Source organism: Heteronotia binoei, chromosome 15 (assembly GCF_032191835.1).
Source record: "Heteronotia binoei isolate CCM8104 ecotype False Entrance Well chromosome 15, APGP_CSIRO_Hbin_v1, whole genome shotgun sequence".
In the NCBI taxonomy this organism is placed as follows: Eukaryota; Metazoa; Chordata; class Lepidosauria; order Squamata; family Gekkonidae; genus Heteronotia; species Heteronotia binoei.
The window spans coordinates 21,103,527-21,245,755 of NC_083237.1; the positions used below are offsets into that span (position 1 = coordinate 21,103,527).

General features: G+C 47.8%; 3 protein-coding genes across 3 annotated transcripts in view; all 3 read left to right on the forward strand.

The window, feature by feature from the left end:
• The first annotated feature begins 987 nt into the window (after positions 1-987).
• Positions 988-19,645, forward strand: ORAI3 (ORAI calcium release-activated calcium modulator 3). The gene is made up of 2 exons (XM_060256414.1): positions 988-1,242; positions 18,990-19,645. Exons 1-2 carry the CDS (start codon positions 988-990, stop codon positions 19,569-19,571), a joined length of 837 nt encoding a protein of 278 aa, XP_060112397.1. The 3' UTR covers positions 19,572-19,645.
• Positions 19,646-33,923: 14,278 nt separating this feature from the next.
• Positions 33,924-65,889, forward strand: SETD1A (SET domain containing 1A, histone lysine methyltransferase). Its single transcript, XM_060256688.1, has 19 exons — positions 33,924-34,056; positions 34,913-35,065; positions 39,450-39,545; positions 40,774-41,044; positions 41,165-41,271; positions 43,115-43,335; positions 43,445-44,513; positions 46,278-47,177; positions 47,373-47,552; positions 48,833-48,920; positions 49,003-49,136; positions 50,185-50,266; positions 52,304-52,591; positions 54,143-55,591; positions 57,416-57,585; positions 59,877-59,987; positions 60,613-60,732; positions 64,649-64,786; positions 65,676-65,889. Exons 2-19 carry the CDS (start codon positions 34,928-34,930, stop codon positions 65,847-65,849), a joined length of 5,736 nt encoding a protein of 1,911 aa, XP_060112671.1. The 5' UTR covers positions 33,924-34,056; positions 34,913-34,927; the 3' UTR covers positions 65,850-65,889.
• A 40,684-nt stretch (positions 65,890-106,573) lies between these two features.
• The window catches only part of HSD3B7 (hydroxy-delta-5-steroid dehydrogenase, 3 beta- and steroid delta-isomerase 7), a 42,280-nt gene continuing 6,624 nt past the window's right edge, over positions 106,574-142,229 (forward strand). The window contains exons 1-4 of the mRNA XM_060255524.1: positions 106,574-106,737; positions 120,262-120,411; positions 135,545-135,653; positions 141,070-141,169. Coding sequence (XP_060111507.1) covers positions 106,581-106,737; positions 120,262-120,411; positions 135,545-135,653; positions 141,070-141,169 — 516 coding nt within the window. The 5' untranslated portion in view covers positions 106,574-106,580. The remainder of the gene's footprint in view (positions 106,738-120,261; positions 120,412-135,544; positions 135,654-141,069; positions 141,170-142,229) is intronic.

Here is a 142,229-nt window from a genome sequence, read left to right on the forward strand (position 1 = left end):
GCTACAAATCGGTGGGATCCTTCGTTTTTCTGCTAACCTCGTGCCTTGCCAGGCTACTTTTCTCGGTGAAGGGAGCCCGCCTTCCCCTCCCCCCCCCCCGAGGGGAGAAGAGAGCAAACTCTCCCCCTTCCCCGCTTAGATGGCCTTGGATGCAATCTCGCCGTGAGCACGCGTTTCCTTGGAAGTAAGCCTCCTGGGCTTTGGCGCTTCCAAACAAGCGTGCCCGCCTGGGGGAATTGCATTTGCAACCTTCGGAGGCATTGCGAAGATCGGCTTGGCCTTAGCGCCCCCCCCCCCCGGCCCTTTCTTCAGTTCCTCGTTCGCCTGGTGCTTTCTTTTCCCCTTTCTCCCTCTGCGGTGCCGCGATCGCACGCACTACTAAATCATGCACTTCCAATCCACTTTCCGTGCACTTTCCAACTGGATTGGACTGTGCGAACCGGCAAAATCCGGATTGCAAGGGCGTCATTTAGCTTGCGCGGCTGCAAACCTTGCCGGCGGGTCTCCCCGCTTCGCTTCTCTCGCCCTCGCCGCTTCCCCTTTAAACGGCGGCCGCCGGAGCCCAGCAAAGTTCCCCCCGAGGGCCCGCCCCGTCTGTCGCGCCGGCCCTCCCGCGTCCCTCCCTCCCTCCCTCATAGCCGGCGCGGAGCCCAGGCGAGCAGCTTTGCCGGAGTGAAGCAGCGCAACTTTTCGCTGCCGAGACGTGGCGCCGGATTCGGCTTCCCCTCCGCCGATCCCTGACCGCCCCTTCCCCAAACCTCGTCCCCGCCGAACCCCTCCGGCTTCGCTCTTTCGGGAAGCTTCGCCTCCCGAGCAATCTTCCCGCCGCTTCCCCGCGACTATGCAGCCGCCGCGCCTGTAACCCTATGGGCAGGTAACCCCCGCCAGGCCCCCTCCGATCCCCCAGCAGCCCTGCCGGCCGTTGCGCGCACCGGTTGCTGCGCCCGATCCTCCGTCCCCGCGCGCCTCTGCTGCTCGCAGCGCCCGATGAAGCCGAGCGGGGCAGGCGAGGGGCCAGAGGCGGAGGGCGCCGAAGGGGAGCGGGAGCCCCTCAACCCGGAGCCCTCGGAGACTTTGGGCGTCTCCGCCACCTACCGGGAGTTCGTGCGCCGGAGCTACCTGGAGCTGATGAGCGCCAACCAGCACTCCCTCCATGCGCTCAACTGGCGCCGCCTCTACCTCAGCCGGGCCAAGCTCAAGGCTTCCAGCCGCACCTCCGCCCTCCTCTCCGGCTTCGCCATGGTAAGTGCAGCGGGGGGGGGGGGGGGGGTCGCCTCTAACCGGTGGGCAGCACGCCCTTCGTGCGTCGTGCCCCTCGCAGCCGCAGGGGGCGCTCCGCAGATGGAATGGATCCCTCCCCTCCCCTGGGCTGGGGTCCCTTGTTCCTCCACCGGGGAAAGCGCCCTCCACCCATTGATGGAACCCCTAGTCTCCTCTTCCCAACTAATGGTAAGGGGGGGGGCTGCCTTTGGTTGTCCCGGGACTGGAGGACCCCGCTGCATTTCTTCTCCAAAGACGGGGCTGTGACCACTGCTCCTCACTCTCCTGCCCCAGAACACCAGCTTCAGGCTGCATCCTCCTCCTGTTCCCTCTGCAGTCCCACACTTGTTGATTTGGGCTCCGGGCTGCAGCCTCCTGCCACGGTTCAGGACACAACCCAGATGTGTCGCGGCAGATTGAAATCTCTTTTTTAAAAGGTCTTTGTTTACCTGTCGGCAGAGATGAGATCTTGTCCTGGTGCAAACTGGGCCATAGCCAGGATTTCATGTTTGGTGGGGCCCACAGCAGCATTTTTTTGGCCCTAAACACTTTCTCTGCTTCTCAAGTAAAGCGACATTTGTCTAATTCAGGTGGAAGATTGGAGGCCCTCCAAAGGGGGGGGGGGGTTGAATGGAGTGGCCTGGCCCATCCCAGGCCCCACGGTAGCTATGGGCCTGACACAGAGAGTGTTGCGAGATCAGAGCGAGGGTCTGGAAGCGAGGAGGCCTGGGCCCGCTCTCTTCTTTGTTCCAAAACTTTATGGAAGCCCTATTATGGCTGAGCGACTGCTTTTTGCAGGTCCTGCCTGCAGCAGGAAGGTTGGAATGGAGCCTCCAAGACTAGGCACAAGCTGTAAAGGAACCAGGAAACTGAGATATCTATAGCATTGCCTGGAACCTCGATGCCCCAGGCTGGCTTGTTCTTATCGGATCTCTGAAACGAAGCAGGGCTGGCCCAGGTTAGTGCTTGGACAAGAAAGACCAAGGTGGCTTTGCGGAAGAAGGCCATGTGACACACCATCTCTGAATGGCTCTCGCCTTGAAAAGCCCATGAAGGGTCGCCATAAGGGAGTGGCTTGTGATCTGAGGCAACACCCATACGCATGCACATACATCTGTAGAGCACCATCCATGCACTTGCTGCTCGGGTCCCAAGGATCTTGAAATGTAAACCTTGAGGCCAATGGCAGGGATGGGGGGAACGGGGGAAATATGGGCGTCCGCTTCAGTTTAATAACAGTGCACTGGCTTCGTTTTGGTAGACAACAGGGAAGAAGTGATTGTGCCGCAGACATCAGTGCGTGGGGGGAGGAAATGGGTTTGGGGGCAGGAAGCAAGAGGGCGTGGCACAGGAAATCTGGGGAGGGGAGTGTTCCCTCTAAGCTGCAGAGTCTTGTGAGCAAAAATTCTACTTTGTGATCTCCTGGTGTTAAAGCTGTGAGCTACTGCATGAATTAGTGCACTCTGGGGTCATTCTTCCTGAGCTAAGACAAAAATGTGTGGGCTGGAGGCTAAAAATCTGTGAGCTGGCTCACGCTAACTCAGCTTAGAGGGGACACTGGAGGGGACCAGTGGTCCCTCTAAGCTGAGTTGGTGTGAGCTAGCTCACAGTTTTTTAGCCTCTGAATCACCCATTTTTGTCTCAGGAAGGGTGGCCCCAGAGCAAACTAATTTATGCAGTAACCAAATTGTCTGCTCACCACTTTAATGCCAGTCGCTCACAAAGTGGAATTTTTGCTCACAAGAATCCACAGCTTAGAGGGACCATTGGAGGGAACAGTTCCTGGTTTACTGAGTGGCCACTGGCATGAAACCCCTGAGCATCCCTTTCATCATCTGATAAGCAGGAACAGCAGACAGGGAGCAGGTTTTCCTGCAGAAATAAATGTAACTTGGATACATGCCACAGCCAGGTGGTCTCGTGTTTATGCCCCTTGAGAGCCTGGGGCTTGTTTTGCTTCCTCCAGCCACCAAGGGAAGCGGCCTGCTTGGCAGTTTCTTTGCTGTGATTCCCCTTTCTGAATATCAGGCTGCCACAGAAAATAGAATCATAGAGTTGGAAGGGGTTGTACAGACCGTCTAGTCCAGAAGTGTCAAACTCATTTGTTATGAGGGCTGGATATGACATAAATGAGACCTTGTTGGGCTGGAACATGTGTGTTCCTATTTAAGGTTAGGTAGCAGAGATATAAACTTTTTAAAGGACACAGACAAACATGATTAAAGATTTTTTTAAAAACCCTTAAAATAAAACATGCTTAAAACATTAACACTTGTTGTTCTTAAAGGTGCTTTCTTTGTATTTCTCCTATGGGATCCAAGGAACAGGGATAAGGAAGCGCTGCCTTTTTCCTTCCCTCCCCAGGAGATCATGAGGCAGAGGAGCCTCAACTAGTGGAGAAAATAGAGGTTTTGCTCTGTAGCTCCTGTGTGATTGAGCAAGCCTTGCAAAGCAAGCTGAGATGCAGAAGGAAGCAAGAGAGAGGGAGAAGGAAGCAGATGACAGCCAGTTGCTTGGGGGCCTGATAGGAGCTCTCTGGGAGCCTGATTTGGCCCCTGAGCCACATGTTTGGCACCCCTGATCTAGTCCAACTCCCTGCTCAATGCAGGATCAGCCCAAAGCATCCCTGACAAAGCATTCGTCCAGCCGCTGCTTGAAGACTGCCAGTGCGGGGGAACTCACCATCTCAGAAAGAGAGGAAGCCTCTGAGGATGTGCAAAGAGCCATTGTGCACGGAGGCACACACTCCATAACCAAAAGAATCACTCCCTAATCCTGTCTCAACTATGTGTAGAGAGTTGCCACCTTTTAACATGGCACATTACAGGCACACCCAGCCATTCACTAGATCAGTGCATTGTAATTGGGGTCTCCTTAGCTTGGAAGAGGAGAGGTGCACAACCTGGGGATTCTCGTGGGCTGTCTTTGTCCTGTCCACATGAGCGCCCCCTGCAGATGGAGACTAGCAGTGCTACTGGGGCTCTGGGCCCTCTGCCTTTCCATCCCCTGGAGCAGGCCAACAGTTCCAAGCCCAGTCTAATCATTGCATCATCCCCGTTATTGTGTAACCTATTGATTCTTTCTACATACTTGGCTCGGGTCGATGCGTGCTGGATGGCTTCTGTCAAGGCGCGCTCTTCCTCTTCCGCCCGCACTTCCGTTTGCCCAGGATCGATGGGTTTTCAACAAACTCTTGTGCAAACAAAAGTGCTAGAGGGAGTGTGCTCTGTAGCAGAGGTTACCCAGCACGTGTGGAACTCATTCACAGGAGGATCCAAGCCTTAGATCCTGCTGCTCCAGATGAATATCTGCGAGGCAGTGCTACAACCAGTGGGATTCTAAACCCGGTAAAAGAACAAGATCAAATGATGGGAAACAGCAAGAAGGGATTGGGGGGGGGGGAGAACTAAATGAAACAGTTTAAAACGGCATCGGGCATAACTCAGGAAGCACTTAAAAGAGCCGACGCTGAGCCATTATTAACAAATATGTCAGTGGGGAAACCTGCTCGGGAAAGCCAAGGGATTGCATTATCCACAGCCCCTGTTAATATGATGGAGTATCGCAGAGCAACCTCAGAGCTGACTCTGACTTAATCTGCTCAGCAGTTTTCACTTTCAGAGCAGGAATTATCAGGGCTTTTTTGTAGCAGGAACTCCTTGGCATATTAAGCCACACACCCCTGATGTAGCCAATCCCCCCCCCCCCGAGAGTTTACAGGGCTCTTGGTACAGGACCTACTGTAAGCTCCAGAAAGATTGGCTGCATCAGGAGTGGGTGGCTTAATATGTCAAGGAGTTCCTGCTACAAAAAGCCCCCTGGATATTATCAAGAAAATAACTTCACTGTATATTGAATTTTTTTTTTTTAACTTAACCTTTCTTTTGAAAGGGGGGGGGTTGCTGACCAAAAAGTCCTTACCTTCAGTCCCCAAGTGTAGTTTTCAGAACTGGATGAACTGATAGAAAGTTTCTTTGGATACCCACAAAATCATGAACGAGGTCTGAATTAACTTTCTGACTTGGTGTAAACAATATCCATGAACAGACAACATGGCTGGTAATATTTGCCTACAGCCTTTCAGTGAACCAACAGAGTATTTCGAAGGCAGGGAGGGGCAGGGCCCAGAGCGAAAAGCAAACTCTTTATTCTGCTAGCTTGCTTTACAGTTTGATTGCTTTACTTAGAAGCTGACTACTGAACTCAAAGCAGTTTACCTCGGTCTCCCCTGCGTCATTTTATCCTCCGAAGGACAATCCTGTAAGCAGGGCTCTTTTTTTGTGGTAGGAACTCCTTTGCATATTAGGCCACACACCCCTGATGTAGCCAATCCTCCTGGAGCTTACATAGACCCTGTAAGAAGAGCCCTGTAAGCTCTTGGAGGATTGGCTACAAAAGAGGGGTGTGGCCTAATATGCAAAGGAGTTCCTACTACAAAAAAAGCCCTGTCTGTAAGGTGGTTAGATGGAAAGAGAATAACTGGACCAAAGCTACCCAGTGAGCATCCGTGGCAGAGGGGGGGATACAGACTTGGATTGCCTAGGTCCCAGTCTGACATTGTGACCAGTACGCTACATCATTGTGGTCAACAGGGCCTTTTTTTAAAAAAAAAGCAGGAATGCACAGGAACGCAGTTCCGGCTGTTTTGGTGTCAGAGGGTGTGGCTTAAATGCAAATGAGTTCCTGCTAGGCTTTTTCCGCAAAAAAAGCTCTGGTGGTCAACGTTTAGTCATCCCAAACCTTAGACCTGTATGGTGCTTTCCTTTGAGGGCTCAGAATGCTTCACTTCCTGTATTTTGTTGCAGCCCTGGAAACTGCCCCACAAATAGGGTTGCCAACGTCCAGGTGACACCTGGAGATCTCTGAGGCCCCTCCCCAAACCCTGCCCTCTTCAGGCTCCATCTAAAATTGCCCATATATTTCCCATCCCAGAGCTGGCGATCCTACTTGTAAGTCAGATTGTAATATTCTCTTTGTGCAAAGAGTTGCTTGCCAAAGTGAAGGCAAGATCTCCCAGGGTTGGGTATTGTGCTGTTGGAATCTTTCCCCTCCAATCCTGCAGTATCCAGCAACGTAATGTATAGGGCCAGCCTCTTAACTCCCTTGTGAGCTCATATTAGAGGCAAGATGCAGAGGGGCGGAGGGGGGGGGAGCATCCTGATTCATAGCACAGGCTGCTAGTCACCACACTAAGTACATATGCATGTGCTGTCAAGTCACAATTGACGTATTTTATTTCTTTACATTTATGTCCCACCGTTCTGCCTGCACAAGGGGCCCCCGAGGCAGCTGACAAATTATACATTGTAAAATCCAGGACTTTTTTTGGAGCAGGAATTCCTTTGCCACAACCCTGGCATAGCCAATCCTCCAAGAGCTTACAGGGCTCTTAGTACAGGGCTTGCTGTAAGGTGCAGGAGGACTGGCTACATCAGGGGTGTGTGGCCCAATATGCAGAGGAGTTCTTGCTACAAAAAAAAAGCCCGGAGAAATCCTGTTTTAGTAGTATTCAAAGCAGTGCCCCCAATGCACATCATTGAAACGAACCAAAACCGGTAAAAATGTGTACAGAGACATGAACGCGGCCATTAAAACATTGGTCAGGAGGGACTGCCTAGCGGAATGGCCAACAGAAAAGTCTTCGCCTACTGGCAGAAGATGGCAACATCCGGAGACAGAGGAGTCTCTCTGGGTAGAAAGATCCAGATCTTTGGTGCCCAGGCTGGCCGTCTCCCAGGTTGGCACCTAATCTCAGATGATGGGGCATCCGAAGCAGGGCCTCTGAACATGACTGCAGTGGTCACGTAGGTTCATAGGGGTGAGGGTCTTTCAGCAAGGAGCTTTCAAAGCAAGTGAGAAGCAAAGGGGGTCTGCAGCTGCCTTCTTCTGCAGGGTCTTCCTTGATGGCCCCCCATCCCAAAACCGCCTCTGCTTCGATCCAGTGAGATAGGCAATGCCATTTCATGCCTCAGTGGCTACCCTACCCCAAGAAGAAAAGGTATAACTCTTTTAAGAATGCCTTCGCTTTCTCCACCATTCTAAGGCCAGTTTCCTAAATACTTCTGCAGAACTTCAGATCAGGCGTGAGACCTGCTTTTGATTAAAGAAGCAGAAACGGATCTGCTCTCTGCAACATACCTCCCCCTCCACCCTTCCAGAGAACCAATCGTCTCCTTCACTTCCCCTTTCTGTGTTAACACCCGGATGCATCTTTGCCTTGAATGTGGTTTAACAGCTTGCCTTGTGATGCAGAAGGCCACACGGTGCCTCTCCCTTGAAGGGGAGCTGGATCTTCCCGGCCTGGGCAGAGCAGGAGGATGTAGCCAGATAAAAACATTCTGTGTGGTGTTTCCGTTTCTGCTTCCCTCTTTGCAACAAGATTGCTTTTCATCTTTCAATTTTTTTTTTTAAGAGCTGACTTTTAAAGTTAAAAGATGCCCTTGAAGAGTCACCCTTATAGGGTTACCAACATACAGGTAGCACCTGGAGATTTCCTGCTACTGCAATTGCTCTCCAGATGACCAAGATCAGCTCCCTGGAGAAAACGGCTACTTTGGAGGGTGGACTCTAAGGCAATATGGCCTGCTGAGGGCCTTTCCCTCCTCAAGCCCCGCCCTCCCCTGGCTCCACCCCTAAAATTTCCAGGCATTTTCCAACCTAGACCTGGCAGCCCTACTTATGTAGATGGTTGCTTTCTGTTGGCAGGAAATGGCTGTCTGCACACGCTCAGAGGAGTGCAGGGTACCTTTAAAGCAGGAGCACAGCTCCTGAACCTCCAGCCAGGATCTGCATGCCGTGGGGAGTTCTCTCCCCGCTGCACACAGATCCCCGGGGCGTATGCAAATGAGATATGCTACTGAGCTCCTGCACTTTTTTCCCTACAAAATGAAGGAACGAGAAAATTAAAGTAAAAATTGAAGCTAGTTCCATTTCAGACAGGATCAGATACAATTTGCTGGACTTGGGGCTGGGGGAAGAGAAACCTTTGTTTGCAGGGTGAAGGGATGGGATACTGAAGACGACGACATGGGATTTATATCCTGCCCTCCACTTCGAATCTCAGAGTCTCAGAGCAGCACACAATCTCCTTTACCTTCCTCCCCCACAACAGACACCCTGTGAGGTGGATGGGGCTGAGAGAGCTCTCACAGAAGCTGCCCTTTCAAGGACAGCTCTGCAAGAGCTACGGCTGACCCAAGGCCATTCCAGCAGGTGCAAGTGGAGGAGTGGGAAATCAGACCTGGTTCTCCTAGATAAGAGTCTGCACATTTAACCACTACACCAAGCAGGCTGGAAAATGCTTGGTTAAGGGCAGCAAAATTTTAAAATCTAGATCTGCAGTCCTTTGCAATGAGTTGCATGCTGTTGCTCTGCTTGGCCAACCGCACCTTCTGATACACCTTTCTAAGTCCACTGGAGTGCTCTTCAACAGGGGGAAAGACCCACACTTAGCCGAGTGGAGTGCTGGGTACAACCCAGAAGTCCCATTCAGAAATCCCCTGTGAAATTGATGGTACCCAGAAAGTGCCAGATAGTTGTAACTTTTTTTAATGATTGTTAGCTTGATGGCAGCACTTACAATCTAAACCCGTGGTCCCCCAGTCTTTTTGACATGCTGACCCACAAGCTCAAATGTGCTTGGTATTTTAAAAATCCCAGAGCATTCGCAAATCCCTGAGACTGCAAAAATCTGGGACTCGCTTTCCCAGGCTTCTTGACTTACTTTTGGGTCAGGACTCGCAGGTTGGGAAGTGCTGATTTAAACTGTCTCCTTCAGCAGAAGTATAAAATAATGTTTTAAGGTATTGGGCAAAGCCTTAAAATAATATGAAGATTGCCATACTTCAGATCCATGCAGTCTTTCCTGGTGGGTGCGGCCCTTCCCACAAGAATTAGACCGACTTCGCACTTGGCTTGTTCCGGGTGGAGAGCCCTTTTGCTCCCAGCGCTTCTCTCGGTTTTCACACAAGCTGACCCGGAGCTGTGAGTTGGTACGCTGCTTTTTCCGCAGCAAGCAAGATCCTCTTACAAGCGGTTTCTGCTTGCCGCAGGAGAACGGCACACCAACTCGCAGCTCCGGGGCAACTTGTGCGAAAATGGAGAGGAGCGCCAGGAGCAAAAGGGCTCTCTCCCTGGAATAAGCCTTAGTGTGAAATTGGCCTTACTTTCCTAGCCTCCATCTCCTCCCATAGTCCCTGAATTGTCACCACCCCGCCCTGCCCTCGGATTTAAATAGTTGGCCACCCAAGGTAAACATTAATGCCACACCCCACCAGGTGAACCCAGGGCCACTTTCAAAAGCACTGTTGTATTAAACATGACATCTGTTATTTAAAAAACCAACGTGTGTGTGTGTGTGTGTGTGCGAAGCACAGTAAAGTCACTGCTGATTTAGAATTTTCAGGGTGAGAGATGTTCAGAGGTGCTTCTGCATACAGACCTTGGATTTCCTCGGTGGTCTCCCATCCAAGTACTTGTAAGGGTCAGCCCTGCATAGCTTCTGAGATCTGACAAGACTGGGGTTGCCTGGGCCATCCAGCCCAGGGCTTAAACAAGAGATATCTTGGCATATAAATGTATCCCCCCACCTCCCCGCTGCCTAGCTTTAAAAAACAACTTTGCTGGAAGAGAGCAAAGATCCAGGGCATCTTTCAGTTGGAGCGAGCCAAATCTTTCCCCAGGAGTCTCAACCAGAGCATGAATAAAACAACTAGGATTGGCGACTCTGGGTTGGGAAAACCCTGGATTTGGTGGCACAGCCCATGGAGAGCAGAATTTGGGGAGGAGAAAAGACTAGATTTATACCCTGCCTGTCACTCGAAGCAGTTTACAATCCTCTTCCCTTCCCCACAACAGATACACTGCGCGGAAGGTGGTGCTGAGAGAACCCTGAGAGAACTGTGACTGGCCCAAGGTTACCCAGCTGGCTGCCTGTGGAGGAGTGGGGAATCAAACCCGGTTCTCCCAGACTGGAGTCTGCTGCTCTTAACTGTGACACCATGCTGGCTCTCAGGATGCTCTGTGGCAGAGTCCACTCTCCAGAGCAGCCATTTTCTCCCTAGGGAACTGATCTCTGAGAGCCAGTTTGGTGTAGTGGTTAAGTGTGCAGACTCTTATCTGGGAGAACTGGGTTTGATTCCCCACTCCTCCACCTGCAGCTGCTGGAATGGCCTTGAGTCCTTAAAAGGGCAGCTTCTGTGAGAGCTTGCTCAGCCCCACCCGCCTCACAGAGTGTCTGTTGTGGGAGGGGGGGGGGAGGTAAAGGAGATTGTTACCGCTCTGAGATTCAGAGTATAGAGTGGAATATAAATCCAATATCGTTTTCTCTGTAGTCTGGAGATGAGTTGTAATCCTGGGAAATCTCCAGGCCTCACCTGGAAGTTAGGAACCCTGGAAACAACCCATTTGCGTTGTTGGACACTGTACACATCGTTTCAGTAAAAGGAGGCTCTATTTCACTCTCTTAACAAATAGCCCTTGATAGCCCTGCCCTCTGGGAAGTTGCCTAACTTTTCCCAGATGAAGAGTTGAACCCTGGAGTCCAGCACTGCAGGCAGGGTAGTAGGATCTGCAAGAATGTCATTCAACGTCCTTTGCTCTCCCCCAGCTGGCCCGGATCTTCCGCTCCCCTTAATTCACCTCAGTTAGCCACCCTGCTTGAGGCCTGTTGGAGTCTCGAAATTTATAGACTGCTTTAGTGTGTCCAGAAATGTTATCTCGGCAGTCCTCAGAACACCACACGAGATTCAAGATTCCCATACTGCAGATGAGTGGGGGTGGGGCGGGAACTCAGGAGCGATCCGAATGAGGAGCTCCTCAGATGGAAGGCCTTCTCCTAGGCTGGCTGCATCTTGAAAGCCAAGCAGAGCTGGCCCTAATTAGTTTGTGGATGAGGGAGTCCAGGGTTGCTATTTAGGGGGCAGGCAATGGCCAACCACCTCTGTTTGCCTCAAAAACCCTCTGGGGTTGCTGGAAGCTGGCTGCAACCTGACGGTACTTTCTACGGCCAAATCCAACCGAATTCAGCGGGGCTCACAGTAACACATTGTGTGTGGAGGATTGTAGCTTTAGCAACAAGGCTTTCCTGCAGGCTCTCCATCCCAGGGCTGGGAGGGGCAGAGGAGGCACTTGCCCTCGGCGGCACCGGGGGGGGGGGGGGGCACCAAATTGGGTATGGAGTCCATTCTATTCATGAGAGAGAATGGGCCTACAAGGGGGTGTTATTTTTTAATTTTGCCCCCCTCTCAAAAAACATGTAGATGCCCCACCCACTCTCTTTACCCTCCCTAGTAGTCTTCAGTCTTAGGTGTCACGGTATAGCACAGGAGTGGCCAAACTTGCTTAACACGAGCCACATAGAATAAATGTCAGATGTTTGAGAGCCAAAAGACAGGAGCGTCGGATGTTTGAGAGCTGCAAGACAGGAAGGGAGGGAGGGAGGAATGCAAATAGATGGGGGGGTGGGGAAGGAAGGAATGCAAATAGTTGGGGAGGTGGGAAGAAAGTAACTTTAACTTTAAATGCATTCGTCAAGCTGCTGGGTTGAAGAGAAGTGATTCAAAGAGAGAAATGCCTTCTCCAAGCCAGCTGACAGGACAGTGGGGGCTTTGAGAGCCACACAATAGGTGTGAAAGACCAGCATGTAGCTCCCAAGCCACAGTTTGGTCACCCCTGGTATAGCAGCTTCAGCGCTGGATTTAGACTTAGAGAGGCCTGGGTTCCAATCTCCAGCCACCCTCGCTGAAGTGATCCCTATTTCTCAAAGGCATAAGCAACCTCACCGGATCGTTGTGAAGGGAAACAAAGGCATATGGGGGGGGGGAGCATCATGTCCGAGCCTGAGTCTGAGCTCTTCAAAGGCAGGGTGAGGGGAAAACAACTCGTACCCAAGTCCCTCTTTTCCTGCCCAGTCAGGTCAAGGCAGAAACTGCATTCCACGCTGTGTGAGCTCATGGGCTTGTAACCAAAGCAACGGAGAGCTTAGGGGAGGGAGGGAGAAACAGAGAAATGAGACCAGTTGCTAGTCCTTTTCCACTTTGAGGGGAAGCGGGCAGGGTTCTCCCTGAAAGGGGGTGTGCGTGTGATATTCCCCTGCTATTTCTAATTTTTTTTTTGCCTTGCTTTCCAGCACAAGTGCCCCCAAGACAACTTATAATATCATCCCCCCCCACACACACATGCACACATACACACATTCAGAGTGATACCTGTAGGCAAGAATACAGTATGACGTACAGCCATCAAATGGCATGCCCAAGGTGGTGGGGGACGTGGATTGGTGTCCAAGTATAAAGGGCCATCAAGTTTCAGCCAACTCTGTAGGGGTTTCAAGGAAAGAGATGAAGAGGGGGTTTGCCCCGAGCAGCCATTGGTTTGCTCTCCCCGGCACCAAGCAGCCTTTTGCGCAGAACCCAGGACTTCCTTGGTGGTCTCCCATCCAAGTCCTAATCAGGGCCAGCCCTGCTTAGCTTCTGACGAGATCAGGCTAGCCAGGGCCGTTCCGGTCAGGATAAAATAACAGGGTGGTGACTCTGTAGGGCAGGGGTGTCAAACTCATTTGTTGTGAGGGCCGGATCTGACATAAATGAGTCCTTGTTGGGCCGGGCCATGTTGGATTGGGCTGGACCATGTGTGTACCTATTTAAGATTAGGTAGCAGAGAGAGAAATTTTATTAAAGAACAAGACAAACACAAATACATTTTTTAAAAAACTTAAAACATGCTTAAAACGTTAGCACTCATTGCTTAAATATGCTTTATTTGTATTTCTCCCATGGGATCCAGGGAACTGGGCAAAGGAAGCTCTGGCTCTTTCCTTCCTTCCCCAGGGAACGGGGGGGGAAGCCTCAGCCAATAGAAGGAAGAGAGGCCTGGCTCAGTAGCTCTGCTGTGCAATTGAGAGAGCCTGGCAAAGCAAGCTGTTCCTCTCCCCTTCCTCCCCAAGGGAGGAGTCTCAGCCAATGGAGAAAATAGAGGTTTTGCTCTGTAGCTCCTGTGCAATTGAGCAAGCCTTGCAAAGCAAGCTGTGATGCAGAAGGAAGCAAGAGAGAGGGAGATGGAAGCAGATGACAGCCAGGTGCTCAGGGGCCTTATAGGAGCCCTCTGGGGACCTGATACGCCCCCTGAACTGCATGTTTGACACCCCTGCTAGGGTTTCCAGGGCAAGAGAGGAACAGAGGCGGTTTGCCATTTCCCGCCTCTGTGTCACAACCCTGAACTTCCTTGTGGGTCTCCCGTCCCACATACAGATCAGGGCCAGCCCTGCTTAGCTTCTGAGATCTGGAGAGATCAGGCTAGCTCAGGTGATCCAGGGCAGGGCAGTGATTGGTTCCAAAATCAAATCCAGCCTTCAGGTAGCCAAAAAGCACGCTCACTCAGCTAATAGTGTGTGCACTTTGGGGAATAACTCTTCACTTTTTTCGTTCAAAAATATTTTTCGTTGGTTGGGAGAGTCTCGCCCAATGCACTGAACCCCCTCCCTTATCTGTGGGTGGCCTCATTCCCTTGCCCAGACACAGCCGTCCATTTTGCTATCAGTATTCACGGGAGTGCTGCGGTCGGAAGCAGGGCTGGTGCCAGGGGTTTTGGAGCCCTAGGCGAGCTGCCCACTAGCACCACCACCCCAAAAATAAAAAAACCAAAATGGATAATCATAGGAGAAATGAAGAAACTTGAAACTATTTACATTTTTAATTTACAGCTTTTTATTTTAAATTTAATTTAAAAAAAAAATTGTGAGATTAACCAATAAAAATTGTGAGAATACTACTTGATCCTTTTAGCTGCAGGTGCCAGTGACAAGACCTTGTGCATACGAGAAAGATGCTCTGCCACTGAGCTATAGCTCCCATCCCACCCCCATGGCTGTTAAAGTAGAGTAGGAAGGACGAGTGGCAGCAGACGACTTCAACAGGAGCCAATTTTTAGAAACTGTAATTGGCTCTTCTTCAGCTTTTACGATTGGTTCATTTATCCCTGCCAGGCTTTGAGGGGCGCACTGCGCAGGCGCTGTCCACTTTCATGTTTCTGGGGGAACAGACCCGGGGAATGCAAAACCGGCTGGGCAGAGTCTGCACTCCATTGGGGGAGGCAGACTCCAAGGAGCACTCACGTTGCGTGTGGAGAGAGGGGGCACCTGGTGGCGCCCCCTAGGCCAGGTGGTGCCCTAGGCAGCTGCCTGCTTGGCCTACTCCCACGCACCAGCCCTGGTCAGAAGATTTCAGGAACGCTTTCTCAGAAGTGTCTCCCACAGGGAGATGGCAGCTCCGGTCCGAGCCTCTTAGGGATCGTCTGGAAACTGGCATTAAAAGCAAAGCCCCCAAATCCGACTTCATTGCTAGGGAGTGGAGGAGGTGAAATATTAAGGGAACAAGGTACTTCTGCACATGTGCTGAGAGCTTTCTCGACCAACTGAGTGAGCATGATCAGGCCTTGCTTACTTCCAGGTAGGTTTGAGCCCTGCCACCTTGCATTTTGGGAAACCTAAACCTGCCTGGAGCCGCACATGTGCTTCAGCGCGTGTGATGAATGTAAATTCAAATTCACTACAAGTGTAGACAGCCTCAAGACAGGATTGGATAAATATATGGAGCAGAGGTCCATCCGTGGCTATTAGCTACAAGGCATAGATGGAGCTCTCTGTCTGGGGCAGTGATGCTCTGTATTCTTAGTGCTTTGGGGGGGGCAGCAACAGGAGGGCTTCTAGTGTCCTGGCCCCACTGGTGGACCTCCTGATGGCAACTGGGTGTATTTTTGGCCACTGTATGACAGAGTGCTGGACTGGATGGACCACTGACCTGATCGAACATGGCATCTCTTATGTTCTTAACACCCATCTGTGTTTTACACAAAAGCACGGGACAGTGAGCAGCTTCATTTGGCTGGGTCAAGCGAGAAGTCATGTGATAAAATAGACAGGCATCATGTACATGTTTCTGTATGTGTGTCCCCTGGGCAGAAATCTGTAGGGAATTCATTGCCCATGGACCTAGGGTTAAAATAGGCTAAAGGGGCTGTCAAATGCCTAAGGGAACCAATCAGAAGGCAGTCAAATGAGTGGCAGCTTATGGGGCATGGGTGTTGGGGGGGGGGATGCTGCTGGCAGGAAGTCCTCTCTGGGTAAAAGGAGCCAAGAGTTGAATGCTCGGTCCAAAATCCCTCCGTGACCCAAAGCTGCCAGCTCAGCTAGGCAGATATTCTGGGTTTGTCTGCTGATCTCTCTCTCCCACTCTCTCCTGGGACCTTCGAATGAGGCTCTGAGAGCGGAAAAAACCCAGACTGGCCTGGCTGATCTTTTGGGTCATGCACAGCAGGAGATGCCAGGAGGCGACACAGCCTTGGTTCTTTTCTTGGAAGAACGGAGGGCCTAACGGTTAGAGTGGGAGACAGGAAGTGACGTTAGAGTGGGAGGCAGCAGCTTCTATGGACTCTACCGTAAATCCTACAGAGAAGTGCTCTGTATATGTTCAGAGATGGAGGGGCTGAGCCTACGGCATGTCTCCTTTGCCCCTTCCCCCTCCATTCATCCCCCGGCATCGCTTGCTGAGTCTCCGGCACGTGCTAGTTTGTGGGGCCGATGCCAGTCATCTGTCACTGCTCTGGTTAATGTGGCCCACTTTCTGAAAATAAGCCTCAGCCGCCACTTCCCTCGCTCCCCTCCCCTCCCCACAAGTAACTTGACTCAGTGCCTCAGGATGGGGTGGGGACTAAGTTCTCCGCAACACACTGCTGCCTGGCTGTCCCACCAGGGAGTTTGGGCAATCCTCAGTTTTTGGGGAAGGGATATGTCTCCACCTTCTCATGCCTCACATTGCTTCCCAGAGATGTTAGTGTGACCTGCCAGGTGGTGAGAACTACTTTGTTAGGGGTTAAATCTTTCCTTTTCCTCCCTCCCCTCCTATCCCTAATTCTCTGGGGAAACTGCCAAGTAACTGGAAACGATGCCAGAGGGAGAACGGTGCCTGGTCCAACTGGAATATGGGGCACTTTCCCCCACCCCTGGTAAGGATGTATGCCTGTGTTTGTTAAGGGCTGTGAAGTCACTTAGGACTTAAGGTGAGCCTAGGAACCAGTGCCCTCCAAAATGTCCTCTTGTTAACCGTCTTCCTCAGGTCTGGCAGACCGTGAGGGCCCTTGGGGCTTCTGTGGTGGAGTCCCTCCATTTCTGTGTTGGCTCTTCCCCTTTCTCTGCCGCCTTCAACTTTTTCTAGCCTGATTGTCTTTTCCAGTGACTCATCCTAATGCGATCAAAGTACAGTCGCTTCAGTTGAATCACGTTCGCTTCTAGGGAGAGTTCGGGCTGAATTTGGTCCGTAACAGGGGAGGCCAAACCATGACCACATGTGGCCCTTTCACACATATCGTGTGGCTCTCAAAGCCCCCACCGCCCTATCAGCTGCCTTGGAGAAGGCATTTCTCTCTTTAAATCACTTAGCCAAGCCAGCCAGTGGCTTGGACAATGCCTTTTAAAAGTTAAAGTTGCTTTATTTCCATCTCTCCATCTTTTTTCCTCCCTCCCTTCCCCTTCCCCCCCTCAAACATCTGACGTTCATGTCTTGCGGCTCTCAAACAACTGATGTTTATTCTATGTGGCTCTTATGTTAAGCAAGTTTGGCCACCTCTGGTCTAGAACCCTATTTGTCTTTTTGACAGTCCACAGTATCCATAAAATTCTCCTCCAACGCATTTCAAAGGAATCAACTTCCTTCCTGTCAGCTTTCTTCATCGTCCAGTTTTCATACCCCTACATAGTAACAAGGAATACCACAGCATTAATTAACTCATTCTTGGTCACCAGCGACACATCCTTACACTTAACACGAGGATGTCAGGGTCAAGCTTAAGGGGTTTCAGAAGACTGCTACGATAGGTCATGCACCATGTGTCTTACTCTTAACTGTAGAGGTAAATGGGGTGGGGCCAAAATAACACACAACCCTCACTTCTGGTTCCTGTTTGAAACCCAGTGTTTGAGTAGCGGGACCATACCACAAATAAGAATTATAACAGGAATATATCAGATGTATACCCCACCCTCCTCTTTGAATCTCAGAGTGGCTCACAATCTCCTTTCCCTTCCTCCCCCACAACGGACACCCTGTGAGGTAGGTGGGGCTGAGGGTGCTCTCTCAGAAGCTGCCCTTTCAAGGACAGCTCTGCCAGAGCTATGGTCGACCCAAGGCCATTCCAGCAGCAGCAAGTGGAGGAGTGGGGAATCGAACCCTGTTCTCCCGGACAAGAGTCCGCACACTTAACCACCACACCAAACTGGAGGATTACTTTATTCTTCTACCTTTAGTATGGAACTACAAGCCTGGTCATGTGCCTGGCAAGGATGACCACCCAAGTGGCCTCATTCAGTTGCAAACCAGAAAGTCGTGATCAAACTGCACTGGGACTTTCTATAACCCTTTGGCTTCAGCTGCTTCCGTGCCAATACAGGGGTGATAGTAACTTTAACGTATCAGATAGTTGGAGAGGATTACCAAAATATATTATATGCAAAATTGCAAGTACACAAAAAGGCTCTATGTGGGTTGTGATTTTTACCATCGGATTGTTGTGAACAGGCTAACCACGATGGTGTTACCTAGAGAGCGAGCAATGAGAATTGAACAAAAGAACCTTTAAAGTCCATTCATGGACAGTGAGTTTTCGTGAATGGGCAATTCACTCGCAAGAATGGGCAATTCACTTGTGCCAGAAGCTGGTGCTTTGCAGATGGCTTGAATGGTAATGGTTTGAATGGACAGAGACCGGGAAAGACAGGGAATGGAGTGTTAGCTAGAAACTAGGATGCGAGCGGCAGGCGGTCGGTTTGCCGCCAGCTGCTGGAGTGCTCGTTCGCTTCCGCTCTGCCCCGCTTGCAAAGAAATCCATTGCAAAAATATTGCTGTCCTTCCAGTTGTTGCATTCTCTCTGTCCCAAGGAAACGAAATTAATGCTGGTTAATTAAATGGTTAATGTTGCCACCCTCCCCTGCTTGGAAGTTGGGAACACCAGACCAGTTATGCTTACCAACCTCAAGTTGGGGCCTGGAATTCTCCCAGAATGGCAACCCATTTCCAGGCTATAGAAATCAGTTCGCCTGGAGGGAATGGTTGCTTCGTAGGGGAAATTCTTCAATAACTGAAGAGAAATCGCATCCCCCGTTGAGCTCCCTCCCCTCCCTGAACGTAGCCCTCCACGGCCACCCCTCAAACATCCGAGAATTTCCCAAGACAGAAGATATAATTGCCAGATATTCTTAAAAGGTTTTTTGTTTTGTTTTCAAGTAACAATTTTTATTGAGTTTTAACAATTTAAACACAAATTTTTAGTTTTTACTGTTGTTGTGTCTGTTCAAATTATATAAAATAACATACTAGTATTATAAAATAAAAACAAAGATAAGGACAATGATACGACCACTGTCTATAACCCCTCTTGACACTTATTACCATGTTCAATAAAGATACCATTTGTTCACAATATTTGGAATTTCGTTCTGTGAAGTTAAATATTCCAGTATTGGAAACCATATACGTAGCTTCAAAATTTGCAATATGAAAATTATTAGATGACGATTGTACATTTACGGTTGTTTTACTCATTCTACATAGTGACCACAGTTTTTTATGCCAGAGTTCAATTGTAGGTTTACGCTTGTCTTTCCATAATAAAGCTATTGTAACTTTAGCAGTAAGATATTCTTAAAAGTTAATAAACGGCCCATTCATTTTCTTCTGAAGGTGGCGATGGTGGAAGTGCAGCTTGAGGACTACAACTACCCCCGGGAACTGCTGGTGGCTTTCAGCGCCTGCACGACCGTGCTGGTGGCCGTCCACCTCTTCGCTCTCATGGTGAGCACTTGCATCCTGCCCAACATCGAGGCCGTCAGCAACATCCACAACCTCAACTCGGTCAACGAGTCGCCCCACGAGCGCATGCACCACTACATCGAGCTGGCCTGGGGCTTCTCCACCGCCTTGGGCATTTTTCTCTTCTTGACCGAGGTGGTGCTGATCTGCTGGGTGAAATTCATGCCCATCGGCAGGGTCTCCTCAGCCAGGAAATGCTGCACCGCTGCTCCGATCCTTGCCGGTAGTGTCGCGGCCCCAACGGCAGCCGCTCCGGACAACTCTGGTTGGAACGCTGCCTTGGCCTCCACTGTGATCATGGTCCCGGTTGGGGTGGTCTTCATCATCTTTGCTTTGCACTTCTACCGGTCCCTGGTGGGCCACAAAACCGACCGGCACCAGCAAGAACTGGAGGAACTCAACCAGATCAAATATCAGTTGGACGGGGAAGCCACGGCACTGCAGGTGGTGTGAGGTTTGCCGGCATCAGCTTGGAAGTGAATCGGCTGGTTTTTATTTTGGGAGGCAGCTATTTTGAGAGAAAAAAAGAAAAGGCTAAGAGAGGGTTTTACTGACGCTTGGACTCGGCAGGAAAACAGTGAAGGAAACGGGTGTCGTTGGGAACTCCACCCAAAAGCCATCGGGACCTTTTTGAAGGGAGGATTTCTTTGCATTTTGCAAAATGTACTCGTATCCCTCCCCCACCCCCAGGAGAGAAAGGCAAAAGGGTATTCGATGGACAGAGGTTTGTCAAAACAGATGCTGCCTGAAAGCACCTGTGAACATCTGAACACGACCCAAGTTCACTGCGTCATTCGGAGGTGTTTTGACAATGCAACAAAAAGTCACCTTGAAGCAGCCTCCAAGAAAAGAAGTGAAATCTGTCAGCAGGAGTGGAGATAGTGGCTTGGATGAAATGGATGCACTGTGTCTGTTCCCACCCCAGTTATATTCCTTGTTGCTATTTTTCTGCAAAGCTCAGCGGATGCAGTTTTATGTCCTCTTGGTTATGTTTGTTGTTTTGTTTTCCCAAAAGAGGAGGGAGGTTGAGCGGGAAAAGAACTGAACCGTTCAGTTCTTTGTATTTTTGCCTCCTCCTCTTCCGTCATGCGGGGAATGTGTCTAGGGAAACACAGGAGTGCCTGCTGGGCCGGTATTGTCCCTCTTGGGGGTTTTGAGGGCTCTGTGGCTTGAAACAAGAACCTCTGAGGCTGGGACCTGGGCTGTAGAGAGACACATCTGTAAAGGTGAGCTTGCTGAGGAAGCATGCTTACTACGTGACTGCACACAGAGCCTTCTGCCCTCAGTTGGGCTGCGGAGGGGGAGGGAAGAGATCCATTTTTCTGCTTTCAGATTTTTACATACTGCGAATTGGCAAGCTTGAGTCACAAAACTACCTCCCCTTCCTCGACAAAGGGCCACGCACAAGTTGCCAACTGGTATGCGCCAGTTGTGAAGCCTGCTCCTTTCCCCTATTTTGCTGGAGAAGATTTCAACATGTCAAAAAAAGACAGGAGAGTGAGGCTTAACAATAACGAAAGGCTGGGTCAGCTAGCAGGGTAACTGTGTCAGTGCTATGCCAACAAAATAAAAAAATAGAGGAGATCCTGTCTCAAACGTGGCAAGGGTGGTGGCGGGGGGGGGGGGGGACAACCCACAACTCTGGATCCTGAGCCAGAGACATGCAGCAGTACAGTGGGAAGGGGAAAGTAGCATTCGCCCTGTAGCAAAACCAAAAACTTTGCACCCAGTCCTGTTTTGGGCTATGGCTGTACACGGGCCCGAGTGAACTACTTAGTCCTCTGTGTGCGGCTTAAGCCTCGGAAGCTAGTTCAGGTGCAGAAGTCCCCTGCAACATTAGTCTCTGTGATTGGCAGGTAGTATGAAGCCTCGGTATTGGCCAGACCTAGTGTTGGTACCAGGAGATGGCTGTTGCCCTTCTGCGGCCAAGAGAATTGTCTGCGCTTGAGGCTCTGGCAGCTGGCTTCAGCACCGTATGCCCCCGGTTTGGAGTCAGTGATGGCTGCCCATAGCCTCAGCGTTGCCTCACAGTGCACTCTCAGCCTCCATATCAGGCCTGGCTTTTCCACACTGATTCTAGTAGGACTGCTGAGAATCACCACAGGCCCCTGGGAAAAGATTGCCTCTAGCTTGGCCCCCTTGGCCCACTCAGACCCCTGAGTATTGTATAACAACCAGCTGCATGACTTGCCCACTGCAATGGACTGTCAACATGACCAGGCCCTCCAGATCGCTGTATCCTTATCCCCACCCCACCCCCACCCTGCAGGCCTGTTTTAAAAGCAGCCGGGGGCAGTTTTAATAGGGGAAAACAGTTTATAAACTGTAGCTGAAACCCCTGCTTGCCAGCGCTGCAGCCCAGATCCAGTTTTTGATGGTAGGTTACATGTTGGAGGATCCGACTGCAGTTTGCGCTTTCAGCAAAGTCGGGCACTGCAACCACCATTTCTCTATGCAGCTTTGCCATTCTGCCTTTTAAAACTTGTATTACCAACTCTGGAAAGAGAAGGAAGGAGTTCTTTGCAGTCGCCTAGCAACAACAGGAAACATTCCTCCATCACAGGGAAGAATGTGCAGTAGTTGCTAGGTAACAGCAACCTATTCTCTTCCTCCCAAAATGGTTGGTGTAATTGAGGATAATGCCCTCTGGCCACGGGGCACTTGGTTAGAAGCCACAAAGGAAGTGTAGGTGCTGGGTGTTTTTTGTGGGGGGTGATACATCCCGTTAGCTCCCAGTCCAGCAGTCAGATTCTTAGAGCTGGCCTTGTCTTTGAGATATCAAGCAGGGAATGTTTTGAGGATGACTCACGTCCTTGGTGTTTGGTCTTGCTTCTATAGAAGGACAGTTCATTCCTAGCTGTCAGGCTGAAGGGAAATGGTGTATTTTCGTTGGGTAAGGAGGAAGCAGAGGGCAGAACAACATCTGAGGCTGAGCCACGCACAGCTGTTCTCATTCTTTCGCCGCAGGGCTTGTCTCTTGGGTTGTCATCGGAATAGCTTCCCACATACAAAGGCGCACAAAGCCAGGTGACCAAGCTTCCTGCAACTGTTGCCACCAAATGCTTTTTTGTCACTAGGAATTACTATATGTCCATTCCTATGGCATAAGCTTTCAGCCCAAGCTGTCTTGTCCTTAGGGTTGCCACACTCCCAGGGACACTGGGCAAGTACCTGCTCCTGGGCTGCAGGACCCCCCCACTGCAGCAGCAGCTAGGGGTGGGGAGCAATGTCACACAATGTCACTTCTGGTTTGTGAATGGAAAGTGACACCACAGTGCTCTAGGAATCCATACCGCCCTGGCGTAAAACCCCCCAGAGTGAAGTGAATTCCTAGAGTGCCAGGATGTAGCTCCGGAATAAAAACCAGAAGTGATGTCAGGATGTTGCACAACATCAATCCCGCCCCCTGGCTGGGAGGGCTGGCTCAAGGTATTATATCGCCCAAGAAAGGAGCCTATTGGCTCCTGGGCCTGCACTGCCATAGCTTAGTTTGAAGCTGCCCAACAGCAACATAGGCTCAGGCAGGTGTGCCAGTCACCCCCCTTGACCGACTGCCGACTGGGCATGAGCTGAGTCCCTGGGGGGCAGGGGGCATCAGTGCCCTCTTCCTTGTGCAGTTGCTTGAGGGTTTTGGACAGAGAACTGACGCAGCTGCCGCCTTGGGACCTGCTGGCTCGAGTCACAGGAAATCCTGTTGCTTAAGAGATGCACTGCAAGAGACCTCTGAAACAGGGGCTAAGCCTGCCTTTGGTGCCTTACAGGTCTGGACAGGGTCAGACCTTACCCTCCTGCCTTCTTTTGCTAGCTAACTTGGTTCTCTGGAACTTTGCAAGAGCCACTGAGAATCGGAACAGCCACATTTGCACAGCACAAATCCATTTTTTTTCAGGTCACGCTAGCTGTGACACACCCCAGGATCCTTTCCTATAGCCGAGAAGGGAGGGGGAGTCACCGTCATCACGCACCCGAGTCCAGTAGCACCTTAGAGACCAACAGGAGCAACCTTGTTGGTCTCCTAAGGTGCCACTGGACTCAAATCTACTGCAGACCGACCCGGCTACCCTCTGAAACTGTCATCATGCCCAGTGGTGACGGTTAGTGGAAGAGAAGAAGTTGCATCGTTGACGCTGATAAGACATATTGCTGAGAATTTCTTGGGAAACAGCATCTGCCCAAAGATGAGCGTGGTCCAATATTGCCATTTCTTAACCACTCCAGCTCGGTAGCGCAACCTCCGGTGCCTTGCTGTAAAAAAATAAATGTCACCTTCCCGCAGTCACTGTTTTAGTTTACATTTTAGCCAAATGAGAAAAGGGCTCCGTGCACATAGGCGGTCCTTGCTTTCTGGGTTCGGTACACTTGCCCGTGTAATTCTGGCCTGTCCTCTACAGATGTAGTCACAGATAACAATTTCTGGCAATCTGTATTCTAGATCCGTATTCTAAATTAAAAAAAAAAAGTTATGAAAAAAAACAAGCAAACGTTGTCCAAAAAAAGTTTTAATGAAATGCCACGAAGGACTGTAGACTTGGTTAGATGGCTTCATTTTAATGCCAAAGTTACGAGTCCTCGGCCTTCAGTATAGCATAGCCCGGCTGAAGAACGACGATTATGCACCCGAAAGCTCATAGTCAGAATTGAACGTGGTTGGTCTGCAAGGTGCCGCTGGACTCCAGCTTTGTTCTGTTGCTGCAGACCAACACGGCTGCCCACTTGACATCTACCTCAGCTGGGTTGTTCATGGGGCAAAAGATTGTATTTTTTTTTCTGCTTTGAACTTTACTGGAGGAAGGGTTCTTACGGCAATCAGTTGGTCATGACTTTTGGCCCGTCAATCGTGCTTCATGACGCGCTCTGCTCAGCCAGGGCCTGCCACTAACCGCACCTGGACTTGGCCCACAAACCGACAAGCCAGGATGACTAACAACTGCAGGATCCTTGTGTTGTCCCCAGGAGGCTCCATCAGGGCATGAACTGAAGCGGCCATCTTGGAGCACAGATGCAATGGTGGAACGAGACGCAGGCAAGGGCTCAGTCCACCAAGAGGGTGGTTGGACGTAAGAAGGGCCCTGCTGGATCAGACCAGGGTCCATCTAGCACAGCATCCTGTCTCACACAGTGACCAAACTGTTCCTCTGGAGAGCCAACTTCAAGGCATAAAGCCCCAAGACTTCCCCTGATATTGACTCCTGGCACTGCCCTTGAGCATTGGGGTTCCCTTTGGCAGCAGCTGCATCCGAGCACACTGGGGACTTGGTCAGGGAGACTCCCTAGTGCAGGGGTGGCCAGACTTGCTTAATGTAAGAGCCAAATAGAAATGTCAGATGTTTGAGAGTGGAAGGAGGGAGGGAGGGAGGGGTAGAAAGAGAGCCAGTTTGGTGTAGTGGCTAAGTGTGCGGACTCTGATCTGGGAGAACCGGGTTGGATTCCCCACTCCTCCACTTGCATCTGCTGGAATGGCCTTGGGTCAGCCATGGCTCTGGCAGAGGTTGTCCTTGAAAGGGCAGCTGCTGTGAGAGTTCTCTCAGGCCTCTCACAGGGTGTCTTGTGGGGGAGGAAGGGAAAGGAGATTGTGAGCCACTCAGATTCGGAGTGGAGGGCGGGATATAAATCCATTATCATCATCATCAACTTTAGCTTTAAATGCATTCTTCAAGCCACCGGTTGGCTTGGCTTGGAGAAGTGATTTAAAGAGACAAATGCCTTCTCCAAGCTGGTGGGGGGGTGCTTTGAGAGCCGCACAATATGTGTGAAAGAGCCACATGTGACTCCCGAGCCACAGTTTGGACACCCCTGTCCTGGTGGATCATGCCCCATATTCAGGGCAGTGTGTTCACCATCTGGATGACCCTATTCCGGCACCATAATCACCTTGGGTCTGCTCTCCTAATTGCTTGCTTCAGAACACCCTCATCTTCTTCCTTCCAAGGCCTTGTGAAGCCTGCAACACAGAACTCCCCTTCTGGGACAAGCTCAACTATATATAATCCTTTTCTGGTCCTGGCGGAACTCCAGGGGTTGGTGAACTGTTTATGCTGTCTGGGAATACACAAAGTCCCAGCTGGGGGGAAGCCAAGGAGGCCTGGGAAACAGAGGGAGAAGGTCAAGGGCAGCTGTTGCCAAGGCATGCCAAGTCATTAGTGCTCTGGGATAGCTGGGGGGGGGCAGAGGAGGCCGGCTGACGTTCCCCTGGAGGTTTACGTACCCCCCAGTCCATCTGAAAAGAGAAAACTAGATACGCTAGTCTCGTATTACATGTGGGCAGGCATCATCGCCGTTCCAAAACACACATCCGTGCATGTCTAGAGATAGTATCAGGGCCATTTTTCCTGGGACGTCAGCCCGCTGTACCCTGCTGGAGAACAGCCTTTGGCTATGGGGCGAGGAGAAGGAACAGAAGCACACAGACCAACACACACTCCTTCACTGCCAGCTTGCAGTGCAGGAGAAAGTGGAACTCCAGATAATGCATGAGAAGGCAGATCCTGAGTTGTGGCGGACCTGGGGAATGGGCTTGATGAATGACCAAACAGAGCCCTTCATGCATCTTGAGACCCAGGTGGCTTTATAAGATGCCAAGTGGAATGAGGTGGAGGGAAACCTTGTGTGGAAGGGGACAGAGCCCTAGATCGCCTGCCATCTTCCAGCTTCTGCGTACTGCCAAAGTTGTTCCATACAAAGGAGGAATCACCCAGAAGTTACACTTCAGGCCTGGATGCATGTTGCGCCCCCCCCCCCGGAGGAAAACAAAACTCCGTTGCATTTTAGTGGGTAGCCATGTTGGTCTAAAGTTGCAGAACCACGTTTTGAGCCCAGCGGCACCTTTAAGACCAACAGAGTTTTATTTATGGTATAACGGGGATCGGCCAGAAGTTACACTTCAGGCCTGGATGTGTGCTGCCCCCTGGAGGAAAACAAAACTCTGTTGCGTTTTGGCGGGTAGCCGCGTCGGTCTGAAGTAGTGGAACAAAGCTTGAGTCCAGTGACCAACAAAGTTTTATTCAAGGTACAACCTTTTGTGCGCAAGCACACTTCTTCGGATACAGTGAAACAAGAATTTCTTCAGCTGTTACATATCGGAAGTGGGAGAGTAGTTAACAGGAAACGAAGGAAAAACAAAACCCCGGATGCCCTTGCGCCTTTTTAACACACTGGAAACAAACTTTTTGGACTTACACGTGGGTTTTTTTTCTTACGAGGAGGTGCTGAGATCATCACCAGCAGAGCAGGGATGAGGTTTTGAGAGCTGCATTGCTGCTTTTCAGACTGCAAAGCAGATGGGGTTGGAGCAAATGCTTTGCAATTATAACTCTCGTATGCATTGCTAATTCTTACTAGGTCAGTTTCTACCCTGCACCTTCCCAAAAACTTGGAGCTGGCTAGCAACTATGGTTCCAAGGGGGAAAGAAACATAATAAAATGTAATGATGGATTTATTAAAAATAATTAAATTAATCTGCCCTACTTAGCCCTGGCAACCCGTACAGGAAATAGCAGAGCATTTCGATAAGGAATTCAGACTAATCCTATATTTTGTTATTTTTAAATGGTTGTATATCACAGGCATTTGCAGTAGCTTCTATACAGGCGCCTCCCTCGTTTTATCTGCGAAACAACCTTGTGAGGGAGTAAGCTGGCAGCTGAAGAGACTAAGTGTCTCCTGTGGATTCTGCCATCTTTTAGAGCAGTGGTTCCCAACCTTTTTGGCACCAGCGACCGGTTTCATGGAAGACAATTTTTCCGTGGACCAGGGAGGGGGGGTGGTGCTGGGGTTTTTGCCGCCCCCTGCCAGTGCCCCCATCCCTGCCCCCTGGGGGGTCTCTAAATGGGGGGAGACGGGGGCTGCTTCTGCCACCTCCTTGCAAGGCGGCAGAAGCAGCTGATCTGCCTCCCTCTCCCTGGGAAGCCAGGCTTGGAGAGGAGCACATGCCTGCACACCATCCCGGTGCTCTCAGCTTCCCGAGTCTGTGACCTGGGAAGTCGAGAGCACCATGCTTGTGTGGCCCAGTACTGGTCCATGGCCCAGGGATTGGGGATCGCTGTTTTAGAGGAACCAGGAGGGCAGAACCTCTCAGCCATGTTACAGCCAGTCAGCTTAGCAAAGGCTATTAAGAAATGATGCCAGTTAATTGGATGCAGTCTTCCATTTGTGTCACTTGCTCTGAGAACAAGTTAAGCTGAAAAGCAGCAAAGTGAGCTGAGGATCTGAATCCGTGTCTCCCTTGCAGGGCCAGCCCTGTCACTAGGCAAACTAGGCAATTGCCTAGGGCGCTAGCCTTCTGGGAGCACTGAATGGGGTGCCCTGCATGTGACTCGGTGACATTATCAGTGCAGAGCGGGGTGCCAGAAGTTAGCCTTCCCTAGGGTGCCAGACAGTCTAGGGCTGGCCCTGGTCCCTTGTCCCTCCCAAGTCTGATGCTCAGACACCAAACTGACTCCAAGGTGTACATGTTGAATTGCCATAATTATCCCACCATCAAGACAAACTAAAGAAGAAGAAGAAGCTTTTTCCAGTTCATCCACAGAATGGAATGAGAAAATCAGAACAACCAAGTAAAAAACCAATCTGAATTGCAGGGAAACTGTTACCCCCGTTTTGGAACATGATCAGCCACTCCTCTCTTAGAGTTTGTAATAGAAGGGCTTCAGCTTTAATATTAATTTGAGAGGAGGATTTTGTTTTGTTGAGATTTTCCAAAAATTGTCATCCTAAATTGGCACTTTCTTTTAAATTGGGATTTCCTCTCCATTTTATACCAGGGATCTATATAGTACAAAACTGAAGGTGATCATCTAGAGAGCATTTGCCCCCTAATAATAAGTGGCATTCAAAGAAATTGCTGTCTGCCATAGGGATGAAAGATCTTTTAATGTCACAGTTTCAATCGTTCAGCTTTTCCAAGAGGCTTTGGAGTACCAGAGATCCTCAAGATATAAAGTTGCAAGTGGCAAAATATATACATATATATTTGGGAACATAACAAAAATGTTATATATTTACATTCCACAGAGAACTTGCAGGAAACTTTTCTGCATTTGTGCTCCATATATTCATTATGGAGACTTTTACACTGATGGGCCTGAGAGGTTAAGGAGAAAGTTTCCACTATACTCATCTTTTGCCACAGTTTTGAAGTCAAGATGCCCTTGCTGCATAAAACCCAGAGGAAAATCTGTCTAAAGGAAGAGGTTTGAGACACACAAACTGAGGCAGGTATCTGATTCAAGGAGGGAACGTTCATCTCCAAGTTCCAGATAGTTACACATCTATTCTGGTTTCTCTTACCTCCTAAAACAAAAAGTGTCACAGAGCAGTAGGTTTCTCATACATCAACCAGTGTTTGCATTTACTTCATATATATCGCACATGGCTTCCAGTGCTCTTCCCTCTCCATTTTATGTTCACAACAACCCTCTGAGGTAGGTTAGGCTGAGAGGATGTGACCAACCCAAGGCCACCCAGCAAGCTTCCATGGCACGAGTAGGGATTCAAACCTGGATCTCTCAGATCCTGACACTCTTAAACACCATGTGATACTGAATGTGGTATTCATTACCAGTGCTATCAAAGTATCATCTTTTCATGAAAACCTGAATTCAGTAAATTTCAGTCTCTTGTAACATATATTCCATATATTGGGGTGGATTCCTCCACTTCACTGAGTGAAGTTTGTTTGTTTATTAAAATGTTTATAATCCACTTTTCCTTTTGTCTCAGATTTGAAGACTTCCCCCAGCATCTTCTGTCACAGGAAGTCTTCTTAGTCTGGAGGACAGTTTAATCCACTTCACTATTTTATGATAAATCAAGGAAAAGCTTTTTATTATGCATGTGGCCTCAAAGACACTGGAGCACAGCAGTGTCCATGAAAAGTTTCTTCTATGTGGTTAGCCTATCAGATTAAGATCTTGGAGACTTAAGGCCAGGTTCAAATCTCCACTGTGCCACTAAGGACAGTGTATGACTTTGGCCAACAGTCATTCTTTCTCAGCCCAACCTGGTCTGAAGCAGCAGGACAAAGTTTGAATTCAGTGGGCACTTTTAAGACCAACACAGTTTTGTTCCTGGTATAAGCTTTCATGTGCACGCACACTTCTTCAGATACAGTGAAAAAAACAGGTTTGTGGGAAGGGTAGAATGGATAAGGGGAAAATGGTGGGCACTGGCCTGAATTCCAAAGATGAAGGACAGGATAAAACTGAAATAAACAATAGGAATCTGGAGCTAGAGATGACTTCTGGAAACAGGCAGAGCTGTATCCTTGAGGAGGCTACCCTCATTAAAATATCACAAGGCTCAGTGGTCTCAATCTACAGTTGCCAACCTCCAGATGCAGCCTGGAGTTCTTCCAGATTTCCAGATCCCAGACATCAGTTTCCCTGGAGGAAATGGCCGCTGGGGAAAGGGCTCTAGAGTCTAGGCCCTAGGACATTATATTCCTGAGCTCACTCCCAGGGTGGTCTACTTGGATTGGGAAACTCCTGGAAATTCAGGAGCACAGCATGGCAAGGGTACAGTCAGGGATGGGAAGGAATCCACCCCACAGAGCAGATATTCTATCCAGGAGGAGCTAATGTCTGGAGTCTGAAAGTCAGTTGTAAGTCCAGGAGAACCCCAGGGACTACCTGGAGGACAGCAACTCTGCCCCCTCCCCTCTCTGAACTCCACCCTTCCCAGGCACCACCCCCAAGTCTCCAGAAATTTCACAAGCTGGAGCTGGCAACTGTACAAGCACCCTTGAAGTCATCAAAAAGTGGATTTGCTATGGACCTGGCACCCTGGTCCTAGAAGGCTCCCACTCCACAAACAATGAAACGTTTGTTATCAAGAGCAGGAACCCTCTGTCATACATCAATTTGGACATAAAAACGTGTTCCCAACACAGTAACAGGTCATATCCTGCATAATAAGGTCAGTTTTAACCTGAGACATGTTGCAGAGATGCCACAGGGGTGGCTTTTCCAGATACAGTGGAGACGTGTGAAAAGCAGCCCTAGTTAGATTTCTGTCTGATATGCGGCCACTAAGGGCAGATGATTTGCCAACAGGAGGTGTAAAGTGGCCTCTGAAACCTAATTCTTATGCTAACAATTATTTCATCCTCACCCGTGAGGAAAGGTTGAGAGGCGATTCAGCTACCAGTTTTGTCATTCCTCGTTGCTCAATGCTCATCCTGGAGAGGGAGAAATTGCCCCAGTAGATTCCACAGCGTTTTGTTGATCTTCTCGCTGTATTGAGCTAGGGCCAATGCTAACTGCCGTTTTATCCATAAGTCCTCAAAAATTTTACTAGGCAGCAATTGTTTGAAATCAACTCCCTGAATTAGCCATCCAAAGCAGCTCCTCGACTTCAGCCTGAGTGGGTTCGGCAGACCACCTCACAGACGAGTCAAAAATCATACATCAACTCCAGTCATCATTTTCTGCCTTGTAGTGCTGCGACATACAGCTTAAAAACAACACAAAGTACAAAACTTGCACGGCAAAAGTACGAAAGTAATCTCTGCTTGGTTCACTCCCACTTTAGCGCTGTGATTTCCTATCAGCTGATTCCATCAGCCTTATTTTTCCTAGGCCGTTTTCAGTCATAGCCCATGATTTACGTGTGCTTCGGATGCCCTCAGCGCCTTTGTTCCCGTTATCAGTCGGTTATTTAAAAATCGAAGCAATTTTCCTTCTGTGGCGAAAGTACCGCTCGAGGACATTTACTCCGCCATTCCCTCAGGACTATCTTGGATTTCGAGCCCTCCGATTCGTCAAAGCCACTTTTGTCATGCGAGGCAACTTGAAAACTGCAACGCAGTCCTTCACTTCCACCTCAAAACACCCCACCTTTCTGCGGTCGCCCTTCTTGAATAAACATCTCTTTCACTTTAGCGAAGCACGAATGTGCGAGACGGGAATCGCCAGCTAAGTTCCCAACCTAAGAAACCTCCGCCCCTTTTTCTCAGCCTCGGTGCGTAGCGACCGTTTCGGATCGACCGATTCGCCACAGAGAAAAAGAGTCCTAAATCCCCCGCTGTCTATTCAGGCCTTAGTTTAAAAAAAAAAACGCCAGGCAATACTTGACACTCGGAACCATGTTTCATTGATACACGAACAACCGAGTGGCATCTTTATTTTTCCCCCCCTTTCTTCCTCACCCAATCTGTCGAAAGCACAGATCAAGAAACAAAGATACAGAAAAGCCGGCAAAACTGTCGCCATAGAACAAGGGTTGGAAGGGCGGAGAAGAGAGCGCAAAAAAAAAAAAAAAGCCCCCTCAACCTCTCACGAGAGCCGGCGCGAGAGTCTCGCCCGAGTGCTTTGGCGCCGCCCCTTGGTCCCTGTCGGCGGCGGCAGCGGGTTGTCACCTCTTTCCCTTCCTTCTCTCTCTCTCTCTCTCTCGTTTGCCTTTTTTTTTCTTTCCTCCCTCCCCTCTCTCACAGGTCGCGAGGCAGAGACGAAGAGAGAAAGGGCGCGCGCGCGCACGAGAGGGGGGAGGCCGCGACAGCGACTGAGAGAACCTGAGCGCGCGAGCCCGACGGAGAGGAGGAGGGGGCCGCGCGCGTGCGCCCCCTGAGAGGCGGAGGGGGGGAGGAGGAGGAGCGGGTAGGAGCAGGTGACGCGCGCGCGAGCGAGACCTGAAGAGCGGGAGGGTGAGCGCGAGCGGCCCTGGAGGGGGGGCGGGAGGGGGAGCAGAGCGTGAGTGGCTGGCGGTGTGTTTTGGGGGGGGGAGGGGAAGAGGCGCGCGCCTCCGCGGAGGAGAACCGGGGTGACTGGAGTGGGCGGGGCCGGGACACCTGATGGTTGGATGAGGGGGGCGGGAGGCGAGGCTGCAACTGAGGAAATGTGTGTGGATGGCTATTGGGGGGAGGGCAGCTAGAGGGGAAAAGGGTCTGAGGAGATGTCGGGGTGGGGGGCACTAGGCCTCTAGTAATGAGAAGGGAGGGGTATGTTTTGAAGTGTGTGTAGAGGGGGTTGGTTGGTTGGTTTTAAGGCCTTTTCTGGTCTCCCAGTTTAACATAAGAGAAGCCATGTTGGATTAGCCCAGTGGCCCATCCAGTCCAACACTCTGTTACACAGTGGCTAAAAAACCCAAGTGCCCTCATGAGGTCCACCAGTGGGGCTAGAAGCCATCCCATTGTGCCCTCTCCCCCCCAAGCACCAAGCTTGGGTGTGTTAGTGTCCCTTATGGCTCTGGGAAGGGGGTCCGGTTCACCCCTCCCACACGCATATGTCTTCTGTGGGGTGGGGGGGCTTTTTCTGGTTGGTTTTAAGGCCTTTTGTGGTCTCCCCAGCTTGGGCATGTTAGTGTTCCTTATGGCTCTGGGAAGGAGGTCCAGTTCACCCCTCCAACACACACAACTCTTCTGTGTGGAGGGGCCTTTTCTGCTTGGTTTTAAGACCTTTTCTGGTCTCCCCAGCTTGGGCGGGTTAGCATCCCTTGTGGCTCTGGGAAGGGGGTCCAGTTCACCCCTTTCACACGCATATCTCTTCTGTGTGGAGGAGAGAGTAGGGGGAGGCTTGGTGTGGGTGAAAAGAGGGAATTGCATGGTGACTAGGGGGAGAGTTTGCTGCTATCTTGGAGCACAGCAGTCCGGGCTTTCTAAAGAGATGCTGTAGGGTGACTGGGAAGAAGGGGGTTAATGCCTCATGAAGGAAGACATTTGGGAAGTGTATATGAATACAGATGGGGGGGGGGGGAATATGAATAAAAAGCATCTTGGAAAGCAGATGCTGTGGGGATTGGGGAAATCCTGTCAGTGGGAGGCTGTTTGTGTATGCACGCACCCTGGAACTTCAGGGGAGGAAACTCAGAATAAAAATTTGAGGTGCAGTAAGTTGAGGGCAAGATGCAAAAGAGAATCTGAGGTTTGGGCATGGGAGAACTAACTGCTTTGGTTATAGGCACCTGTAGACAGTAGATGTTTTCCTAATATTAAAAATGGGGGTGGGGAGATGGAATGGAGAAGAATCAGGAATACATTAAGAGGGTAAAGAAAGGATGACCCCACAAAGAGACTGGAGGAAACCAGGACTGATTTGGAGGCATATAAGAAATTAAATGGAGTAGCATTTTGAAAATAAAATTTAAATTTAAAAGCAAGGCCTTTAAGGGTTGGTTGGGGTGGAACCAGGACATTCATGATATGAAACTACAAAGAATATTCAAAGAGGACAAGTTGCAAGAGGTGTTAACTGCAAAATAAATCTGGTGAGGACTTGGGGGATGGGAAAAGAGCATCTGAGTAGCAGTATACAATCATGAAGGTTAAGGAGAGTCCTAATTTGCAAGTCTGCTGGTTGCTAACCGGAGGAGGGGATTTTGCTTTCTGAAAAGGTTAGGATAAAGGTAGTAGGTTAGGCCTTCCCAAAACCTAAGCAGGACTTGGTGGGGGGCAGGGAACTGTATCTCTTATTTGTAACCTGAGTGAACTTGAATCGATTGCTAGAAGCATCTTTGTTCAGGTTGCACCTTTTAATTTTATTATATTATAATTATGTTTTATGTTAATAAGTTTTTGCATAATCTTGGTCCATTTCTAATCTGTGAATAAGATATAACCTTTCTTTTGGGTAAGGAGGCCGCCATGTCTTCAGGGGATAGAATATGGGACTCCTGACTCCTAGCATTCCCTGCATGCTCTAGTTGGACTGCCCAAGTTCTTGCCATGTTTATTGTGCTGTTGTCTGAAAACATCATAATTTTAATATGGGTCCATCAGCATTAAACTGTATTCAGATCAACTTTAACTTATTTTCCTTCTTACTCTTTGGAGTATTTTTTAATACTTTATTTTCTCTGTTTTCTCCCTAGTTTTTCAAGTATTCAGTTTTTCATTATGGACTGAAGCAACACCAGCTAGGTTTTATTGGCAAGCAGGGAAAATTAGAGTTGTGTTTCTCTATTCAGTTTCAACAGTAGCTAAAGCGCAGAAGAGATAATCCACAACAGGTATGATTTAATTCATGCCTTTTTCTGCCCTGAGATGTTTACTGGTTATTGCCTAGTGTGTCTTTTGAACATATCATTTCTTATGCATTAAGCATTTTTAAAAGGACACAGATATAGCAGTCATTTTGAAAGGAGGCGTTTCCAGACTTGCAGTGCTGTTTGATTACTGCAGCTTAATTATTTTTCTCGAGGGCCAATAGAAGATAGAATACAAATAGGCGGGAAAGCTGGGTATGTTAAAGCAACAGTTTTGCAATATCTGTGAAAGGGTTACAGGAAGAAAGGGAGAAAAAACACAGGCCAAAAAGGAATGGACTCACAAGTTCGTTTTAAAGCTTCCAATTAAGGAGAAATTAGCAACATAAATAGGCTGCCTTCATGAGCTTGCGGAATTATCTTCTTTAAGGCTTCTTCAACAGAAATGTTGGTTGAGCATTTGCTTGGGTTAGTTGTATTATAGGGTATTTGTATTTTTCATTCAGAGGGCATTGAAGTAGAGATTGCAGCTTTTTAGATTCTGTGGTCTGCGCAAGTTTTTTTCATTACCTGCTGGGATCATCTTAACTCCCGTTTTCACAGTGTTTTGTATGATTTTTTTTTCTCCTTGATACCACCACCCTGCTTAGCTGCTTGTGCCGTCAACAAAGCCAGGATGGGACTGCACTGTGCACTCAAATTTAAAATGCTGCATTCTGTGTAAATTACAGAAACCAAACTAATTAGTAGAGGGTGACTGTTCTTTATGCGAACACACCAATCTCAGTGTTGGATCCGATGGGGTTCTGCTGTTTTACGATCTTTATGCCGAGAATGACTTCTTTTTTTTCTTTGTCTTATTTCATTTCCACCCCTGCAGTGTAAATGAGTCAGAATGGATCAAGAAGGTGGGGGTGACTTCCAAAAAACCCCTAATTTTCAGTGGCGAAACTACAAGCTCATTGTTGATCCAGTACTCAAGCGGGCGCCCCACAAGATCTATCGCTATGATGGGGTGCACTTCAGCCCAAATGTAAGTGGACAGAACTGGATTTTTATTTTTATGTGGGTGGAGAGGATTTGGAAGATTTCCTGTTGAGTGTGTAATATTCATGTACCTTTTAAAGCCTCGAGGTTTTTTCGTATTTGTCATCCAGGTTTTCAGATCGTTGTTGTGTGCTGTGGTTCTGTGTGCTTGGGGGTTTCTCTTCAGTTCTGCAGTAGAGGGTAGTGTTACCTCAGTTGTCAGATGAGTCAGGTTTAGTCTTTATTGTCCCCAAGCCATTGCCTTTTTCTTTGTCATACTGACCCCCAGTGTTCTGTTTCCATCTTTTGTGCCATTGTGGACAAAGGCTCTAGAGTTCCGAAAGCTTTGCATGGCTCTGACCAGGATTGGTGCCTGAAATCTTGTTGTATGATTTTGAGCAATTATGAGTGTCTCTTTGAATCTGAAATACGCATATTCCTGGCATTTTTTTTTTTTAAAAATTGAACATGCATAGTACTATCCCAGAACATGAAAACAGAGCTCCAGAAGAACAGAAAATTGTATAAGCTGAATAGAAGAGGTTTGTGGGTTACAAGGCCCCAGTTGAGAGATTGGAAGTCCAGTAGGTGAAATGGCAGAGCTATGAACAAAGGGTCAAGGTGTGCCTGATTGAATTTTTAGTGTAGATCATTCAGCCTTTTCCCCTTCAGTACATTCTAGGAAGATTTAAGAATATTCCAAGCTCAGTTGGACTAGTTGGTAAGGACCCATAGGGTTCTATCCAGCAGCTATTTTTCTGCTAATAGCAGAGCTTCTTACTGGCACAAGAAGCCTCTTCAGCCAATAGGAAGCTTCTTCCACTTGGAAGAAAGCTCAGTAGAATATAGTGATTTGATACAGCCTACTGAAATCAACCGGATCTTAGGAGTCCTCTAGATTGCATTTACTGGTTTTAGGTTTTACTGCCTTTTTATTAGGATAAAAAGTCCCAGGAATATATTTTTTTGCTATTTATGAATAACGTTGGGTGTTAGAAAGTGCTACAGAGCATGAGGGATGAGCATTTGGTTTAGTGCATCACATGTATAATGTTGACTATTGCTGGCCTCTCAGTGATCTCTACTACTGTGTTTACTTGAATGGAAGGCACCCCTGAATGTAAGGCAGCCCCCTTAAAAATATACATCAAAAATAATTTTTAGTGCACATAGTTGTAATTTGTATGTGAATGTAAGATGACCCCCCTATTTGTTTTAATGGCATATTTGGAGGGGGGAACCTCCTAATTTTGGCTAGGAGTAAATACTGTAGTTTGTCAATATCATTGTCCTTAATGGGTCTTATAGCAAATGGGAAGGGTTCAGTATGAATCATATATACAGTTTAAATGACAGTATTAACCCACATCAATTAATTTTTTGCTGTTCAGTATCAGTCAACATGCTTTCTTTTTAATGTTTTCTTTAAAGTCACAACTTGTTCTTATATGAACATATGAAGTTGCCTTATACTGAATCAGACCTTTGGTCCATCAAAGTCAGTATTGTCTTCTCAGACTGGCAGTGGCTCTCCAGGGTCTCAAGCTGAGGTTTTTCACACCTATTTGCCTGGACCCTTTTTTGGAGATGCCGGGGATTGAACCTGTGGCCTTCTGCTTCCCAAGCAGATGCTCTACCACTGAGCCACCGTTCTTAATTTGGCGCTATGGTTAAATTGTCCCGAAATATCTTTTCCCCTTCAGCATCTTCTAAGAAATGAGAATAGAGCTTGTAATAAATGGCAGAGCATCTCGTAGATCATAAGCAAAATGCTGGCTTGCATCATTTGCTCCATTGCTTCAAGTTACAGTATTTCTCAATTTAACCTAACTGCATTCTATTGCACTGTAAGACCATTTTCTTGGAAGTAAGCTTTACTGAAATCTGTGTTGTTAATGCCTACATAGTATGTTGAGGTCATCCTTCTGTCATTTCACAGTCATGGCTGAGAGGGATTTTGGAAAATAGCCTGTTTGAAAGGACCCCCACATGTACCCAGACCACAATAGAACTTCATTTTTAAAAAGCAGAATTAACATCATTGTCCCTTGTTTTGACTAATTATTGCAGAAGTTCTACTGCTGAAGTCTACATATGTTTTCTAGGGAATGCGTCCCCTTCAGCTCAGTAGAACTTTTTTTTGAGTAGTCATGGTTCCTGTCATGCTGAGGTATTCTTACTATAAAAAGAATATATGCTTGGGTCTACTTGTTGCAGTAATGAAATATGCACAAAAGCCAAATTATGTATCAATGAACAGAGTGATGCAAAAAACCAAACAAACTGCCACATACACCCCTTTGAAATATTCAGCAGTTTAAAAGGGAGCTGGATCTTCTTCAGTTCATTCTTTCTCCCCCACACCCCCGCCCCGCCTCCTTCCTGCATGGTTTGGCACCCATGCTTAGTTTCACTTTCTTGAAGACAGCAAGTTAGTTTCTGTTGTAGATGTTGCTTTGTTTGAACACTCCCCCAAGCAACGGAGGTGGTGGTAACCAAGTATAACACTTCAGCACTGTGTAGAGCTTGGGTGCAAGTGATAGGGAAAGAGTGGTGCTATGATTGATACAACGCTAGGTTAATAGTTTAGGATTTGGATTCTTTTTTGTTTATGTAAGTTGGGGTGAGCATGAGATCCAGGCTTAAAACCCACTTAGTAAAGACTGCATCATACCCACTGTCTCCCTAGAGTGCTAGCTGCATTTTAGTTTGGGTGTGTTTAGTTTCATTTAAGTCAGTCAAAGTTATTTCCAAATAGTTCAGGATTGAGATGTGTATGGCTAAACTAGAAAGTAGAGACTGGTGCATTGGCTAGAGTTCCAAGGTCCATGCCTTGGCTTGTCTGTTCTGCTGTTACTAACGTCCTAACTATGTTTTGGATATGATCCTTTATGCTGTTACTAACATTACTAAGTTAATTTGCGGGATGCTTTCAAGTCTTAGGGCTGAATGGAAAGAGGCCATTCTGCTCACAGAAGGAGTCCTTTTGTTCACTTTTAGATCCAGCCCTCTTAACTCTTTGAGGATAGGCTGCTGTTGTTGCCAATGTATAGATAAGAGAAAAACAACTTACTTAGCTCTGTTCAAGGAGTCCATGGAGGGCATGGGCTTCCATTGGGATATCTAGATGTAAGTCCTACTTTCTGCCCACTGCACTGGCCCCCGATAATAGCTTTCTTGCTGTGGACCTACATATCCACCTGCTGCTTATATTCTGGGAGTTTATTAAAAAGTATAACAGCTAGATTCAAGTCTGGTAGCATCTTACGAGACCTACAAGATTTTTTGGTATAACCTTTTTAGAGTCAACACTCCCTTCGTCAGATACCGCATTGAGAGTTTTGACTCTGGAAACCTTATACTCCGAAAATCTTATTGGTCTTTAAGTTGCTGCTGGAATCAAATCTAGTTGTTCTGCCACAGACTAACATGGCTATGCTCAGAAACCCTAAAAAGTAGTTTGGCTCTGCACACAAGCTGCTGCTGAAGACTGGCAAGGCCCACAAGTATTGCTTGTGCAGATTTTTTTGCATGGTAGAGCTGCTTTCCCTTATGTATTCATTCTAGATCAGGTCTCTCAGGACTTTCCTTGTAGCAGGAACATATTTGCATATTAGGTCATGCCCCCCGAGAGCCCTCACCTCCCCTGAGAGCCAAAGAAATATATGTGTTTGGATAGTTTAGAAATAAAATGTATATTTCTTTGGGTTTCAGACAGTGTGTTTCTTATCAGACATCAACTTACCATTCTTAACTCTGGGAGACAGGTCCAGATGGTTCTGGAATCAAATCTAGCTTCTTACTCAGGGAGACCTCCCATTAATCGAGTAAGGGTTCCCTCAACTGGGTGACAGCCCAGTTTAAAACGGGGGCTGGAACAAGCCCTTTAGTTACCGGAGGTAGCTAATGCAACCCAAGATCAGCAGCGGTTAAATCTCCAGAACAAAGTCTGAATTCAGTGGCATCTTTAAGACCAACAAAATTTTATTCAAAGCAGGGCTTTTTTTGAAGCAGGAACTCCTTTGCTTATTAGGCCATGCCCCCTGATGTAGCTAATCCTCCTGGAGCTTTCAGTAGGCCCTGTACTGAGGGCCCTGTGAGCTCTTGGAGGATTGGTTACATCAGGGGTGTGTTGCCTAATATGCAAAGGAGTTCCTGCTACAAAAAAAGCCCTGGGGTCTCTTATTATATTTTGGTTGATCCAAACTGATTGAACGCCTAGAGAAACTTTGGGTACAATCCTTTATGCTGGTGGCAGTATAGAGAACTATAGTGAATGATCATGTCCCCAGAAGTATTGTGGACCATAACCATAACATGCAGAATGTTTGTTTTCCATTGAGGCTTTCTGAATTGTTATTGCTGTCTGACAAAAGACTTCTGTTCTCAAGGATTCGGGCTATGCTCCTGTGGGTGACCTGCGGGATCCCAGGCACCGGATATGGTCCAAAAACAGAGACCTTTCCCTCCCTGTCCCAAAGTTTAAGGTAGGTTGGACTCACCTGACTGTACATCATTGTTGTTTTGTTCTGTAACATTTCCAGGTTCAAAGATCATAAGCATGATATCAGTGCTACAGCTGCCCTCTTGGAGCCCCTCTGGAAGTTCAGGTGTGGCCAAGTTTACACAAATCTCGTTGTGTGTCACACCATAACGACATTGACTGAAATCTGTCCTCAGTAGTTTTCTGTAGTCTGCTTGCTTTTCCAAAGGACTTTCCACAGTGTGACAAATTTGAGTGGAAGGGAGGCAGGAAATGATGGCTTTCACTTGTTGGGGGGCTGGGTGTCTGTATATGTAATGGATGGTACATGAAATAAGATGGCCTTATCATACCCATCTTTACCTTAGGGGTGAAAAGTAGCCAGCATTTCTTGGATGCAGGAATTTTACAGGACTGGGAAAGGCAAATGGCTTGTACTTAAAAATATAACATTGTTTTTCTTGTGCTGATGTGACATGATACATGTGTATCTGTAAAAGAAAATGTTTGTAATATAATATTAAAGTTTGAAGTTGAGAAATCCTAAGAAAAATCTAGAATCAACCTCTGGAATAAACTGCGAGTTATTTATTTATTATTTTATTTATATCCCACCCTCCCTGCCGAAGCAGGCTCAGGGCAGCTCACAACATAACATTTAGATATTAAGCCTATTCTGGGTAAGTTGCTTATACAGATATATGAATATACAACTACAAAACTGCCTTACACTGAATCAGACCATTGGTCCAGTAGTGTCAGAATTGTCTACTCAAACTGGCAGCAGCTTTCCAGGAACTCAGATAGAGGTTTTTCACATCACCTGCTGCCTAGTCCTTTTAACTGAAGATGCCAGGGACTGAACCTGGGACCTTCTGTGTGCAAAGCAGAGGCTTTTCCACGAGTCACAGTCCCTGCCCTGTTATGATTGTACAGGGAAAATGAAGGTTGTTCCCCCTAGATATTAATAGGGTGGCAGAGGAAGGAAAGAACATAAGCTTGAAGTACCTAACTTGTTCTGGTGGATGGCGACAGGATGGGAGGCAGGACCTTGGAGATCTGGACAAAATGGATGGAACCTCTGTCCTGTTATGCTTTGATTTCTCAGCCTGTTGCTGCCAGCACATTTGTAAGCATCTCCCTACTGCTGTTAGGGCAAGATGCTTTTTCTTGCTTGTCAGTGGGAATCCTACTGTGACTTCTCACCCCTTCTCTTTTGGTCTTCGCCACAGCTGGACGAATTCTATGTGGGCCAGATCCCTCTGAAGGAGGTGACCTTTGCCCGGCTCAATGACAACATCAAGGAGCCCTTCCTGGCTGAGATGTGCAAAAAGTATGGTGACATCGAGGAAATTGAGATCCTTTATAACCCCAAGAACCGCAAGCACCTGGGCCTGGCCAAGGTGCTCTTCACCAGCACAAGGGGGGCGAAGGAAACGGTCAAGAACCTACACAACACTTCAGTCATGGGCAACATCATCCATGCCCAGCTTGACATCAAAGGTAGCTGCTAAGCCCCCCCCACACTCCCTTGACCCAGTTCCCTCTTTCTTCTGATCTTGCTGCCCTGATTCACAGCAGTGCCTGCTTCCAATACAAGCTTCTTCCTCCTCTACCCTCCAGGTCAGCAGCGAATGAAGTACTATGAGCTGATTGTGAATGGCTCCTATACGCCTCAGACTGTCCCCACGGGGGGCAAAATGCTGAATGAGAAGTTTCCAGCAGACTCGGTAAGTTGACCCTGTTAAATCTTCCAAAGCCATTTGGTTCCCCAGCCTTTTTTCCATGGCATACTTGTCCTTTTGGTTGTGCTGTGCAAAATTCTGGGTGGTGGTGGTGGTGGGGCAAGAGGGTAATCTTGTTTGGAAGATGAGGGTCTTGGATTTAATTGGTCTTCTGGCCTTAGACAGTTAAATGATTCTGCAGTCAGGCTTCACATTATAGTTTCAGGGTTCCGCAGGAGGATCCCATGGCTTCCCCCCTCCCCCCCTTTAAAGCCATCCCACGAGGAAGCAGAGCCACATGGGCCCTCCACTCCCACCCCTTCTGCTCAGTGTTGAGGATGTTAGTTAATCCCCTCCTAACAAGAAAAGGTATCATCCTCCCCATCCCCTCAATCCCTTCAATGTCCACACTAGGCCTCATCCATGTCTCTGTGGTGCTGTATTCACAATCTACTTGGCTGGGCTTCTGCCACCATTGTTCCCACAAAAGCAGTCTAGTGGGGTCCTTCTTTTAGATGTTTGTGTACTTTGCATCTGCAGCACTGTTGATGCTTATGGCACTTTAGTAAAGCTGCGGGTGATACTTTTGTTCTCCCCTTGTAGCATTAAGTAAAGATCCATGCCATAAAGTGGTTGTGTTCTGGTAGGGCTGCCAGTCCCCAGGAGGGTAAGGCAAAAATAGGAAAACACTGTGTAATTTACAAAGCAAAAATAAATGTAACCAGTCTTATTATGCTTTCAGTTCATTGGAACATCACAAACACAACTTTCAACCGCCTGTATTTTTTCCAGAACCCGTGCTTAGGCAACAGCTCGGAGAACCAAGTGTGCAGATGAGACATGTAAGCTATGTGAGAGCTGTTGCCTAAGCACGGATTCTGGAAAAAATACAGGCGGCCAGTGGAAGTGGCATATGAAACACGGAAGGAACCTTGGCCCTGTGTCGCCGTACCTGTGGGACTGAGGACTGCTACCCTCACTACACTTGAATAAATGGTACACTTGCGTCTACCAAGAAACAGGACATTTTTAGACAGCAAGGTATTGTACCTGTATAGCATTGCGAAATATTGATCTGGAACGACTATGTATGTTGAGCTCAGTGAAGAGCCACTGTGTATTTTGGTTGAAAGTTGTGTTTGTGATGTTCCACTGAACTGAACGCATAATAAGAGTGGTTGCATTTATTCTTGCTTTGTAAATTACACAGTGTTTTCCTATTTTTGCCTTACCAAGCGTTACACTGTGGTTTCCTGTGTGCCCCTAGTCCCCAGGTGGGGGCAGGGGATCCCCTGGTTTGGAGGCTCTCCCCCCACTTCAGAGTAATCAGAAAGTGGGGTGGGGGGAAGGAAATGTCTGCTGGGCACTTCGTTATTCCCTATGGAGATTGATTCCCATAGGATATAATAGATAACTGATCCATGGGTATCTGAGGCTGGGAGGAGCATGGTTTTTTTAGGTAGAGGCACCAAATTTGCATCATGACATCCAATGTCTCTCCTCAAAGTACCCTCCAAGTTTCAAAAGGATTAGACCACGGGGCCCAATTCTATGAGCTCCAAAAGAAGGTGCCCCCATCCTTCATTATTTTAAATGGAGGGAAGGCATTTAAAAGGTTTGCGGTCCCTTTAAATGTGATGGCCAGAACTTCCTTTAGAGTTCAATTGTCACAGTCTTGGTCCTGGCTCCACCCCCAACGTCCCTAGATATTTCTTGAATTGGACTTGGCAACCCTGCATTCAAGACAGGCCAGCATGAGCATCACCATGTAGCCAACTTCTGCTGCTTTTGAGCTGCAGGTTAAAAGGTGCTGCATGAGGGCTGAGGTGCTGTCTTTTCCTTTTCATAGTCGGAGTCTCGAAGGCGCCACTCAACAGACTCCTACCTTGGCAATACAATGCCTTCAACGCCTGGCAATGGCACCCCCTGCTCTCAGGACACCCCGTATTCCAGCGGACGGCAAGACACACCCTCTTCCTATGGCCAGTACACACCGCAGTCATCCCAGGGAACGCCGTACACCCCTCGGGGAGGGACACCATATTCCCAGGATTCTGCCTATTCCAGCAGGTAGGTCATTATAGAGTAGGGGTCATTTGGTCATGTCCTTGACTTAGCTTCCCTTGGGGGCTAGCTAAATGGGAGACAGCACTCATGGAGCTTCTTCTTCTTCCCCAAGGCAAGGGACACCAGCCTACTCTACTTACCAGTCAGAGTCAACATCATACAAATCCCGCCGGCACGAGAACAGTTTTTCAGACTCCTACTCCCGGCGGCATTATTCTTCGTCGTCCTCTTCATCCTCTTCGTCATCCTCCTCCTCCTCTTCTCACTACCGCAGCAACGACCATCACTACCCGCCCTTCAGTCAACAGTTTGAAGGTGGCAGCGCTGCCGCAGTCGGCAACCGGTACCAGCGCCATTCGTCTGCTTTGGAAGGGCGCTCCTCCTCCTCTTCCTCTCACCGTTCCCACCAAAGAGAGGACTCCGGCTTCCAGTCCCGACACAGAGAGCGCTCCCAACGGGACGATCCTTCCCCTTCCTCCACCACCACCACCATTACCACTGCAGCTGCCTCCACCACCACCACCACCTCCTCCTCCTCTTCCTCCTCCTCCTCCTCCTCCTCTTCTTCATCTGCAGTGACAGCATCAGACAGTGCTCAGTTTCAAAACAGTCACACTTTTGCTCAGCAGAGCGCCGAGCATTTCCCAGCCCCAAGTGTGCTCTACCCAACTTACGCAGCCACTCCAGAGCCCTTCTCTTTACCTTCCGAATCCCACCCCGTGGACCAGGATTATCGGCTCCTCCCCACGGCCGAGACTTTTGCTGCCAATTCTTTGCCTCCCACGGAATTTCTCGCTCAGGAACCTAAGGAGAACATCAGCCCTGCAGTGTCGGCAGCTCTGGGGGTTGACGATCGGTCCCACTCTCCTGCAATGCAGACCTCGCCGGCTCGGTCGGGCTCTCCGGCCCCTGAGACGACCAACGAGAGTGTCCCTTTTGCCCAGCACAGCAGCTTGGACTCCCGCATTGAGATGCTGCTGAAGGAGCAGAGGTCCAAGTTCTCTTTTCTAAATTCAGACACAGAAGAGGAGGAGGAGGAGAAGGGAGTGCCCCCCAAGGGGTCAGAGCCGCATGGGCCCTGTACTCCACCCCCACCCCTTCCGGTCAGTTTTGAGGATGTGGTGCCTGCATTGGACATGGGCCCTGGAGCCGAATCCCCCAAAGCAAATGGGCAAGACAGGGTAAGATAATCGAGTTCAGGATTTGCATTTTTTTAAAAAAAATCAAGTATTCTCTACATTAATGGAAAGCCAGTTTGGTGTAGTGGTTAAGTGCATGGATTCTTACCTTTGATTCCCCACTCCTCCACTTGCAACTGCTGGAATGGCCTTGGGTCAGCCGTAGCTCTCAAAGGAATTGTCCTTGAAAGGGCAGCTTCTATGAGAGCTCTCTCAGCCCCACCCACCTCACAGGGTGTCTGTTGAGGGGGAGGAAGGTAAAGGAGATTGTGAGCCGCTCTGAGATTCAGAGTGTAGGGCAGGGTATAAACCCAATATCATCTTCTTAGGGTTACATACATGTAAACTGGATGTCTTAAGTCAAAAAGGCCCTGACCTGAATAGCCCAGGCTAGCATAATCTTGTCAGATCTTAGAAGCTAAGTAGGGTCAGCCCTGGCCAGTATTTGGATAGGAGAGATCTCCAAGGAATACCAGGGTCATGACTCGGAGGCAAGCAATGGCAAACCACCTCTGAATGTCTCTTGCCTTGAAAACCATAAGTCAGCTGTGACTTGATGGCACTTTCTGCCACCAAGACAAAAAAGTGGTTTTTGTTGTTGTTCCTGCAGATTTAAGATTTTTGTGGTTTAAATCTCGGAAATATTGGGTGGAGGGAGTCTGTAGTTCTTGTGGTGTCAAGAAAGCACAAATGAAGGGCTGTGGAAATAGACTGATGGAAGAAATCCCATTTGCTGCCTGACAACAGGAGCTGTCAGTCACCTTGGATATCATTAGATGCTAGTTTCGACTGTTTTAAGGTTTTCTGCTCAGCCAGAAAGGGCTAGGAACAGGGGTGGCCAAACTGCAGCACAGGAACCACCTGTGACTCTTCCACACGTACAGTGCGGCTCTCATAGCCCCCACCTCCCTGTCATCCAGCTTGGAGAAGGCATTTCTATCTTTAAATCACTTCGCCGAGCCAGCCAGCAGCTTGGAAAATGCATTTAAAGTTAAAGTTGCTTTCTTTCCACTTCTCTCTCCCTCCTCCATCTATTTCCTTCCTGCCTTGTGTCTCTCAAAACTTCTGACATTCATGTCTTGCAGCTATCAAACGTCTGATGTTTACTCTATGTGGCTCTTACGTTAAGCAAGTTTGGCTGCCCCTGGCAAGGAACATTGTTGTTTTAAAAGAAATAAATAAAAGCAAGCCTCCTGTAGGCAAGTTCTGTGTGTTGTGACACATATATGGAAACCCCTGACTAAAATGCTGCTGAATTTCATGGTCTATACATAACCCCTGTTTTCTCAAGAGAAATGTAGGCTAAAGAATGTATGACTTTGAAACAGGTGAACATTTCTAATGTAGCTGAGAAAGGGAGGTGATACAACAGTAGAGGACGCAAAGAGGAGAACAGGTGGTGTACACGTGAATCTGCCTTATAGCGAATCAGAAGATTTGTCCGTCGCAGTCAGTATTGTCTGCTCAGACTGCCAGCCGCTCTACAGGGTCTCAGGCGGAGGTCTTTCACCTCACCTACTTCTAGATCCTTCTAACTAGAGGTGCCTGGTATTGGAACCTGGGCTCTTCTGTGTGCCAAACAGATGCTGTACCAGTGAGCCACACCATTTCCTCAGCTGGTGAGGGGGTGGTTTGTGAGGAATGGGAATAGGTGGCTGGGTACTGCAGAAGGAAGTTGCTGGGTAATAGTCAGGGAAACAGGTATCTTTTCAAGAGCTGAAGAGTTGTCTCACTCTGCCATCTGCTGTCTTCCTCTTTCATCCCAAGGCATCTCAGCAATCGTCAGGTGAAGACATGGAAATCTCAGATGATGAAGCAGAGGTGGAGCCCCCAACCCCTGTGGCAGGAGTATCGGAACCACATTTTTCCATGATGCCCTCAGCCCTGGGCCACTTACCACTGGGCGTGTCCTCTTTCACTCCTCACCACCGGCCGGAACCACCACTGCCACCTCCCGCCTACCCTCTGCAGCCTCTCATGTCCGTCTCCCTTCCCCACCTGGCGGGCAAAACCCATTCGCTGTCCACCTATGGCCAGGTTGGGCCGCGACACCCGCACCGCCTGTCGGACTTCCGGGGGCGGGCGGGCGTGGTCGGCGGGGGCCGAGGAGCCCCCCACATCTACGACTTTGTGAACTCCATGGAGCTGATGAACCGCCTGGGCAACCAGTGGGGAGGGATGCCCATGTCCTTCCAGATGCAGACTCAGATGCTGAGCCGCCTGCAGCAGCTCCGTCAGAGCAAAGGGCAGTTCGAGGACCCTTTCTCCTACCACCGGGAGGCAGCTTCTTTCTGCGGCCGGCCTCTTTACGGACATGGCTACCTGATGGACCAGGGGGGCCACCACTTCCAGAGAGACCAGCTGTTCATGCAGCAGCCATCTGCCGTGGGCGCCTCAGAGCAGCAGCATTCCTCGGAGCAGCCCCCTCTGCCACCCCCACAGCGCCTTCTGGATTTCCGGTCGGCTCAGTGGGGGTACCAGGAGGAAGTGGCGCCACCCCCACCTCTTCCCAAGGACCCCCATGCCTCAGTGGTGGACAGTGTCCTGGCTACACTCATGCAGGAGATGAAGAGCATCATGCAGCGGGACCTCAATCGCAAGATGGTGGAGAACGTGGCTTTCAGCACTTTTGACAAGTGGTGGGAACGCAAGGAGGAGAAAGCCAAGGTAACACGGGGGAGGGGAGATATTGAGACCCCCTCAGACCTGAGAGGGATGTGGGGTCCCAGGAAGTTTGAGCCAGAAGCCTCTTTGTATGCTTACCCTCTCACCATGTGCATTGTTTCAGAGCACGCTGCTTTTCTTCCCCAGCCCCATCTCCTTTGTCTGCTGCCACTAATGTCTCTGTGTTGCTTTCCGCAGCCTTTCCAGAGTACTGCTAAGCAGCCAGTCAAAGAGGAGGAGAAGGACAGGACCAAACTGAAAGACCCTGCCCTGCTGTCCCTAGTTGACTGGGCCAAGAGCGGCGGTACAGGTGGTGGCCTAGAGGGGTTTGGCTTTGGGACCGGCTTTCGAGGAGTTCTCAGGCTCCCATCCTTCAAGGTGAGGAGGGCTGCCAGTTTTGGCTTGGGAAGTGCCCTGGAGGCTTGGGAAGGGAGCCCAGCAGAGACTGGATGCCACAGAGTCCACACATTGGAGCTACTGCTTCACCCCAGAGAATTCTCTGTCGTCTGGAGATCAGGTTTAATTTGGCCCCACTTGGAGGTCAGCCAGATCGGGCTGTGAGCCAGCTTAGTTTGGAGTTGTTCACAGGGTCACAGGTTTATTTATCATTATTTTAAAGGGTACATTGTGTTTTTATTATATGTGGTATTCAAGCCAGTTAGTATCACCAAATTACCTAAACAGCAACAGCAACAACAAAAAGTATTGTAAGAATTTAAAATAGGTACAGTCTCTGGAATAATCTAGAACAGCAGAAAGCAGGATCCTAAACTACAATTAATAACAGCAAACAGTGGTTTAAAAAAGTAAGAAAAAGATGTGGAGCTTATAAAATTGTAGCTGATTTAAATTAAAATTGTCCAGCCCTTGGTGTGCTTGTGCAGTATTTTCAGGGAGCCATTAAACGCAGGACAGCATTCAGCAATGTAAACTTGCAGCTGAAGGGGTGCAAGCAGGGCTTTTTTTGTAGCAGGAACTCCTTTGCATATTAGGCCACACCCCCATGGTGTAGCCAATCCTCCCAAGAGCTTACAGGGCACTTAGTACAGGGCCTACTGTAAGCTGCAGGAGGATTGGCTACATCAGGAGTGTGTGGCCTAATATGCAAAGGAGTTTTTGCTAAAGAAAAACCCCTTGGGTGCAAGTACCTTCCACTGCCTCACTTCACTTCATTTGTGGTTAAGGCTTTTTAGGCCTGGTCCAAATGTAAATGGAAAGAACCCCGTGGCGCAGAGCGTTAAAGCTGCAGCACTGCAGTTCTAAACTCTGCTCACGACCTGAGTTCAATCCCAGTGAAAGCTGGGTTTTCAGGTAGCCGGCTCCAGGTTGACTCAGCCTTCCATCCTTCCGAGGTCAGTAAAATGAGTACCCAGCTTGCTGAGCAGAAAGTGTAGATGGCTGGGGAAGGCAATGACAAACCACCCTGTAAAAAAAAAAAAAGTGCCGTGAAAACATGAAAGCAACGTCATCCAGAGTCGGAAACGACTCTGGGGATCTTTCCTTTCCAAATTGTGAAACAAAAAGAGTGGATTACACCATGGAGTAGGCGGTCATCCCTCTGCACGTTCAAGGGCACTGGTGTGAATATTTCCTTGAATAAGCTGCTCTCTCTCCAAATACCTCTCATCCCAGGGAGCTCACAGCTTCTCTGGTTGCAGGTGAAAAGGAAAGAGCCATCTGAAATCTTAGATGACAGTGAAGTGAAGGACCCCCGCCCATCTACGCCCGCCGAAGAGGATGAGGAGGGTAAGTTTCTTCGTCTCCCAAATTTGAGTTTTGTTGTAGGTGTCTCTAATAAACTAATGTAATTTTATTTTCAATTCCACAGATAAGCAGCCCTCGCAGATCCCCAGAGTGTCCAAGAGGGATGATGAGCGGATCAAGGGCCCAGGGAAACGGCGGAAGCTCTTCTGCCTGGACAGCGAAGGGGAGGAGGCATCCGATGACTCGTCTTCTGAGAAGGTGAGTTGTCACACTGCGGCGATACTTTCTAGCATTTAAAATGCTGTGGTTCCACCAGAGATTTGCAGCCAGAGTTCTTATATAGATGGTTTCCTTTATATTCTTCTAAAGCTTCCACCCCTGCTGAGTCCAGCCCCAAAACTCACAGCACTCACAATATTTATGGGTAGTTTGAATGCAGAAGGAGTAGTTCTGCCTCCTCTCGAAAGAGTTGCAGTAATACCAGGTAAAGTAGCAGCAAGAGTGATCATCTCTCTGTAAACTCGCCAAAATTAGATTTATAACAAACATTACCCTTCCCTGTCTCAGGGAAGCAAAGCAGCTTACATTTTTCTTCTCCATTTTATACTCACAACGACCCTGTGAGGTAGGTCTGGCTGAGCTGGCCCAAAGAAGGCTTCAGTGGCAAAGTATAGATTCAAACCTGGATCTCCTTGGTCCTAGTCCAGCATCCTAACCACACTGGCCTGATAGTTCAGGGAAGTTGTTAAACTCCTTTGTTGCTTCAGCCCTCCCCATCTGAGCTGACTGCCTCTGCTGGCTTCTTGTGATTAAATTACCCTTTGCTTCCATTGCAAATACAAGAGGTTTGTTTCTGAGGAAACCTATGCCAGGGTGGTACAGTTCCCTTCGTTTTTGTCCTGTCATCCTGAACCCGGTCGCCTATTTTTAATTTCCCAACAAATTATGATTGCCACGGATAGTCCCTGATCAACTCTTCAATGCCTCCTAGTGCCCTAGGAACACTGGACAGTTGGGTTGCCTTTGCTAGCCGTGGTGCCCGACCTTTTTGTCGTTCATAGCATCTACTTGCCAATCTGCCCTTTGCCCCCAACTGTGCTTCTGAGGCAGCACGAGGAAGGGGATCCTTTCCATTAACTGATGGAGCCCAGTAGGTTTTAAATTCATTTTCTTGGGCTGGTCTTCCTGCATACTTCCCGCTATTCTGTGATGCAAAAATTCATGTCCGCCGAACATTTTTTTCAATACACCTTGGTGCGTTGAAAGATCCAGCATTTGAAAAACTGTCTGTGATTGTTGTTCTCAGGAAGAGGAAGAGGAAGAACGGCGAAGAGAAGAGGAGGAAGAAGGTACCAGAGAACGTAGAATGAAGGGTGCGGAAACAGAAGGTATTTCTGCTGGCTGTTCAGTTGATACTGTGTAGTGGATTTGGGTGATACTCAGTCCTGCTCCTGGGGGTGCAGGGAGAAGAACAAGAATGTGCTGTAACCTAACTGTCTCTGACAGTGCTGGCTGGCTGTTCAGGTGCTGTGCTGGGTTTGGCCACACATTGACTAGGTTTGGAAGACTGACTGACCTGATAAAATGCAGGAATCAACTACCCTGCCTGACTCTTTCTGACACCGACCTGGCCTATTTGAAATGACATTTCACCATGTGGATGGGCAGTGATGCTGAGAATCAGACAAACAGGCTGAGTAGGTGTAAAAATAAAAGGCACTCCTGCCATCCCTGCTCATCACCAGTTGTGGGACAGAATATGTTCAGTGTGGCCCGGTGTGAATTTTGTACAAATAATTTCACCCTTGGTATGTTCCACTTACTAATGTCCTGATATTTTAAAGTAGGGATTTGCTTTTTAGGTTCACTGTCCCAGTTAAGGATTTCACCCGACTGAAAAACTATTAATTGCTGTTATTTGTTGGTTAAATATTGCATATAGTTTGCATATGAATAATATGAATAAAACTTATATTTACATGTATTTCTTACATTGGGTACCATCTCAGTAGAGGCATTCCTTCTTCGTAAGAGAATGTCTTGTCTGCGAGGGCACCTTTCATCTGTAATACTTATTTTTCAGTTTATTTTTAAAAAATACATTAACGAATTGGAAGTACATTTTCAGTTTATTAAAAAATTAATGGATAATTAGTTAATCAATGGTGGATCAACGCTTTGCTGCGCTGCAATGGTTTGGATCCACTTCAACGTTCTGCTTCGCATGCAAGTACCTAATGATTGAGGGACATTGGATTATTACATTGCTTTGGAGCGCTTGGGATTTGTTCTTTGAGACTGTTTCTCTCTACCTGTAGGATGGTGAAGTGTTGCAGCATTATGTAATAACCCTATGTGTATGCATTAAGTGTTCACTTTATATATGCTGTATTCTACTTTAAATGTATTGCTTCTAAAGGATTAGTCTTTTTGTCGCGGTCTGATTTTCTGGCTTTCTGCTTTCCACATAGGCAACAGAACTTTAGTAATTCATATATCCACTTTAAAAATCTTCAAAACAAACATTGTTCAGTGTGTTTGAAATCAAGGAAATAAATCCTGCATATAGGATCAGAAGAGGTCAGGGTAGGAGGAAGGTGGCCCCATTGCTCAGACCGACCCTGGGGAAAAAGCCTGGATAAATAGACATTTTTAGTCTGGAATCTGCAAGTAAGAAGAGCAGGCAGAAGGTGAACAGCTGTGGGGGGAAGCCTCCAGAGAACTTCAGTCCTGTTTCAGGTAGCCACCCGCCTCACTTGTGAGGGGACGACATTGGAAGCAGGGCAAAGGTCTTAGTTTCCCAAGAGGTTCACAGGGGAGCTGGCGATCCTTGAAGTCCTCTGGTCCCAACCTGGTTTCAGGCTTTACAGTCATAATAATCAGTGAACTGGCAACTAGTGACACTCTGAAAACCAGTAATACGGTAACAGCTTCCTTCAGCAACCTTGCTAATGTTGTTTGCCCTAACAAGCTTTTGAATGTTTTTCAAAGGCCACGCTGAGTGACTTGCGTTGCAGTAGTATGATGTGGATGGCATGTGGGAGATTTGCTTGGCAGTCATAGCCCAGACTGTCTAAATTCAGCACATAAATATGTAGGGTGAACAAATGTGCAGAATACCTCTTGCACAGTTTTTCTGCTTTGCATAATTCTGGTTTTCCTTAGTCAGTGAAGCCCCACTCTTAATCATTTCTTAGTCAGTGAAGCCCCACTCTTAATCATTCTTCAAATGACTTTTGGGCCTCTTAGGATTTTGTCACATGTTGTACCATGTACTGTCATGCATAACTTTGCAAACCTGAGGACCAGAAACACACCCAATATATATGAAAGCTTGAGGGAGATTCTCAGAGAACAAAATTCTTGAGCCCCGACCATTGAAGAATCTTGCTGTTCAATTTATAGATTTCCCCCCTCTTTTCCAGACGAAGCTGACAGCGATGCTTCCTCCAAGTGTTCTCTTTACGGAGACTCTGATGAGGACAGCGACAGCACTTCTGACTCTGAGAGCAGCTCTTCCTCCTCATCTTCCTCGTCGTCCTCATCTTCCTCCTCTTCATCGGATGAGGAGGAGGCTGAGAGCATGGAGGAAATGGATGAATCAGCCACGGACAGCTGTTCTGCCAAGCCACTGCTGGGCCCAGAAGAAAGAGCACAGCAAGCAACTGATGCTGAGGTGGTCAAGAAGAAACCAGAAGCAGGGGGGGTCCAAGGTGAGATGCGTGGCCATTGCCTCTCCTGCCGAGGAGCCACATAAGCATTGCCAGGGTGGGTGGGAGTGACAGCAACTGGAGATTTAACATAGATCCAGGTGGGCAGCCATGTTGGCCTGAAGCAGCAGAACGAAGTTTGAGTTCAGTGGCACCTTTCAGACCAACGAAGAAGTGTGTGCTTGCACATTAAAGCCTATACCTTGAATCAGGGCCTTTTTTGTAGCAAGAATTCCTTTGCATATTAAGCCACACACCCCTAATGTAGCCAATCCTCTGAGAGCTTACAGGGCCTACTGTAAGCTCTGGGGGTTTGGCCTAATATGCAAATGATTTCCTGCTACAAAAAAACCCTGCCTTGAATAAAATTTTGTTGGTCACATGTTGTACCACGTACTGTCATGCATAACTTTGCAAACCTGAGGACCAGGAACACACCCAATATCTATGAAAGACGCCACTGAATTCAGACTTTGTTCTGGAGATTTAACCGCTGCTAATCTTGGGTTGCATTAGCTACCTCCGGTAACTAAAGGGCTTGTTCCAGCCCCTGTTTAAAACTGGGCTGTCACCCAGTTGAGGGAAACCTTACTCGATTAATGGGAGCTCTTCCTGAGTAAGAGAGTTAGATTCTATTCCAGAACCATCTGAAACTTTCTCCCAGAGTTAGGAACGGTAAGGTGATGTCTGATAAGAAACGCACTGTTTGAAACCCAAAGAAATATACGTTTTTTTGCTAACCTGTCCAAACACATACATTTCTTTGGCTCTTGGGAGAGGGGAGGTAATAGCAGGTATCGTCTGAGAAGACGCTTTCTTTCCTGTGTGAGAAGGGGGATGCCATCAGCAGTTTCTGTCAGTACTCGTACTGAAAATAATTATTTTCAAATGCTTGCTGCCAGTTCATTTGGGAACTCCTTGTCAGCAGTAGAATGGTTTGTACATTGGAGGGCTTGCTTGTCCATGCAGAAGGTTCAGGCATGTCCAGGTGTGGCTCTCAGTAGCCAGTAATGACTCTTCACACAAATAAATCAAACTGCTTTGTGTTAAATCCAGCCAGTGGTCCATCTGGCATAGTGGTGTCCACTGTTCCCTCTAAACTGAGTTAGCATGAGCTAGCTCACAGTTTTTTAGCCTCTGGCTCACCCATTTTTGTCTTAACTCAGGAAGGGTGGCCCCAGAGCAAACTGATAGATGTAGTAGCCAAATCGCTCACTCACAACTTTAATGCCAGGAGCTCACAAAGTAGAATTTTTGCTCGCAAGACTTCCACAGCTTAGAAGGGAACATTGGCGGTGTCTGGTCCAGCCAGGCAGTGGCCTGTTTTTAGCCCTGACCCATGAGATTCTCTGAGATCCCAAATGACTTTCTGTGGTCAGAGCGTGTTCTCTTATCACTGAGGTGCAACCCGTCCTTGCCCCAGTCGATCAGGGAGAGATAGATCAAGCAAGTACAGACTGTGAGGGTTGCTCTCAGCACACTGATAGAAGCTCAAGACCATAACAATCCACTCAGGTCCATACATCTAATACCCAGTTTATCTCACTAACGCAGGTCATATAGCAGAGGAGAAACCTGCTCCTCTGGAGGAGAGCAGACCAGCCCCACCACCAGAGAAGGATGCTGGAACAGTATCTCGGCCAGAAGAGCGACCTTCCTCGCCTATCCCATTGCTGCCACCACCCAAGAAACGCCGGAAAACAGTCTCCTTCTCTACTCCTGGTGAGGACGACTCAACAAAAGGGGTCTTGGAGAAGCTGCCTGACCTGGCTCCTGTTGCTCTTCTGCCTCCACCCCCTCCTCCTCCCCCTGCCCCCACAGAGGAAGCACAACTCCCATTAGTGCCTGTGGAACCCACGCTACCACCCCAAGTGTCCTTAGCCTCAGATATCCCACCTCCAGTTGCCTCCCCCCTGCCTCCCACAACATTCCCCGCCAGGCCGGCGGTCACCCCCAGCCGGAAGCGGGAGCCCCCCAAAGCCAGCCAAAAAACAATCAGCAACCTGCCTGCTGACCATGCCTCCCTGGTGAAATGTTGGTCGGACGAGCTGCCACAGGGTGGTCGGTCCCGGAACCGCTCTCGTTCCCGTAGCTCGGAGGCCCCGCGGGTGCCCCCACCCCCGGAAGAAGACAAACTGCGCATGCGTGAGCGGATGGGCGCTTCCTCCCTCCTCGAGCTGGCAAATCAACCCAACCTAGCCGTGTTGGCGGATGTGGCTCTCAAGATGCCCGTTGGCGCAGGCAGTGAAGACTCCGAGGCAACTGAGACCTCCGATGAGGCCGAGGAGTCTAAGGCCCCGCTGCCTTCTGCACAGTCCATCGAGGTCAGCAGCATTCTTTTGGAGCATAACTATGCCATGGCTGTCCGTGTGGCACCAGTGACTGTTCCCCGCAAGCCGGACGAGGTGCCCTTGCTGGCCTCTGCTGACCCGTTGCGGGTGGATTTGTACAGCGAGCCCCTGGGGGAGGTCTTGGAGGCTCCGGAGGAGGTGGTGGCAGACTCCAGCGAGGTGAAAGCTGAACCGGAGGTCGGTGACCTGGTTGCACTGCCCCCACCACCTTCCCTGCCAGCTGAGAAGCCAAAGGCAGCTCTCCCAGAGCAGCAGCAGCAGGCCAAAAAGCAGCATCCCCACTTGTTCAAGGAAGAGGTCATGAAAGACTTGGGACCCTTGCCTTTTGGGCCCGAGGATCTGTTTCCTTCAGAGAGCGAGGAGGATGAAGAAGAGGAGGAGGAGGAAAGCGCCGACAGCAGTGACGAAGGGGAGATCCGCAGGAGATCCCTCCGCTCCCACTCGCATAAGCGGGTCCCTGCCCAGACCCCTCTTCCGCCTCCTGTCTTCGAGACACGGAGCGAGTTCGAACAAATGACCATCTTGTATGACATCTGGAATTCGGGGCTGGATTTGGAGGACATGAAGTACCTGCGGCTGACCTATGAGCGCCTGCTGCACGAGGACAACAGCACAGACTGGCTGAATGACACCCACTGGGTCCACCACACTAATATCCTTCCTGTGGGGAACATCTGCACTACAAGCTTGCTTGCTTGAATCATTTTTACATTGCTTTAATGATCCTGTGATGCCCTAAAGCAGGGGTCCCCAACCCCCCAGGCCGTGGAACAGTACCGGGCCGTGGCCTGTTAGCAACAGGGCCGTGAGTTGTATAATTATTTCGTTATATATTACAATGTAGTGATAATAATAATAATAAGAAGAAGACATTGGATTTATATCCTGCCCTCCACTCTGAGTCTCAGAGTGGCTCACAAACTCCTTTACCTTCCTCCCCCACAACAGACACCCTGTGAGGTGGATGGGGCTGAGAGAGCTCTTGCAGAAGCTGCCTTTTCAACCACAGCTCCACCATGGAAAAATAGTCTTCCACAAAACCAGTCCCTGGTGCCAAAAAGGTTGGGGACCACCGCCCTAAAGAGTCCTAGGAATTGTAGTTTGGGAGGTTCTAAATATTCTGAGTACAATCTTAGGGCTTCTCTTCCCCCCCCCCCCCCCCAACCTACTATTTCCTAGCAAGAGTGGAGAATTATTAGTTGTACAGGTCTGCCCTTGCACTTCCCATCCTTCCTGAGTATTTTTTTTTTTTTTGGGGGGGGGGAGAAGAAAGGGTCCTGCTAATCCTGCACTTTAAAGAGCCAGTGCCATATTCATCATGCAAAACCCTCGAGTTCTAATAACTAGATGATGATGTGAAAATTGAGTCTTTTACAGAGTCACCAAAGGGGAGGCGTAGAGGCTCCAGGGCACAGCAGTGTTTGGTCATAAGTGGATGGGGGTGGCCGTTATTTGTTGCAGCTGCTCAAGCTCCTAGTGTTTGGCTTTTCACAGTTGTTGGGATTGTGCAAAATTGAATGTGTGTGTGTTTGTGCGTGCATGAACAGCCCAGTTCTGCAGTGATTGGCAGAGTGTGGAACTGCTGTCGTCATCATTCTCAGGGGGCTCCCTCTGAAAATCTCAGGATTTATGGTCTAAATCAAAATGTAGGAGGTATGAAAATAATCTCCTAAGGTACAGTTTTGGAAGGTGGCCATGTTTGTCCGCAGTAGAAAAGCTAGCTTTGAGAGCCGACATGATTTGAGGGGTATAAGGTTCCAAGAGTCAAATCTCCCTTTGTCCAATACCTCTAACATTCAGTAATTTTAAAAAATTCAGGGCCCAGTAAATTGAATAATATTTCAAGTCCCTCTGGTTCTGGAGTGGCTTGGTTAATTTTGAGACCAAGTTGGAGTAATAGAGAGAGGCGCGTTATCCAGTTCCTTCCAGGAGGCAAGAATTCTAGTTCTAGCTGGGCATGTTTAGCCTGGAGAGGAGGAGGCTGAGAGATGATATTACCACCATCTTCAAGTACTTGAAGGGCCGCCATATAGAGGATGGCATGGAATTGTTTTCTGTGGCCCCAGAAGGTAGAACCAGAACCAGTGGGTTGAAATTAAATCAAAAGAGTTTCCGGTCAACATTAGGAAGAACTTCCTACTCCTTCGGGAGGTGGTGGGCTCTCCTTCCTTGGAGGTGTTTAAACAGAGGCTAGATGGCCATCTGATAGCAATGCAGGTCCTGTGAATGTAGGGGAGGTATTTGTGAGTTTCCTGCATTGTGCAGGGGATTGGACTAGATGACCCTGGAGATCCCTTCCAGCTCTATGATTCTATGGTTCTTCTAGGGAAAGGGAATGACACCCTTGGAATCTGACTCTAAACAGGGAAAGGTGCTTTCTTGGCTCAGCTTCAAGAATTACGTTGCACTCGTGCAGGTTCTTGTATTGCCCTCCCCATGGGATGTCCTTTTCTTCTCCTTAACCACCTGCCTCCACTCACAAATATTGCAAACCCCAAGCGGAAACGGAAGTCATCAGACCTGCGGGAGCACCAGACAGGCTGTGCCCGCAGCGAGGGGTATTACCACATCAGCAAGAAGGAGAAGGACAAGTACCTTGACATTTGCCCGGCTACCGTGCAGCAGCTGGAGCCAGCTGACATACAGGTAAAATCCGAAATGTGATTCTCCCTCCCCCAAGCAACGAAGCCTGCTTATTTTGGCTGTGTTTGATGTGTATACCTGGACTAAAAGGAAAATGCAGATTCTCCCCCAAGATAATACCAGTTCTGCTGCATTTGGATTCCTTTTATGAATTTGGCAGATAAGCAAAATCTGCCTGATTCTCTTACTATACCATTTTCATTGTTTTGCATCATTTATTTTACTTCTGCTGATCATTGCTTGGCAGGACACTGAATTTCTGCTCTTGGGTATGGGAAACGTTCTTCAGCAGTTCTTCTAGCCTCTTAAGTTTCCAGCAGGCAGTTCTTACCTGCCTTGAAGTGTATTTCATAACGATAATGCCTAAAAACTTGCATTAATCAGCAAGCTGAAATTTTGGGAAAGCTCAGTTCTGCAGTTCTCTTGCAATTCCCCGGGTATCAGGAAACAACGCAACTTTGGCAAGTGCACTGAAAACCCAGAAAGATTTGCCCAGTAATTGAAACCAGCAATAGCTTTGGATCATTAATATCCCTGGCAAAGTGCTTTTCATTTATTTGTACCCTAGAAGCAGTATGTACATTATATGTTGGATTGCATCACATTATGGGAGGGTCTGTGGCTCAGTGGTAAAGCCTCTGCTTGGCATGCAGAAGGTCCCAGGTTCAATCCCCGATATCTCCAGTTGAAATATCTGGCAGTAGGTGATGTGAAAGGCCTCTTCCTGAGACCCTGGAGAGCTGCTTCCAGTCTGAGTAGACAATGCTGACTTTGATGGACCAAAGATCTGATTCAGTACAAGGCAGTTTCATGTGTTCAAGTGACCAGACTATTACTGAGGAGCTGTTCTGTCTAGGGGGACTCCCCTTTACCCTCCTGTCTGTCTCCTATGAAGGAGAATACTGAGAGGTCAGGAAAAGCTGTGTTGCCAGTATACTTTGCAAGGTCCCACAAGAGTGTCAAAGGAAAGGAAAATCAAGATAGTCTGTCTGCAGCAGCAGACGAGAGCAAGAGTCCAGAAAGAGTCCTTAAACCCCTGCGTGAAAAGGACTCCCTTGAACATATATTTGTTAACTGCTTACACCATAGAGGGATCCATATGGAGACTATAAGTCCATGGTTAGAACGGTTTCCTGGTAGATCAAATAAAATTAAACTTGACTACCTCCTGCCCAACAAGAACCATCAGACAAACAAGACAGGTGGCCAGATTCTGTGCCCAGGTCCTCAAGGAATGTAAAACACAAGGCAGACAGACTTAAGTTTTAACTTTCTGTATAATTTTTGAATGAATTTTATGGATGGTTTATCCTATTTTTTTTTTGTTATAGTCACAGATACCCAATATTATGAATGCTTCTGATGGTTTTATTCCACATGTTGTAGTTAAGTGCTTTGTATGAATTGATTAAGTGTGCTGGTCAATGACTGTAACAATAAACTTGATTTTAATGTCTTTAATGACTAACAAAATTTGCAGCAGGGTGTGAGTCATTGCTCACTTCTTCAGATGCTTTAGATATGCTATCTGAAAAAGTGAGCAGTGAGTCACAAATGTTCCTACCTTGTCACAAATTTCCTTAGTCTTCTAAGGTGCTCCTGAACTCTTGCTCTCTTCTGAAGGAAAGGGAGGGAGGAAACTGGCAAGCTGGTGAATACATTTTAAAAGCTTTCTCCTAATAGGAGGGAGAAATGGCAGAGTTGGCACTGAGTGGTTCTCGAGATACATGTTCATGCAGAGTTCTAGCTGTTTTTACAGATGATGCTAAGAGCTTTTTTAAAAACACTGGTAACGTGTGTAGCAGACAGAATTGTTTATTGAAGAGCTTTTTTTGTAGCAGGAACTTCTTTGCATGTTAGGCCACACCCTCCTGATGTAGCCAATCCTCTTGGAGCTTACAGTAAGCCCTGTAAGAAGAGCCCTGTAACCTCTTGGAGGGTTGGCTACATCAGGGGTGTTTGACCTAATACGCAAAGGAGTTCCTGCTACAAAAAAAGTCCCGGTTTATTGTAATATTGAATGCACATTCTGGTCAAGGTGATCCTACCGTTCAGCGTTATAGGTATGAGGAACGTAGATTCTGTTGCCATTTGTGAAAATGCTTTTTGTTGTAGCAGCATATGCTTACCCTGCTGCATGCAGCCATGATGAAGCTAGATAAACCTATTGCTGGAATTTCAGGGTGGTGTCTTTTTAAGTATGGTCACCAGGCAACGCAGATCACTTGTGGTTTCCCACTGAAGGCCGAAGTTTCCTTTCACTCATTTTTAACCAGCTCCTCCCTCCTTCCCAGGGCACTAACCGCATCCTGTCTGAGCGGCGATCCGAGCAGCGGCGTCTGCTGAGTGCCATTGGTTCTGTTGCCGTCCTTGATAGCGACCTTCTGAAGCTGAACCAACTGAAGGTAGCACACGAGTCCCACCTGCTGATTTGAAGAGAATGAAAAGAGTGGAGCAGAAGATGCTTGCTCTGTATTTGGGGAAGAAGTGGGGTACCTAGGAAAACTAAGGCATCTGGCTCAGCCCAGCATGCATTTAAAAGGTTGAGGCTTCCTAGAACTGGCCCTCAGGGCTACTCAGGCAGGTCTGCTTCCACTGTAGCAATTTATGATTCGTGTGATACCTTAAGGAACGAGAACTCTTGCCATTGGAAGTGAAAGTGGGTCATGGGGAGAGGAGGGTTAGAGATGTTGTAGAGATATCTGAGAAACTGAGTTTCTGTCCCGTTAACTGCTGCAGCCTGTCCACTTATCCTGTGGGTTTGCATGTTTAGCAGACTCCCAAGTTTCCCAAAAGGGCCCCAGATGGTTAAAATGATGTCATTTCTTGTTGATAAAGGAGTAGATTTTTGTGACTAATGACTTTGAACTCAACAAGACGTTAAATTTAGAGACTTGTAGAAACGTTGTTCTTGCTGGCAACAACAGCACATGTGCAGCCCTGGGCTTCCATGCTGCTTGATCGAAACCACAAGGCTTTCACTTTCCCTGCCCCTTGCTCTTGTCTTGACCACCCTTCTCTTCCCTGTAGTTCCGCAAGAAGAAGCTACGGTTTGGCCGGAGTCGGATTCACGAGTGGGGCCTCTTTGCCATGGAGCCAATAGCTGCCGACGAGATGGTCATCGAGTACGTGGGTCAGAATATCCGACAGGTGAGCAGCAGTCAAATGAGGCCAAGGAAAGGGCTGTATTTGTGCCGTCTTGGCGCCTCACGCACGGGTGCCACAATCATGACAAAGACTCTACTTCTGTCATTCAAGACCTGTCCTGAGCTTGCTTTCAACACTTGCTTTTAAAACAAGATTTATTTAGTCACTTGACTTCATTTTCAGTCTGTCTTTCTCATGGAGAACTCGAGGTGGATTACACAATTAAAAGCCAAGCAATGAGGATGCCATATAACATTTAAAACAAAACAAAATTATAAAAACAGTTAAGTGAAACCAGATTGCACAGTTAAAAACACCACAGACACTGAACAGTATTGAATGTAAAATGAAACAATGCCATGAATCGCCTAAAATTTCACAGACATTACTACACCCCTATATTCCTTAGCCAGCTTGCTGGGAGGAAAGTGTAAAAGACTGGGGAAGGCAATGGCAAACCACCCCGTAAAAAAGTCTGCTATGAAAACATTGCGAAAGTCGGAAACCACTGGTGCTTGCACAGGGAACCTTTCCTTTCCTTATATCCCTTACAGATTTAAATTAAGACTGCTGAAGGACTCATAGTATTTTCCACATAGCTCCTAAGAGCCTGTCAGATTTAAAAGAGGGGTGGTGGTCTTTGAGTGTCTTTGAAGAGCATTTTAGGTTGGGTTGGTTTCTAAGGGGAAGCAATTCCATAATCACAAGGCAACGTCAGAGGCCTTCATTGTGCCGTAGATGACAGTGCTCAGAAAGGCCCCCATATTCAGTCATTGAAATTTAGGTTCAGCATGGGAGAGGGGACAGTCTGTGAGCCACATTTATTTCAAACACTTTTAGAAGAAGAAGAATTGCAGATTTATACCCGGCCTTTCTCTCTGAATCAGAGACTCAGAGAGGCTTACAATCTCCTATATCCGCTCCCCCCACAACAGACACCCTGTGAGGTGGGTGGGGCTGAGAGGGCTCTCACCGCAGCTGCCCTTTCAAGGACAACCTCTGCCAGGGCTATGGCTGACCCAAGGCCATTCCAGCAGGTGCAAGTGGAGTCCTCCTTCATCCTCCACTTGGGGGCAGCCTGTGTCAGTAATTCAAATTCGCTGAGGGCCAGTGTGATGTAGCAGCTGGAGCTTTCAGACTAGGAGACCAAAGTTTGAATCCCCACTTGTGCCATGGAAGCTTGCTGAATGGACACAGGGCCAGTCACACACTCCCCACCTAACCTACTGGGTTGTCGTGAGAATAAAATGGAGGAAAGGAGAATGATGGAAGCAACTTGGAATTTGAATGAAGGAACTAAATCCAGAACAGAGCCCGGTGCGAGCTGGGGTGGGACAATGAGTTAAGTTTAAATAATAAGAAGGATGATGATGAAGATGAAAAGCGTATTTTTAAAAAACATCTCTTTGCAGCAGTAGGAAATGTACTGCTCAGCTAGTTTCAGCTCCTAAAGTCCTTCCTACATAAGCAGGGCTTGCAGATACTTCTGCAGTCTTTCAGAGCTCATTCTGCAACTCAAAGGCCACCGTGACCAGGGCCTTGTTCCCTGGATCTTCGGCAGTGATCTAATTCCAGTCAGGATGCTCAGTGCAGATATTACCTGGAGGGACCACAGGGGAAGAGGCAAACGATTCAAAAGCATGTTGAAGGGCTTTAAAGGGTTGGGAGAGCATCTTGCATTTTTGTCCTGAAACGAGACAGTATCCAGCGCAAGGTCTTCCAAGATTGGTAGTGTAAGCTCCTACCACTCCTCCACATTTTCCTGAAGAAGGGCAGCGAGATCTTGCACTTTTATGTATGGTGGGCACAGTAAAAAGGAACACAGTTATGGGCATGGGCAGTGTGATGCAGTGGTCAGAGTGTCAGATTACACCTGGTGAGACCAGCTTCAGATATTCACTCTGCCATTAAGCTTGCTGGGTGACCTTAGGTCTGTCTCTCATTCTGACCTCTTAGAGTTGTGGTCAGAATAAAATGAACTCTTTGGTCAAACAATCTCCTATATCGGTAGAGCATCTGCTTGGTAAGCAGAAGGTCCCAGGTTCAATCCCTGGCATCTCCAAAAAAGGGTCCAGGCAAATAGGTGTGAAAAACCTCAGCTTGAGACCCTGGAGAGCCGCTGCCAGTCTGAGTAGACAATACTGACTTTGATGGACCAAGGGTCTGATTCAGTATAAGGCAGCTTCATATGTTCAAGAAAGCCTGGAATTTGTGACTTTACCTACCAAGAGCACACTTTCCCTTTTGGTACCAGGTTTGCATACCCTGAAAAATATGCAGCCAGTTGACACTAGAGGGTGCTATAGAGATAGTCTAGCAGAAAATCCTTTTCAATTTTGGGTTGGGAGGTCTGAGTTATTCCCAGGAAAATACATTCCAGTCTCTCTTTTTTTTAAAAAACCTTGGAGAAAGCAGGGCATTTTCTGTGAAAGGGGAACTTTCGTCCCTGCTATAATCCATGCTCTTGTGTCATTAGAAAACCCTCAGTTTGTGAAGTGTAGTGGGTGGCTGCAACAGGACCTTCTCTGTTGTGGGGCCTAAAACCCAAAATGCTTTCCACCAGGGGTGTCAAACATGTGACCTGAGGGCTGGATCAGGCCCCCAAGCAACTCACTGTCATCTGCTTCCTTCTCTCTTGCTTCCTTCTGCATCACAGCTTCCTTTGCCAGGTTTGCTCAGTCGCACAGGAGTTACAGAGCAAAGCCTCTGTTCTCTCCATGGGCTGATCAACACATGAAGCAACTTATATACAAAAGCTCACAATGCCCAGCCACTTCATGTTTTCCCCTGGGTCTTAGGTTCAAAGCATTGACCATGAGATTTATGTAATGAATGTCGATTAGTCAAAAGTAGGTTTGCAACTTACAGGCACACATCTGAACAACACCTGAACAGCATACTCAAGATTACTACAGCACAGACATTGTCTCCAGTTTTTGATGCAATAATTCACAGCTAGAGGTGTCAGTTATCAGAGACTGTTAAAATACTGCAAGAGTGCTAATGTTTTAAGCATGGTTTATTTCAAATTTTAAAAGATCTTTAATTGTGTTTGTGTCCTTCATAAAGTTTATATCTCCACTACTTGGCATTACATTTTTTGGCACACCTGGCCCAACAAGGTCTCATTTATGTCAGATCCAGCCCTCATAACAAATGAGTTCAGCACCTCTGCTCTCCACACTTAACATTCGCCTGGTGCCAAATCTGATGAGCCTCTTCTCCAAGCCTGTTCTTGAGCTTAGTGTTTTATCTTATGTTCTTCTCTGTTCTGGTATTCTAACGCTTTCTGCCAGCTCAGTTTGTTTGTCTTTCTTTGTGTTATCTGGTTTACTGATCATAAAGGGGCCATACAGGCCTTCTGGCCCAGCTCCCTGCTCACACCCTGATCAGTGTTCCCTCTATGTTAAGTTAGTGCGAGCTAGCTCACGGTTATTTAGCCTCCAGCTCACACATTTTTGTTTGAGCTCAGAGCAAGCTAATTTATGCAGAAGCTCACAACTTTAGTGCCAGTAGCTTGTGAAGCAGAATTTTTGCTCACAAGACTCCACAGTCTAGAGGGAGCATTGACCCTGATGTGTGCTGCTATTTGGTTTTTAGGAAAATGCTGCTGATTGCTTTTAAGATAATTGCTATGGTTAAGGGGATTTTGCCTGCTGCAGTGATAACAGTGTACTTCTGTGTTTCAGCAGAGTGCAGAACACACATGTTCTAAATAAGTGCTAAATGCAAAGGTCCGTAGCCACAGCTGCCCAGCTGTGTGTCAGTACTGGGGAGCAGCTTGGTTTTTTCCTTGTATTGTAGCCATTGCCTTCCAGAGAATTGGTGCTTTCCACTTCAAGCTGGTCAGTCCCATCCCCTTCCTGCAGCTGTCACGCCCTTCCTAGCTGCTACAGCTCTCTTCATTTCCCTTTTGCAGATGGTGGCCGACATGCGTGAGAAGCGGTACGCCCAGGAGGGCATTGGGAGCAGCTACCTCTTCCGCGTGGACCACGACACAATCATCGACGCCACCAAGTGCGGCAACCTCGCCCGCTTCATCAACCACTGCTGCACGGTGAGTGGAATGTGATAGGCAAAAGAACAGACTCCCATTGCCTGCCTCTTTCCCAGCAGTCATTCCTGTTACCAGGGTGCTTTTTATGTAGAAAAAGCCCAGAGGAACTCATTTGCATATTAAGCCACTCCCCTGATGCTAAGCCACCTGGAACTGTGTTCCTGTGCGTTCCATCTCAAAACAAAGCTATGGCATTTACTAAGTATTTATTTATTTATGTAGTGGTGTCAGAGAACACAACACTTTAGAGTAACATGCAAAACAGCCTGGGTGGGGGAAAACTCCCAGGTCCCTGCCCCAGGGAACATACAACCTAACATTACTCAGTTAAACTCGGCTCACTAACTTGCATAACACTGTAAGTGCCTTTGGAGAGCAAAGAGAGGTCCAGAGATAATGAGCTTGGGAAGGGAGGAGTTTTCACATCCAAGCACCGATCATTGACTGAAGGCAGCCTCCATACATGGAGGCAGTAAATCTCTGAATGCCAGTCCTGTGAGGCATCAGGACACAGCCTCGGTCTCTCTGCCCTGTTTGTTGCCCTTCCACTGCAGCTAGCTGGCCACTGCATAAAGCAGGAGACTGGACCAGATGGTCCCATCCAGCCGGGCTCTTCTTACATTCTTAAAACAGGGATTACAGTCCCTCTTGTCACCTCTTCCTGATTATCAGCGCCTTTCAGCTTCACACAGAATGGTTTTTGGCACCCTTGGCCTTTGCCACACACACCGTGGGAATCCACAAAATGCCCTTGGTTCTCCTGTCTTTCAGAGCAGTTAGCGAAATCAGAAATAATGTTGAGGGCTAGCAATTCATATCATTGCATACTCAAGTATTAAGCACCATGGCCAGCTCACTGGGGTACATTTTTTCCCCTTCTCTCTCTCAGCCCAATTGCTATGCCAAAGTCATCACCATAGAGTCCCAGAAGAAGATCGTCATTTACTCCAAACAGCCCATCAGCGTCAACGAGGAGATCACTTACGACTACAAGTTCCCCATCGAGGAGAACAAGATTCCCTGTCTTTGTGGCACAGAGAATTGCCGGGGCACCCTGAACTGAGACATCTCCCTCCCACCATTCGTATTTGTTTTGTTCACGTCTCCCGCCCCCATTTGCACCCTTGACTGGTTTCTGCTTGACTCCTCCCCTCATCCCGTGGGGGTCGTGCTGGGAAAGCTCATTGCCCTAAGACTTCTCCAGACATATCTAGCTATTGACTAATGGTTCTGATCCATGAGAGTTCCCTTTTCCTTCCTCCCAGCAAATCAGAAATGCTTCTGTCCCTGCCTTCCGGCAGTTCTTTAGGTTCCAAGTTCCTCCCTGGGAAGATAAATCAGACTTAGAGAGAGAAAACTTGTAGATTTTGACTCCAGCAAAAGTCAGCAAGCTACAAACTCCATCCCGCCCCCCAGCTTGAAGAGTCCCGGTGATTATTTGCGGTTAATTCCACAAGATCTCTGTTTATGGACTCAATAGAACCACTACAGTGGAAGCTGAGGAGAAAGACAGTTTGGGGTGTTTCCCTTCAGTGTTCCTTTCCAATTATAATTCTCCAGCACATAGCCTTCAGTAGCAGACCTTCAAAACTGGCCAGCTGTGCATAAGATTTCCCCATTAAACTCTTAGAGGCAGGGTCATGTTTGGGCCCCCCAGGCCAGATATGGGAGCTGGGCCCAGCATCTGGAAACGTTGAGAGGATTTGTGAAAGATAAGGGTGTGTGTGCGTGTGTGTATATATGTATATGTGAGAGTTCTGGCTGAAGCCCCTTCCCAACTCTGCTCTGGAGTTAATAGTGTTGGTTTCCGATTCACAGAAGGCTTGAGATGCTTCACCTCGTATAGCCATTATTCCCATTTCCTCCTTGGAACAGGAAGAAGCAGTGGGCAGATGGCTGCTACACCTCCCTCCCCCCCCCCCTTCTGGCATTCTGTGGTCAGGAAGCACTGGGGTCACCAGCCTAGAGCACATTGAGGCTATACATATGTTACAGAGTCAGAAGCCTCCTTGCTCTTAGGATATAATCGTAACGTCATAACGAAAGTAGCATCTCATTCATACTTCCTAGCACTTGCGGCCACAGAAATGGAGGCCTTGAAAACCCTTGGGGTTGTGTCACTCATGTTGCAGTCTCCCTTTTAGGTTGCCATCATTCCCTCCCATCAGATACGGTCAAGGAGCATAAAGAAACCTACCAAAATAACAACGGGGAGGGGATCTTGAGTTTCTTTCCTTTATACAAGTTATGACTTCCACAAAGTTGACTTGCAGCATAAGCTACAACCTTCCCCATTTCCCCCCATCCCACCTTAATAATTTTTCTTTAGGAGAAGAAAGTTTGTGTATATATCTATTCCAGATGGATTGGCTGTTTCTTGTAGAAACACACAAGTTTATTGGTATGTAAATATTTTTTTTTGTTTTCCTCTTCATACTAAAACAGAAACGAGAGAGCTGTAAATAATGTTGCAAATGTATTTCCTTCTCCTGTTTTTTATTCCTTGTACCCTGTTGCTTCTTTTTTTTTTAAATACAAAGCAGGATTCTTTTTTCCCTGGTGGGAAAAAGTATAAAATCTTCAAGATGGTGGATTTAGACGTCAAAAGAGGTGTATTTCTAAAGGGGAGTCAGATTTGAAAGATGAAACGCTTTGGAACCAGACACATGAAAATACTTTAGTAGCAGTTTTGTTTTGTTTTGTTTGCTGGGTTCTTAATTTCTGTCTTTAAAAAAAGCAATAGAGCTGATCTGGGTCATGACATTGGAGCCCTTGTGCTTGCACTGCCCAGGAATAAGAGAAATCAGATGCCTTCAGATCCCAGTACTCTGAATGTCCTTTCTGTGTTGGACAGAAACCTTGGATGAAGCTACACAATATGCCAACAAGCAAACAGCCCCGTTTGTTGACCTGCAGGGAGGGGAGGGGGAACTTTCTGAATAGCTGCAGAGAGGGGCAAGTATTTCAAGGGGAAGAGAGGCTTAGCCCCCCCCCCTTTTTTTGCTTGAATATGCCCCCGCCCCATCACTACTAACTGGTGAAATGTGTGTTTGCCATAGTGTTGGTTCCACCTGGAATTTTCCTTCAGTCTTACACAGGCTAGTTGGACTTCCTCTCCTGTGGTCTGCACTGCAACCATTTCTCATGCCGTGCTCCCTTTGTGTCTCTTGGGGGCACTGACAGCGTAATTCTGCTCTTCCTGCATTTAAGGCCTTTGGATGCAAAACCAGCCATATAATTACATTTTCCTCTCAGATGTGCATTCCCCCCCCCCCCACACACGGTTTTGATGCAGTTTTAGAGGTACCTGACTGGAAACCATTTCAAAGGGGCATCCATTCTAAGGAGACGGAGTCTCAGCACTTCCTTTGAAAGCCCTGGCCAGTTTTGAGGGATGGCACATCTCAAGAACTGGAAGATTTCTTTCTCTGACCATAAGAGGCTGTAGCAGAGCTTGGAAATACTGGCTGGGGGAGAGATGCTGCACTTACTTTCCAAGAAGCGAAGCACTTGCTGCTCCTTGAAAATCTAAACTAGAAGCCTCAGTCTCACATCTGCCGTCAACTTGTTCTCAAGTCCATGCAACTTTCTTCCCTCGTCGCATGTTTCCACCACTTACTTGCTATGCTCAAAATGTCTTGCAAGATCTAATATTGGAGAGATGAATCCCCTGAGGAAGGAAATCGGGATGTTCGTGCAAAGAAGAATTTGTTTGTGTGCTGTGATATCGCTGTGGAAAAACTGAATCGAATCCGTTTCCTTCCCCTTCCCATCGTGTTTTGTCTCTGCCTCGCCTGTCGAGGGTCATCCAGTTGTGTAACAAAGCAGAAGCCACCAGCCATTTAAAACACACTCCTGCCTGTTGGTTTCCCCCTTTCCTCGCTGTCTGAACTTGCCCTCTTTTGACTGTCATGTTTGAAACGACCATCTCATTCTCTTAATTTTGTAAAGAAGTATTACAAATAACAGATGCTAGTAGACTTTTCTTTTTTTTTAAGACAAGTTTCATTTTTTGGCTTTTGTGAGAAACAACGGCAACAGGTTTTCTCCCTGCAGTATATCCTTTTTCTAGTCCATTCTTCCAGTCAGACTTACCTGTGTGGAAGATAAATGGATCACCCATGGTTAAATCATGAGTGGAAAATGGATGCAGTTGTCCCTTCTGGGCTGCCTTTTTTGCATCCTTCGGGTCCCCACAGAAGCTGGAGAATTAACTGGTTGACTTTAATGGTGGTGTCCTAAACTGAATCATGGCCTCAGTGAAAACCTGACTAAGCCTCTCTCTTCCCAACTTCTAAACAATCCTTTGTTTTTCTACTTTTAACCTTTCTGTTTCAGTAGACCTTTTTAGTGATTCAAATGCTTGGATTCCCCCTTCCCCCCCACACACACACCTCCCTGAATTATTTTCCAAGATTAAGCCCCTTATTTTGACATAAATTCTGCTCATATAAGTGCTCTCCTGCCTCTTAACAAACTAGGAAGTAAGCTCTGTTTGGAGTTGTCATGTGCACCTTCTTCAGGGAGTATTTTCTTTAAATTTTCCCCACATCTCTCTCACGGTTGTTTCAATAGCACTAGTTGTTGCTTTATCATTCTCACCTCAAAACTTCAGAAATTGGAAGCTTCCAGATCCTCTGGCAGAGTGAAATCCATCAACTGCTTTTTAACCACAACTAGCCCATTTATCTCTCTTTCATCAACTTAACTTGCAACTGACCACGTTTAGATACTGAAGAGGTCTAGTGCGTAACTTTAGGAAAAGCTAAAAGCTTGCTGATAATCTGAGGACATCCTTAAATCCACAAAAGGCTGCTTTTTAGGGCAGAACATATCTGTGTGATAGGAGGAAAAGGATTCAGTAGTTTCTCTGAGTTGTGTTCGGCAGTAGGATTTGGAAGGGAAAAAACCTGCCTGAATCTCAACAAATGGGGTGGGCACATGAAACATTTGTCTTTATCAGCTTTAAATTTTCTGCTAAAGTCACAAAGTTTCGAGGGGAGGCAGTATTAGCCTCTTTTATAGTTCTCATTTTGTTGTAGATATCTGGGTACGAATCATTCAACCAAAGGATTCTGGGGGTGCGGTAGTGATGTTTCTTATAAATGAATGGCGGATATCCAGTAGGCACTTGATAGCTTTGCAGCAACGTCCACTCCCAATTAACAGCTTATTTATTAGGGTTTGCAACGTTTTCATTTCCCAAGGAGTAAACTCCCTTGCATTCCTAAGTCTTGCATGGACGATGCTTGATCCTATCTACTGTCCCTTCCCCCTTCCATATGCAAGCTTGCCTTCCTCCAGGTAGCAACTGAAATCTAATTAGCAACTGGATTTCAGTTGCTACCTGAAAGAAGGCAAGCTTGCATATGTTGCTCATTAGGGATCGCTCTAGTTGGCGGGATCATTTTATTCACTGTGCCCTCGATCTTTTTGACTGTTCCCTATGCCCATTTTGAAATGCTTGCATTTTATAGAACGAGTTGGAGCGAAGTTTCCATTTTATTTCCCCTCCGTTCATTTTGAAATATATTAGCGTTGGTGACTCAGAAAAGTTTTCCAATTTAGTGAAGCTAGAAAAGGAAGAAACTACTTTCTTTCCCTCTGCCTGGCTATGCGATCCAGTCACTTCTCCTGCGGCCCATCTCTGCCATGTTCTTCCTGACAAAACAGGAAGCGGGGCGTTTGGCTTTAAAGAAGGAAGCGAAGATCAGAAATCTGAAAACGTTATTCCAGGCGTTCTTAACTTCACCCTCACCCATTTTATTTTATTTTATTCATCTTTCAAAGCTGACTGCCTTTTGAAGTTTGTAGAGCGGAAGGGTTTGAAAATTATCCACCTGCCCCACCCCTTTTCTCGATGTGCATCGACCTATGTAGATACGTGTGTAAAATATAATATACAAAGAAGAAGTCTATGGGGGAGGGTTATGCTCTTCCTTAGCAGCCGTTTGCTGAGAATCTTGTGTTTAACCCAGAGGGTAGAAATGCGCACAACTGACGGAACGATTCTTTTTGTTGTTGTCCCCCTCCCTTTCCCCGCTGCCCAACGGATGGGTCTCTCTAAGCTCGCATACCTACTCTTCTGTCTATATAAATATTATATATATTATATATATATATAATATAAATATATATATAAATATAAATATATTTTCATTTGATCTTATTGGCTTCCTACTTGTAAATATGTTAATAATTTGTGGATTCATTACTTGGTGCCAGATAGCACATTTTTATAAAAGTCATTAAACTTTTATTGTACAAAAATCATGGCTTTTGGAGTCTTTGTTCTTGCTGCTCAGGGCTGAGCCAGTCCACCACACCAAACCCCCGCAGAATGTATGTCTTGAGGATGGGACCTCGCTTGTGTGTTCCAGAGCAGCGATGTCATGTTGAAACAGGCTGGGAAGCTGGGACAGGCTGGGAACAGCCCTACTCTTCTTTGTGAACAGCCACTCACCTAGTTGCAAATACAAAACAATCACCGGAGTAAGACAACACTTTAGAAAGATAACGAAGTATCTACATTACAAGAAGTCAAAGTTAAACAAATAATATATAAATTACACGCAGCTATAAAGAGTCAGTCCACAAATGATAGCTTCCGTTCCTCAGGTTTCTGTCTCTTAAAAGGCCAACGGTCCCACTTTAAATTCCAATCTCTAGTTTCTGTAGATCAGAAAGTTCATCTTGTTTTGAGTCATAAAGACTTCAATAGCGTTGAGAAGAGACAGAATGCTCACGGCAAAATAAATCAAAAAGAGGAGAGAACTCGCCACATCTAGAACTTGCTGGCGGTTTCGAAGACTTCCTCTGCTCTCTTATAAGTATGCAATATTTCCACGGAGCCCCAGTGTAAACATCAGTTGAACGAACCAAGCATCACATCTTTTCTTCACTGCAACAGGCTCTCCCAGTTGCACCTGACAAATACAGATTGGCTAGGCAGGAATACTTCACTTCAGCCGGCTTGTTCTCTTCCAACCTGCAAATGGCTAACCTAGATAGTTATGTGGACTGATGGCGTCGCTCTTGAAGATACGGATCCCACCATTCCTCCCCAGGACTTTGGGATGATGTCCATAGGATTTCCTTGAAATGGGTTGGGCTGAGAGAGGAGGACTGGCCCAGGAGCCTCCAGTGGGCCTCACGAGCAGGCACTCGGATGTCTCTGAGCCAAAAGCCAGCACTCTGGCCGCTGTGCCAAGCAAGTAACTGAATGACTGTTACAAACTGGCTCTACGTTGCCAGTTTATTTGCAGTGCTCGTCTGGCTGCACTTGGTGCACTTGACTGCGCTAAGAGAAATATGCCATTCCATCTGAATTTGGCACTAAGCCAACTAAAGACTGACATTAGGAGGGGGTCAGAAACTTTTAATGATGCTCTGGCAATTTGTCTTTAATCATTTTTATTACAAATATACAAGTAAAAGCAAAAGGTTTCAGGAGTATGTGCTTGATTTTGCATCATTCTGTTTGTTAGGAACCTGAAACTTTTTTCTCAGAACAGAAAAGGGGGAAGGTGCGGAGACAGGAGTTCAAAGAGTATGGCCCTTTCAGCAGCCATTTTGAATGACTCCATTAGAGACCTCCTGGCTGCCCCAGGAACGAAAGCTTTCCTTAGCCCTTAAGACACTGAAACCAACCGCTCGTCTCCCTGGCCTTCCAGCAGCAGAGTGGGCTTTTCATAGGTAAGTGAATAGAAATTTCTTTGTTCACCTGCTTATGAACCTCTTTCTAGGGAAACTTTTGGCCTTTCCACAACATGTATGGCTGGCAGGAATTGGATAATTGAACATTGTTGTTCAGCCCATTTCTCCCTTGATGTTTTGCAGACATCCTGTTTTTATAGTACTTATACTTGTCGACCAAACTGATTTTAAGCCACTTGCATTTTTAAAAATATATATATTTAATTCTTCAACTATCCCTGCCTTTCATTAGGGATCTTCCAACAGCAGCAATCCTTTCCATTTCAGATCCTCCATAACAGTGCCACCCAATTTAAAACGATGGGCTGGATCTAACACGTCCCTTCTGCAGTGGCCTCCCTCAAGGGAGAACGACACACTCTCCTGTTCCTCTGCTGGAGGAAGTCTCTTTCTGGTGGATGAAGACTCAGGAGAAGGGACACAGCAGATCCAGTCCATGGGGTAGGTGTTTTTAAGAAGCCTTTCATCCATTCATACCTCCATACACACAAGAGAGCCAGTTTGGTGTAGTGGTTAAGTGCGTAAACTCTTATCTCGGAGAACCAGGTTTGATTCCCCACTCCTCCACGTACACCTGTTGATGTGACCTTGGGTCAGCCACAAGTTCTCTCAAGGTTGTTCTGCTCAAGAGCAGTTCTGGGATAGGTCTCTCAGCCCCGCCTTCCTCACAGGGTGTCTGTTGTGGGAAGAGGAAGGAAAATGAGATTTGTAAGCTGCTCTGAGACTCCTTTGGCTAGCGAAGGGCGGGGTATAAATCCAATCTATTCTTAATAAGGGTAAATCAAATCATCAGGAAATCCTGAGCTGGAAGGAAAAAATAATATGGAGGTGGAGAGAAAAATGCAGCATGTGTATGTGTATATATGTAAAAACAGGGCTTTTTTTGTAGCAGGAACTCCTTTGCATATTAGGCCTCACACCCCTTGATGTAGCCAATCCTCCAAGAGCTTACAGTAGGCCTTGTAAGAAGAGCCCTGTAAGCTCCAGGAGGATTGGCTACATAAGGGGGATGTGGCCTAATATGTAAAGGAGTTCCTGCTATTTAAAAAGCCACACACACAATATCTGCTTTTACCTGTTTAGCCACTATTCCAATCCAGTTCTTTCAGTCCTTCCTATCAGTTAGTTGGGCTGTACCTTAAAGCTCTGAAATCCCATTCCTTACACATTTTGACAGCAAATAAAAATGTATATCTAATTTATTTATACCCTGCCTTTCTCCCTAGCGGGGACTGAAGCAGCCTATAATGTTCTCCTCAATTCTCACAACAGCCCTGTGAGGTAAGTTAGGCTGTCTGTGTGTGTGTGTGTGTGTGTGTGTGTGGCCCAAGTTCACCCAAATTTCCATGGCAAAGTGGGGGATTCAAACCTGGGTCTCCCAGATCCAGATGTTTTGCTGAAGTAATTGGTTCTAACTGCAAAGTTCCCTTTCCCCAGAATTTAGTAATTCTGATGTCAGTAAGTATGAGCAGGTATCCCACCCTTAACTAAAACATTCTGTGTTGGCTCAGTGCATTCTATAATGAGTGTTCCTGTTCAATATCAGAACCAGGAGACAAATGATAGGTTGGAGAAGGGGGATTATTGGAGCTTTCTCTTCCTGGAATGTACACAATGCCTTTCTTTTGTTCTGCTGTTGCTTCTTGTCCAACGGGAGCTTGAAGCAATGTTTCAAGTCCACCCAAATCTCCATGGCAATGTTCCCCTAACACAAATGGGGGTTCAGAATATACTCCACATTGGCCAAAATCCCTCCCTCCTTTGAAAATGTTTAGAAAACAATCACAGCAGGGACCAACTGGGAGAGGCCCCTCGACCTCCTGTTAGTTCAGGAAGCAACTTAATCTTACTGCTTTAACTGCCACCTGCCTTAGTCTGATCAGGAACAGACAGTGAACTGGCCAAGCGTTATGGAATCTTAAAGGGGGGGGGGGGGAGTGTACCTTCTTTTATCACAGAGTTTTCGGATTGCTGGAGTTGTGGGGGGAAATAACTATTCCCTTTGATCTGAGCCAATGCCGGTTGTTGGATAAAAGTCGGCTTTATTGTCTTTGTAACAGAGGAGGAGGTTTGCTGGCAACTGCCTTGCAAGGGAACAATTTAGGGCAATGGAATGTTTGCTTGGTAGCGTTAGCGACTGAGAATCGTGTAATGGCAAGGCAGGAGAGGAGACATTCTTCACGCTCAGGAGCCTGGATCAAGATCAAGGGTTGAGTTGATGAGCACAATCGTATGCCTGGGTTAAAAAGTTAATGGAGTGGATCTGCTTTGGTTCAGCATTTGCGGAAGTCTGTTGCCATTCCACCCGAAGGTTGGATGCACTGGGAGTTGGATGCTTTGCTGAAGGAACTGGTGCTGGAATGTGCCATCAAGTCACAGCTGATTTAAGGGGACCATGTAGGGTTTTCAAGGCATTCAGAGGTGGTTTGCCATCGCCTGCCTCTGCGTTGCAACCCTGCTATTCCTTGGAGGTCTCCCATCCAAATACCCATCACAGAATCATAGAGTTGGAAAGAACGTCCCGCCGACGCTGCTTCACTTCTGAGGTCTGATGAGATTTAGCTAGCCTGGGCTACCCAGGTCATGGCTGAAGTAATTATGACACTTTTTAAAATGCAATATGAGGGCCATAGCTGGAATTTTAAGATTGGTGGGGCCTACAGACATGGCTTTTGTTTGCGGGGAGCCGGGGTGGCAAGCCAATTTTTACCCACTGTGAAAAAGAGTTCCCCCAACCAATGTTCTCTCTAAGCTGCTGAATCTTGTGAGCAAAAATTCTACTTCGTGAGCTACTGGCATTAAAGCTGTGAGCTACTGCATAAATGATTGTGCTCTGGGGTCATCCTTCCTAAGTGAAGACAAAAATGTGTGAGCTGGAGGCTAAAAATCTGTGAGCTAGCTCACGCTAACTCAGCTTAGAGGGAACAACGTGAGCGAACTCCTCAGACAAAGGATAAAAACATCTCTCTGTTTCCTCCCTGGCCTTGAAGGAGCTCTTCCCCACCTCTTGTTCCCTCAATGGCCTGGCTGCTCCTTCCGGTGAGTAGCTCCACTTCTTGCCGGATGCCACCACAGCAAAAGAGAGCAGCAGCATCTTCCACCCAGTCATGGTGGGCTTTGTTTGCAGACAGGATGTGGTGCCGCAGCTCTGGAGGGGCCCTGCTGGGCATGGAAAAGGAGGAGGAGGGGACCCCTGTGTCTGAGGACGGCTGGGAACAGAGCAGCGGTGAGTGGTGGTGAGCAGAAGTGGCAGACTGGAGGCCCTCCAATGGAGGGGAGGTTGAATGGAGTGGCCTGGCCCTTCCAGGTCCCACTGTAGCTAAGGGCCTGTGTAGTATAATAACTGCTCTTCGGTTAGGCATCATTTTGAACAAAAGATTTCAATAGTGGTGGATGAGGGGGAAGCAAGATCCACAGTGACTTTCAAAGGCATATTTCAGGATAAACTGAAGGCTAAATGATAAAAAGTGGTATGGTGAAAGCAGCAGTTGTGATTCCTTTTGAAAATAAGAAAATTAGATTCTCGTATTTTAACCTGCAAGAGCCCCATGGCGCAGAGTGGTAGAGCTGCAGTACTGCAGTCGGAGCCCTCTGCTCATGACCTGAGTTCGATCCCAGCGGAAGCTGATTCAGGTAGCCGGCTCAAGGTTGAACTCAGTCTTCCATCCTTCCGAGGTTGGTAAAATGAGTACCCAGCTTGCTGGGGGGGGGGGGAGTGTAGATGACTGCGGAAGGCAATGGCAAACCACCCCATAAAAAGTCTGGCACTCCAGAGTAAAAAATGACTGGTGCTTGCACAGGGGACCTTTACCTTTCCTTTTTTTAAATTTTAACCTGCATTCCTTCTTCCAAAGAGTTTGTGGAAGTTCCCTTCCTTATTCTTATCCTCACAAAATGTGTTTGTAATCCGCCCTGAGCCCGTCATGGGAAAGGGCGGAATATAAATCCACTAAGATAAATAATAAATAAATAAATTTCAAGATGATCAGGATCAGAACTGTGCTCGTCAGGCTCCACCCCTGAAGGGCCAGCCATCGCTAGGCTCTTCCCCTGATAGGCCAGATGCTCTGCCCATCACCAGATCCTGTGAGACTCCACTCCTTCCCTGGCCCAGCTTCACCCTCTGCCCCTCTGAAATCTGCCAAGGAGAGGAACTTGCAGCAGGTGGAGCGGAGGAGAGAGAAGCATTCTGGGGAGAGCAGAGGAGGGAAGGTGTGAGGTTTAGGACACGGATCCCCTCTTTACAGCTGCAAAGCGTCTATTTTAACCTTTCAAGAAAGGAAACGGAATTGCACAGGCCAAGTTTTAAAGCCGGGTGGAGTGTAATGACATCAGCCAGCCACTAGGAGGGGCAATGTGTATATATGGTTCCATTCCGCAGGCACCAACCAGCTTTGTAGTTCTTACTTGGCAATCTTCAGAAACGCTTCTCGGTGATTTAAGGCAGGACGCCGACTGCCAGATTTCCACTTACATTTGCGCTAGAGCCAAGAACCAGAGCCAGTCATTTCACTACCACATTCCTGGATGATAGATGGAAAATAAACCAATGGGCGCGAACAGCCTTTAAAAACCTACTTGTGGAGGATTTGGGGGTGGGGGTGTTGCAGCTGCCCTGCCGCAGGGATTTGGGCAGCCACACCCATGGAAAGCTTACCCAGCTCTGGCTCCTGTCCCCTTTCTCATTTGGCCCTTAGCTCCCAAAAGGGGGGCAACCATGCCAGTTTGGTGTAGTGGTTAAGTGCACGGATTCTTATCAGGGAGAACCGGGTTTGATTCCCCATTCCTCCACTTGCGCCTGCTGGAATGGCCTTGGGTCAGCCGTAGCTATTGCAGTTGTCCTTGAAAGGGCAGCTGCTGTGAGAGTCCTCTCAGCCCCCCCCCCCACCTCACAGGGTGTCTGTTGTAGGGTGGGGGGAGGTAAAGGAGATTGTAAGTCACTCCGAGACTCTGATTCAGAGAGAACAGCGGCTGGGCGGGATACAAATCCAATATCTTCTTCTACCTGAAGTGAGGTGCCCAGACTGTGCTTTCCAGAGGAGGGAAGCGGGGTATTTAATTGACTGCATCGACTGTTACCGGGTGGTTTTAAAAGGGCAGAAGGTTCGATGAAGAAATAAGGGAAGAGGTCTTCCCAATGACCATTGGACATGGCAGCTAAATAGAACGTCTGGGTTCCAAGGCAGGGTACCTGTGAACGGAGAGGGCCACTTACCTTTTGGACTCCTGAGAGGCCTGCTGGAGGAGCAACAGAATGCTCAGCTAAATGGACCCTTGTTCTGATCTAGCAGGACAATTCTTATGATTAAAAACGGGGGTGGGGGGAGAAGAATCATAGAATCGGAAGGGACCTCCAGGGTCATCTAGTCCAACCCCCTGCACCATGCAGGAAACTCACAAATACCTCTCCCTAAATTCACAGGATCCTCTCCCTAAATTCACAGTAATTGAATTGTATTTTAAAATTGTTTGCTTACATTGTATTTTATTCAAATCATGGTATTCCATGCCTGTGAGCCGCCCTGAGCCCACCTTTGGCGGGGGAGGGCGGGATATAAAAATAAATTTACTTTACTTTACTCTCACAAGAAGAGAGACTAAAAGAGCAGAGAAGTGTGTGTGTGTGGGGGTGATTTTGCTTCTCTGTGCACAACAAAAAGCTTCACTGCTAGGTGCTGCATGTGAAATTGAGCAGGCCCTGCTGTTTTCCTGCTCCACCCACAACTCGAGAAAAGGAACAGGACCCGCTGAACTAGAACTCAGAACTATAAATTCAGGCCAATAGCTGTGGTGGTTGGAAGCAGCAGAACAAAGTTGGGGCACAGTGGCACTTTTAGGGCCAACAAATTTTTAATCAACGTATAAACGGATGCCTTCAATCAAGCTTTGTTGGTCTTAAAAGGTGCCACCGGACTCAAACTTTGTTCCAAGCTAGAAGCCCATTGGAGATGCAGCTGGCCTGGTGGGGTGCCTAGAGCAGGGGTGTCAAACATGTGGCCTAGGGACCAAATCAGGCTCCCAAAGGGCTCCTATCAGCTGCCCCCTCAAGCAACTGGCTGTCATCTGCTTCCTTCGCCCTCTCTCTTGCTTCCTTCTGCATCTCAGCTTGCTTTGCTAGGCTTGCTCAATCGCACAGGAGCTACAGAGCAAAGTCTCTGTTTTCTCCATTGGCTGAGGCTCCTCCCCTGGGGAGGAAGGGTGGGAGGGAGAACTTGCTTTGCCAGGATCTCTCAATCGCACAGCAGAGCTACTAACACAAGCCTCTCTTTCTACTATTGGCTGAGCTGAGGCTCCTCCCCCTCCTGGATCCCATGAAAGAAAGTACCTTTAAGACCAATGAGTACTGTTTTAAGCATGTTTTATTTTAAGGGTTTTTAAAAAAAATCTTTAATTGTGTTTGTGCCCTTTATAACGTTTATAACTCCACTACCTGGCATTACATTTTATGACACACATGGCCTGGCCATCCAAGGTCTCATTTATGTTAGATCCAGCCCTCGTAACAAATGAGTTTGACACCCCTGCATTAGAACAAGCACTTTGTCTGAATCTTTGTTGTTAGCAGGGCTTCTAAGGAGGCTCCCTCCACCCAGGTTATAAGTATCTAAAGAAATCACTATGGAACCCCCCTTCGTGCGAAGACAAATCAACAGTCACCAGCTCAGCCTATGGGCACCACCTCCCTCCCCTGTCGCAACTGCTGCTGCCACACAGCTCAAAGTCCCACTGGGAGAGTGTTTGCAAAAGACCTTGACCTGAAACTCCGGAGAGGTGCTCCGCTTTCCAACAGGTAGTCCTGACACTGTGATCTGGCAGCTTCACTTCACGTGCTTCCAAGTTCAGGGCCGCTGGGAGGGTGGGATCGTGTGGGCTGAAACTGGGCCTGCCACGCTGTTGCCAGCTGTACAAGGGTCAAGCATCGGAGTGCTGCTGAGGGAACATACCCCAAATGGCAGCAGGCCAAGGTGGTGAGAGCGAGCTGAGAAGCCCTCAACAATTAATATTTAGTCTTGCGCCTCCCATTATGAAATGAGTTGTGGAGAGTGCTGTTAGTTCAGTGCTGGTTCAGCCAAACAGGATCCAAGGTTATCGGACAACCGGGAGGTTTTTGCTTCTAGAGAGCCAGTTTGGTGCAGACTCTTATCTGGGAGAACCGGGTTTGATTCCCACTCCTCCATTTGCAGCTGCTGGAATGGCCTTGGGTCAGCCATAGCTCTTGCACAGTTGTCCTTGAAAGGGCAGCTTCTGTGAGAGCTCTCTCAGCCCCACCCACCTCACAGGGTGCCTGTTGTGGGGGAAGGAGATAAAGGAGATGGTAGCAGCTCTGAGACTGATTCAGAGAGAAGGGCAGGGTATAAATGTACAGTCTTCTTCTAATAATAATCATCTCTTTTTTTCTCAGCCTTCCTTTAAATGTGAGGGTTGCAAGTCAAAGGCCTTCCCCAGGCCATGAGACTTCGCATGCAAGGCAGAGCAAAGCAGCCAGGTGTATTTTAGTTAGCTCAAAGATCAACCACATTTTGCCTTCGCTTGTCTGTCTTCCTAGGAACTCAGTGGGGACTGTGAATGTTGTTCTCTCTGCCTCTGTTTGATTTTGCAACAAAACTGTGAACTTCAGAACTAAGTAATTATTTGAACTCAGGCCTCCCAAATCTTAGTCTGATGCAATACCTACTGCTCTACATGTATCTCAGTTGAAGCAAAGTGAAACCAGGAATCTCTTTGCCTGGTCTTTGGGTGTCACTGACTCAAAGCAGCCCAAATCAGTCCTTAATCTGAGCCACAGACAGGTGGATGGGAAGACTGTGGTAGCTCTGGGACTACTTTGAATCGATTAAATCATTAAATGGCTATTATGAGGGTGTCGTCTCTGAGCACATACTGACTACATCGCCATTTCTCCTCCTTTGGGCAAAAGGGCCTGGCTCTCAAATAAGTTTCTGCCTTATCATTGTGCCCTTTTAAAAATTAATCTGTCTGCTCCCACGCCTCTCTCAGAGAGTCCAAGATTCTTCTTAGCTCTGAACGAAGCCAAGGAGATTACAAGTTAATTTTTAGAAGGGCACAACGGTGAGGCAGAGACTTGTTTCACCCCCAGCCCTTACGCAAACTTCCCCAGGAGAGACCGAGAGATCCTCTTCCTTCCCTACCCCCTCTTATGCATCACTCCTACCCAGGCCCATAGCTGCAGGGGGCCCCCGGGGGCTAGGCCCCTCCACCCAACCCCCCTTTCCAACTATATGCCACGAAGGAGGGCAGGGGCTGACGGAGCGGTGGGGAGATTGGGGCCGCCAAAGCAGTGGCAGCAGAGAGTGGGAGTCGCCAGAGCGGGGGGCCTCTCCATCTAAAATTTTCTGGCTACAGCCCTACTCCCACCCATCCCAAGGAGTAGAGTAGGTTGCCAGCTGCCTGGAGAAAGATGCCTTTTAACAGAGGCTTACTGGCAGGGCCGGACTACCCACTAGACAAAATAGGCAATCACCTAATTTTACAGTTACTTGGGGGAGCCAAAGCTCTCAAAAGAGGGTTCGGAGGGGGAAACCAAAGCTCCTGGAAGGGAGCATACCAATCCACTGTGCTGCTCTCCTTAAAGGGACAGCGTGACCCAACCAGGATCTCTAGATCTACTATGTCCTGGTGGTAAAATTTAAACAAAAAAGGTTTCTTTAGCACTGTCTCTGCCAGGAGGGCTCGAGTGCAAAGAGGAAGAACTAGCAACACGTTTACCTTGACCTTGGGTTTTGAGTTTCTCCTAGTTTTTACGCTTATTTTTAAAACAGTAGGGGCAAGGAATGGCCAATTCCTATAGCCTACGGTACCTGAGTCTTAGCAGAATTAGTTTACACCTGAGGAGACTCGCCCACGTGGCGCACATTCTCTTGAACAATAAAATTACACTTGAGGAGACCTGCCCACGTGGCATGCATTCTCCTGAACAATACAAATAAAATTACACTTGACGAGACCCACCCAGTATTCTCCTGAACAATAAAATTATACTTGAGACCTGCCCATGTGGCACACATCCTCCTAAACAAAAAAGAATTACACTTGAGGAGATCCTCCCACATGGCACATATTCTCCTGAACAATATGTGTGTGAGTGTGTATATGTAAAGGACTACGAAGAACTATGGAACAAAAAGAAGATAAGGGGAAGGGTCCCTATCCGTTCCTAAACTTGACCTGTCCTTGAGTCTCACTCATGATAGATGCATTTAGTAGGCCTCAGGAATGGCCAGGGTTTCACGCGGTCTTCCCCTCGCCCTCTACCAGACAACTCAGCCCACAAGATAGAAATGCTCTCTAGAGCCACCCACATGGAGAACTTCACTCATACATAAGTTTTAAGAAGCTTTAGGTCAAATCATGGCGTTTGAAACCTTTCTTCTACATGCTAAAAACATGCCTGTGGACATGTGTTCAGATGTGTAGGGATGCCCGTGTTCGAACACCATAATCTGTAAGCTAAATTGCTGGGGGTCTCCTCTTTTAGATGGGGGAATTAGCAGAGGATGACCCTGGTAGAGTTTAGGAGGGATTTTTTACCAGTTTATGGAGGTGCAGTTTCAGAAAGAAGATTCCAAAATAAATTTTAAGATGTTGTTTGCTTGGAAAAATATATAAAAATACAATCATACACTCAAGCAATCAAACATAAACAAGAGGCTAGGAAATAAGGGGTGAGGAATAGAGATTTTTAGGAATCATTGCAGAGGTGATATTTTTAGGAATTATTCCAGGTGTGGTTCATGGATCCAGGAAGCAGAAGACATGAATACGGAAAGTGGCCCTAACAGCGTTTGGGGGTGCAAGTCTGTGGTAGGGTAAGACAAGACACACTGAACTGGCCCTAATATAACCAGATTTGTGTCCTCAAGTGGTGATGTCAGGTGACTTGTGACAGGTATGTCAGATGACCTGTGATACTGCATAACACCTTGTACATGTGACTCCTGATGTCACAGAAAGGCCAGAAAGGGGGAGGCTCCCAGGGGCTTGACAGGATTAGTGAGTCATGATGGGTTTACCTAAGGTAAACTACCTTAAAGGAAATAACTGGTCAGTTTAGAGCCACATTGTAATCTACTGTACCACCATAGCTAACACGATAGGGATGGTCTGCAAGACAGGATTAAGTCTTTGGTGAGGATCTTTCTCCTAGGCTGCTGCTTTGTGTCCAGGATCTCCTCAGCGGCTGGCAGGAACAGTCTTTTTGTTACGTGCAGGCGTGGTAGCACGCTCTTCTGTCCAGCTGCGAGCTACTCCGTTTGCATCTGCCTTGACACACCAGGAGTATGTGCTGCTCTTGCTCTGCCCTCATGGCTGCTGTACAGAAACAAGATGGATGCCGGATCCCTTCCATCATGGCTTCTGGTTAAGGCTGCTCTTGGATGCTGTCTTCATTGGACAGGATTGCAGTGGTGTTCTGCAAGGCTTGGCAGCTTCTTGGGGGAAGCCTGATCTGGAATCCTTCTATGCAGGGGGGAGGCACAGTCACAGCAATGGCAGGGACATTCTGGAAGTTTCCCTTGGCTTGAGTGCTTCCTGCTTGGTCCCATGCAGAGTAAAATGTCCATATGGAATCTGGCACAAATGCCAAATGCTTAAGATCAAACAGGATCCACTGCCTATAGGCAGTAGGCAAGTGGGTATTTGTTATTAATGTCCATATTGGGTTAGTTCTTATACCCAATGTTTCCTGCTTATCACTGAGTGTTCATAGAAGCAGTTTGTCTGTGTTCGCACAGTATAGGTCCATACTGTAAGTTCATAACAATAAGAGTCCTGTGTCTCTGACACTAGGCCAGAGTAAACTCAGTCCATAAATGGTGAAAAGGGGAGTTTAGGGAGTCTGGCACCAGGGCCAAGGTGAACATTAAAGATGAAAGAGGGGGCTCATGCTTACAATACTGTTTACCTCCCTGCCAGGAAAAAGCTTTTGAACATGGAGCCTCAATTAAATGGGACATAAGAACGTAAGAGAAGCCATGTTGGATCAGGCCAATGGCCCATCCAGTCCAACACTCTGTATCACACAGTGGCCAATATATATGTATACACACACACTGTGGCTAATAGCCACTGATGGACCTCTGCTCCATATTTTTATCCAATCCCCTCTTGAAGCTGGCTATGCTTGTAGCTGCCGCCACCTCCCGTGGCAGTGAATTCCACATGTTAATCACCCTTTGGATGAAGAAGTACTTCCTTTTATTCATTTTAACCTGACGGCTCAGCAATTTCATTGAATGCCCACAAGTTCTTGTATTGCGAGAAAGAGAGAAAAGGACTTGTGAAAGGGAGAAAGGGACAGTGAGCAATCCTAATTATAAGAGTTGCTTCACTTTCGGAAAGCGTTTTGCTAGCAACAGATCAGAAGGTGATGTCCTTGCTTATCAAAAGGCTTGCTCCTTATGTAAAGCTGGATTTCTACAAGAGAACCACAGAGCAACAAGTGGGAGAGAACAGATGAGGAATGAAAATTTCTGAAGATGTCGTTAGCATGAAACGCGTCTGCAACTCGTTACTCGTCTTGTTGTATACTGTTTCATAACAGAAGGATGAGCCCTGTTGAAAATGGTGCCGTAACATTATTTTAAGGGTTGGAATTGCTGTTTCTCTGTGTTAATTATAACTGCGGAATTCAGATGTCATTTTACCAAATAAAATATAGTAGTCTATATATCACAGTGATCGTTCCTTGGATTTAGTATGCAATTTACAGTATGATCCTATTTGTTTTTCTAGAATGTAAATAAAACAACAGTTATTTTAAAAGATATCAAAAACACAATTTGAAATCATTATTTTATTCATTGCCTTTATCAGCTTCCATGACCAAAGGTCTTAAGCTCAACCAGGATGTATCAATTATCAAAACATACATGGATATACAACATTACTCACAATATTCACAGAATTCAAAGGTTAATTTTGAAATGATTAGGGCTGCCAATAACTTAAAAAAAATCTAATTTAGTCAACCCCCATCTTCAGCTGCCTCCTAAAGATTAAAAGGGAGAGGGGCTAGGTGTCCCCTACACCGAAAATACTTACCTTACAGGACAGGACTCCTGAGGTAATTTGCACTAGGCCATTCATTGGATCAATACTCACTAACATGGCCCAATTAGCCTTATAGGAGGTTAGTATATGGCAGTAATATGCTTAGAATAACTTCTGTATCACATAAATGCTTTTTATATGAATGGGAGGAGTGTGGTAAATTCCAGCAAGCTGTGTTGGCTGTAAAAACTTTGCAGTTCTAGAGGATGGTAAGAGAGTCACTCCAGAATGTATTCTGGGGGGCGGGATCTAAGATTTCTCCCCCCCCCCCGGTGACTTTTTGGCACCCTTTAAAAGGTGCCCCCAACTTGGACAGCCAAGGCTAGGCAGATCTCAGAAGCTAAGCAAGCCCTAGTAAACATCTGAATGAGAGACCAGCGAAGTAGTCGAGGGTCACGACACAGAGACAAGCCATGGCAATGAATACAGAACAAAGAGCCCAGCGGCACCTTTAAAACCAAACAAGTGTTATTCAAGGTACACGCTTTTTTGTGCACGCACACTTCAGATACATTGAAATGGAAGTTGCCAGTCCCTACATATAGGCAGAGGATGAGCACCAATTAGCACACAGCATAATAGTTGTTTGACAGATTCAAGGCCCAAAGTGGAACAAGCTTAGTTTATATGGTCATGATTTGTCTGGGTTTAATTCCGAGGCCAGGGGACAATTGGAAGGAAATAAATGGCATCTGTCAAACCACTTAATGTTGCATGGTCATTTGCTGCTTACTCTCTACCTGTTTGTATGCTCTACCATTTCAATTTATCTAAAGAAGTGTGCATGCATATGAAAGCCTTTACCTTGAATCAAACTTTGTTGGTAGTTGTTGCCACTGGACCTGAATGTTGTTCTGCTGCTTCAGACACACCTGAAACCACATCTGAACTCTCTCTCTGAAAACCAGCAACTTGGTTGCGACTTGAGGGCGTTTAATTCCACCACACAAAAGGGTACCAGTTACAATGTCTGGCATTTGTGCAGTGCTTTCATACATCTTCACACAACCCATCCACGTAAGCTTTACAACAGCCCTGTAAATAGATTCAGGTGGGGATTAGAAGAAACGGGGCCTGCAAAGGAAAGTTAATAAATACCTGGAATGAAACTGTGTTGGTCTTCAAGGTGCCACTGACTGGACTCAATAGCCCTGCAAAGTGGCCTCTTCTTATTCTTCCCCCATTTGCTCGCCCAAAAGCTGCCTCAGAAACGTGATGTTGAGAAGCAGGGCTTTTTTTGAACAGGAACGCAGTTCCGGATGGCTTGGCATCGGGGGTGTGGCCTAATATGCAAATAAGTCCATGCTGGGCTTTTCCTACAAAAAAAGCCCTGCGCTAAACAATGGTGACTTCAGGGTGTGTGTCCTAATATGCAAACGAGTTCCTGCTTGGCTTTTTCTACCCCAAAAGCCTGAGAAGCGAGGGGGCACCGTCAGCCTTCCGGATCAAAGCTCCTTCTGCATCCCTTCCTGGCAGATCAGTTCCCCGGCCGTAGCTGGACCCCGGCGACGCTTGGCCGGTTGGATTCCCGCCTGGCGCGTGCGCAGTTCTAGAAGGGCCACCGGGCGAGTTCCCCGCCAGGCCAGCTGCCGTTTGCAAAACCAGCGGGCGCTAGGACCCGAGGGAACGGGGAGAGGGATGGGCGGGGAGAGACTTTGCAAGCGGCAAAGCCACGCAGCGCCCGGCGGGGGGTCCCGAGCCTCGTGGCCAGCAGACGGCGCTTCCCTCCCGGCGCCTCCTCGACTGCGATCCCGCGCATAAGCTCGCGCTGGTGCTTGGCCGGCCGCCGCCGCCTCGCCGTCTGCTCCTTCCTGGAGACGAGGGTGCCCCGGCGCATGTCCAGAGTGCTGCCGCTTCGGCAGCCGGGCGGTCTTCTGGTCAAAGAGCCGGGGGTCCCATCTCCTCCCCGCCCCTTTCTCTGGCGCCTTCGCACTGCACTCCAGAATGCATCCTGCAACTGGCTCTTTGCGAGGCTTACGCTGTAAAAATCCCCGTGCAAAGCGCGTGGTGGAGGGTCGTGCGAAGGCGACCGCAAGAGAAGCCGGCTGTGGCCCAGGACGGCTTCCCTCTCCCGCTCCCTCCGCCTCGGCCCGCCCCGGGGCCGCCCCTGAGCTGGGGAGGCGGGGCGGGGCTGGGCTGCGCTGGGGGAGCCGCTGCCGCCCTCCTCCCCCCTCTGGGGCTGGGCTCTCGGTGGCCACCAGCTCGGCTGCACGAGTGCAAAGTTTAAAAGCTCTCCCCTGCCTGCTTCTCTGCAGGACGCATCCTCCACCGGTTGAACTGTGGACTGCTGAAGGCGGAGAAGGCGTGGTTCGAGAAAGAAGCCGGCGTGGGAAGGTGAGTGGAGTCGGTGGGAGTGCAGTGGAGTGAAATGGGGAATGAAGCTGTGCCCCCCCCCCAAAAAAACACCTCCGGTTTGGGCGATTGCAGGATTGTTGCGCTACAGCAGTGGCTTTGGGGCGATCTAGTGTCATCTGTCTGCTAGAGGGCAAGCTCTGGCGGTGTGGGAGTGCAGCCTGAATGCAGCAGAAGCTTGAGTTAGGACCAGAGAGTCCTGGGTTCAGATTCCCTGCTTTTCTGGCTGGATGACTTTATGCGCCTGGACATCCAGCACTCAGCTTAGCCTACCTCGCAAGGAGGTTGTGAGGGTGAAATGGAGAGGAGATGTCTGCAACCCTGGGGTTCCTCGAAAGAAGCCTGAGATGCCAGAACAACAGGGCGGATGGTGCCAGGGGGCTCAGGAAGAATTGCTTGTCTGTCTGGAAGTGTTGGCCCTGGAGAACTGCTTGTCCCTGCTCAGTGCTTGGCCACTGAAACCTTAAAGGGGGGGGGGGGTGTTCTTTGCCAGGGAAGAGAGGTTGTAGGGAGGGGGGGCAGGGGAGGGCGACAGCCGCGCCATCTGACAGGGTTGTGAGCAGTGCTCCCTCTAAGCTGCAGAGTCTTGTGAGCAAAAGTTCTACTTTGTGAGCTGCTGCATGAATTATTGTGCTCTGGGCCTATCTTTCCTGAGCTAAGACAAGAATGTGTGAGCTGGAGGCTAAAAATCTGTGAGCCAACTCACGCTAAGTCCGCTTAGAGGGAACACTGATGGTGAGGACTAAGGGCTGAAAGCGTTTTGTTTCGGAGGGAAGGGCAGGTGTCTGTGTGGGCTTTGCAGGGGAATGCGCCTGTCTCTGTTCTTTCCAAGATAATCTACTTTGGGGAATGTTTGAGGGGAAAATAGTTGCGAGAAGACGTCCTTGGCTGGCTGAAGTGCCTGGCTTTCTCTGCCTGGCTGGCAGCTCCAGCTGGAAGAAACAGGCCACCCGTCCTTGAGTGGGGGAGGAGGACTCATTCGGGCTCAGGTGCTCCTTTTGACCTACATTTCAGCACTTTTTTCTCTGCTGCTGCCGCAGCATCAATCCCAGAGGTGGGGTGGAGCGATGCCAGAGTCACGAGGAAAATGCCCAGCTTGGCTTTTCTTTAACTGTCAGCTCTGTAAGCGTTTCTTGGTGTCAGTTTGCAGAACTGCAAATCAGCAGTGGAAGCTCTTCCCATCTCCGGCCCCCTTCCAGTATGCAGGTAGAATGATGGGAGGAGCTGTCTGCTGAAGGTGTGCCTGTTCTCTGCAGGAACCCGTCCAGGAGGAAGGCTTTTCAAACCCTGACACTGTCGAGGGCAGGCATCAGGGAAGCACAAAGGCCTTTGGCTCCAAAGGTATCCTGTGGGGACTTCTCATGTGCTAGAGATGCCAGCCTCCAGGTGGGACCTTGGGATCCCTTCCCTGGAATTATGGCTCCTCTCCAGACTAAGGAGATCAGTTCCCCTGGAGAAAATAGATGCTTTGCAGCAGAGGTGGCCAAACTTGCTTAACGAAAGAGCCACATCGAATAAATGTCAGACGTTTGAGGGGAAGGAGGAGGGAAGAGGGGAAAGAAAGCAACTTTAATGCCTTCTCCAAGCCACCGGCTAGCTTAGCTTGGAAAAGTGATTTACTGGCCAACGGGGAGGTGAGGCCTCGCTTTAACCTGTTCTTCCAAGCCTTGCAACCAGTGTTCCCTCTAAGCTGCGGAGTCTTGTGAGCAAAAATTCTACTTCATGAACTGCTGGCATTAAGGTGGCATAAATTAGTTTGCTCAGAGGCCATTTTTCCTGATCTGTGACAAAAATGTGTGAGCTGGAGGCTAAAAAACTATGAGCTAGCTCACACTAACTCAGCTTAGAGGGAACAGTGCTTGCGACCCACCTAGAAGAGAACAGTGACCGATTTTGGCGGTCCCTCTCGACCCACAATTGGAGGTAAGCAAATCCTTCACATACCCCAATCCCACGCCGTCCCTCTGCTCTCAGAGGCAGCCCATCCATGCAAACATTGCATCATGGAGGCATCTGCCTTCTTCATTTCCCCGAGGGCCTCCTGTGCCCCCTCCCTTCATCCCTTTAAGACATTTGTACGTCAAAGCAAGCAGCAGCAGGTGGAATCTCTTGGTGCCTCAGGATCAAGTTTCAGCAGCCACGGCAGTGCTTTCACACACGCTGAATAAGAACATAAGAGAAGCCATGTTAGATCAGGCCAATGGCCCATCCAGTCCAACACTCTGTGTCACACAGTGGCAAAAATTTTTTATATATACACACACACACACACACACACACACACACACTGTGGCTAATAGCCACTGATGGACCTCTCCTCCATATTTTTATCTAACCCCCTCTTGAAGGTGGTTATGCTTGTGGCCGCCACCACCTCCTGTGGCAGTGAATTCCACATGTTAATCACCCTTTGAGTGAAGAAGTACTTCCTTTTAGCCGTATAATAATGCACTTCAGTGCATGTTTGTAAGTGGATTTTGCCCTTCCATACAGTCAGATCGAGCTGCAAAGTGCATTGAAAGTGCATTACCCACAGTGTGTGTGAAAGTGCCAGCCGGGCCTCTTTCATCCACAGTCCTGCCAGGCCTCTATGCAGCCTGGGAGCTGGCAGGACTCTTCAGAGCAGCCGTCAGACAAGCCCTTCTCCACACATGTTCAGAGAGACGGAGCAAAGGCTGGCTTTCGGTGGTGGCAGATAGATATCTCTGTGTGTTTTACCCATAATCTCTGGGGAAATAGCCTGGTTAAAATTTCCTTCCTCGGCGATCCAAATCTGGCCCCAGAGCTCAGCACCTGGCACGCCTCCCTGGTATCAATGTCGAGGGTGTGAGCTAAAACTGCCAGGCACGTTTCATACCCTGTGACTAATCGGGCTGCGAGCTGGCCTTTTGTCCCTTCCCAGCGCACATTCTGGTCTTTTGTTCTGGCTGGCTCTGCTCCGTGCACCTGATCCCGTTGGATCAACAAAGTCAAACCCTTTTACTGCAGTGACGGCAACCTCAGCTGCTTCTGCTCTGGCCGGGATAACAGCTGGCTTCTCTTGTGTCAGTTCCTCAGGAAGCCTGTGGGTCAGTTTCATGGCCATCTGCTATCCCTTGTCCCTCGACTGGGATGGTGGGGGGTGGAAATCAGGGAGCCTTTTTCCTTCCTGCTAAAAGCCAGTGTGTCGGAAACCGGCAGTTAATGGGTTTGCTGTTGTGCCTACACTCCCCCTGTTTTCTGCTGCTTGAAACCGAGTTGCATAACCCCCTTGTGGGATGACGGCCAATGCCAAGAGAAGCGCAATACCTCTTTATAGGGCTTTTTTGTTGTGGGAACTCCTTTGCATATTAGGCCACACCTTCCTGTTGTAGCCAATCCTCCTGGAGCTTACAGTAAGCCCCATGCTAAGAGCCCTGTAAGCTCTTGGAGGATTGGCTACATCAGGGGGCCTAATATGCAAAGGAGTTCTTGTTACCAAAAAAAAGCCCTGATAAGGACCCAGCCAAACCCTGAGCACAAGCTTTTGAGTTCCTTACAACTCTTCATCAGACTGGGTGCTGCACAAAACCACGGCAGGAGTAAGGAGGAAAGGTGTTTCAAGCTGGATTGGAGAACCATCCACCCCAACAGCATCTGCCGTTTGTAGCATTTCTCAAAGGGAGACTTAAATTGGTGTTAGGTGCAGGGTTCAGATTTGGATTTCAAGATGCCCCCTCCCCGAGGCTATAGGAACGGAGAAGCAACAGAAAAACGAGTGGTTGGCCACTGCTGTCACCCCACCCACCAAAGCACTGTCCCAAGTGTGCCGTTCCTTGTAAGGCTGGAAGTGGCAGGAAAAATGTGATCATCCTCTGTTCATTAAACCAGGAATAATTTGTGAATGCTGCGTTAGGTGATCATTCAAGACAGAAGAACGTAAGAGAAACCATGTTGGATCAGACCTGTGGCCCATCCAGTCCAACACTCTGTATCACACGGTGGCCAAAAAACCCAGGTGCCATCAGGAGGTCCACCAGTGGGGCCAGGACACTAGAAGCCCCCCCACTGTTGCTCCCCCCCAAGCAATTGAATACAAAATTGTATATCACGCGTTTGTGGTTGGAGGGCAGCTTCCTCCCCCTGCCCCACATGTATCGTGTTGGTAGGATTCGGGCTTTTTTGTAGCAGGAACTCCTTTGCTTATTAGGCCACACCTCCTGATGCAGCCAATTCTTCTGGAGCTTACAGGGCTGTTAGTACAGGGCCTACTATAAGCTCCAGGAGGACTAGCTGCATCAGGAAGGTGTGGCCCAATATGTAAAGGAGTTCCTACTACAAAAAAAGCCCTGGGTAGGAGATCTTCTTTCTCATCAAACCTCGGAAGCTGAGTGGGGTGAGCACTGGCTAGTTCTTGGATAGGAGACCACCAAGGGTTGCTGTGCAGAGGCAGGCTCCTCTGAAACGTCTTTCGCCAGTTTGGTGTAGTGGTTAAGTGTGCGGGCTCTTATCTGGGAGTCCCAGGTTGGATTCCCTACTCCGCCACATGCACCTGCTGATGTGACCTTGGGTCATGTACAAGTTCTCGCAGAGCTGTTCCTCTCAAGAGCAGTTTCTGTCAGAGCTCTCTCAGCCCCACCTACCTCACAGGGTGTCTGTTGTGGGGAGGGGAAGGGAAAGGAGATTGGAAGCTGCTCTGAGACTCCTTCAAGTAGTAAAGGATGGGGTATAAATCCAATCTCCCCCTCCTCCTCTTCTTGTTCTTCCTCCCTTGAAACTCCTGCGGAGGTTACCTTAAACCAGCCGTGACTTGATGGCACTTTCCACCACCAATAAGATATTCCATTGCTGCTGAGTTTAGTTCTCCCTCTCTTTCCATAGATAGGAATATAATGTTTTTCTCATATGGAGTTGAGGGAGCATCTCATTTTGCAAAAAAAAAAAAATCTTTTTTTTTTCTGGCACAGTTGTTATGGAGCTTAAGCAGGCAACATCGTTTCAGGTTTGGTGTCTAATTATGGCAAACAGTTTGGCCAACAGAAACAGAGGCAGTGGAATGTTTGTGTTTTAACAATTTATTAATAACACATGGTTACAATATTTAATTAACTTTTTCTTATACTAAACCATATGATATTTCACCCCCCCTCCCTCCAATGTTGACTTCCCCAAAGTTATAAATTTCCAGTTAATTCTAAAGGTACCACTAATCTATCAAAATGTAATACTTTTGATTAATACTAAAAAATTGTCCAATGTCTTTTTACATTCCACTCTTTCTCCATATATCCTTTGAATTTCTTCCACTCCTTTTTGAATAAGTCTAAGTCATAGTCTCCTAAAGTTTTAGTTAATTTGTCCATCTCACTCCACAATAAGACTTTCACAATCCAGTCCCATTTCCAGAGGCAGTGGAATGTTAAGGCTCCTTAACGGTGGCGCAGGATCTTTCCTCAATGGGGATGAATTCTGCCATCTGTGTTTTATTGTTTTATTGCTGATAGGTGTTTGTATTGTAATTTAATTGCTGACAGGTTTTTTTTAATATTGTCAGTCACCCGGAGCCCACGCGCAGGACAAGGCAGAGTATAAAATAAATCAATAAACTGTGTTCGGGTTGCCGTTGAAACTTGCAGGGTGTGGGGGGAAGCTGACTTTGTAGATCTGTGGGAAGCAGCATGGATTCAAGAACAAGCTGTGTCCCCGTTTAAAGGAGATGGGCAACAACAGGTGTGATGAATTCCGCTTCTCTCTTGGCTGGGCGTGACATGCAAATGGCAGGCTTCTCACTAGCAGGTTCTTGTTCTTCTAATTAGTATGGGTGGCCGTCTTGGTTTCAAGGCTCATTTTGTAGAAAAAGAGGTGCCGGAGCTCATTAGCTCAACTCATTTTCATATGCCACACACCCCTGACATCACTGGCAGGTGTACTAAATTATATCAGCTCAGCATCTATCTTAAAATGCTTCTTGAGTTATGATTTTCATAATAAAACCTTACTCCCATTCAGTGTTCCCTCTAAGCTGCGGAGTCTGGTGAGCAAAAATTCTACTTAAACAGAGGCTAGATGGCCATCTGACAGCAATGAAGATCCTATGAATTTAGGGGGAGGTATTTGTGAGTTTCTTGCATTGTGCAGGGGGTTGGACAAGATGATCCTGGAGGTCCCTTCCAACTCTATGATTCCATGATTCTACTTTGTGAGCTACTGGCATTAAAGTTGTGAGCTACTGCATACATTAGTGTGCTCTGGGATCATCCTTCCTGAGCCAAGACAAAAAAATGTGAGCTGAAGGCTAAAAATCTGTGAGCTAGCTCACGCTAACTCAGCTTAGGAGGAACACTGCTCCCATTGTACAGTGGCATGATGATGATTTCCATCTGTCTGCTTTATGCATTTTGGTTATTATAATATAGTGGGTTCAAAGCATCGAGGACACAAGACAACAGTGATAACAGCTCTTTATTAGAGGCAGCATGGTAAAAGGCTGCTCCCAACAAGACTGAGAAACGGGCCTATGGGCCAAACATATATACAACTGCTGGTTCCCACGCAAGCACGTTATTGGGTCATTCAAATAGGCAGGGGTGGCTGTGATTGGAGCAGGGCGGCAGGGATTTGGATCCTACTGCCCAATGTACCCAAGTCCCCAAGCTCTTCTCATGGCTCCAATGAGCCAGGCAGGAAACATACTAAAATCTAATACATAACAGTTATTTCCCCCTTTTTTGGTGGGGAAAATAGAAAGTTTGTCAAATCTTAGAGGTCAGCAAAATTCTCACGGGGTTTGAACAATGGAGCCCAAAAGCAAGTTTTTCTTTTTTTGAGGGAGGTGGGGTTAAGAAAGAAAGAGCACAATAAAATTTAGAGGTCCCGGAACTCCGTTCCTTTGAGCTCCTGCCCAAAATGAGGCCTGTTTGGTTTCATTAAATGAAACTTGCTCCCCTCTGTACTTGTTGCCATTTTCACTGTGGCCCAGATCCAAGCTGAGCCTTGCGCTTTGACTCTGCTTACTCCAGTGGCTCTTCTGACCAGCAGCCTGCTGGACGCTTCCCTGGATGAGCTCAAGGGCCAGCCCACCCCAGCCCCACGTCCTGGTAGACTGGAAGGATCTCTGGCCTCCACCTACACTCGGGTGCTCCTTTTCCTTTCCGGGAGCTAGCCATGAATGCTGAAGCCAGCTCTGCTTCTGGGGGCTATTGGGGCTCACCCTCGTACAGCGTGTGACGTACGCTGCCTGCCGTTCCAGCACTGGCAGTTCCTCCTTGCTGGGGTGGCAGCCGCTCAAGGTAAAACGCAGCGATAATGTCAATAAAGTTGCTCACAGCCTTGATCTCTTGGCCAAGCAACCCGCTGGAAAAGGCAGCCTGTTCTTTGCTGCCACGCCTCTCTCCCAGGGCCCAGGAGATTAACTCTTCTCGTGTGCTTTCAGCAGGGGTGGTGAAACTTGCTTAATTTAAGAGCCACAGAGAATAAACATCAGATGTGAGGGAGGGAGGGAAGCAAGGAAGGAAGGAAAATGCTCCAAGGAAGGAGAGAGAGTTGGAAAGAAAGCAGCGTTGACTTTAAATGCATTCTCCAAGCCGGCTGATTGGACATTGGGGACTTTGAGAGCTACACGATATGTGTGGAAGAGCCACATGTGGCTCCTGAGACACAGTTCGGCCACCCTTGCGCTGCAGTTTGCTTTTTGCTTGATGCTGAGCCCTTGGTGTGTTCCAAACTTGTCTGGGATTTAGCATCTCTTTCTTCCCCTAGCAGGACTTGGCTTTCAGTGCTGGGGCACAGTGTGCAAATTGAGCAGGCGCTGTGCTTCACAAAGGGGATAGAGCAGGGGGACTCCTCTCTGTGTGTGCTCTGCAGTGCTAGCATTCTTTCCTTGCCTTCTGGAGCTGAGCCGTTGGCTGAAGGATGCTTTCCCCTTCCTGTCCCCTGGACCAAAAGCCCTGTGGGCTTTGCTCAAGTGTCCTGCTGTCTCACGCCTCCCTCCAGCACCCCTGGGGACTCCCACTCTCTTCCTAGAGCAAGACTCAAGTCCAGTTGCGTCCTGCAGTCCACAAAGATTTCCAAGGTGGAGGGCTTTTGAGAGTCAGAGCTTCCTTTGTTAGATGCTTTGTATCTGATGAAGAGTGTTGAGTCTTGGACGTTTATACCCTGAAAATCTTGTGGGTCTGTAAGGTGCTCATGGACTGGCATTTTGCTCTTCTCCTGCAGACTAACACAACTACCCACCTAGCGCTTTCTTCCCAGAGTTTCTAAAATCCAAGAAGATGATATTGGATTTATACCCTGCCCTTCAATCTGAATCTCAGAGTTTTGGAGCAGCTCACAATCTCCTTTCCTCCCCCACAACAGACACCCTATGGGGTAGGTGGGGCTGAGAGAGCTCACCCAGAAGCTGCCCTTTCAAAGACAGCTCTGTGAGAGCTATGACTAACCCAGGGCCATTCTAGCAGCTGCAAGTGGAGGAATGGGGAATCAAACCTGGTTCTCCCAGGTAAGAGACTGCACACTTAACCACTACAGCAAACTGGCTCTCACATCTGTCAGATTCCCAGATCAGATTCTCACATCTCTCACCTTTTTTGGTTTCTGCCAATTGTTCAGAAGTGACATCTGGCTGAATCAGTTGTTTTATCAGCTCTGTGCGGGTCAAAGGGGACTCCCCAGTGCTTATGGCCTAGTAAACACGTTGGCCTTGACAGTGCCCTTGCGAGCCTTCATTGTTTTGTCTCCCGCAGGTGAGCATCGCTCCCCTTCTGGGGTTTGTCGCCCAAGGTCTCTTGCTGTCAGAGCTGTGGTATTTAGGGTTGTGCCATTGATGGTGACACCTGTGCTGTGTTAAGTGTGTGATGCAAGCAAGTTACCGTTGGTGGCGCGTGTTGTAAAAGTGGGACCAAGAATTGCTGAGGAATGCTACCAAGCTGGGGTTGCATCTACTTTAAAAATGGCGAATGTGGTACAACTTGCAAGCTACAAGCTAATTATAGGGTGTGAATCACGCTGTAGCGTTCAAGGTTTTCTTAAATAAAAGATCAATCTTTGAGATTGTCTTGTCTTGCGTCATGGTTTACGTGTCCTTCAACTGTTGGAGGTAAGGGGTGCTGAGCGTCCTCAAGAAATGGACTTGTGAGCCCAAAGAACCTCTCAAGAGGCCTTGCTGTTGCAACTCTGCATGATTTCCTGCTCTGGCCTAGGTTTTTCTCCTGTTGGCTTCCTCTGCAGTGGGTCTGTTGGGCTATTTAGAGAAACAAGCAACACATATGTGTATTGGCTTTAAAAGGTAAAGTTTACTGGTTCCTCATGGGGAAAGGAACTGGGAGTTTAAAACAGGAACATCCTGTCTGGCATCTCTAACCTGCATCTTCTCCAAATAATAGCTGCCTCACGTCTGAGCCCTCGGAGAGGGAGTTAGAAGAAAGGCAGCAGACCTTTTAAAGCCTCCACCCCGAAATGTCTTCACATCTCTTGATCAGCCAAGAGACAATCCCAATACCTACCCGTTATGCCTACTGTCACCTAATGCTGGCACGAGATACGTGCAGGCCGCTCTGTCAGTCCCCCAGCAAACTGACTAGGAATTAGCATCCATAAGCGAAAACATTAATTTTCCCATGACATCAGGAAAGGCACTTGCTCACATATCCCTACAAGAATCCAGTGGCACCTTTAAGACCGACAAAGATTTATTCAAAGTGTGAGCTTTTGTGTTCATGTCTGAGGAAGTGTGCGTGCACAAAAAAGCTTATACCCGGGCTTCAACGTGGTTGGTCTTCAAGGTGCCCGCCGGACTCCCGCTTTGTTCTGTCGCTTCAGACCAACATGGCTGCCCATGTGGATATATCCCAATAGGAGCCCTCTGCTCGGTCTATGCGCTGGGTATGCTAAAGCAACCAGCTGACCTTGATCCGGAGAGGCAAGGGAGTTTCCTGTCCTGGGGGAGGTTTAACTCGCCCAAGGACAGACTGCTGTGACTTTGCCTTATTCCAGTGAAGACTCAGACCTCGGATAGCTTGTATGGTGGAGTGCTTAGAGTGTCGTGCTAAGATCTGGGAGACTTCCGGTTAAAACCACCATTCTGCCCCGGAAGATCAACAGAGCGGCCTTGAGCCTGTTGCTTTCTTTCAACCTGATCTCCCTCGCAGGGTTGTTGCCCAGTTAGCAGATACTGACACAGGTGAAACCTTTCCTGGCCTGCAACTGACGCTTTCCCCAAAACACAGTTGCCTTTTCACCAGTCTTTCAATTGACCTTTTCTCTTTTATCAGCTCTCTTTTCTCCCCATCCCTCCCCCCTCTTTTTACACCCACAGCCATCCATTTTCTAATTCCCCCCCCCCCATCGATGCCCAGCCAACGTTTTCCCCACCAGTGACCTGCGTAACCCTTGACTAGTTCCTAATCCCATGGAGCTGCTTCAGGGTTCCCTGCCTTTCTAATTTTTGCCTTATTGATGCCTGCCACCTTGCACAGCCGGCGGTCTGCACGCACATTTCTCATCATAGTGCTAATTTTGGTTCCCCATCCCCCCCCAAACATCCTCGCAAATGATTTATGAGCGGATTTGGCACGTAAACAGGGCCTTTCCCACAAAGGTTGAGTAGGAATGCTGAGAGGACAAAGAGGCAGGAAACTGAATCTGGTTCCACCTCATCTGTCTTTCATATAGGGAATCCATCAGTTAACCCTCTTTATATTCTGAAGTATTAAAGAGTGCCCCATGAATCCTCTCTACACCTACGTGTTCATCTGCTGAGGAACAGCTATGCATTGCAAAGCATTCTGGGACATCACACGGCATCTGGCATCTCCATTGGTCCTTTTTGGACCACGCCCTGTTCCTCCACTTATGGCCGTACATCGCTGGAGAATCTTGTCTTTTGGTTAGTGATGGCAAAGCAGGAATGGCTGACACAACAGAGATCTCCGAAAGATGACAGTAGTCTTTAATGTGAACTTACTATCAAAATAGTATCTGTTCTTAATAGGCCTGTAACTTTAATCAGCGTTAACTAGTTAGATGCCTTTCAAACAATTTGAATGACCCCCCCCCAATCAGGCATTAGACATCTTTTTAAAAAGAGCCAGTTTGGTGTAGTGGTTAAGTGTGCGGACTCTTATCTGGGAGAACCGGGTTTGATTCCCCACTCCTCCACTTGCACCTGCTGGCATGGCCTTGGGTCAGCCATAGCTCTGGCAGAGGTTGTCCTTGAAAGGGCAGCTGCTGTGAGAGCCCTCTCCAGCCCCACCCACCTCACAGGGTGTCTGTTGTGGGGGAGGAAGATAAAGGAGATTGTGAGCCGCTCTGAGACTCTTCGGAGTGGAGGGCGGGATATAAATCCAATATCTTCTTCTTCTTCTATTTTTAATGCACTTAGAAGAACCTCAGGACAACCAGTATTGTCTGGGGAGAATGGTTAAGCAAAAACACTTCTTTTTAACTAACTGGGGTCTAAATCAATGCTCCTATGCTGTGGAGTCTTGTAGCAAAAATTCTACTTCATGAGCTACTGGCATTAAAGCTGTGAGTGAGCAATTTGCTGCATAAATTAGTTTGCTATGGGCCATCCTTCCTGAGCAAAGACAAAAATGTGTGAGCTGGAGGCTAAAAAACTGTGAGCTAGCTCACACTAACTCAACTTAGAGGGAACACTGGTCTGAGTACAGCTCTGCCTGTGGAATCTATAGACGGGCTATTTATAATGCTCAAAATGTTGGAAATAATCTCTTGTGTTAGTCAACTTTTACACTGCGAAAGAGAAGCTTCCTTTTCTGAGGTCTTTGTGTTGAACAATTTCTCCTGAATTGTAATCTGAGTTTTGGCAACTGCAGGCTTACAGAAGAGAAGCCATGTTGGATCAGGCCAGTGGCCCATCCAGTCCAACACTTTGTGTCACACAGTGGCCAAAAAAACCAGGTGCCATCAGGAGATCCACCAGTGGGGCTTTGACAAATGTTTGACAAATGACTGAGGACCAAATCCTAAAATGTGTCTGAAAGATTGCCTCTCCATGTATAGGCCGAGGCTTGAACTCAGCTCCTCCCAGTGATGCCAGCTATCTATCCCTTCCAGTAGGGTTGCCAGCTCTGCGTTGGGAAATACCTGGGGATTTGGGGGGTAAAGCCTGGGGGAGGAAGGGTATGGGGAGGGGCGGGACCTCAGTGGGACATCGTTCCATACAATCTACCCTCCAAAGCAACCATTTTTCTCCAGGGGAAACTGCTCTGTTGCCTAGAGATGAGTTCTAATTCTGGTAGATCTCCAGATCCCACCTGGAGGGTGGCAGAGGGTGGGAAGTTAAAATTGTCTATGGCCCATGGGAGGGCTTCTATGATGGCCCATTTTTTTTTTTTTGAATGGGCTCCCATGCAACATGAGGACCGGTTAGTCTTTCTCTGTTGTTGCTGCTGGGTAGGGACAGTGGGGCAGGGAACCTGTGGGGAAACCAGCTACCCCAAAGCCCCTCTGCCTCTGCACTGTGTCAGCAACTGCAGCAGCAATGGTGAAACCACACAAGCCTGTCTGTGTGTGGAAATCCCCAATTTTGGGCTTAAAGAAGAGTACGCACGGGCACGTGTGACATTGCGTGGTTGCATAGGCGCTTTAAAGATTACTTGAGGCGTCTGTTGAAAGTGTTCAAGTACTCACAGCACCACTGTGTTCCTGGCCGTTTCTCCGCTGTGGGAACAGCGTTGCTGGTTGCTGTATGTGGTAAATTCTTGTCATGAAGCCTGCAGGCAATATTCAGTATAAACTTGGAAGTATTTCACCCTGTGCAGGTTTAAGTAAGCATGATGGGTAATCTAACCATATCTTATGTGGAGGAGAAACTTTTGAGTTGCTGTAAAAATGTATTTTTGGGTAGGGGGAGGAAACCAGTAGTCTATCACAGGTTCACTTGTGGTGTCACGCTTCTGTGAAAACGGTCACAGATGGCAGTGGTTGAGAAAGAAAACCCCTGGATTTCAAGACAAACCTTGTTCCTTAAACGGCTGAATAAAAGTCTCGAGTTGATCACAGCCGGTCTGATTTCTAAGATGCCCAATTTGGTGGGGAAGTTCGTGTCTCAGTATCATCTCCATTCTTCAGCTCTTTTCCTGAGAAAGTACCCTAATGAATTGGTCATAACTAGGAGTCAGGTAGCACCTTTAAAGACCAACAAGGTTTTATTCAGAACGTAAGCTTCCGTGTGCTCTAAGCACACTTCATCAGACAAGGGATCAGGTCCAGTGAGTCAGGTACAGTGAACAGAGCTACATATAGCTGGTAGGCAGTGGTTTAGAGCACACAAAAGCTGACATTCTGAATAAAACTTTGTTGGTCTTAAAGGTGATACTTGACTCCTGCTTTGTTCTGCTGCTTCAGACCAATACGGCTGCCCATCTGGATCTATCTTGGTCATAACCTGGATGTGTTTAGAAGAGGCCCCTGGCTCCCATCACTTGGTTCAGTTCTTTTCTTTCACTACGTGTAGGAACTCCGTGGGTCAAGATCACATCCTTTGAAGGGGTAACTCTTCCACATAGGATGTGTTAGAAGGGGATAGAGTTTTGTTAGTGAATTGCTTCTCTCTCTAAGATATTAAGGGTTGACATTTTCTCCCTCGGTTGAATAGCTCTTTCATACGTCGTGGTTTGTTCCTATTGGAGTCGTGCTCTGTAGATGTTTGCAAGCTGCTTTTACAGCACTGAACGAGCATCATAGATAACGTTTCTTCTTTGCCCTGTTAATGCAAACAACTAATGGGTTTATGAATACAAGAATACACTGCATAATTGCACACTTTCTCAACTCCTAGATTGCTTCAACATGTTGGTCTTTCTCTGCCTCAACTGGCGAAATAGAGTTGTGCTTTTGTGCATGGTTCAGCTTTCCCTATGCTTTGCTGTTATCTTCTTCAACTTGCTGAGGGAGCTGGGGGTTTTTTTGGGGGGGGGGGTGTCTCAGGCAAAGTGCATATTCACCAATAGGTAGATTCCCCCCCACCCCCGCCCCATTCTATCTTCTTAGGTATTGTTTTCACAGTTCCACCTCACTCGACTGGAAGACTGCTCTGGGGATTTTTAAAAGTAATTGACTGATGTCACTCCGGTGTTGTAACACTGTAGCAATATATCATTTAATATTTTTGAAAGCCCCCTGGTGGCACAAGTAGGGTTGCCAGCCTCCAGGTGGGGCCTGGAGATCTCCAGTTTTTCCGACTGATCTCCAGCTGGCAGAGATCAGCTCCCCTGGAGAAAATGGCTGCTTGGAAGGGTGGGCTCTGTGGCATCAGACCATGCTGAGGCCCCTCCCCTTCCCAAACCCCTCCCTCTCCTGGGTCCACCCCCAAAGTATCCAAGTATTTTCCAACACAAGGGAGAAGTGGTAGCAGCAAGGCACAGGGGGAGGAAAGTGTGTGTGGGGAAACTGTTTTGGATGCTCTGTTGCCATTGTTTTTATTTTATCCATTTACTTTATTTCTACCCTGCCTTTCTCCCCAGTAGGGACCCACAATGTCTTATACCACTCTCCTCTCCTCTCCTCCGTTTCATCCTTACAACACCCCTGTGGGGTAGAGCAAGATGAGATCATGTGACTGGCCCAAGGTCACCCAGCAAGCTTGGCAGAGCAGGGATTCTCACTGGGTTCCCCAGATCCTAATCCAACACTTCAGCCAGTGCACTGTGCATGCCTCTGCACTTGTAGAGCCTTAATCCTGTCTGCTTATATGGATTTGGTTTTGTTTAAATTACTTGGAGCTGTAAATTTTAATTACTTCGGCTTAGTTATGTCCTTGATTTTTCTTTTAATGTGCTATAGCAGTACTACAAGGGCATCGTTGGTCTTTTGAGATTTTAGAATTCTGTTTCGTTTCCTAATAATGAGATGGTGAATCTCTTTCACTAACATACAGCTTGTAATCATGACCATGGGGCAAGTTCCTAGGGTTGCCAGCTTCCAGGCAGGGCCTGGAGATCTCCTGGATTTGCAGATGATCGCCAAACTACATAAATCACTTATTATCTATTTATTGAAAACATTTATTCCTCTTCGCCTGAAGGAGATGGCTGCTTTGGAAGGTTGGCTGCATGGCATTCTCCCCTACCGAGGTCCCTCCCATCCTTAAAGCCTCTCTTTTCAGGCTCCACCCTCAAATCTCCAGGTATTCCAGAACCTGCAGTTGTCAACGCTCAAAGTTGCAGTGTAGCCCAGGGCTGTTTACTCAAATAAGTAGGCATTTACACTGTATTCAATGGTGCTTACGCAGGATTGCAGCCTTCAGTTGACAAACTGGTTCAGTCAACCAAAATAACGGCCCTGAGAAACCAGGCAGCAGACTCTGGAGATGCAGCCTTTCAAAGCTGCTTATTAAAATTGCCAGTGGCGGCGAGCACCCTCTTCAAAGGCGCCTGAGTGAAGAGGCAAACTTGATGGGGGAGAGAGAGCGCGTGATTGAGGGTTCCTCTTCTTTCAAAAGCCTATGAGGAGCCTGCTCCCCCTTGGGAAGATCAAGAAGACTGCTGTGGGGGCTGGGCCACCCTGGACTGTCTGGCACACCCACCCACACTGAGAACATCACCGAGTCACATGGGGGGCACCCGGTTTTCACCCCCAGAAGGCTGGCGCCCTAGGCAATTGCCTAGTTTGCCTAGGGCCAGGGCTGACTGTTCAGCCCTCTCCTCCTCCCGCTCCTCTGAAGTGGCGTTTCCCTTTGCTGCAAAGCGGAAGCATTCAAGGTGAGCATTTGGCGGTCTTTTCTTGCCCACAACTTGAGAGGGGTCCTTTAAACCCCTGCATCGCCCAGGAGCAGATTGGGGATGTTAAGCAGTTGTGGGGCAAGCAGTACCAGGGCTTTTTTTGAATGGGAATGCACAGAAACGCAGTTCCGGCTGGCTTGGTGACAGGGGGTGTGGCCTAACATGCAAATGAGTTCCGGCTGGGCTTTCTCTGCGGAAAAGACCTGTGTGAAACAGTGGTGACACCAGGGGTGTGTGGCCTGATACGCAAATGAGTTTCTGCTGGGCTTTTGCTACAAAAAGAGCCCTGAACAGTACCAAGGGGCCCCTGGTGGAGGGGGTTGTCCTATAGGGACTGCTCTGCTCAGCCCTGGGTCATGGTGACCACAGTGAGGAGGTGTAGGCTTGCTTGAGTCTAGGCGGGCTGTAGTCACCATAGCCAAGGCAGGGTCCCTTAGCTCCTCTTTCTCCTGGCTGCCATCAGTTTGGTGTAGTGGTTAAGCGTGTGGACTCTTATCTGGGAGAACCAGGTTTGATTCCCCACTCCTCCACCTGCACCTGCTAGCATGGCCTTGGGTTAGCCATAGCCCTGGTAGAGGTTGTCCTTGAAAGGGCAGCTGCTGTGAGAGTCCTCTCAGTCCCACCCACCTCACAGGGTGTCTGTTGTGGGGGAGGAAGGTAAAGGAGATTGTGAGCCGCTCTGAGACTCTTCGGAGTGGAGGGCGGGATATAAATCCAGTATCATCTTCATCTTCTTCATCTTCCATCAGCTCTCCAGAAACTGTTAGAGCCCCAATCTGTTCCTGGCATCATTTTTAAAAAAAAACTTTTTCATTCTGTTCTCAAGTACGAGTTTGACTGAAGCAGTTTTGGCCCAACAACGGCATGAGTCTTTATGACCTGTGTAACGGTTGCCAACTTTGGGTTAAGAAATTGCTGGAGATTTAGGGGGGGGCCCTGGGGAGAGTGGGGCTTGAGAAGGGGAGGGACTTCCGTGGGGTACAATCCCACAGACTGTTCTCCCCAAAGCGGCCATTTCCTCCAAGGGAGCTTATCTCTGTTAGAAATCATCTGGAATTCCAGGAGATCTCCAGCCCTACCCCTGACGATGGCAACCATAAGTCCTGCCTCTGTCTATTTTTTAAGAGTTTGGCATGAAGTTATCCGAAGCGCATGGGCAGCTGCTTAGAAAATCCTCATTGCACTTGGGCTACCTTGCTTGACTTTTGTTTAATGTGCAGTCAGGGACCCAAGCAAGCAGCCCCGTGGCGCAGTGGTAAGCTGCAGTACTGCAGTCCGAGCTCTTTGCTCACGACCTGAGTTCGATCCTGGCAGAAGCTGGGTTCAGGTAGCCGGCTCAAGGTTGACTCAGCCTTCCATTCTTCCGAGTTTGGTAAAATGAGTACCCAGCTTGCTGGGGGGGAAATGTAGATGACTGGGGAAGGCAATGGCAAATCAACCCGTAAAAAGTCTGCCATGAAAATGTTGTGATGCAACATCACCCCAGAGTCGGAAATGACAGGTGCTTGCACAGGGGACTTTAACTTTACAGGCACCCAAAGGGTGGGGGTGGGGGCAAGCAGAAGTAACATTTTCATTTACCTGGTCCAGAGTCCCTGGCCGTAACTTTGTGTTTTGGGATTGGGTTTTTGTATTTGTTTTTTAAGACGACCTGAACTCAGGCACCTCTTCCTGTTAAAATGAGCAATCTTCCCTCTAACTGTGATCTTGCTGTAGAAACCAAACATTGAGACATTTTACATCTCTTTGCTGTGTGTGTGGTTTGTTTTTTAAAAGGACATGTCAAACTTGAGAGTGGTGTTTGTGGGAGAGGAGATCTAGGGCCAGAGCAAGACACACTGGTGGCCTAAGCTGTTGAGAGAACCCAGAGCAATCCCCAACATGTTGTTGTTTTTGTGAGACACATTTTCAACCATAGGCGTTCTTACCTGGTGTTGAAAATAGTCTGTGAGAAGCTTGAAGAAGCTTATTGCGAAACGGGGCCACAAGTACAGTCCTGTTGCTTTATGGATTGCTGTCTGCAGATATTCAAGATGTTGGACTTAAATGAATAAATAACACGTTGACGCAAGATTCCTTTAAATCGCTAACATTCAATTGTTGAAGTAGGAACTGGCTGCTTGGGGACACGTTCCTCATACCACTTGGAAGTTTGATTGACTTCATGTTTTTGTAATAAATATATGCTCTTTTTGATACAATTTGGATTACTGATTAATTGTTTGGAGGCTGGCATCACGGTAGCTGTTTGCTTTAGTTTCCTCTGCCCTACTGGAGATTGGCAACCCTAGCTGAGTCTGTATGTGAGGTGGGGCCAAAGCCACCCAGGAGGCTTCCACAACAATCATTCCCCTCCCCCCTCCATATACGTGGCGGTCTAGTTTTACTTCCTCGTTGATGTGGCTTGCATACTTAGACTGGCATACCAATCGCGTCAGTCCCGTTGCTCATTAAAAAAGGTGGAGATGTTGCTGTAAAACACGCTCCTGTTAAGCCTCTTAAGTATATTCTGAGCAGGCCTAGGAATCTTGTGCTAAATATATACTGGCTATACTGAGCCTTCCCAAACAAGCTAATGTCATTTGGAGCTCTGAGGAGGGAGAGAAGGCGGCAGTTGCTTTCAGTTAAACAACGTCTCATCTCAGGGACTTGGTATGGGGAGAGGTGGAGATAACTATGGAATTTCCACCAAACCCTGCCCTGGGGTGTCTTTCCTGGCTGGTGTCTAGGAGAGAACTCTTCAAGTGCATTTGTCATCTTAAATCCCACTTTTTATTATGATCTGTTTGTTTTGGATCACTATAGAAACATTTGGTTAGATTCTGGATCCGCAGCTGTGCTTGCAGAGCCAAATTTTCTTGCTGTTAACCTGCTGTTTAACCAGAATTCCTCTCTGCCGGGGGAATGGGGGAGATAGCTCACTCTTAGGAACAGTGGGAGAGGGGTCTGAATCTGGGAGTGTGAGTGTGTGTGGGGGAATCAAGAGAGATCTTTTGTGAGCAGAAGTCTCAAGCGTTTGTGGGTTTAAATTACGAACGCACTTCAATAATTTAATAGCTGCTTTTCCCCCAACCATCTGAGGTATGATGTTACACTAGAAACTCGACTTCTATTCATCCTCGTGCCAAAGCAGTTAGAGGTTTAATCTGAGAGACTGCTGGAGGCTGAATCTGATCTGCTTCCTCGCTGAGACGCTTTCAGCTCTGCCTAGCTCAGGCTCAAACTACATGCCCACGGGGATGCGCATCTGTATTGCAGCTGCAAGTTTCCAGTAGCAACTCCCTTTCAAAGTGCTGCAGGTTCAGGTCAGGACAGTGGCATGTGAGGGAGGGGCTTCTGCCTTCCCACCACCCCATTTTTATGAGCCAAAAAGGGGTCCCCTCCCAACAGGGCAAAGAACACCTTTCTTCTGATCCTGTATTCTTTGAAAATCCAGTGATGCTTGTCCCACCAGGGTAGATCCTACTCCTTTTTTTATTGGGAAATAACCTCTTTCACCAAGGATTCCTCTTCATTCTCTGATTTTGCTTTTAAAAGGAATACATGGGCGAGGGGGGAAACACTGCAGCGCAACCTCACGCCAGCAGCTGCATTCTCAGTTTCAAAACTGAGCCAGTGAACTACTCCCAGGGCTAAATGTCTAGCAAGCCAGCAAGCTGGGTGAGCCTTTGGGTCAAGCTTAGATGGTGAAGTCTACGTTTCCAGCAGTCAAAAGAGGTCCTTTATCAGCTGGGTGATGCTGCCTCTTGCCGATTCTTCCCTTAACTCTGGGCAGAACCCAAGAATCCAGGGTGCAAATTCGTCTCCCTTCCTTCTGAGCTGGGATTCATGATTTGCATTCCTGGCCAAGTTCTTTTATTCCTTATGTCCCACCTACCTAGTTGCTGTTCCTCTCCCAGCCTTCTCCTGCCTGTCCTAACAACACGGTTCCTTCTGCCTTCCTGCCTCCAGGACGCATCATGTCGACAGCTGGAGGCAAGATCTACCTAGTGACGGGTGGCTGTGGGTTTCTGGGAAAACGTCTGGTGCAGATGCTTCTGGAGAAGGAGCCTGACCTTGCCGAAGTGCGCGTCTTCGACTTGCATCTGGATGAAAGCATGCAGCAGCTGGACAGAGGTAAGAGGCTTGCACCAAACGCTGCCCACCTTCATGTGTCCCCAGGCCAGCTGTGTGAGAACCTGGTTCTTGGCTGTACTGAACGAAGGGATTTGGGACCTGGAGACATATCCAGGCCCTGCCAGAAAGGTCCTACGGGGAGGAAATGGAAGAGGTCATCGTTAGGACACTGGGTCCCCTGTCTTATTCCCACTCTGCAGCCCTAAGATGCTGATTGCTCCCAGCTACCCATTGTTCCTTCTGCCTGCATCAAGTGCTCGAGGACCATGGTGACGTCATTGGTGAGATCATTAATGAAGCTGAATCAGGCCCTTGGTCCATCCAGTTTAGCATTGTCTATTCTGACTGGAAGCAGCTCTCTGGGGGTCTCAGGCAGAGGTCTTTGACATTGGACTGGGTCCTTTTAGCTGGAGTTGCCAGGGATCGAACCTGCATGCCAAGAAGATGCTCTTCCACTGAGCTACAGCCCCTCTCCTGAGTACTGCCCGCCCACTCAAATTGGCAGTGGCTGTCCACAGTCTCAGGCTGAGGCCTTTCACATCACCTAATGCCTGGTCCTTTAATTGGAGATGCCGGGGATTGAACCTGGGGCCTTCTGCATCCACAACATAGGCTCTTGTGCCACAGCGAGAGCAACCCTCCAGAGCAGGCCCTTGGTCCATCAAGGTCAGTGTTGTCTCCTTTAACTAGCACCACGGTCTCAGGGAGAAGTCTATGACATTACCTGATCCTTTTACCTGGAGCGCTTGGAGACTGAACCTGGAATCCTTGGCATACCAAGCCAATGTGCCTTCATGTGTCCCCAGGCTAGCTGTGTGAGAACCTGGTACTTGAGCCACTACCCATCTTCTAATTACTCTTTCCCTGCATGGGTGATTGGCATGCCTTCATTCTGTTGGATTGTGTAAGTAAGAAATGTAAAGGGCAGCCATACAGTGATACAGAATTGGAGTTGTATACCTCAGTCTGGATTGTTAGGACATTGGGTCCCCTGTCAGTGAATTTTAGCATTACATCTTTGGCAGGCATCCCAAGAGATGTGGCAAAGAGCAGGTCCTGCCTGGAGGCTGGTGCACACACTGTAATCCTTGACTGGTTGCATCTGGGTTTCCCAACTCTTACCTTTCAGTCAGATGTGAGTTGCAGGCAACCCCTCGTTTCTTACTCACTACCTGAAGGAGTGTACCAGCTTTCCCTCTCGTGCCTCACCTGAGGCACATCTGGGAAGGTGATATTTGCTCCATTAGGAAGTAACCTGTTCATTTCTCTTGTGGGGCAAACAGTCCACCCCTGGGTCCGTTTGCCCCCACTGGGTTGTTTCAGGTTGGGGGAGGATACCTGAAGCCTCTTCTGTCTACACACTCTGCTCCTGAATCATCTACCTCGTCCAGGAAGCTCAGGTGAATATAGAACTGTCTTTCAGTCAGTCAGACGTGAGTGGGTGAATGTAGGCATGACCTAAGTACGCCGTAATGTGTGAGTCAGCCCTCAAATACTCTTGCGTCTGAGGTATACCCAGCCTGTGCAGTCACAGATGGTGGCTTGAAATTTCAGAAGCTCCTGATGCTTTCCTAAAAGCCACACTCTTTAATTGGGGAAGTGTCTCCATCGTGAAATGGTAAATCACCACCCCCAGAGGCCCTGTGACATCTTCCCTTGTGGACATGCCAGGATCGATGGGGCTGGAAGTTGTAATGTAGAGTGACCTGCTGCCCTCCCCCTGGCATAGCTGTAAGACCTGGGAGGTAGGAGAGAGGGGAACTTCAGTGGTGGGGCACATGGGCCCAGGGAACTGTTGCGTCTAGGCCTGCTTACCAGGCAAAGTCTGTAGTGGATCCCTGCCATAAATCTTAAGCAAAATAGCAAAGTACAGCAGCACTTTCACCCCGTGTGTGTGTGTGTGTGTGTGTATAGGGAAAGATGGGGGGAAGGGAGATAAAAATATTATACTAATCCAGGACTTTTTTTTGTAACAGGAACTCCTTTGCATATTAGGTTAGGTGGCCCAGGGAATAAAATTTTAGGTGGAGGAGCCCTGGGGCCCAAAATGACGTCACACACTTAAAAAAAGGAAAGAAATAAAAAAGGAGAGTGGTGGCGGCAGCGAGGATGGTGAGAGCGGCAGCGAGAGCAGGGGCAGTGAGAACAGCAGGAAGAGCAGAGTAGCGAGAGCAGCATGGAGAGTGGGATGGCGAGAGCAGCTGCGATGGCAAGAGTGGGGCAGCAAGGGTGCGGGGAGAACGGGGCGGCAAGAGCAGCAGTGGGGAAAGGAGGGGCCATACAAGTGGAAGGGGGGTTGGGTGGAGCAGTCTTCCCCCCCCCCCCGGCTCCCTGTAGCTATGGGCCTGATTAGGCCTCACCCTCCTGATGTAGCCAGTCCTTCAGGAGCTTACAGGACTCTTAGTACAGGGCCTACTGTAAGCTCCAGGAGGATTGGCTACATCAGGGGGGGGGTGTAGCCTAATATGCAAAGGAGTTCCTGCTACAAATAAAGCCCTGTTTAACTCATTTAACTTATAACAAGGACGATCAACATCAGAGTAAATATAGAACATTTAACATACGTACATATAGAACATTTAACATACATATAGAACATTTAAGATACATAATGATGATTTTTACATTATATACTAATTAAGCCTAGCATTTATTACTGTTAAGTTACTATTAATATTAACTGTTAGATATTAATAATTGCATTATATGTTAAGAGCCAGCTTGGTGTAGCGGTTAAGTGTGCAGACTCTTATCTGGAAGAACTAGGTTTGATTCCCCACTCCTCCACTTTCAGCTACTGGAATGGCCTTGGGTTAGCCATAGCTCTGGCAGAGGTTGTCCTTGAAAGGGCAGCTGCTGTGAGAGCCCTCTCAGCCCCACCTACCTCACAGGGTGTCTGTTGTGGGGGAGGAAGATATAGGAGATTGTAAGTCGCTCTGAGTCTCTGATTCATTGAGAAGGGCAGGGTATAAATCTGCAATTCTTCTTCTTCTACTACTACGATTGTCATAATCAAACTATAGTCAAAGAGTATATTTTAAGAGCATTTCTAAAAATAAAAAGGATAATGATAGGTCTGTATACATCAAAGAATAATTTTATGGTTTTGAATATAGAATTATTTCAGAGAATACTTATATTTATCCCATTATAATATTATCCATAAGAACCTTAATTAGTGCAGTTGTATTAGTGCCTAAGCTATCATTATACTGATGAGTAAAACAAAAAAAACATTACAATAGCATTAATACAAATCATTTTTTAATGTTGATTTGTAATAAGCATAATAATTTTCCTATTTTTTTCTGAATTCTTTGACTGGTCTTTTATTTATATGATTTGGCCATGATGGCATATTCTGCCATGTTATCTCTCCAGTTTTCCCTGTTCCGGCATTCCTCTGCTTTCTGTTTGGCTGCACATGTTATTCTGGCCACAGTCAACATGTATCTAAGCAGGCCTCGTTTTGGGCAGGAGCTCACAGGATTTCTCCTTGTAGGTTCAGCACATTATAAAATCATTGGTTTTTCTCGCACACTTATCATAAAATGCCTCTATCGCTGACATTATTGGTGAAGTCAGTGGACTGATCCTTATTTTTAAAGAATCCCAGGTTTTAAGTCATCCATCTCTAATTATGAGGTACTTCTTCGTCGGAGGAGAGCTTGCGCTTCCGGCTGGATGCTTTTAAAAAAACATTGAGTTCTTTTCTTTACCCACAAGAGATTGTGTAGCCCTTCCATCTGGTCTTCAGTTTCTAGTTTCATTAGTCTGTCTTTAGGACTTTTAATCCAATCTGCAATCCAGACCAGGTTTGCTGCTTGGTAATATATAGCTTTACATTGGATACCACTAAGCCTCCTCTTCCCCCTCCCCCCATTTTGTAACACTTTGCATCTGATTCTTGGCTTTTTGCTGTTCCATATGAATGTATTTATTTGCTTTTGCCAACCTTTCAGCGTTTTCTCTTGTACATTAAGGTTTAAGGTCCAGTGGCCACCTTAAAAGCTGTCCCAGCCCATTTATTCCAGACTGAGCTTTCTTGAGCCTACATCTTCAGATGCTGCAAGAGGAAACTGTATTCCTCGTTTTTATAGGGGAGTCTGAGTGGGGGAAAGTTCTGCTATATCTTGCACTGGTAGACCAACACAGCTGCCCCTCTGGAATAAATCTTAAGGCCTTGTTATGTTATCAGAGCAGTTTGGCGTTTTTCCGATTAATCTGAGCAACTTGGCTGAGGTGAGGGCCAGGGTTCTAGGAGGAAACCAGCAGGAGCAGTTTGCCTTAGTTTTGTTTGTGCAGTCTGGTGTTTGAAAGAGCCCCCTGCTTCCCAAGGGAGTAGCAGTAAAGAGTTTCCTGGCTTTCATGAACAGCTGCTTCCTTTCTGTTTCTCTTTGGAACCCAAGAGCTGTAATGAGTGGCGCGTGTGTGACTCTGATGGATTTGCATGTGGAACTATGTTTTGGAAGATCAGAGCAGCATCTGCATGTTTTGAACAGCCTGACATTTTGAAGTGTCTCAAATACTGCTTGAAAGCTGATTTTGGACTAGGAGTAACTGGGGGGAGGGAGGGAGAGAGAGATTGCTTAGGAATTTGAGCATCCTCTCACACTAGGAAAGGTCCTATTGAACTTCTGCTTTAGAGATTAATATTTCATTCCAGTGTGAACTGGAATATATTGACTAGACATTGTATGAATGCATGAAACTGAATCAGAATTGAGAACCAAAAGGTTAAGGGAATCGGAATACAAGGGCCCAATAGTTCTGTGTCTAAACTTGAAGCATATATATTACCAAATGTACAAAAATGCACATGTGTTTATTATGAATTCAGTAAAAACAAATATAGACACAAGTAATAGCCTCAATTTAGAATAAAATCATGCATTAATCTTAAAGATAGATCATTATTGATCAAATGTGGTTCAGCCAATTGGCTTTCCTTGGTGGTCAAACAATGGTGTTACAGAATGGCTCCAGACATTATAATAATACAGTCATTTCTTAAACTTAGACCAAGGTGAAATTGTTTTTATAATCAAAACCTGTGACCAAAGCCATAATTCAGATTGGGGCTGTGTGAGAGAGGAGATTTCACTGTTCCACCTCAGCTCAGTTTTGCAAATCAGAAGTGCGTTGTCTGTGGCCTCACTGTGTGAAAGGAAAGAGGACAGGCTTTTCAAGGACGTGTCTTTTTTTCTTCTTCCTGTTTCTAAACAATAACTGCGCAGGCAACTTGGCCTTGACTGGCAAAACTGAGCAGGATTCCAGCTTCCCTCTCTTCTTCCCACCATGGCTGTGATGTGAATCTGAGGCTGCACACGCATGTGTTTTGTTTCTTACGGCTGGGAGTCAGATCTTTGTCAAGTCTGCTTTTCTCTGAGACGGAGCGGCTTCACACATTCACTCTTCCATATGATAGCAGCTGAGCAGTGCAACTGCTCCAATTGGATGCCATATGGGAGAAGTGGTGGAGCGTCACAAATGCAGCAGTTTCTCCTCACCAGCAGAGTTCACCCCTCTGAGGGAAGTGTTTAAAATGGCTGCAGGCACTCTTGGAAGCTGTTCCCTACCGTTGTGAACCTGTCCTGGAAGGCCCATGGATCACTGCAGTGGAAATGCGTGACTACATTGGGCGGAGGAGTTGGCCCGGAGGACTGACTCTGTTGTGCTGCAATCCCTGCCTTGTGCCTGGTCGTGTCAGTTAGACAGGGCCTTTGACACCAAGATATCTCTGGCTTGCCGGAGTGTGACTAGTGTAGATTGTAGCAAGAGGCTCTTTTCAGTCAGGGGAAATGGGGGTTGACTTGAAGGATTGCTATAGCTGAGATGACATCTTCGCTCCTCTTGAGGCCAAGGTTTTGTCCTCCCTTTTGACTCCAGTCCAGGGTAAACAAGACTTTGAATTTGAAAAGACGAGAGAGAAAGAGATTTGTTTTGGAGCTGAACTTCCCCAACTTGCTCCATTGGTGTCACATTTGGCACTCTCCGCCATGGAACTGACCCAAAAAAAGCCTAATGTGACTTTAGAAAGATAGCGGTGAAACTTTGTTCTGCGGCTGTGGCAGAGTTTCTAAGAGAAAGTGTGTGTGTGGGGGGGGGGGTTGTCTTGAAATCCCTCACAGCTACAGAACATACTGTGACTGTGGGTTGGCAAATAAACCATTACCTGGGTGGCTTGAGCCAAGCATGAAGGCAGCGAAACCTGGCTGGTAGGTTTCTAAAGGGCCCAGGGAGAACCCCAAGAGTGTAGAAAAATATAGTGTACTATAACACAAAGGGGGAAAAATACTCTTTTCTCTCTCCCTCAAAAAAGCCCACAGGGAAAGGACTGTGCATGCTCTGGGAAGGCACAGAATATGGAGAGCTGGTGTGTCACAACACAAGGAGAGGAGAGTACTTTAAGCCTTGGAGGCAGAAACTGGAGGTGTGTGTGAGAGTGGATGTCTGAATAGCATCTCTGCCCTCCTCCCTCCACATTTGTAAGTCTTCACAGGTCTCTCGTGCACGTTGAATATGGCAAGATGAACTGGCAAGATGCCAGTTGTCATCAGTGATGTGTCTTCTGTGGACAGAAGACTCATATCTTTCAAGAATTCCTGAGGGCTACAACATATTGTGATGCCCAAAAACATGTTGGCAGCATGCTGTTTTGGCAATAGGGCTGGCCCTGCCACTAAGCAAACTAGGTGATTGCCCAGGGCAGGGGTGGCCAACGGTAGCTCTCCAGATGTTTTTTGTCAACAACTCCCATCAGCCCCAGCCAGCATGGCCAATGGCTGGGGCTGATGGGAGTTGTAGGCAAAAAACATTTGGAGAGCTACTGTTGGCCACCCCTGGCCTAGGGCACCCACTTTCTGGGGGTGACGAGTTAGGTGCCCCCCCATGTGAGTTGGTGATGTTATCGGGGGGGTGGGGCATGAGAAGTTAGCCTTACCTAGGGTGCCAGAGGGTCTAGGGCCGGCCCTGAGTGGCCAAGATGTAGGAGAGAACCAAATCGAGTTCTGCCCTGGAAGCTCTGTGGGTGACCTTGGATGCCTCTCTCTCTCTTTGCCTGGTTGTGAAAATAAAGGAGGCAGGAGATAATGGTGATGTTATCTGTGGGTCTCTGTTGGGAAGAAAAAGAGGGTCTATCTAAAGAAATGTTGCAGCTCCCTTGTGGAATGGCTCTCGCTGGGGGCCAAATGCATCTTTAGCAAGCTCCAGTGGCCCTCGGTGTAACCAAGCTGTGGGTCTGTTCCTGTAAGAAGTAAGTTCATGACAGGGTGTAGGGAAGGGGCAGGCATGGGAATTAGCTCAGGCATCTGCAAAGCAAAGTTTCTGTGGGAGAGACATGCAAATGGCTGATGACATTCTAACCACTAGATCACACAGGCTGTCTGTGTAAAGTAAAAGAGTCAGCACAGCTGGGGCCCAGAGGCCAGAGAATGGCTTGAATGCTGCTGCTCCACAGGACGCTGCTCAGCCTGCCAGGACAGATGAAGGCTGAACACCACATTGCAGCTGCTTGGACATTTCCCTTAAGAAGGATGAGGGCCAATGTGACCAATTAGTAATTATATATATCTACTAGGATGGAATAAGGCCCATTGTGGGGGAAAATACAATGGGCTCTAGAAAGAGGCTCTGCCCCCCCCCCCCCCGGTTTTAAAGTAGCAACCAGGCCTACATCTCCCAGGATCCTTTCTGTCCCTCTGAGTGGGTGGGCAGAAGTTCTGGAGGAAAAACTTGCCCAATGGAGAACAGAGGGCTGGGACCTGGGAGGAAATGATAGGAGGCCTAGCTAGAGAAGGAGGAGTGCTCTCTCTGGAAAGGCTTAGCTGAAGAAAGGCTGCAGCAGGAAAGTTCCGTCATCCAAAAAGGGGTTGGTGAGCTGGAAGCAGAAGGAGGGAACACACAGTCATATCTGGGCTTTTATTTCCTTTGTGCCACCTTTATTATTTTTCGCTTTCACTGTTGCACTAATCATTAAAACTCACTTGTTTGTTCTTGAGCACTTACAATAAACTTATTATTGTTATACTGCCTGGGTCCTCACATCGCTTCAGTCACAGATAAAAGGTACTTGCTAAGAAGGAAGAGAGAAGGGTCAGGTGGGTGCTCTGGGCCTTCCCAGACAGACCATACCAGAATGGAGGCAGCCAATAGAGGTCCTCCCTGGTCCCCTATATTGTGACAGGGTAGAATACAGATGGCATGCCATCCATCTAGCTATACTGTGGTATCAATATATTGCACCATCTAGTAATTAAATTGCTGAATGGTGTTGGTTTTTAACTGCATTCTATATATATTTATTATGTATTGTGGTATACTGCATGTTGTAAGCCGCCCAGAGGCCTGCTTGCAGGTGATGAAGCAGGATAGAAAACGAATAAACTAACAAACTAATCTAATTTATTTTAAAGCCTGATGACGAGGTGCCAGAAGATGTCTGGGGAGAAAAGAGAGCCCAATTCCCACTCAGCCATTTGACATTCCAAAGCATCACGTTTTCACAAAACCTGTTTCCCTTTTTGTGTTTCTTGAAAATAGCAGCCTTGTGGCAACTTGCCTGGAAAGGAAGAGGGGGGAGGGCAGCCTGACAAGGTCTTTGTGGGGGAAAGGCCAGGCTATGGGGCAGCAAAGGCAGGAAGGGTAGCTGATGTAACCGAGGTTCCTTCCCAGCAGGTGTTTCACCTCTGATTCTGTCACTGCAGGATTTCCAGAAAAGGTGACGCAGGGTTTCCTGTGTGGCCAACATGCTTGTGACAAAGAATGTGATGATTGAAATCCCTTTGGGGTTTTTTGGGGGGGAGGGGTGGAGGAGGAAATTTCTTTCATCACTTGTGAGAACGGCAGCCCTCTTGACTTTCCGTCTATCAAGCCCAGCATTCCGTATCTGAAAGTGGCCAGCCAGGACTCAAACCAAGCCAGTAGCTAAGAACCTGCTAGCTGCTTCTCTGGTGTCTGTTCATTGAAGGTATCCTACTTCTGAGTGTGGTAGCTGTCATGCCTATTCTCCACAGCTAGGCTTATCTTCCCACAAAATTGTAAAATGCTTTTCAAACTCACCTTTGCTTGCTGCCCTTTGTGATGTTTTATGGCCCTGGGTCAAGGATAGGGCTGCCAGCATCGGGACGCTCTAGTATTTTGGTATAATACTCTATGATGCCATAGAGTTTTACACCAAAATGCTAGACCGTCCCTGCATGATGTGCCCGATGTGATTATGTCACTTCCAGGTGATGTCATCATGCCGGGCGCTGTCGGAGCTCTTCAGGGGCAGGGCTCCCTGCTGGCCAATCCTGTGCCAGCAGGTTGGAGGCCCCAAGATCAGGGGAAACCCTGGCCCCAGTGGGAGGCTGGGAACCCTAGTCAAGGATGCCCTTCTGGGCAGAATGTGTTTACTCAGTACAATTAGTTTACAGTGGACAGTTATTTCAAGTGATGGAGAAGTTTTGCTTTGACCCCTTGTGCTCTCTGCCCATCATGCCACCGTTCCTGAGCAGATCACTTCATAGCAGCAGCGGTGAAGAGGTTGAAAAGCCAGGGCAAAGGCCCTGAGTAGCCATTGGAAATGGGGAAAGGAGAGAAAATACTCTGTGCATCAGAATGGCTAACTTGTAGCAGCCTTGCATTTCTGGGAATAGGAAAGTTAGCAATAAAATAAGTAATAAATAACTATTGGAGAAGAGAGAGATGAAGTGAAATTTACTACGTTTACACCAGGCCTCTCCATGCTGAGGGCTCACTTTAAGGTTTAAGGCCAGAGTTCTCTGGGTACATTCCAACCTGGTGGTTCTATGACTTTTCTGAGGCTGGTGTAAAACATGTGGAGCTCACAGGTTCCCTCCATCAAATTCCACACACACCTCATATCCGGCTACAAGCCTCCTTCCTTGATTCTGCAGAAAGTTGACACCAGTGCATTGCTGAGTGTCATACAGTCTTGTGGACATAGCCGTCTTGTGGCGCTGTCTGATTCTTCAAGGGGTGGGGTTTCTAGTTAAGCCTTGGCAATTATCTGAAATGTCTAAAAGGAAATGAGACACCGTCTCCCTCTCTCTCCCTTCTGAACAAACACTGGCTATGGAGTTTTAGGAATGCACAACGGTGGGGCTTGGGTGGCTACATTTTGATCTTCTTCTACAGCCTGATCAGTGTTCTGATATGCACTACATAATAAAGCCACAGCACAAGCCGGTTTCCCTGTTCATTTCAGTGGGAGGGACCAAGGCTTAGTGGTCAGCATCTGCTGGGCATGCAGAAGGCCCCAGGTTCAATCCCTGGCATCTCCAGTTAAATGGGCTGGGCAGCAGGGAATGAGTCCAAGACCCTGGAGAACTGCTGTCAGCCTGAGGAGACAGTGTTGGCTTTGGTGGACCAGTGGTCTGGGTCCAGATAAGCTGGTTTCCATGCGTTCACCACTTTTCTTACAGACCAGGGGCTGTCCTGGTCATATTAAAATAGACTCCTAATATTGTAATGCCCTGCATTGATCTCTGGTACAGCCTCATTTGGAATACTGCGAACAGTACTGAACGGTCCCTGTATCTCCAAAAGGACATTGCAGAACTGGGAAAAGTGCTGGGGCGGGCTTCCTAATAAGGAAAGGCTGAAGAGTGTGGGACAGTTCCATTTAGAAAAGAGATGACTAAGGGGAGGGGCATGATAGAGGTTTATAAAATTACACACGAGGCGGAAAGAGGTGACAAAGAGAACTTTTTCTCCCTCACCCAGAATACTAGACCTCAAGGGCATCCACTGAAGCTGACAGACAGGAGGTTCAGGACAGGCGAAAAGAAATTCTGCTTTTCACAGAGAGTAATTAAATTGTGGCATTTCCTGCCCGAGGATGTAGCGATGGCCCCAGAAATAAACAGTTTTAAAGCAAGAATAGATTGATTCATGAAGGCTCTCAGTGGCTACTAGCTGTGGTGACTAAGGGGAACCTCCGTCTTCGGAGGCACTAGGCCTCTGAATCCCAGAGCCAGGAGGCAACCTCAGGGGAAGGCCAAAGAACAGCACAAAACAAGGGAGCAAATTTCAGAGAGCTCTAGCATTGTTGGTCAAGGTGGTTGCCACCCTAGAATTCCAGTTGGTCTTCCGGCTACACAGATTGGTTCTCCTGCAGACGGGAGGGTGGACTGGACTCTGTAACCCCGTACACTGGGTTCCCTCCCGTCAATCTCTGCCCTCCCCAGACACTGCCCCCAACTCCTCAGGTATTTCCCTACCTAGAGTTCACAACCCAAGGCTGGATGTTCCATGCAAAAAGAAAAGAAGGGGAAGTAGTTTAAAGGGAGAAGGAGGACGAGGAGAAGAAGATGATGGTGATATTGGACTTATATCCCACCCGATACTCTGAATCTCAGAGCAGCCACAATCTCCTTTTACTTCCCCCCCCCCACAGCAGGCACCCTGTGAGGTAGGTGGGGCTGAGAGGGTTCTCACAGCAGCTGCCCTTTCAAGGACAACTCCTGAGAGAGCTATGGCTGAGCCAAGGCCATTCCAGCAGCTGTAAATGGAGCGGGGAATCAAATCCGGTTCTCCCAGATAAAAGTCCACACACTTAACAACTACACCAAACTGATGGGAATGCAAGAATATTGTCTTGATAGTGCTGGATGTGAAACACAGCAGAGAAGCAGCCACCCTTGAACTGGCCACTCTCCCTTTGGGAGTTGAATAGACGGCAGTTAATTGGATGTCATCCCGGCACTAACTTGGAGCACAAAGGTCCCCTGTTAAGGCAGCGTACAGAAGAGAAACAGGGGAGTCCTTGTATCAGCAAGGCTGGAGATTAACTTTCAGCAGTGCACAGCCAAAATGGGTAGTGTTACTAGTGGTTGCACCACCCACCCACAACTCTGTGGTTTTTTGTTTTGTTTCTCTACCCCGGTAGCCTTCCTTCTCTTGTGAAACCTGTTATTTCACCCAGTTGCCTTCTAGACCAAACTGGCTTAATGTTTGAGCCACATAAAATAAACATCAGATGTTTGAGAGCTGCAAGACATGAACATCAGATGTTTGCAGACAGGAAGGAAAGAAATAGATAGGGGAGGGGGAAAGAAAGCAACTTTAAATACATTCTCCCAGCTGCCAGCTGGCTTGGCTTGAAGAAATTATTTAAAGAGACAAATGCTGCTCCGAGTTGGCCGACAGGGCGGTGGGGGCTTCAAGAGCCACACAATATGTGTGAAAGAGCCACATGTGGCTCCCGAGATGCAGTTTGGCCACTCCTGACCTAGACATTAAGCTTTTAATGGCGCCTAGCATCTAAACCAGTGGACCTGACTGGCATAAGTTGACCTTTCTGGGCACTGGGAGAGAGAAAGAGAGATGAAACCTTGTGGCAGTGACTGCAGTGGCAAGTCCTTGTATTCTGTTCCCCCTCCTATCCCTGGCGCTGTCTAGAAACTGGGCAGGGAAGCTGTTTGCGGTTTTAGAATATCCTGGGGAACTACTTGAGTGGGTAAAAAGGGTAGTGCTATTTCTAGAAGGAATGTTTTGTTTACATCAGAAGGTCGCTGTAGGTTGGCTTTCTTTCCTTCCCAAAGAATGCAGTCAGTTCACATTCTCTCTGCTCGACTATTGTAAAAAGGATTGCTCAAATCTGCCAGGATGATGCAAGGCATTGAGAGGAGTATCTGCTGCACCGCAAGGGAGGTGAAGAAAATCTTTTGTTTTGCAAGAAGCAGTTGGGATGAGAAAATTCAAGACAGAAGCTTGCAGGGAGGGAAACTGCACCAGGGCCTCAGCCTTTCCATATCCCAGCTTGCGCCCAATATGCCAAATGCATAAGAGCAGGCATAAGGACGTTGACTTGGCCAACCTTGATTTGGATGGCCTGATCTCGTTGGATCTTGGAAGCTAAGCAGGGTCAGCCATGGCTAGTCCTTGGAGGGGAGACCACCAAGGAAGTCCGGGGTCACTACACAGAAGCAGGCTGTGGCAAAACATTTATTTTGCTTTGAAAACCCTACAGGATCATAGAATCATAGAGGTGGAAGAGACCTCCAGGGTCATCTAGTCCAACCCCCTGCTCCATGCCCAGAAGATGGCAACAAACTCCAGGATCCCTGACCAAACTGACCTGGAGAAAAATAAGTCAGTTTATAAGTCAGCTGTGGCCTGACAACACTTTGTGCCACTACAACTCTCTTGCAGTTTCCCCACTGACGTTGGTGCACTCTAAGCTCTGCACATACACAAGCAAGCAAGCTGTGGATTGCAAAGATCTGGCAGAGCTCTTGATCTCTTAAGACATTTTTTATCCCTGCTGTCCCCTGTAAAGAGCTCAGAGCTGGAGGCAATCCTAATTCACACCATCTTGTGTTTCTTCTGGTAGGGGTGGAATGGGACTAGGAACCAGAGAAAAGTCCAGCTATCTGTCTTGTCAGTGTGAATCAGGTTACAAGCCCTAAGATGCGGGCCCATTGAGGACGAGACTGTGCTGGTTTACCTCCCAGCTTGTAGGTTGCATTCCTCTCCCAGATATGACTCCTCGCCTTTTTCTTTTAACGTTTCTCACAGATAAGGTGATTCTGATCAAGGGAAATATTGGCAACTTGCAAGAAGTGGAGGCCGCCGTGAAAGGAGCCCATGTGGTCATCCACGCAGCCAGCCTGGTGGATGTTTGGGGCCGGTTCCTGCCATCGAAAATCGGAGAGGTCAATGTGCACGGTAAGAATTGGGGGAATCCCGAGGCCATCCAGCCCAAGGCCACAAAATGTCCCGGAAGGTGCTTACAGGGGTGTCACGACTCAGGGGGGTCTTACCAATTGCTGCCACAACTGGGTTAAAGGTCTCCCTTGAGAAGGCCCAGAGTACCCTCCCAAGCCCTTCCAGGCCTCCCTTAGCTTAGGCCAAATAATGGGCGTGAGGACCAGGCAGAGTTAACAACAAGGGGGAAAAAGGTTTATTTTAAAAGGTCAGTGCAATATAACAAACAAGGTGCATAAAACAGTAAAAGGGGTGAAGGGAAAATAAACAAATGCCCTAACGCATCTATCTGTACAGTCCCTAACTAATACCAACACTTACCCCCTTGGGTAAGGGCCTTTCCCTTGTTTCCAGCTCTCCAGGCAACATCCTGCCTCCAGCTAAGCCTTTCAGGGAAAGAACACCCACTTCCTGGGCTTGGCCTTTATATATTCTCTTCCCAGGCCCCACCCCTCTCTGGGCTTGTTTCCCTCCAAACCCCTTGCTGTCCAATCAGAGGGGATCCTGGGAGATGTAGGCTTTTCCCAGTAACTCCTAAGCAGGCTTCCCTGGGACTTGCAGGCCTTGCTAGGCCCAGGATCATGACAAGGGGAAATACAGTTGCCGCCCTCCAGGTGAGGCTTGGTGTTTTTCTGGAATTGTAAGTGAACTCCAAACTGCAGAGATCAGAACCCCTGCAGGAAACAGCAGCTTTGGAAGGCAGACTTTATGACTTCACACTTCTTCTGAACTCCTTCTGCCCTCCCCAGGCCCTGCTTTCAAATCTCGGAATTTCTGAAGCTGGAGTTGGCAGCCTAAGAAGCAATGGGCCCATCTTGCTTAGATAGTGTTCCACAGAAAGGGCCTGTTTTTCTAACATGCAGGGGGTCCCATGTGTCATCATTGGCCCTGATATTGTCGTCATGTTTACATGCAAGTAGGGAGAAGGCCCTCTGTACATGGCCAGTGGCACTCTCTTTCTAATATCCATTGGATATACCATAACAAGTGGAGCTTTCCTCATGAGTGGAGTTGTGGGGTGGGGGGGGCTGTTGAAGCTGAATCCAAAGGAAGGAATTCCCAAACCTGCTGTTAAATAAAGCTCCAGGTGGGCTAGGACTGTTAACACGGAGGGGCTGCAGAAGGAGTGAGCAGTATAAAGGACTTGGGTTTATTTCTGCCACATAGGTGAGATGTTTAACCCGTTTCTGGATTGTTCAATTTCAGACTGCAGGTGTGGACTGACATTGATTTCTCCTATTTTTATTTTTTTTATTAATGACTTACATATGGAAAACGAGCCTATTGGGAGAAAGCTACACCTCTACTGAGAGTTTTCTACATGCAGGGAATTTTAAGCCTTTAACTGCCCCCCCCGCCCAGTTGCCGTAGTGAAGTCCAGGAACATGTTAATCACTGTGATCCTGCTAGTGGTTTTCCTCTCTGCCTTAAAGGATGGTCTTGCAGACTTCACTTTCTTTTTGTCTTTCAAATGCTCTGAAGTGACATATTTTCTAGGAAACAAACGTTGTCTGCTCTTGCCAGGCAAATAAGTCATTGGCTGGTCAGTTTATGATGTGGAAAATTCAATGAAAACAAAGTTTGTGAGGTGGTTGGGGGGAAATCAGAGCTGCTAATTGAGGCAAGCGGGAAGGAAGTCTGACAGCCAGGAAGCTGGAGCTTGGAAAAGGGCAAGGAAGAGGAAGCCAGCTGGGTTGCTTTGCCCGCCAACTGTTGAACGAATATCTTCTGAGAGTGTTAATCCTTTCCAAGAACTTGATCCAGCACTTAAGGATTAAATGCAGCGCTTTGTTTCTGTAGTTCTAGATTCAAATTCAGGAACACCTTACAGATCAACAAGATTTTTGGGGTGCAGACTTATTGAGAGTCAAAAAACTGGGGGCCTGGAGGATACTCAGAGAGGTGGCTGAATACAGCCTGCCCTCTCATCTTGACTGGGTATTTCAAGGAGGTCTCCCATTCAAGTACTAACCACAATCAACCCTGCTTAGTTCCCGAGATCTGATGAGATTGGGCTTGCCTGGGCTAGTCAAGTCAGGGCTTACCCTGAAAATCTTGTTGGTCTCTAAGCTGCTGCTGGACTCACATCTAGGTCTTGTATTTTAGACCAACAAGGCTGCTTTTTCAAAGTGTTGTTTCTCTAAGAGTAGAGGCTAAGGCTCAAGGAGCTACTCTCCAAAGAAGGGATCCTGCCCCTAATCCAGATGGATCTTGTACATGCTCTGAGCTCACCTTGCTTTTTACATGAAACAAGAAATCCATGCATATATCGGAAATGGGTATGTCTTGCCTGTCTTCTTGGATTTGCATTTCCTCTTGATGCAGAAGAACTGAATGCCCTTGAAGTATCTTGGCATTTTGTGGTGTCACAGTTCAATGCTTAGGGGTAAATCACAGAGTTGGAAGGGTCTTCCAAGATCATCTAGTCCAACCCCCTGCACAATGCAGGAAATTCACAAATAACTCCCCCCACACATACACAAGTGACCCCTGCTCCATGCCCAGAAGATGGCAAAAGAATTCTAGGATCCCTGGCCAAACTGGACTGGAGAAAAATTGCCTCCTGACCCCAAAGTGGTCTTACATGACTCCTGGGCATGTAAGAAAGGCCCACAAGAATGTTGGATGCCTCTTGAAAATAGGTCCTACAATTGGAAAAATACCTTGTAAACAGCATTGTTGAGTTGTAAGTCTCTGGTAACACGTAAAACCGGGAATGGTTTTCAGGGTAAGCCCTGACTTGGACAGCCCAGGCAAGCCCAATCTCATCAGATCTTGGAAGCTAAGCAGGGTTGACTGTGGTTAGTACTTGGATGGGAGACCTCCTTGAAATACCCAGTCAAGATGACAGGGCAGGCTCTATTCAGCCACCTCTTTGAATATCCTCCAGGCCCCCAATTTTTTGACTCTCAACTTGCTACTTCTTTCCCATTGTGCTTCTGTGCTGCTGTCAAACTGCTGAATAAAAACCCAGCCTCATTCCAGTAGCTTATTCCCTGATTTTAAAGATCTGACAGTTGGGAAACCGGAGCTTGGAAAAGGGCAAGAAAGAGGAAGCCAATTTAGGCTGCCTGAGCTAAAAAAACAGCCAAATAGCCACTCAGAGCTCTTTGGGAAAACCTCAGCCAGCCCACCCCACCCCATTCTCTGAAATTCAGGGTTCTACAAAAACAAAATCCCTTTTTAACAGAATGCAGTCTCTAGCTTTTCCCCCTGGAAAATAAACAGGAAAAAACTTCAAGGACTGCCTCCAAAGCTGAAAGACGATTTGAGATCCAACTCCCATTTTCAGTTAACTAGGCTCATTCTTCAGACCCTTGTCCACAGTCTTCTCTCTCATGTCCTGTCCTTTCCACCGCTTCCCTTCTGCCCTGCCCTCCCCCCCATGTCAGTTGTGACAAATGAGAACCTCGGGCAAGAAATCTGAGCAACGTCTGGCCTCCTCTCCTCTCTGTGCCTGCACAGAATGCTGTTCTCTTGCCTGTGAAGATCCACACCCAAGGCCTCTGTTTTCCCCTGCCTCCCCCCCACCCCAGCATCTGGACCTAGCACTGAAGAGGGCCTGGGGTATATGGGCAGGTTTTAAAACTCCACCACTTCTCCAACCTTTCTTTCAGAGCCAGGATTGCAAAGAGGTGGATCACTGACCATAAGCAGATAGTTTCCAGTGGGTAGCCATGTTCGTCCGCAGTAGAAGAATCAAGATTTGAATTCAGGAGCACCTTAGAGACCAACAAAGGTATAAGGTTTCAAGAGTTTTAGCTCCCTTTGTGAGAAACATACAAATTGATGAAGAGAGCTTTGACTGTTTTGAAAGCTTATATCATGGGTGGCCAAACATGCTTAACGAATAAACATCAGATGTTTGAGAGCTGCAAAACAGGGAGAGGAGGGAGGGAAGGAAGGAAGGATGGAAAGAAAGAAAGAAAGAAAAAGGAAGGAAGGAAGGAAGGAAGGGAGTTGAAAGAAAGCAACTTTAAATGCATTATCTGAGCTGCAGGCTAGCTTGACTTGGAGAAGTGATTTAAAGAGACAAATACCTTCTCCAAGTCAGCCAATGGGATGAGGTAGGGTGGGGGCTTCGAGAGCCATACAGTATGTGTCAGAGAGCCACCCCAGGCTTATACCTTGGAAGTCTTTAAGGTGTTCCTGGACTTGAATTTTGACCATACTCGGAGTGCCCTTGCTTACTATGCTGTGACCTGTCTGGTGTTAAGGGAAGGGGTGACTTTGAGTGTCTTTAAGGTAGGTGGAGCCCAGGTACATCTCATCTTAATAAAGCCACAGTAAATAGCCATCTTACAGTGTGGTTAGGGCCATCTTTCCCAACTGAATTTTGTACGTGAAGCTGTGTATCACCTCAAGGTGATGCTCCCTCACATCTCACGAGAGCAGACAAAAGCAGGGTGGTGTAGTGGATAGAGTGTCGGACTAGGATCTTAAGAGAGCCGGGTTCGAATCTCCAGTTTGCTATGGAAACTTGCTGAGTTACCTTGGGCCAGCCACACGCTCTCAACCTGACCTACCTCACCAGGTGGCTGCTGTGAGGATAAATCAGCAGAATGGAAAGCGATGCTCTGAGACACTGTGGGTCCCTGTTTGGGAGAAGAGTGGGAAATAAATGCAACTGCATGCAGATTAGAGGTACTTAAATCAGGTTTTAAGCATATTATGTGAGGCTCAAACTATAAGATTGCCTGGTTTGAGTTGGCAAATTTGGGGGCTAGAGCCTGGGGAGGGACACAGAGTCTACCCTCCAAAGCAGCCATATTGTCCTGGGGAACTCATGTCCATAGTGCGGCAATCAACTGTAATAGTGAGAGATCTCCAGGCCCCACCTGAAGGTTGGCAACCCTGCATCAGGAGCCACGAAATACATTTTGAACATCTCCAGTTTGAACCTTTTGCCACCTCATTGCCCTGCATCCCTGGGTCATTACTAACGTATTTGTATGATTTAAAAATGAAGAAACTGATAGTAACCTTTGTGATAATCTTTCTTAGGACTGGACTGAAATAAGGCAGAGGTGACTGCTTAAGTTCTAGAACCGCCACTTCTGTCCTGTCACCCACCCTCCTCCCCACAGTTTTTTAATAAATGCTACTTTCTAGGAAGGGTTTCAGGATGACCAACTTCCCTTATTAGCATCCCTTTGACTATTTAGGCTGGAGGCTTTTCTGGTTACCTACCACAGAGCTGAATGGAAATCACGTGCTTCCTAAGAAGGGGCAGCTTTTATGGCTGCAGAATGTGGCAATGATTTGCTTGTTTGTCCCAACAGCACAAAAGCTGCCCTTAAGTATCTATCTGTGGCCACCCAGGAACTGAAGGCTCAGACAAGCACTCGGCCACTTGGCATTTATAACCCATTGCAGTTTAAAGGCCTAAACTCAGCAGCCCTTTGCCATCCCCCCCACTCCCTTCCAGCTGCCTAGCCACAGAGCGGCTGTTGTCCCTTACTCGGTATTTCAATTCAGACTCAAAACCACTTCTTTGAAGAGGAAGGGAGGAGACAGTCCTCCCTTTCAACTTCTAGGGTTACATCCAGCCTGCTTTTTCATGCAGTCTTACCCACTTCTTCTCACAAAAGTCCCTATCCTGTGTAGTTTTTGCTCATGCATGTCCTCCCAAACCCCAGCACAGCTTTTCTGGATGGTCAAAGTTGGACCTCTGTTTTCTGTAGCTGTTTGGTTACAACTGTGACACCCCTTTCCACTCACAACCTCTATATATCTCTCTGGTTCAGGGTTATATGTAGGTCAGGCCATCCCACTTCGCTACCCTTTCCTCTCAAGAGCCATGACTGTGTCACAACTCAGGTCCTCTCTCTACGTAGCAGAGACATCAGCAGAGAAGGTAGCCCAGCCCTCTTTAATAAAAAGCCCTCAACACTTCCTTTTTGGGGTTGGGGGGTTTGTACACTGTTCCATTCACACACTGCCACCATTTATTCATATCCAGAAGTAAGACCAAGATCTTCACTGGGGTGTGTTTTTTTCCCTGAGACACACAGCCACAGGGTTAAACAAACAAGCAGTTAACTTTCATTTGTGGATTGAATATAACACTGAAGAAAATATTTTTGGTAGAAGATACAATGTTTCTTTCCCTTGAAGTTTTGAACTTTCCCTACTCCAGCATTTTGGAACTTCTTTACAAATTGACTTTTCTTTCCATTTAACTTTCAGCTGCTCTTCCCCTCAGCTTCACTCAGTCATACTGTTTTCTCTCTCAACCTCCCTTGGCTGCCAATTCCCAATTGCTGTTTTCCAATGGTCAGTCCACTCGCCAGCATTCCATCAGTTCTCATTGACTGCTCTTAGGGGGAGGTGGAACCTCACCTTTCTGTCTCCACAACCTATTGTTGTTACCTATTTGCTGTGCTATTTATAGTCTGCCTTTCTCACTGGAACTAAAGGCGGATTACACAGAGCAAGCTGATACAGTCAAATATCTAATAAAACAATGAAATGGGTTTTAGATTGTAAAAATGTGGAACCAGCCAAAGATTTGAAAACAGAACTGAAGTGAAGCATAAGTGTTAACATGGCATGTTAAACAAGGCAAAATTCACATAGTCAGATCCAACTTACAGCAATAGGAAGTACAAAAGATACACAGGAGTACAGACCACAAGCTCTAACCCTTGACCCAGGTTACTTCCTGTACCATTTTGTTTCACTACAGGCCTATTACCTGTTTAGAAAATCCTTCTTGAATAATTTGGCTTTGCAGAGTTAAAACACAGTTTAACACTAGTCCCAATGTTTTTATTTTAAAAATGTGTGAAAAGTGGGCCTTTCTAATGCTCAGACCCTCTTTACAGCTCTAGGATAAGTTCTAGATGTTCTCTCCTTATTACCGTTGATTAGGAGGGAGGTATACATATTCAGGGGTGGCCAACGGTAGCTCTCCAGATGTTTTTTGCCTACAACTCCCATCAGCCCCAGCCAGCATGGCCAATGGCTGGGGCTGATGGGAGTTGTAGGCAAAAAACATCTGGAGAGCTACTGTTGGCCACCCCAGATATAGATCTCTCTTAATAGATGTTCTGCGGGCCAGACTTTCCCCTCTGAACTGGTACTTTCAGTTAGAGCTTGGGGCAGGGGGATCTACACATGCTTTTCTTTTCAAGATGATTATACTCTACAGTTGGGCAGCAGCACAGCTAGGGTTGCCAGCCTGCAGGTGGGGCCTGGAGATCTCCTGCTTTTACAACTGATCTCCAACTGGCAGAGATCAGCTCCCCTGGAGAAAATGGCTGCTTGGAAGGGTGGGCTGTATGGCATTGCACCACGCTGTGGCCCCTCCCCAAACCCCACCCTTTCCCAGATCCACCACTGAAAGTCTTCAGGTATTTTCCAACACAGAGCTGGCAGCCCTACAGCACACTCTTGTCTGTTCTTCTCACAGATCCTCTTTCCTTCACCCCGTCCCAAAAAGGAGAATATGGAAAAGCCTCCTGTCCTATGTCACTAGGTCATAACGTCCCTGAGTCCCTCCCAAAATTTCTTTGCCATGCCTTTGAGTCCCTCTCCAGCAATGGTGGAATTCAGGGGCACCTAATGAAGCTGATGGAGGAATAGCTTCAGAACGTTGAAGAAGAAATACTCAAGGAGTGACGAAGTTGGGGGATGTTGCGATGGCCACAAGCATTGGGTGGCTTTAAAAAGAGATTAGAGGTATGGAGAAGTCCATCAGTGGTATGGTAACGTCATATCCAGAGGCAGCAAACCTCTGAATATAAGTGCTGGGAGGCAGCAGCAGAAGGGGAGACCTTGGCCCCTCCACTCTGTTGGTTGGCCCTGAAGGGCAAGTGTCTGGCTATTGTGTGTGAAACCGGATGCAAGATTAGATGGGCCGCTGGCCTGAGCTGGCAGGGCACCTCTTATGGTTTTCTGCAGTGCTCCTAAAGCTAAGCAGAAAACAAAACCACATGTGTAAAATATGCTCTACATAATGTAGAATATAATGATCATGAACGTACACTGTGCTATGCAAACCAGAAACAGAAATTAATACAGGAAGTTCATCATAATATACAACCATGAAAAATACCTGTTCTATACTGCCATGTATAATAAATATCTGTTCCAAGCAACAAGCTTTTTCTCGGCTCGAAATTAACAAGTCTATATTATGTAGTGCTTCCAATTTGTTCTTAACGGGAACTCCCGGTTGCGATTATGTGATCCAGCTGGGAGTTCCTTTTAAGAACAAATTGGAAACATTACGAATATAGACTTGTTAAACTTCAAGTTGAGAAAAAGCTTGTGGCTTAGAACAAATATGTATAATATATGGCGGTATAGAAGAGTTATTTTTCATGGTTGTATATTATGATGAATTTTCTACATTAATTTCTGTAATATTTATTATATAAAGCATATTTTGCATGGTTTAGTATTGTTTTTTGTTTCTTGTTTAGTCTTACCATCATGGTCTCTATTGTGTGCTCCTAAAGCTGGCTGTGTTCAAAGCTTACAGCTAAGTAATTTTTAAACACCTCTTGTTTTCTGTTTAGGTTTTTGCTGTTTTACCTTAACACTAATGTGCCCCTCCTTGCTATTAAACGTAGCCACCTGCTCAAAGATGAAACTCTTGGGTTGCTAGAAAACAACCGAGGAGTTTAAGTTTATTTCAATTTATATCGCGCCCTTCCCGCTGAAGTGGCTCAGGGCGGCTCACAGCACATAAAATCTAACATAAAATTATTGAATTTAAAACATTTTACACAGTTAAAACAGTAAAAAACATATAACAGCGGTCTATTAAAACTACACTCAGTTTCCAATGCCAGTTAATTATAAGCCAGCCGGAAGAGGGCTGTCTTACAGGCCCTGCGGATCCCGCAGGGCCCTCACCTCTTCCGGCAGCTGGTTCCACCAGAAAGGGGCCGTTACAGAGAAAGCCCTGTCCTTGGTAGATTTCAGGCGGGCTTCCTTTGGCCCGGGGATAACGAGCAGATTTTGAGATCCCGATCTCAGTACTCTCTGGGGAACATGTGGGGAGAGACGGTCCCTAAGGTAGGCAGGTCCTAGGCCATATAGGGCTTTAAAGGTAATAACCAGCACCTTGTACCGAACTTGGTATATTATTGGCAGGCAGTGCAGAATCCGAAGCCCCGGCTGAATGTGCTCCCATCTTGGGAGCCCCAATAACAACCGGGCAGCGGCATTCTGCACTAACTGCAACTTCCGGGTTCGGCACAATGGCAGCCCCATGTAGAGGGCATTGCAGTAGTCCAACTTCAAGGTGACCATTGCATGGATCACCGTTGCTAGATCGTCACGCTCCAGGAAAGGAGCCAACTGCCTCGCCCGCCTAAGATGAAAGAATGCGGACTTAGCAGTGGCTGCTACCTGAGCCTCCATCGTTAAGGAAGGCTCCAATAGTACCCCCAGGCTCTTGACCTTGTGCGTCACTGTCAACGGCGCACCGTCAAAAACTGGCAGGGGGGATTTCCCCTCCCGGACCCCAATGACCCAAGCAAAGGACCTCTGTCTTCGCCAGATTTAGCCTCAGCCCGCTCAGCCTGAGCCACCCAGCCATGGCCTGTAACGCCCGGTCCAAATTTTCTGGGGCGCAGGCCGGCCATCCATAAGCAGATAGAGTTGGGTGTCATCAGCATACTGGTGACAGCCCATACCTTCAGGCAATCTGGGCAAGGGAGCGCATATAGATGTTAAATAACATCAGGGAGAGGACCGCCTCTTGAGGCACTCCGCAATCAAGCGTGTGTCTCCGGGACAGTTCACCCCCAATCGCAACCCTTTGTCCCCGACCCTCAAGGAAAGAGGAAAGCCATTATAAGGCCAACCCCTGAATCCCCACGTTGGCGAGGCGGCAGGTCAGTAACCGATGGTCAACCATATCAAACGCTGCCGATAGGTCCAACAACATCAGCACCGCTGAGCCACCCCGATCCAGATGCTGTTGAAGGTCATCTACCAGGGCAACCAACACCGTCTCCGTCCCGTGGCCTGGGCAAAAGCCAGACTGAAGGGGATCAAGGATGGAAGCATCCTCCAGGAAGCTCTGTAGCTGCATCGCCACTGCCCTCTCGATGAGTTTGCCCAAAAAGGGCAAGTTCAAGACCGGCCGGTAGTGTGCCAATTGGGCCGGGTCTAACGTTGTTTTTTTCAAGAGGGGACGGACCACCGCCTCTTTAAGCGATGTTGGAAAATGCCCTTCCGTCAGGGATCTATTTATGATATCCTGCACAGGATATCTGAGCTCCCTCTGGCAGGATTTAATAAGCCAGGAGGAAAGCCCCTCTTGCCTGTTACAATGGGAGGTGGCTTCAGGCAAAAGCCAACTGGGAATTTGCGCAATACTTTCCATGCTGGGGGGTATTCTTTATGTTTACCAACGCCAGGTGTGTCCTGGGAGGAGCAAAGCAGCTGTCAGGCATTTGATGAGTCAGAAACATCTGCAACAACATATCTGAAAAGAGCCAGCCCTGAGTTCATTTGCATTCTCCTTCGAGATAACGCTGGTTTTTGTTGTTTATTGTGGGATGATTCCCATTATGGCCGAGGACCTACCTACCTAAGGGACCGTCTCTCCCCATATGAGCCCCAGAGGGCACTGAGGTCATCTGGGAAAAACCAGTTGAATATCCCTGGGCCAAGGGAGGCCAGACTGAAAGCCACCCGGGACCGGGCCTTCTCTATTACTGCTCCATTACTGTGGAACCAACTCCCTGAGGAGGTGAGGGCCCTACGATGTTTAGAGGGATTCCGTAGGGCCTGTAAGACCCACCTTTTCAAGATGGCCTTCAACTAGCGAAAAACTGTGACAAATCTAGATATGCTGCTAGAAATGCTTTTATTCCTGAAATGTTTTTACTTCTGAAATTTATTGAAACCTGTTTTAACGCCATACTGTTATGTTAATTTTAATATTCTGTAATTGTTTTAACTATTTTATAAGTATAACTGATGTAATGTGTGTTTTATGTTGTGAGCCGCCCTGAGCCTGCCCCGGCGGGGAGGGCGGGATAGAAATAAAAAATTATTATTATTATTATTATTATATTATTATTATACAACTCCTGGCCTCTTTGGAAGAGGAGCAGCCTGCAACAGGTGCAGAATCTCGGCATCTTTGCCTCCTCTGCTTGTCCTCTGTTCCCTAAAGGGCCAATTCCCACATTACAGAGGACATTACAAAGGTTGGGTTCTAGAACATAAGAACATAAGAGAAGCCATATTGGATCAGGCCAACGGCCCATCAAGTACAACACTCTGAGTCACATAAGAACATAAGAGAAGCCATGTTGGATCAGGCCAACGGCCCATCAAGTACAACACTCTGTGTCACACAGTGGCAAAAAATTTTATATACACACATACACTGTGGCTAATAGCCACTGATGGACCTGTGCTCCATATTTTTATCTAAACCCCTCTTGAAGGTGGCTATACTTGTGGCCGCCACCACCTCCTGTGGCAGTGAATTCCACATGTTAATCACCCTTTGGGTGAAGAAGTACTTCCTTTTATCCGTTTTAACCTTTCTGCTCAGCAATTTCATCGAATGCCCATGAGTTCTTGTATTGTGAGAAAGGGAGAAAAGTACTTCTTTCTCTACTTTCTCCATCCCATGCATTATCTTGTAAACCTCTATCATGTCACCTCACAGTCGACGTTTCTCCAAGCTAAAGAGTCCCAAGCGTTTCAACCTTTCTTCATAGGGAAAGTGCTCCAGCCCTTTAATCATTCTAGTTGCCCTTCTCTGGACTTTCTCCAATGCTATAATATCCTTTTTGAGGTGCGGCGACCAGAACTGCACACAGTACTCCAAATGAGACCGCACCATCGATTTATACAGGGGCATTATGATACTGGCTAATTTGTTTTCAATTCCCTTCCTAATAATTCCCAGCATGGCGTTGGCCTTTTTTATTGCAGACGCACACTGTCTTGACATTTTCAGTGAGTTATCTACCACGACCCCAAGATCTCTCTCTTGGTCAGTCTCTGCCAGTTCACACCCCATCAACTTGTATTTGTAGCTGGGATTCTTGGCCCCAATGTGCATTACTTTGCACTTGGCCACATTGAACCGCATCTGCCACGTTGACGCCCACTCACCCAGCCTCAACAAATCCCTTTGGAGTTCCTCACAATCCTCTCTGGTTCTTGCCACCCTGAACAATTTAGTGTCATCCGCAAACTTGGCCACTTCACTGCTCACTCCCAACTCTAAATCATTTATGAACAAGTTAAAGAGCATAGGACCCAGTACCGAGCCCTGCGGCACCCCACTGCTTACCGTCCTCCACTGCGAAGACTGCCCATTTATACTGACTCTCTGCTTCCTATTACTAAGCCAGTTTTTGATCCACAAGAGGACCTGTCCTTTTACTCCATGACTCTCAAGTTTTCTAAGGAGCCTTTGATGAGGAACTTTATCAAAAGCTTTCTGGAAGTCAAGGTAAACAACATCTATCGGGTCGCCTTTGTCCACATGTTTGTTCACCCCCTCAAAGAAATGTAACAGGTTAGTGAGGCAAGATCTTCCCTTGCAGAACCCATGCTGAGTCTTCCTCAATAACCCGTGTTCATCAGTGTGCCTACTCATTCTGTCCTTGATAATGGTTTCTACCAACTTTCCCGGTATTGAAGTCAGACTGACTGGCCTGTAATTTCCCGGATCTCCTCTGGAACCCTTTTTAACGATGGGGGTGACATTTGCTACCTTCCAGTCCTCAGGAACGGAGGCAGATTTCAATGAAAGATTACAGATTTTTGTTAGAAGATCCACAAGTTCAACTTTGAGTTCTTTCAGAACTCTCGGATGTATGCCATCCGGACCCGGTGACTTATTAGTTTTTAATTTGTCTATCAGTTGTAGGACCTCCTCTTTTGTCACCTCAATCTGACTCAGGTCTTTCAACACCCCTTCCAAAATTAGTGGTTCTGGGGCGGGCAAAAAGTTCTCATCTTCCACAGTGAAGACGGAGGCAAAAAATTCATTTAGCTTCTCAGCCATTTCCCTATCCTCCTTCAGTAATCCTTTTACCCCATGGTCATCCAAGGGCCCCACTGCCTCCCTGGCTGGTTTCCTACTTCTAATATATTTGAAGAAAGTTTTATTGTTGGTCTTTACGTTTTTTGCAATATGCTCCTCATAGTCCCTTTTTCCTGCCTGATCACAGTCTTGCATTTGATTTGCCACAGCCTGTGTTCCCTTTTACTAATCTCACTTGGACTGGTTTTCCACCGCTTAAAGGAGTCCTTCTTACCTTTTACAGCTTCCATTACTTTGTTTGTTAACCATGCAGGCCTTTTCTTATGCCTGTTTGTGCCTTTCCTAACTTGTGGTATGTATTTTATCTGAGCTTCTAGGATTATAGTTTTAAATAGCGTCCAAGCTTCCCCAAGCTTGCTCCTCTGGGGGCCTGTCATTTATAACAGTAGCATGCAAGTTCTCAATTCCTGTGTGCAAGGTGCCTGATTCAGATTATGACTGTGGCATCACCAGATCCAAACTGGGTATCATGCAGGGATTAAGGAACTCATATGTATCTGCTACGCAGGAGAGGGGGGAATCCTGGACCCAAGCTGTCTTTTGCAAGGATGAAATTGGCCTTCTCTGAATCAACCCAGGAGTCCAGAGCCACCCCCTGAATCCTGCATTTGGAGTCATTATTTTCTGAGCTGTCTTCTAGGATCTGCTCAGCTTCTTTGGAAGTTTATCAAGGGTCCCTCCATAAGCAGGTTTGTAATGGCAGATGAGATTTTAGGAAAACCGCTTATGCACCTCTAATGACCTGCCCTCCCAATCCAGTGACTGACTAAAAAGAGTGATGCCCAGCAGTGCCCAAGGAATGTGCTGCTTCTGTCTGGACAGCTGAGTGTTGAACTTCTGAATGGCCACTGGGAATGCCTGAAGCTAAGGGTGACTGGCTGCTTATGCCATGATCTTTTGGGATTGTTCCCCAAGGAGAAACGATTGCCTTTCCTCTTGAAAAGGAGACTGGCCACAAAGCCAATGTCATTGCTGGCTCTCTGTTACAAGTCTTGAAGTCAAAATAGCAGCCAGGTGTTGGAAGTTGTTCTAAGGCAGGGATGGCCAAGCTTGCTTAATGTAAGAGCTGCATAGAATAAACAAACGTCAGATGTTTTAGAGCCACAAGACATGAACATCTGATGTTTTGAGAACAGAAAGGAAGGAAGATAAGGTGGGAAGAAAGCAACATTAACTTTAAATGCATTTTCCAAGCCACCAGCTGGTTTGGCTTGGCGAAGTGATTTAGTGAGAGAAATGCCTTCTCCAAGATAGCCAGTGGGGCGGTGGGGTTTTTGAGAGCCACACGCTATGTGTGAAAGGGCCACATGTGGCTCCTGAGCCACAGTTTGGCCACCCTTGATTTATCTCATCAACAGGTCATCTCACATGATTGGTCTCAACTTCAAAAACGGTTGTGAAAGTTACAAACTGGAACACAACAAAATCTCTCTCTGTGTAGCAATTTCCCTCCATCTTCTTCCCTGTGGGGAATTTAGTCCCCTCCCAGCACTGGCGACTGGAACCCAGAATCCTCCCTCCCTCCCCATCCCATCCCAACCGTCTGCAGTCATCGCCAGGGGAAATGCATTCCTTGTGTCTGCAGTCACAGTGTGCAGGCCCACGTGCTGGAAACCGTGGCTTTCTTTTTAAAAAGTTTAGTACTGGAAAACGTGAGCAGTCCTTGATGAAATTCTTGAAGATGCTAGTTTTCCATTCAGCCTGGGCAGGATGGAATGAGAGATGAATTTTGTGCCTGGCATAACAGCTTCTCTGCCCACTTTGTGACTAACTGAAGCAGAATACCTGGCTAAACAGAAACAGACATAGGAATTGCTTTGTTTGCCAAGGGTATTTCGAGTGGGCTAAAATTGCCCCAGATTCCTTGGCCCACAGAAACAACTTCTCTGCCTCGGGGCACCTGTAAACAGCAGAGAGCACATCGTCTTCAGCTTGGCGGAGACGTTGAGCTTCATTTTTATCCCAGCACGGGATTGTGTAATGACTAGTGTGTGGGTGTGTGACTTACGTGTCTTTTGTGTTTCTCGACCCACCTTCCCTGCTGTTTCGACACAGGAACCCAGAATGTAATCGAAGCATGTGTGACCCAAGGCACCCAGTACCTGGTTTACACCAGCACCATGGAGGTGGTGGGCCCTAATGCCAAAGGAGACCCCTTCTACAGGTATGGGCTCAAACTAGGCCACAGAGCAAACTCTGCCCACTGTTCTGCCTCTTGCATTTTTATCCCACCACCTAGGAGACTGAGACAGGCGCCCTTCTGGCAGCCCCCTGTGCCCCAGACCCTGCTTGGTGGACTTCTCTTCCCTTCATATCAGCATTTTGGGCAGGGGAGGACAATGCAATGACTTTCAAGCTGTGTCCCGAGAAGCACATCAGTAGCCCCACTAGGACGACCATCCAACATAAGAACATAAAAGAAGCCATGCTGGATCAGTCCAATGGCCCATTCAGTCCAACACTCTGTGTCACATAAGAGAAGCTATGTTGGATCAGGCCAATGGCCCATTCAGTCCAGCACTGTCACACAGTGGCCAAAACACCCCAGGTACCATCAGGAGGTCCATCAGTGGGACCAGGACGCTAGAAGCCCTTCCACTGTCTCCCCCCCACCCCCAGCACCAAGAATACAGAGCATCACTGCCCCAGAGAGAGAGTTCCATCTATACCTTGTGGCTAATAGCCCCTGCTGGACCCCTGCTCCATATGTTTATCCATTCTCCTCTTGAAGCTGGGTGTGCTCACAGCCACCACCACCTCCTGTGGCAGTGTATTCCATGTGTTAATCACCCTTTGGGTGAAGGTGTACTTCCTTCTATCAGTTGGTCATCCCAGGCTTGCACGGCACAGGGACTAGAGTGTCAGACTAGGATACTGGGAGAACCGGGTTCAAATCCCCACTCTGCCCTGGGAAGCTTGCTGGGTGATCTTGGACCAGCCCCACTCTCTCTCAGCCCAATCTCTCTCACAGGCAGTGATCCCTCTAAGCTAGTTAGCATGAGCTAGCTCACAGATTTTTAGCCTCCGGCTCACACATTTTTGTCTTAGCTCAGGAAAGATGGCCCCAGAGCACAATAATTTATGCAGGAGCTCACAACTTTAATGCCACAAAGTAGGATTTTTGCTCACAAGACTCTGCAGTTTACAGGGAACATTGCAGGTGTGATGGTTCTGAGTAGGGGTGGAATTCTAGCAGGAGCTGCTTTGCATATTAGGCCACACCCCCTGATGTAACCAGTCCTCCAAGAGCTTACAAAAAAGAGCCTTGTAAGCTCTTGGAGTGTTTGTTGGCTACATCAGGGGTGTGTGGCCTAATACGCAAAGGAGCTCCTGCTAGAATTCCACCCCTGGTTCTGAGGTTGGGGGGAGGGAATGTTGTGATCAGAAAAGCAGGGTATAATTGTGCTCCGCCTTCTAGCTTCAAGTTTTGCAGTGGCATGGGGGGAGGTCTTGCCTTCTCTTATACCTTCCTCCCCGAGACACACACAAAGTTCCAATCAATGTTCCCTCTAAGCTGTGGCATCTTGTGAGCAAAAATTCTACTTTGGGAGCTACTGGCATTAAAGTTGGGAGCTACTGCATGAATTAGTTTGCTCTGGGACCATTTTTCCTGAGCTGAGGCAAAAATCCGTGAGCTGGAAGCTAAAAAATTGTGAGCTCGCTCACACTAACTCAGCTTAGAGGGAACACTGGTTCCAATGCAGGCAACAGAGCTGTACACTGGAAAGGGCCCTCTGGTGCCTTCCCTGCAATGCAGGAAATCCAAAGCTAGAATATTTCCAACAAATGGTTGCCTAGTCTCTGCTTGGAGGAAGACTCCCAGTGGGAGGAGCAGGGGGCAGAAGCAGGCAGCTCTGGAAGGAACTGGCCCTCTGCAAACAGCTGTCTTTGACCCCCCCCCCCTTCCTCCCCTTTCATTACTCCCTGTCTCATCTACTTCCCCATTCAGGCAGGTATTTGCCTTGGCTATGTCAGCTGGGCTTCTCTGAGGTCCTCCCTAGCAACACCATGACAACAGCAGCACACAGTAAAGGTAACCCTGGAGATGACCCGGGAAGGATTCTTAAAGGCACAGCTCTGTTTACTGGGCAATGCTGTATTGATTTTTTTAAAAATGTGAATTCCTGTTTTCTAAAGATGTCCAAAGTAGCCATTTCTATTAAGGCTAGCAAGTTTGGTGTGTTTGGAGGGGGCATCTAGCTGGCTGTTGCTCATTTGCGTCTGCTGAATTAGTTTCAATCTAGGCAAGCTCGAACGTGTCAGATCTCAGAAGTTGAGCAGGGCCGGCCCGAGTTAGTACTCGGGAGGGGAGACCACCAAGGAAGTCCAGGGTTGCTACACAGAGGCAGGCAATGCCTCTCTTGCCTTGAAAACCTTGCACGGTCACCAGACGTCAGCTATGACTTGACAGCACTCCCCCCCCCCCAAAAAAAAATTAGTTCCAAGTACACAAACTAAAAACATTAATCTTAGAAAATTATGATATTGGATTTGTACCCTGCCCTCTCAGAGTGGCTTACAATCTCCTTTACCTTCCACCCCTCCACAACAGACACCCTGTGAGGTGGGTGGAGCTGAGAGAGCTCTCACAGGAGCTGCCCTTTCAAGGACAGCTCTGCAAGAGCTATGGCTGACCCAAGGCCATTCCAGCAGGTGCAAGTGGAGAATCAAGTGGGGAATCAAACCTGGTGCTCCCAGATAAGAGCACTTAACCACTACACCAAACTGCTGATGGCTGACAAGGGGGAGCCTGACTAGCATTCCATATCCCGCACTCTTCTGCAGGTTGTCTGATAGGCATCAGCTTTGCATCCCCCCCCCCGCCATTCCCAGGGTAGGTCTGGGTTCCCTTTTGTCTGAATCTAGGTAATCTGCTTCAGTGTGGGAGTCTGAATGTGAGGATTTGATGTTTTCGGAATGCAAGAGGAGCCTTGATGGATCCAACTGTCCTGTTTCTACAATGGCCAGACCTATGATCCTTTCCTCTTCCTAAACTAGTCTTTTAAAAAAATGGATTAAAGGGGAACATGAGGAAGTTTTATGAAGCGGGGGAAGTGCACAGAGAGCTCTTCTCCCTCTTACATAATAAAATAACTTGGGCAGAGCAGGCACAATTAAGTTAATGGGCAGTAAATTCAAGATGGAGGGGGAGGAACAGTTTTTTCAGACGACAAATAATTCCCTGCTTCAGAGCCACAAAATACGGGAGGGAGACAAGCTTTAAATGGCTTTATAAGGGGCCTTCAGACACTGATGGGCAAAAGTTCTGCTGGCCGTGATGACTGAACGTAACCTGTGTGCTCAGAGGCAGTGGTAGGTGGGGCCTGGAGATGAGTTCCCCTGGAGCAAATGGCTGCTTTGGAAGGTGGATTCTGCGGCCAGAGCTCCCGCCTCTCCCCAAGCCCCACGCTCTGCAGGCTCTCTGCCTGGATCTCCAAGCATTTTTGAACCCTGCCAACTGTAAAAGGACGCCACAACAAAAAATGCGAGCTAGTGACCAATTTACTAAGAAGTATATAAAAATCAGTCCAAGTGTCCAAAACATGTATATTCAAGTCCCAAAGTAGTGTGGTGACAAGCCAATCGATTAAGTACTTGTTTCTTTCCAGTCTTCATCAGACCTGGGACCAATATTGATTCAATCATATAGATTTTTTTACACAATTTTCAAAAAAGAGGGACGCAGAGCATCTCCAGCAGCAATTTCACATCGGCTACAGCTCGGTATGTGGCTTCTTGTGCCAAGGTAGAACACGGCACTTCTCCAGTAGAACACGGCACTTGAGCCCAAAAGATTCTACAAACCCTAATGATGTTACCAGCCGTGAAAACCTGAAATCTTTGATATGTCACCACAATACTTTGAGACTTGAATATACATGTTTTGGACATTTGGACTGATTTCTATATACTTCTTAGTAAATTGGTCACTAGCTTGCATTTTTTGTTGTGTTATCCATTATAGTAACTGTGAAACGGTAGCAGTAAGAAAGACTACTGTGCCCTGCTTCTGGTCAGCTGCTTACCAGATCATGTGGGCCCTTGGTCTGATCCGGCAAAGCTGCATTAATGGTACGCTGCCTCTGGAATTTTGGCTTAGCTTTTAGTCAGGATGGCCTCTGATAGACCTGTCTTCAAGAAATGTGACTAATCCCTTCATAAAGCCCATTTGGTTAGAGGTAATTGCTGCATTCTGTGGGCAGGTGAGTGGTTTGATGGCGTGGGAGAAAACTTGCTTTGTTTTAAACAGAGCAAGCAGCATCAACATGTCAGGAAATGAAATCTTACGCCTCTTACAGGAAATTGCCTTTATGTACTTGGATACACAAAGCTTTTCCAATCATGCTGCTGTGGGAGGGTGTGGGGGAAGGCAGGGGAATGGTACCTCTCCAAACTTTCTTTTTCACATCTATTTACTGCTCCAGAGCCCTTCCCCATATCCCAGGGCACTGTCACCTAGTCAGGGGAATCCCGGTCCCAGAATCACTGGCACCCTGTTGGGGCCAAGGAAAAAGAGGACCTCACCTCAGCCACCACAGCTCCTGGAAACCAACTGCCCAAGCCCCAGATGGGGCAGGGGCAAATAGCAGCAAAAAATTGCTCTTCTTTCCCTCCTTCAGGGGGTGGGGCTAAGGGGAGTTTGGGCCCCCTAAGTGTATGGCCTGGGCAGCTGCCCCTGTTGCCCACTGGTTAAGACAGACCCATGCTTAGTCTTCTCCAAGGCTTTTTTTGTAGCAGGAACTCCTTTGCATATTGGCCTACACACTCTTGGTAGCCAATCCTCCTGGAGCTTGCAGTAGGCCCTGTACTAAGAACCCTGTAAGCTCTTGGAGGATTGGCTACATCAGAGGTGTGCAGCCTAATACGCAAAGGAGTTCCTGCTACAAAAAAAGCCCTGGTCCTCTCCAATGTTCCCGCTAAGCTGCAGAGTCTTGTGAGCAAAAATTCTACTTTGTGAGCTATTGGCATTAAAGTTGTGAGCTACTGCATAAATTATTTGTGCTCTGGGGCCATTTTTTCTGAACTAAGACAAAAATGTGTGAGCTGGAGGCTAAAAACCTGTTGAGCTAACTCATGCTAACTCAGCTTAGAGGGAACACCGGTCCTCTCCATATTTTTCATCTCACACACACTGGTGTTGACTAGAGCCAGTTTAGCATAGTGGTTAAAAGCAGCAGACTCTGATATGGAGAACTGGATTTGATTCCCCTCTCCTCCACACATGGCTGCTGGGGTGACTTTTGAGTTTGTCAAAGCTCTTTCAGAGCTCTGTCAGCCCCCCAAAATAAGTCTAGCTCACCATAAAACAGATAGAACTTCAGGCTGACAGACAATCTTTGGATCTCCTGGCTATACTACACACAATGTTATATGATAATTAATTAAAGATCCAGCCTGCCTGGGCTGGAATGAATTAATAAATTATTTGGAATTGACTGAACCGCACTAAAATGTATTGCAGCGCGTTATTTTCTAAACTCGGGTTGCAACCCTAGTGATGAGGAGGAGGACCTGGATTCAGTTCCTGTGCCCTGACAGAACAGGCTCTGATCCTGTGTGCGTTTTGCACTTGGTTGCAGGAAAGACGAAGACTCCAAATACGAAGTCATTAACGACAAGCCCTACCCAGCGAGCAAAGCCAAGGCGGAGAAACTCGTCATTGAAGCCAACGGACGGCCAGTAAGCCAAATGCTTCTTTGGTGGAGGGTTAAATGATGACAAAGTTATGGGCACCTTCAAGGCTCCCAGCTTTATTGGAGAATGCCCATTTGTGGGCTAGGCCTTTCTTCAGGGTGTGCATGCAGTGCATTTTCATTTGGCAGATCCCAACCAGGGGTGGGGGGGATGGGGATGGCATATGTTTCAGCCACCAGGCCACAAAATGCATAAGGTTATTTCGTGGAAGGCTGTAACCTGCAGGAAATAACCAGTGTCTGTTTTCAGCCAATTCTACCTTTGCTCTTGCCATTTTAAACAACAGAGCACAGCTACGAAAGTTCTGCAGTCACTGAAAACCGCTGCCGTAACTGGATCCCTCAGAGCAGTATTTAACCCTCTCTTTGCGTAGACTTGCCATATGGCTGGAGTTCAGGGCACCCATTATTGACAACTTTTATTCTCTATATTGTGTACGTGTGGGAGAAAGAGATCTGCCGACTCAGAAGGAACCGAGCTCATGAATTAACAAGCCCACAGAAATGTCTGCCGAAACAAATGTTAGCCTTTAGAGTGCCCCAATAGCTGTTTGTTTGTTTGTTAAATCAACTTGTTGCACAAGATTAAGGCATTAAGGTACAGGGTTGTGAAAACACCCTCCCCAAGAGCAACAGCAGCTAGGGGACAGGAAACACTGCAGCCACCCTTCTGCTCCCTTTTCTCCACCACAGATGGTTTTGAAGCGTAGCCAGGTTGGTCTGCAGTAGAACTGCTAGATTCAAATCCAGGAGCTCCTCATAGAGTGACAAGATTTCCCAGGGATGAGGTTTCGAGTGTCAGAGATCTGACGGAGGAAGCCTTCACTCGCAAAGGCTTATACCCTGAAGATCTGGTTGGTCCCTCAGGTGCTGCTGGACTCGAATCTAGCTATTTAAGGCAAGCAGTGCAATTCAGTTGGGAAAAGAAGAAATGCCCCTTAAAGGGCTTTGTCAGCTCTGCTGTTCTGAAGGGAGCACTTAGCAGTTTCCCCTCCCCTTATTGGATGCAGGGCCAGATGGAGGCTCCTTCCGCATTCACCCTGCAG

What these genes read in the sequence shown, in the direction of transcription:
- ORAI3 (XM_060256414.1), top strand. Translation starts at nt 988, where the DNA reads ATGAAGCCGAGCGGGGCAGGCGAGGGGCCAGAGGCGGAGGGCGCCGAA. An exon ending in TCCTCTCCGGCTTCGCCATG is followed by an intron (nt 1,243 to 18,989) that starts GTAAGTGCAGCG and finishes TTTCTTCTGAAG; the next exon opens with GTGGCGATGGTGGAAGTGCA.
- SETD1A (XM_060256688.1), top strand. Translation starts at nt 34,928, where the DNA reads ATGGATCAAGAAGGTGGGGGTGACTTCCAAAAAACCCCTAATTTTCAG. An exon ending in TGCCCAGCTTGACATCAAAG is followed by an intron (nt 41,045 to 41,164) that starts GTAGCTGCTAAG and finishes TCTACCCTCCAG; the next exon opens with GTCAGCAGCGAATGAAGTAC. An exon ending in GCAAGGAGGAGAAAGCCAAG is followed by an intron (nt 47,178 to 47,372) that starts GTAACACGGGGG and finishes TGCTTTCCGCAG; the next exon opens with CCTTTCCAGAGTACTGCTAA.